This window comes from Mustela erminea, chromosome 3 (assembly GCF_009829155.1).
Source record: "Mustela erminea isolate mMusErm1 chromosome 3, mMusErm1.Pri, whole genome shotgun sequence".
In the NCBI taxonomy this organism is placed as follows: Eukaryota; Metazoa; Chordata; class Mammalia; order Carnivora; family Mustelidae; genus Mustela; species Mustela erminea.
In genome coordinates, this window is record NC_045616.1 from 114,167,897 (window position 1) to 114,282,898 (window position 115,002).

The following is a 115,002-nucleotide window of genomic DNA, read 5'->3' on the forward strand; positions in this document are numbered from 1 at the left end:
CCCCTGTTCCCTCACTCCTCCTCTAAGATTCAACATTTGACAATTCATCCGGCCAATGAGAAGTTCCTACTCTGCATGGGAGGGAGGGACTGACTGGGTGATAGACGTCCCCATCTGGCCAATGGTGTGTCACAAGTGTGGGAGGGGTGTAGAACGGAACCAATGGCGCGGTGCCAATAACGAGCAGCAGGGAAAGGGCGGGACGAAACTGTTCAAGGGAGGGAGGGGAAGGCCCAGGGAACCAAGCAGCGTTGCCGCTGCCGCTGCACCCGGAGCTGGAGGAGGGAGAAGCCAGGAAGAAAATGGCGGCCGTGGCTGCAGAGGCGGCAGCGACTGCAGCGTCCCCCGGGGAGGGGGGCGCCGGCGAGGCCGAGCCGGAGATGGAGCCCATCCCCGGCAGCGAGGCCGGCACTGACCCCCTCCCGGTCACCGCAACGGAAGCATCTGTGCCGGACGGCGAGGCCGACGGGCAGCAGTCTTCTCCTCAGGCCGACGAGCCGCCGCTCCCGCCGCCACCGCCGCCGCCGGGGGAGCTCGCCCGCAGCCCGGAGGCGGCGGGGCCGGAGCTGGAGGCTGAGGAGAAGCTGCCTGCCCGGGTGGCGGAGCCGGCGGCAGCCGCGCCTCAGGAAAGACCCGACCTTCCACCTTCCCCTGCACCGCCGCCCGAGCAGCCCCCAGCTCCCGAGGAGCGCCAGGAACCGCCGCTGCCCCAGCCCGCAGCCCCGGCGCTCGTGCCGCCGGCGGGCGGGGACTCCGCGGTGTCGCAGCTGATTCCCGGCTCCGAGGTGCGGGTCACGCTGGACCACATCATTGAGGACGCGCTCGTCGTGTCGTTCCGTCTAGGGGAGAAGCTCTTCTCCGGGGTCCTTATGGATCTGTCCAAAAGGTACCGCGCCAGCCCCCAGCACGTCCCCGGGCCCCCTTGGTCCCCAGGGAGGGAGCGAGCGAGCCAGGACGGCCCCTGCACCCCGGGCTCCCGCCGCCTGCACGCCCTCGGGTCCCGTGCGGCGCGGGGCGCGCGCTTCTCGTGGGGGCAGGCGCTCGAGGCCGGGAGAGGGCGGTCTCCGCCCCAGGTGCGCGCGGGTGAGGGCAGGTGTGTTACCAGGTGGGGGGCGCGGGTGTCTGACCCGCTGGCAGAGCGCAGCTCACACCCCCAGGCTCTTTCCGCGACCTGGCCCTGGAGCACCCACTCCGGTGGCCTGGTGGGTTAATGCAAAATGCAGGAGTTTTGCTGAGAACCTGGCACTGGGCGGGGGACACTGCTTGCTTGCGAGGCACTTTTTTTCTTGAATTCACCTTTAGCGGGGTTGGAGAAAGGGGTGTGTGCATTTGGGTTCCCAAAAGGTTAACTGTCACTCCTTATGGGGGAAGAGTATTTGTTAGAAGTGAACCTCTTAACTGTTACTGTTAGCACTAATTACCCTTAGGTGACTGCTGTAGGGAAGCACAGTTGGCTAATTAAAATGATAGTTTTAAGATTTTCTTACCCTTTAGTATTAGGATGATGTGATATAGGAATGTGCAAATATTGATTTCTGGTACTGTAGATACAGTTTATGTAAAAGGGCAAGAAGGTGGAATTCACCCCCAAGCCTTTGGCTTATTAGCACATTTTCATCTTTGATTTAAAATGTTTGTGGGCATTGGTTTAAACAGGTTAAAAAAAAAAAGGTGTTCTAAGTCTAGAGTTAAGTTAACCTTTTTATTCTCTTCTTTTGCAGATATGAAGTGCAGAGACTCCCATTCACGGCTCTCCATTCTGTTTCCTGCAACAGCACACACTCTGATGGGTATCTCACCTGTTTGGAAACGGCTTACTTTAATATGTTTTATTTTTTCTTTTATTTTAAAAATTTTATTTATTTGAGAGAGAGAGAGAGAATGCGAGCATGAGCAGGGAGAGGGGCAGAGGGATAAGCAGACTCCTCCCCTCCGAGCCGGGAGGCTGGGGATGGGATCGATCCCAGCTCCCTGAGATCAAGACCTGAGCCGGAGGCAGACACTTAAGCACTGAGCCATCCAGATGCCCAGTATATTTTATTTTTACCTCTTGTCCTCGCATAAGGACACCGTCATCTTTTTCACATTTGGGGGGGAAAATTTGAAATATATATGAAAGGCAGTTACAGGGCAGGAGAGACCATGAAAAAAATAAATACAAGTTGAATTAGGATGTTTGGACAGGGAAATGATGGGAGACTTTATAATTCTTTTTTTTTTTTTTTAAGATTTTATTTATACGAGAGAGAGCGGGGTTGGGTGAAGGGACAGAGGGAGAGAAGAATATCCAAGGAGACTCCTAGTGGGGAGGTGTGTCTTCCCCTCTCCCCCACAGCAGGGCTTGATCTCAGGATCCATGAGATCATGAAACCCAGAGTGGATGCTCAAGCCACTGAGCTATCCAGGCGCCCCACTATTTTAATTTTTTTTTTTTTTTAAATTTTAGAGCAAGTGTGAAGTGGGGGAGAAGGTCAGAAGGAGAGAATCTTAAGCAGACTCCCCGCTGAGTGTGGAGCCCTGTAATGGCTCCATCTCATGACTCATGATAGCTGAAACCAAGAGTCCTTCCCTTAACCCACAGAGCTAGCCGGGTACCTCTATAATTACTAATGAAATTGTTTAACTCCAGAAATTTTTTGTTTTTCTTCTTTTGAGAATTTTGGATTAGGACCTTTGCACTTATGTTTTCATAGTTAGAAAGCAGAATAAAACCAGTGTGCTTTCTACTGATGTATTTAATAGCGAAGGAGAGATAGACTCAGTAGTGTGTATGCTATTGAATCAAACAGAAGTGAAGGCCAGTGATTGTGTGAGAATCTGGATTTCAAATCTGCAAAAGGAAGGTGAAAAAAGGTAAGTTGTTCCTGGAAATGGAATGGATAGTTATTTCCTCTGTTGAGGTGCTCATTGTGTTGGTGTTTTATTTTTTTTTAAAGTTTCTTTAATAAATTGCAGATTATTTTTTGAGTTTTGTTCTGCTTTGCTAACTGTGCTGCTTACAGTCAATAATTTCTTAGGTGGAGGGAGATATTTTTATTATGAACCTTTTGCATTTTAATGTTTTAAAGTAAAAGGTCTCTGTCATTAAGGTCTTTTTTTAAATGGTTGTTAAGGAAACCTTATCAACTTTGCATTCAACAGTATTGAGCACATCTGTGTGTAAGGTACCCTCCTAGTATTTTATTTTATTTTTTCCTCCTAGTATTTTAAATGTTATGAGTTATAGTCCCTGCAGCTGGAAGCTTATATTTGGGAGGTAACAATAGTGGAATTGGTGAAGAAACAACACACAAAGGTGTTTTTAAAATTAGCATTTGAAGGAATTATTTTTGGACTAATGATGACTAGTTATCTCTTTTTTGTACTACAGTTTGGTGAAACAGATCTACCCATATATTTTGTAATCTGCTGTTTACCTTCATTGTGTACTTGATGTACAGTTTTGGGGTTAAATGATGATCCAGGAGATCCTCTTCATAGATTCTGCCATGACTATAGTAATCAGCTGCTTTAAAAACCGTTTTTATCCTATATGAATTGGCCATTTAATGAAACCTTTGGGTAAAAATAAGAGCTTCCTATTATGTACCAGACATTGTACCACTTGCTTTAGTCTTTATAACCGTGGTGATATTTTTCATTTATATAGGAGGAAATTGAGGTTCATTTAAATTGGCCAATTATTGAGCTTATAAATGGCAAAGTAAGGATTCAAATGCAGGTTGATCTGATTCTAAAGCCTATACTTTTTCTCCTTTCTCTCTCTCTTTTTAAAAAAAATATTTATTTTTTAAATTTATTTGACAGAGATCACAAGTAGGCAGAGAGGCAGGCAGAGAGAGAGAGAGGGGGAAGCAGTCTCCCTGCTGAGCAGAGAGCCCGATGTGGGGCTCGATCCCAGGACCCTGAGATCATGACCCGAGCCGAAGGCAGAGGCTTAACCCACTGAGCCACCCAGGCGCCCCTTTTTTCTCCTTTCATATTAGAAAGTTGGGCTGGTAGATTTTCCTTTAAACAGTAAAAAATGGTTATTTCTGAAATTTAGTGCCTATTCTGACTTCAGTAGCTGTATGGGATAATACAAAGGGTACGAGTATTGGAACCAAGCAGATTCTTTAGTCAGGTAATAGCCGTGAGACCGTCTGCTCTGGAGAGTCCCCATTTCCTAAGCTGTATATTGCAGAAAACATAGCAGTCTCTGAAGTCCTGGTTCTTGCCTATTCAATGAGGTACCCTGGAGAGAATTAACATTTGGGAGACCAAGTGCCTCCTTGTATGTGTATGGTTTTCTTTAGTCTTAAGGAAAAGGGCCAGTTACTGCTTTTTTTCTTTAGATTATTTTATTCTGACATTATCCATGGTACAGAAATGTCTTTTAAAGTTGGAAGAGTTGTTCACTATGTAGAAAAAAGTGTTTATAAGGGTGTGTGTTTGTGTGTGTGTGTGTGTGTGTGTGTGTGTGTGTGTTGACCTATATAAATATATGGCTTTGTAAGCATTTGCCATTCTTCACCTTCCTGCCATTGTATTATTTTTTGCCTTATTTTTAGTTATTTGATTGAAGAACACATTTTTGAGGAGATTCTTTTCGTGGAAAAAAGAAACAGGACATATGTAATAAAAAAAAAAAAACAGAAAAGGTGGTAGTACCACTTATTAAATAGTTGGGGTCTGAATTCTAGTGCCAGGCTCTCCAGTTGATACTGTGACTTTGGGCAGATCTCTTTGCCTCTTTGGGCTCCAGTCTCTCTAGTTCTTATGAGGTGAATTCATTTGACTTTAGGAGGTTCACAAACCCAAACAAGCAAACAAACTTCATTCCTCAGTTTATGTTTATAGAAAGTGAATAGGATGACCAGGTGGTCTGGTTTTCCTGTACAATCCCAGTTTGATTGTTACTCCTTATGTCTTCAAAGCAGCTTGCTTTGGCTACTGTACAAATGACATGGTCACCCTAAAAATGAAGATAGTTGAATATCTGATTAAAAACTGATTTTATAGGATTTATTTGAAAATGAAAATCCTTTGAGGCATTCTTTATTTAAATAATTTTTGGGGGAAGATTTTATTTTCTTGAGCGAGAGCACACAGGAAGAGGAAGAAGCAGACTCCTTGCTGAGTGGGGAGCCTGATGTGGGACTGGATCCCAGGCCCCTGAGATCATGATCTGAGCCAAAGGCAGAGGCTTAACTGACTGAGCCACTTCATTTTTTTAGTTTATTTTGGGCTCCTCCACTGGTGTTTTATACCCAGCTCTCTTAAGGTAGTTTGAATTACCTGCCTACGCCTGAACTCATCAGTAACACTTAATGACAATAATCTAATACGAGCAGATAAAAATAATCAACTAACCCACAAATTCAGTTTGGTTCTTATTCCCTTTTCTTCCTTAACCTTAGGTTTTTGAAAATTTGACATAAGCACATTTGTTTCTTTTAGCATTCTATAATAAGCATTCCTTCAGGTTGTTGCAAACCAGTGGTTGTACCATGATTTTTTTGTTTTTTTATTATGGGAAATGAACCTCCATGTATGTATGATCCTTGCTTTGACATTTATCAACTATTAGTTGTTCTTGTTTCATCATATGCCTTCCTCCACTGGATAATTTTGAAGCAAATCCTAAACACATTCTTCACCATAAGAATTGCAGTATAGGGCTCTGAAAAAATAAGGATTTTAAAGCCATAATGTACTTCTTTTATTGCAACTAAAATAACAACAGCAGTTCCTTTTTGTCATCCTATGGCCTACCAGTCAGTGTTAAAATTTCTCAGTATCTCAGAATTAACATTTCAATCAACATCTAAGTTTTAAAGTAGGATCCAAGTAAAGTTTAAACATTGCAGTTGGTTGATGAGTTTCATAAATTTTTTACTTTGGGTTAGTAGAAATAATAGAACATCTCTTGCCTGCTTGTATACTCTAGATCTATTCCTTAAATACACATCCAACTTTAATAATTCCAAATATAGAAAAATTTTAACCAGTCAACATTATCTGTGAAGGGTAAAAGTCTAAAGCCCTAGTTTCTGAAGAGGCAGTGTCAGCTTTCTCAGTCATACCTAAGGAACAATATTTACTGGGACCTATGGTTTCTGACTACACAGAATGATCATTTCAACTGTTTAGGCCTGTTCTCCAGTATCTTGAAAAGTAGTTCTAAAGCCACTTAGAAATCCTGAAAAATTTCTCTTGAATTCCATTTTTTTGATTCTGATGTGAATTGAGGAGTCATGAAGTAAATGTTTATGCATTAAAAACTTGCGCATTTTAATTTGTGGTACTTGTTTATTAAAGGTTGTAGCTAGTTTTATTTCAGAATTGACCTTTAACAAATACTTTTTGTGTGTGTCTAACTGTGCTGGGGTACGGTTGCATTAAAGAGAAATGAGGTGATTTCTTTAAAAAACTTTAGGTTTCACTAAGTTCATAAAACAATTTGTAGAGAAGTTACTTGTTTTTTTAAGGAAATATAAACCAAGACAATGATTTTTTTTCTTTACAGAGACCATGAAACGTATGGTGCAATAGCTCTACTTTTGGTGGGAAAAATATACAGCCATTCTGGTGAAGCAGTGAGTAGTGGTATTAGTAGCTTATACTAAGCATCCAGGTCAAGAATTTAGGTCATCAAGTAGTATGCTTGAATGCTTGTATTGAGTTGTACAATTTTAACACACATTTTTTTTGGTGATTATTCTGCTTATATCCCAAGGTGTTGATAAAGGGTTCCCACAGTTAGATAGCACAGAGGCAAGTGTCAGTCACTTTCTGACCCAGACAGTTTGAGGACACCCACTACTAAAGCAGTGTGTATGCTATATTGAAAGTGTGCTCTTCCATAGCATGTTGGACTGTGATGATTTTTTTTTTTTTTGAGGTGAGGAATTGTTGGACATTAAAAACCTAGTTTGAGTGTAAAGAATCCTGTAACAAACATTATGGTATTAAAAACAGATTTTAAAACTCAATTTATAAACTAGATAACCAAATGTTACAAACACAAACTATGCCAGGCATGTTTTAATGGACTGAGGGCTTCTAGTGAGGTTAATTTTCAGCCTTTTATGTGTAAGACAGACTTTAAAGCAGAGTTCTTGATGGAATTAGGTTTAAGCTTCATAAGATTCTGGGGAGGGCTATTTAAAGGTTTATGTAGTTTGTGCTCATCTTCTCTAAAAAATGAAAGATGGTCTAAGTACTTATTTGTGCCTATGAAGTGCATCCTTATTTCTTGATATTTATTGGCTTGTTCTCCCCAAATTCCCAGATTAATTCAGGCACACATTACCAGCAGAACAGAGCTTGCTCTAGTGGCAGATCTTGCAAGAAAGTAAGTGGAGGTTAAGTTACACTTTGGGTGGTTTTAGTATAGAATGATTTTGCTAAACACTTTGGGGAGTGTTCCTCTAAACAGATGTGCTTAAGATTTCTGAGCTCCGCTGCAGTTTGCAGTTTTAACCAAGATGATTCTGATGCAGGTGATCCTTGTACCATATTTGGAGATAAGTAATTTTTAGGGAGTAGTTTTACCAGAATAGTAGGACCATAAATTTGTTAAACCTGTTTTAAAAATTATTGGTTAATTTTGATTGGGATATAATTAAAAAGTAAGCAATACGTGGGGGGATGGACCACTTGGGTGGCAGATCCAGATCCTTATTATAGAAATGGGAGACTTGCAAGTAGGTTTCTGCAGTCTGGTTGCCTGCTAGGAGTTTGGTAGTTCATAACTTTCATCTTTTTCCCTTGGGCCAATTTTAAACAGTTACTTTAGTCTTTACAATAGAATAGCGGTGTTTAGCCTTTTAAAACTCATTCCTCCAATAATGGTTTGATTTTCACTTTCTGTATCTTCCCATCATCTAAGAAGGTTGCCAGTCTTTAATGTAATTAACAATAGGTACTATATAGTTCCTACTCTTAAACTTGGCACTGGGCACTTTTAATACACTGTTTTCAGTTTACTTTCTTGGAACTCCAATAAAGTAAATTCCACCAATCCCATTGCACAGATAAAGACACTGAGGCTCAGAGAGATTAGTAAATTGCCTAAAATTACATATTTTATGTTTATATTAAAATGCATGATTTATGTTTACATTATTTTATATTAAAATACAAGATACTAGTAGATAAAGATGCCCTTTTTGAACAATATGCAATTGTCTTATGATTTGAAAACAATCCTGTTCTAATATACTTCTGTATTTTTACCAGTACCATTTAGCTTATGATTTTGATGGAGTGTTACCTTGGTAGGTAGAAATGATAGAAGTCTTTGTTCCTCTCTCAACCAGGCAATAGCTGCTTGCTTTTAAAATATGATTGCCCTTCGGCCGCCCCCTCGCCCGTCACGCAACGCACGTTCGTGGGGAACCTGGTGCTAAACCATTCGTAGACGACCTGCTTCTGGGTCGGGGTTTCGTATGTAGCAGAGCAGCTCCCTTGCTGCGATCTATTGAAAGTCAGCCCCCGACACAAGGGTTTGTATAAAAAAAAGAAAAAGAAAAAAGAACAAAAAAAACAAGTAAAAAAAAATATGATTGCCCTTCAGTTTAATTTAGTGAACACTTTGGGCATTTTTGGAAATGGGGTTTCTAATTCATACATGGTTTTGGTATGTTTTGCCTTGGTTGGCCTGGCTCTGGCAACAGTGGAGTCCACTGGTTGAGAAAGGAATCACAAAATGTCAGATTTGAAGCTCGCTGAGCACAAGATCAGCATTTGTTAAGTGCTGGGTGGCTGAGTTGGAAAATAATTTTAAAGATTAAAACTAAGTTGTTGAACATACTCTTTTTGGTAAAATAGGAATAGAGAAATAATTTGAATAAATTTTCTTTAAAAAGTTAGTCTGTTGAGAAGTCATTTAGGCCCCTGTGTGGTGGGTTCCAATAAAAGAAATATTAAAAGTACTTAGAATTAATAATGGAAACCTAGAAAATGTGAAACTGCTTTTTGGTATCTTGGAGCCAGGACCAAGGGAATTCTGTTGAAGAATTTGCAAACTGATGAGTTGTTTATATTAATAATTAGATCTTTTTATATCAGTGTTCATTTTCTTAGGAAAATGTCAACTATATTTCTCTAAGTGATATACAAAAGTGAGGTCAAGATTTGTCTGCTCTTAAAAATATTTTGCCATGTTGTGGCAATTACAATTTTTTGGATGGTTATTTTTTAAAAAGAATTTACTAGTAAGGAATAATAATTTGAATACCATACAGATGTTATTGTTATTTGTACTTTTCAAAAGACTGAAGTATAAATGTTGTCTCTATCTATAGTTGTCTCCACTTTTTAATTTCCAAACCTAGTTATCCAGGTAAAATTTTAGAGGACTGTTTGAACGTACATGATGGGGAGCTTAAACTCTAAATGATTAGTGTTTAACCCCTTGCCCTCCCCAAAAGCTATTCATGATGTTATAAAAGAGGATTGGATAGACTAAAAAGATGGAGTAAATTTTTATGGTTAAAAAGATGTTATTTAAAAACTTATATGCAGCCTCACTCCCCCATCAGTTCCTTTTTTTTTTTTTTTTTAAGATTTTATTTATTCATTTGTCAGAGAGAGAGACACAGCGACAGAGGCTGCAGAAGCTGTGGGAGGGGGCAGGCAGATCAGGCTCCCCGATGAGCAAGGAGCCCAATGTGGGACTTGATCCAGGACTGTGGGATCGTGACCTGAGCCATAGGCAGCTGCTTAACTGACTGAGCCACCCGGGCATCCGCTCATCAGTTACTTTTAAAAGATACTTCCTGGTATTTTGGGTCAGAATTGGTGCTTTTTTTTTTTTTTATAAGATTTTTTATTTATTTGTCAGAGATCACAAGCAGGCAGACAGGCAAGCGGAGAGAGGGAAGCAGGCTCCCTGCTGAGCGGAGACCCGGATGCAGGGCTTGATCCCAGGACCCTGAGATCATGACCTGAGCCAAAGGCAGAGGCTTAACCCATTGAGCCACCCTGGCGCCCCACATATTTTGTTTTTATCTTGATAAAGTTATCCTCCCTATCTTCTTGCACATTTGGGTACCCATAGTTCCTACAAATTGCTCTTACAGTGCTTGGGAGTTTTTAATTAAAAACATCATCCATAGTCACAGTTAATAAAATTGAATACACTTTAACTTCGATAATTACCATATATTGTGCCTACTTACTGTGTACTGGGCCCTAAGATGAGCAATTATGCATTTTTTTTCTTTAAAGATTTTTAAAATCTTGAAAGAATTGTCATCTACATTAATTAAGAATATGTATCAACAGGGGCACCTGGGTAGCTCAGTCTATTAAGCACCGAGTCTTGGGTTTCAGCTTAGGTCTTGCTCTCAGGGTCCAAAGATCAAGCTGCACCCCAGGGCAAAGTCTGCTTCAGAATCTCTGCCTCTCTCTTCCCCTTTGCTCCTCCCCCACTCACAGGCACTTGGGAACTCTAAATTTTAAAAATCTTTAAGACTTTGAAGAAGTAGCTCCTAAGTGGCAGAATTAATTAATATCATTTGTTTGACTGGCCACTCAACCTAAGTCCTGTTGCGTTGCAGAATAATCTATCTTTAAAGCACCTTGAAATGATTTGTGGAAGCTTTAGGTAGTATCTGTGAGGTATAACTTTACCCTTTTAATAAAGAAGGATAACGTTTATATTTTACTGGGGAATGAGATAACTAGGAGATGCTTGCATAATGTATGGTACAGAATGTTTCTTAATCTTCTACCCACTAACCCCTTGGGGCAGATGGCTTGTGAGGAAGTTACGGGCTTTGTCCTAAAGAAAAAGTTAGTCTCAGAGAAATTTAGTCGTTAGAGTGTCTCTGCTTCCCATATGCTTTTAAAACATTGACAAGGGCTCACCTTTGAGAATGACACATTTCAAAGTTTGCAAAAGGAAGATAATTTTGTGCTTTTCTTTGCACTTACTAAATGATAGGACCAGGCTAGCATAGCTGAGCTTGTTTTTAACAAAGTGATGAGACACATTTAATTCCATCATTGTATAATCAGAAGCCTTCATTGGTCTCCTTTTAAGAGAGTAGTGTTTTCCATTCACCACACTTTGCATAAACCCTTATTAAGCAGTTCCCTCCCTCGTAACAAACACCCTCTCCAACATGCCTTCTCTTTCTGCCAGATGGATGATCTTTATTTTATTGCTTTTTTAAGCCTCTGAATTCTTACCTGCCTCCTGGAAGGGGGAATCAGGTTACTGACTGGTGATTCCTAATGCATCTGGTCATCAGCTGGTTTTTACCACACCTACTCAAGTGTTTCACTTTATTAAACTACTTTTTTAAACCACAAAGATGGTTATTAGCATTCAGAATTGTGGAACCACCCTTTACCACTCCCTGTTTTGCTTTTTCGGTAAATCTACCTGTGCCCTTCTAGGTGTGGTTCTTTCTTGAGAAGCTCTTTGCCTGATCGCTAATCCACAGTGATTCCTTTCCCTCTAAAGTCTGTAGTCTCTTTTGGCAACGAGTGTTACATTTTTTGGTCTTGCTTATTAAGTTGGCTTCTAGGGCTGGGACTTAGTTTTATACCCTCTGAATAATTAACATAGTTGTGTCTGAATATAGATTTTGTACCTAGTGGTACTTGAGGTGTGTTTGCTGGCATTTCTGCTTAAGTAGAACAATTTTTTTTTTTTCAATTTCTTATTTTAAGTAGGCTTCACACCCAGTGTGGGGCTTGAACTCATGACCCTGAGATTGAAGCCTGTGCTCTACTCACTGAGTCAGCCAGGTGCCCCCAAATTTTCTTTTTTATAAACATTCTTTGCTTAAAATGTTTTGGTGGAGTTGAGGTGAACTAAATTTAAGATTTTATATATATATATATTTTTAAAAAGATTTTTATTTATTTATTTGATAGAGATCACAAGTAGAGAGGCAGGCAGAGAGAGAGGGGGAAGCAGGCTCCCCACTGAGCAGAGAGCCCAATGCGGGGCTCGATCCCAGGACCCTGGGATCATGACCTGAGCCGAAGGCAGAGGCTTAACCCACTGAGCCACCCAGGTGCCCCTAAGATTATATTTTTTAAAAACTAATTTAAAACCAAAAAAAAAAAAAAAAAATCCCCCACAAAACTAATACTGAAAACCTCTTTATTTTGAAATTTCATACAGCAGAGAACTCTTAATAAGCTTTATTATTATTTTTTAAAATATTTTATTTATTTGATAGAGAAAGCACAAGTAGGCAGAGTGGCAGGGAGAGGCAGAAGCAGACTTCCTGGCTGAGCAGGGAGCCTGATGTGAGGCTTGATCCCAGAACCCTGGAATCTTGACCTGATCCAAGGCGGATGCTTAACTGACTGAGCCACCCAGGCACCCTGTAATAAAATAAGCTTTATCTAAATTCACTAATTTTTAGCATTTTGTCATGTTTGCTTTATTGTTCTTTTAATGTATTTTTTTTCTTGAGCTATTTTGACCCCTTAATACTTGTGCATCTATTTCTTAAGATCAGTATAGTTTTTAAGTGCAAGAAACAGCACTTTTACCTAATTTGCGGCCCATATTTCATTATTTGTTAGTTTTTCCAATAATGTCCTTTAAAGTTTTTTCTTCCTCCAGTAAATGATCATGTATTGCATTCGGTTGCCATAGAATATATGGAATAGGGATTGTTCTTCAGTTTAGGTCTCTGATAATTGCTCATCAGAGGATCAGGTTATACAGGTGATGCAGTATTCTCGGGGTTCCACATCTACTCTCATTGCTGATGTTCACTTAGATTCTCCTTCAGGTCACATTGTTGTCCTGTTTCTCCTCAGTGTAGTTAGTGTTATATCCCTTGTACTAATCATTCCTTTACTATCATGAAAATAAACAGCTTATCATCAGACTTTCCCCTCTATGTTAGGTAGATACACAATTGAAACATTTAAAAAAAAATGTAAAAAACACCTACATGTGTCATCTTAACCATTTTTTAAAAAAGGCTTACTTTAGAGAGAGACCAGAGGGAGAGGTGGGGTGTGGGACAGAGAATCTCTAGCCGATACCCTGCTGAGCACAGATCAATAGTTGGATGCTTAACTGACTGAGCCATCCAGGAAGCACTCCTCCCATCTTAACCATTTTTTTAAAAGATTTATTTATTTTAAAGAGAGAGGGCGTGCAGGGGAAGGGGCAGTGGGAGAGAAACTTAAGCAGACTCTGCTGAGCTTTGGAGCCTGATGTAGGGCTCCATCGTGGGACCCAGAGATCATGAGCTGAGCTGACATCAAGAGTGGGCTGCTTAACCAACTGCACCACCCAGGCACTCCCCCATTTTTTTTTTTTTTTTAAATTTTTTATTTGTTTATTTGAGAGAGAAAGAGAGCATGAGTGGGGAGGGGCAGAGGGAGAAGCAGGCTCCCCGCAGAGTGCAGAGCCCAGCAAGGGGCTCAGCCCTGGGATTCCAGGATCATGACCCTAGCCAAAGACAGACCGCTTAACCAGCTGAGCCACCCAGGTGCCCCAGGGCACCCCTATCTTAAGCATTTTTAAGTGTATAGTTCAGTAACTAGTGTTAAGTACATTCACATTGTGAAACAGATCTCCAGAACTTCTTAATCTTGTAAAACTAAAACTCTAGACCCATTAAATCTCCATTTCCCCTTTATCCTAGTCCCTGACAACCACCAAATTCTTCTTTGATTTTGACTACTTCAGTTATGTTATATAAGTGGAATCATACAGTCTCTTTTTGTTTCTGGCTTACTGCACTTAGCATAATGTTCTCAAGGTTCATCCATGTGTAACGTGACAGGATTTCCATTTTAAGGCAGAGTAATATTTCATTGTATGTACATAACCACATTTTATTTATCCATTTATCTGTTGATGGGTGGCTTGGTTTCCACTTTTTAGGTATTGTGAAAAATGCTGCTGTGAACATGGGTGTGCAAATATCTCTTGGAGAATGTGTTTTTGATTATAAATGCCCAGAAGTGTGTATACTGGCCTGAATTTTTAATTTTGGGGGGCTTAGATATACACTTTTATTTATGTAAAGTTTTCTGTTTGCAGCTTATTTATTTCACTTGTCCTGAGATTAAGTTTTTTGTTGTTGTTGTTTTTTTTAATAAAGATTTTATTTATTTGACAGACAGAGATCACAAGTAGGCAGAGAGGCAGGCAGAGAGTGAGAGAAGGAAGCGGGTTCCCTGCTGAGCAGAGAGCCCGATGTGGGACTCGATCCCAGGACCCTGAGATCATGACCTGAGCCAAAGGCAGCGGCTTAACCCACTGAGCCACCCAGGCGCCCCTGAGATTAAGTTTTGACATAATAACCAATCTCCAGAGATGGCATGTGAACCAAAATAAGTTTGCTTTACAGTTTTCCCTCCTTTAGATTTAACCTGTTGTTAATTTAAGGCAGAAGTTATTTCTGAAACAACTGCTTGAATTGAAATGAATCTGGATTATTATTTTTCATGTGGTTAATTGCATTTAAATTTTGCTTACTGTAGATTCTTCAAGAGAACATAATTTTGGGAAGGAAAGCTTTCTTTTTGTTTTTTGTTTATTGGAGGGAAGTCTCGTCAATGGGGCTGTCGCAACTAACCCTCTGGAATTTTTGGGGTGTCAAATTCTTCAGGACCCGTTTGCTTGCCTAAAATACAATACCTTAGTTTTTTGTTTATTTTTTATTGTAAAATATTTTTACAAGAATTTCCTCTTACAGTTGGAATTTGGCAACCAGAATTTGAAAGAAGAAAGTGAAAATCAGTTGTGCACTATTAAACTATTGTAAACAGAAAGGAAAAGATTATAATCCTAGGTCAGAGATAAGGTGATTGAGGTTGCTGTGAAGTGAATGCTGGTAAACAATACATCACCATTTTTTTTCTTTTTTCTTTTTTTTTTAATATATCAGAATTAGAAAAAAACTTTCAGCATAAGAGGTAAGAGTTGTTGGTAAACATTGTTTTGTTTGAAGTATTCCTGTGGAAATGGAATTTTGAGAATAGTTTTCACTCCAAGTAGTGTTACCTATTTAGGTATAGGAATAATTGGTAATGCTAGAAATCTTAAGCAAATACCATAATTTTATTAGTGGGTGAATAAAAGCTTAACTTAGTCAAATCTAGAATCATCAATAAAATTCAGACCTAAGTGGAACCTAAATACTAGAAAATATTGTTATCCTTACTATAATTATGTCACTTTTGGAATTCTAGCTTATTAAATACTCTATATTACATTTGTTTCACCTTTATATTAGGTGAGGATCCTTTCTCTCTTTCTCTTGCCTTGCACAAAATGGCTGTTAAGCCCCAGTATTCTTCCTCCTCAAAATTTTGGCTATCACCAGCCCTCAGTTAAGGTAGCTAGTTTTAAAACTTTATTTTATAGATTCACAGGACTTTGTACCAGAGATCTCTGGTACACTTTACCTGGTTTTCCTCAGAAGGTATTTTTATCTTTTTTTAAGATTTAAAAAATTTATTTATTTGACAGATCACAAGTAGGAAGAGAGCAGGCAGAGAGAGAGGGGGAAACAGGCTCCCCCTTGAGCAGGGAGCCCGATGTGGGGCTTGATCCCAGGACCCTGAGATCATGACCTGAGCCGAAGGCAGAGGCTCAACCCACTGAGCCACCCAGATGCCCATATTTATTTTTATTTTTTTAAGTGTTTTAAAAAAAATCAATTCATTGTTTTGGTTTTTAAATTTTGAGAGCGAGCTCACGAGCAAGCCAGGTTGGGGTGGGGAGGGGCAGAGGCAGAGGGAGAGAGAATCTCAAGCAAACTCCTGTTGAGTGGGGAGACCAACATGGGCTCAGGCTCAGTCCCACAACCATGAGATAACGACCTGAGCTGAAACCCTAGAGTCAGATGCTTAACGGACAGCTACCCAGGCTCCCCAAAAGATTTTATTTTTACGAAAACTTTTTACCCATTATGGGGCTCAAGCTCACAATGCGGAGATCAAGTCACATCCTCCACTGCCTGAGCCAGCCAGGTTCCCCAGACATTATTTTTAATTAAGTCATAATACCTGAATATTTTTCTTGTAGAATATTTGGATAGTAGTTAAAGAATACTGAAAATAGGTAAGGGTTAGGATGAGTCACTGATAATAAATACCTTCGTGTTGCACGTAGAAGGGGTGGAGCAAAGAGGACAGATGCTATTGCACCTTACTGCTCAAGTCTTACAGAGTTTATGAAAAGTTCTCCTAAAGCTCAAGCAAGTGGGGGACTAGTCAGCCTTTCACCTCTGGAATGATTGAAATCCTCCTCTGCTGAGGTGCCCTTTGGTGAGCATTCACATGAGACATAAATACCTTCACCTTAGGAAAACCTAAAGCAAAAATGCTTGCTAAAAATTTAAGTCTGCATTCCAATCAGGGAAGGGTCTTATGATTCAGTCTTGGGGCAGCCCTTAGGAATCTTCATTTTCAAACACCATAGAGTGTTGCAGATTTTTAGAGAACACACTTGAGAAAATAGATTTTGAGATTTTTTTTTTAAGAGAACATAGGTTTTGTTTCTTTTTTTATACGTAGGCTTCATGCCCAGTGTGGGGCTTGAACTCACCATTCTGAGATCCAGTCACATGGTCTAGTGACTGGATTAGCCAGGTGCCCAGAGAGGGTGTAGTTTTGTTGCTACTTTATATTCTTGCTAAGGTTACAGTTTCATAAATTGATGGTTTTCAAAATTTTGAGCATAGTTACAAATGTATTTTATATATGGATGTGTATATACATGCATATATGAAACAGTTTCATTGCAGTTACATATAAATAGATTCTGATTTTTAATTTTATTTATTTATTTTTAAATTTTTATTTATTTATTTGACAGAGATCACAAGTAGGCAGAGAGAGAGAGAGGAGGAAGCAGGCTCCCCACTTGAGCAGAGAGCCCGATGCGGGGCTCGATCCCAGAACCCTGAGATCATGACCTGAGCTGAAGGCAGAGGCTTTAACCCACTGAGCCACCCAGGTGCCCCTGATTTTTAATTTTTTTAAAAAAATATTTTATTTATTTATTTGAGAGAGAGACAGTGAGAGAGAGTATGAGCGAGGAGAAGATCAGAGAGAGAAGCAGACTCCCTGTGGAGCTGGGAGCCCGATGTGGGACTCAATCCTGGGACTCCAGGATCATGACCTGAGCTGAAAGCAGTCGCTTAACCAACTGAGCCACCCAGGCGCCCTGATTTTTAATTTTTAAATCATAGATGTGAACCTGGAAATTGATTTCGCAGAACGTCTCACCATTAGTTTGAAAACACCATCACAATACTAAGTGTTGTCGATGTTAGGAAGACAGCATGATTACTAAGATGGAGTAGTACATCGATATCCCTTTTCTTCTTAAGGTGATTTAATCTTTCCGTTCCTCTGAGAAAGTTTTATTGTTAACATTTTAGAAAAGTAGAAAAATATTTTTCTACTTTTGCCAAATATAAACCACCCACAGTTACTAGCTTGGCTTCCTCCCCAGCCCCTTTTTGGTGTCTTACTAGGACTCAATGAAGTGCCTTCCTATGTTACTTAAAAATGTTTAATGTTTGTGTTTTATATGCTTTAGAGAGAAAGGCAAGGAACAAACCCCAGAAGTGAAATTAATGTTTTTATTAAACTCCTGAGGGAGAGCATAATAGATTCTACAGATTACTTGGTATAAAGTTGTAAAATAATTGGCTAGCTCATCCTCTTTTTGAGACTATTAATTAAGATAGAGAAATGATCCTGAAGTCTAGTAAATAAGTTTAAAATAAGATCAAATGGGGCTCATAGGTGGCTCAGTTGGTTAAAATTCTGCCTTTGGCTCCAGGGTCCTGGGATCAAGAGGCCCCACCCACCCAGCAGGGAGCCTGCTTTTTCCCTCTCTCACACCTTGCCTCCCTGCCTACTTCTGCAAGCTCGCTCACTCTCTATTAAATAAATTAAATCTTTTTAAAAAATTTACAAAAAAGTAAGATTAGATTAATTAAATGAAGTAAATTTTAGTCAAGAAAATGGCTGGCATTTTCCTGTTAACCCTTAGTCGAATCCTTTACGGTAGGAAAAAGTAGCGTTAGCCCATTTTACGCATACAAAAACTGCATCTAGAGACATTTAGTAACACCATGGATACAAAGTTGGTAAGAACAGGTGTGAAACTTTACCTCCGACATTAGGGGGATTATAGTTTTAGTTACACCTAATGCCTAATAAGAGGATGGGCATTTTGTATTCAGCTGTGAATAAATTTTTAAAAATTTTTCATTTTTAATTTTTTTATTTTGCCCCATGTGAAAGTGCAGTGGGGCAAAATAATAGCTTCTTAAGAGTTAGAAATCTGATTGCTAGTATCAGTAGTGGTCTCACCTCGGATAAGTTATGTTGTTAAATGGACCTGTATGTGAAAATCCAAAAATCTCACCTCTCGTTCATACGAGAAAAGGCTAAATGCTCAAAATGCCCTGCAGGTAAATAGGAAGCAAACATGTAAGTACCAGACCTATGCTAGAATGGAAAGCTACTTTGCAGATCTGATGTAGAGAAGAGGGTATCCTTTGTGGACTAGCCCATACTCAAGTCTGTCCCACCCTAGGTAAAAAGTTTTTCTCTTCCTTTGTGGCTTATATGTATTTTCTTACAAGCTGTTGGTTTGTGGTCACCAAACTAACAGATGACTTCAGAGAAAGAATAAACATAGATATGAGAAACAGAACTGGTGGTGCTGGCTCTTACTACATCCCCGTCTGAGTTTAGGTGTGTTTATAGCCTTAAAACTTAATGTGAAGATTTCTTCCCAACAAAGATATGCTGAGCCTTTTGAGGGACATAAGGACATATGCCAGAGAATGAGAACCTAAGACTCATTTATTAGAAAAAGACGTGCAAGAACATTGCATCTTAGGAGTTCTGACCACCTGAAGCCAATCCTTGCTGCCTTAAAGGATTGAGATACAGAATTGTGTTCTCTGCTATTCAGACAGCATCAGATAGTGCTTAAAGTTAACATGTTAACATGCACATGATGAAATTATTTGGTAGTGTGATTTTATTTTAATGTGAAGGAATCAGTGTAGCATTTTAGCTTTAAGATGGTTAACCCGGGAGGATTAAATCACAGTGATTTCTAAGTCTACATGACAAACAAGGTTAAGTTGACCCTTGTTTTATCGAAAACTGAGAATTGTAAAGGTTTGTGTTCTATATTAGTGCTTTGCAAACTGGGTCTGGACCAGTTTTAAAATCCATGTAATGAGTCTGGCTAGCATTAAAATAAATGAAATAGTACTAGGGAAAAAATATCATATATCCCATAATATAAGGTTAAACATTTAGTGAAACTTCAGCTTAAGTCTGTGTGTATATGTATATATGCGTGCATGTATATATACATAAATATTACTTGATTGAAATATGAAAATATTTCTTAATGTGTGATACATTTTTTTTTTAAAGATTTTATTTATTTATCAGAGAGAGAGGGAGCGAGCACAGGCAGACAGAATGGCAGGCAGAGGCAGAGGGAGAAGCAGGCTCCCTGCTGAGCAAGGAGCTCGATGTGGGACTCGATCCCGGGAAGCTGGGATCATGACCTGAGCCGAAGGCAGCTGCTTAACCAACTGAGCCACCCAGGCGTCCCGTGTGATACATTTTTTAAAAAGTTAGCCACAGCTCTGTACCTGTCTGCTCATGTGGTAATTTGGGCATCTGAATTTTTCACATTTTTGTGGTTTTGCGGGGAAGGAGGTAGATGAAAGAGTTAGGGAGCAGCTGGTAGCTGGTCTTTGGATCTTTAGTGATTAAGTGAAGTTGAGATGGGATTTTATTGATTCAGTGTTTTTGGGTAGTTAAGGCTAAATTTGTTTTGTGAAGCTTTTGAAAGCTCTTAGAACCAGAGGGAGTTATGTATGTTGTATATTTAGAGTTAAATTTACTGGTCTTGTCCAAAGTCCAGCAAATGTAGTATCAAATGATATAAAATGTTAAACTGTCTGATAGAACGCCTTTTGATCTAAGACCGAAAGGTCTGTTTTAAATAATATCAGCTCTTCTGGCGCTGCTTAGAATGGTCATTTGATTTCATACTTAAATTTGTAATCTGTTTATACCTAAAATGTAGGACCAATAAAAAATGAGGTGCTTTTGGATTTTGGTGGGGAGGTGGTCAGTAGGTTTTTATTTTTATGTTTTTATTCTTTAGTATGAAATAAGAGTTCGGGAAAGGTCATATGTACAAACACTGAGTATTGTTTCAATTTAAGAAATTAAATCATAGACCTTGAGTTAATGGCTTCTTTTTTTCTTTGATTTCTTTCCAAGGTTTGGGCCCCATGGGATCCCTGTGACAGTGTTTCCCAAAAGGGAATATAAGGAGAAACCTGAAGCCATGCAGCTCCAAAGTAATACATTCCAAGAAGGGACAGAAGTCAAGCGTGAAGTGAATGGTGCTGTTCCCGATGACCCTTCTCCCATCTCGCCTCCCGAGCCAGGCTTGGCTGAAAGCCTGTGGACTTCCAAACCACCGCCTCTCTTCCATGAAGGAGCACCTTACCCTCCCCCTTTGTTTATCAGGGACACCTATAACCAGTCAATACCTCAGCCACCGCCTCGGAAAATTAAGCGACCCAAACGAAAAATGTACAGGGAAGAACCTACTTCAATAATGAATGCTATTAAACTGCGACCCAGGCAAGTCCTGTGTGACAAGTGTAAAACCAGTGTTGTTGCAGAGAAAAAGGAAATTAGAAAAGGTAGTAGTGCAAGTGACTCTTCTAAATACGAAGATAAAAAACGGAGAAACGAAAGTGTAACTACTGTGAACAAAAAACTGAAAACTGACCATAAAGTGGATGGGAAAAACCAAAATGAAAGCCAGAAAAGAAATGCTGTGGTGAAGGTTTCCAATATTGCTCACAGCAGAGGCAGAGTAGTCAAAGTTTCTGCTCAGGCAAATACATCAAAAGCTCAGTTAAGTACTAAAAAAGTGCTCCAGAGTAAGAACATGGATCATGCAAAAGCTCGGGAAGTGTTGAAAATTGCCAAAGAAAAGGCACAAAAGAAGCAAAGTGAAACCTCTACATCCAAAAATGCACATTCAAAAGTCCATTTCACACGTCGCTATCAGAGTCCTAGCTCAGGTTCCCTTCCACCCCGGGTTCGTTTAAAACCACAAAGGTACAGGAATGAAGAAAATGACTCTTCTTTGAAGACGGGACTTGAGAAAATGCGGAGTGGCAAGATGGCACCCAAGCCCCAGTCTCGCTGCACCTCTACCCGCTCAGCAGGTGAGGCCCCTTCAGAAAATCAGAGTCCCTCAAAAGGCCCTGAAGAGGCCAGCAGTGAGGTTCAGGACACAAATGAAGTGCTTGTGCCTGGTGAGCAGGATGAACCACAGACACTGGGCAAAAAGGGCAGCAAAAGCAATCTCTCTGTTTACATGACCCTAAATCAAAAGAAATCTGACTCTTCCAGTGCTTCCGTGTGTAGCATTGATAGCACAGATGATTTGAAATCCTCCAACTCTGAGTGTAGTTCTTCTGAAAGCTTTGATTTTCCTCCAGGCAGTATGCATGCACCTTCCACCTCCTCCACTTCCTCCTCTTCAAAGGAAGAGAAAAAGCTCAGTAATTCCTTGAAAATGAAAGTCTTTTCCAAAAACGTCTCTAAATGCGTCACACCAGATGGCAGGACCATATGTGTAGGGGACATTGTTTGGGCCAAGATCTATGGCTTCCCTTGGTGGCCAGCCCGTATTCTTACTATAACTGTGAGCCGGAAAGATAACGGCCTTTTAGTCCGACAGGAGGCCCGTATTTCCTGGTTTGGGTCTCCAACAACCTCTTTTCTTGCTCTTTCGCAACTCTCCCCCTTTTTAGAAAACTTCCAGTCACGCTTTAATAAGAAGAGAAAGGGCCTGTATCGCAAGGCTATCACAGAGGCGGCTAAGGCTGCCAAGCAGCTGACCCCTGAAGTGCGGGCTCTGTTGACACAGTTTGAAACGTGAACATGGACAGTAAGGTAGGCAAGAACCATTGGAAGGCGCCACAGATTTTCTAGTCTAGTCAGGAGTAACTTCTACGAAATAGCTTGGCCTGATCGGAGAGAGGAATTGTACTCAGTTGGCTGCTTTTTTTTATACTTACCTTAATAGCCATTTTTAATAGACTGAGAAGCTTAAAGAACAAGCAGTCAAATTTTGTCTTAAGGAAGTGAGATTTTAGCAGTATTTTTCAGTTTTGAAGTCAAACCATCCCAAGGCATAGGAGCCATAGCCTCAACTGAAAATGAATTTTTGCAGGGACTGTTAATGGCCATTTGTACCTAGTACTGTGTGTATGTGTGTGTATTTATATATATGCACATGTACGTATATGTGTGTATATGCATACATACATATATATAACATAGAGCCTGTCACTGTGTGACACAGGTTGCGTATTTGGGATTGCAGTAAGGGCTGATGAGCTGGGTTGGGGGCTGGGGGTGGGGAATAGTGTGGCTATTTAATGACTACTTGTTTTTTAATTAATGAATACTTAGCCTTTCTATGTGCACAATGGCGCCAGAGTTTGATACCTAGGTGTTTGACAAACTGAGATGCTTGCTATTCAGTTGCTGACTGTGGAAATAGCACAGTCTTTGGGGTTAAGACTTTTAAGGCTGACAAGGTTTGAATCATCACTCTTGTTTAATGGGGATTTAACAAAAACTTTCAAATTTCTGGTTTGGGAGTTTAGGTAGGTTTGTCTTTGGATATGTAAATAATTGATTGCTAAATTTGGTCAGATTTCTCCTGACTGGCTGTTCCTAAATTCTTAGGATACGTCCTGGTAAATTACACTTTGTGAATTGTCATATGTGTAATTGTTGCATTTTGGATGTACCTAATTTGATAATTTTAAAAAAATATTTCATTTAAGGTATCTGTTTGCAGGTCAGAAAATGAGAAAATGTAATTGTGTAATGCTTTGAAATGTAAAAAAAAAAAAAGCTGTAAATAAAATCGACTAAATCCAAATTATTTGTGTGTGTTTCTCAAAAAGCTTTGAAAAATTTCAAGATGGTAGAAAGTTACTCTTTGTAATAGTTTATAGAGGAGATGAAAAAAAACCCTTTATTTTCCTATTTGTCCTATCAGAGAATATATTACCTGACCATAGATAAAATTCAAGTAAGTGATTAATCCATATATTCTGAAAATGAGGTTTTACAGTGTAGAGGTCTGATATGCTTCTAAATTTGAGACCATTCTCCCGCCAATTTCTCATAAATGTGTGGTTTAATTTTCGTCATGTTTAGCCTTGATACTTCATCACATGGCTCTTTTTTTATATTTGGGTAGTTAAAACCAGTCTCTCTTGCCTGGTCTGCCTCAGGTATCCTTGCTTTTGGGGCTAGTAACTTCTATCACTGTTTTTCTACATGGTCCATCTGTCCCTCAGATTTGACTTATTTTCCATTTTTAGCTTTTTATTGTTAGTGAAAAATATATCTGATTGCCCGTGGAGGCAAGTTTATCCCAAGATTTTTCAAGTTGTTTTCATATTTTTTTGTGTTTACCTTTTGATAGAATATCAGTTTGACACTTTGGAAACTTGAAAATTTTAAAGAGAGCAACTTTCTGTTGTAATTCTAAGTAATCCAATTTGAAATGTCTTAGTTACCTATGGAATTAAATGAACAGATTAATGGAGATTAAATCCCATAATCTGTCCACTTAAAGTTAATAGGCTTTTATGATTTATGTACTGATTTCTGCAAAAGCAAGTAGAATTTCTTCTGGGGAACTCAGTCAATGCTTTTTGATTATAACTAAACACACAATTGAAAAAAACAATGTCTTTCACTTGAGTAGAACATATTCTTTCCTGCAAACAGAAACAACTATACTATTTTTTAAATTCTTTTGATTATAACAGGTTGAAAGATGTTCATGGTGTGACTGAGGGGTTTTAAGGAAGTATCTTAAAAGATTGAGTATTTTTTCAGATTAATGAACTTGTTCAGATATTCTGAGTTTGAATCTAAGGTTTAGAAAGATTTAAGCAAGGCGGAGCAAAAAAGTCATTTAAAATAATTTAACTCCAAGGCTTCATGTAACGATCCAGGTGAGTTTTATCTTAACATAGTGGGTTTGACAGTGGATATCGCTAATAAGTGCTTTGGCAAATGTGCTCTGGTGGCATAAACCAAATTTCATTTGTTTTGGAAGCCCTGGTTGGGGTGGGGTTGGGCATGGGGATCAAGTCATGATTGTTGAATACAAAAATAACATTCAGTTTTATATAGTCCATATCACTAAGGGAAAGTTTGAAGCATAATCTTAAATGTGCATGATACCTAATTAAATGAGCCAAATGATCCCTCCATTTTAAACTGTCTGGCATATTTCATCTGATGTTTCAGTAAGGAAAAATTTCAAAGAATTTCTTAATCTTAAAATATACATATTCTAAACACTAATCCAATAGCCGCATATTAGTGTTTTATTAAAATGGAAATTAAAAAAATTTTGAGTATAGTTGACACATGATACTAATTTCAGATATACTACATAGTGATCGAACTTCTCTACATAATAATGCCAAATAGAAATTTCTTAAGCAGCTAAATTTATCCAGTATTTATTGCAGATGGAGGAGATAGAGTTGACTTGGCTAGTTGTAGCTATTTTCCTTTAAAGTGGTGAAAGGAGGCATTTATTCTTTGGCGATAACCAAATATGTTTTTATCCTTTTGTAGAGAGAAAACTAGGCTTAGGCCAAATATCCAGTGATCTAAAAGGAAAAAAAAAAAAAAGAAAAGATTAGCAAGGGGAGAAACCAAGTGAAAGTAAGAGCTGTAACAGCCAAAGAGGTCTTTATTTCTAGAATTGCTCAGAAATTTAAAGCATCAGTATTTTTCTCTTAGTTTCCCAGAATCTTTTGAATAGAATGCTGACTGTTCATTTGAAAGGGATATCTTTGACTCATTTTAGATGTGGAACTAGACATAAAAGAGGTCAGTGAGATGGAGAGTGTAAAATTCATAGTCTGGAGCCCATTTGCATGACTTGATATATCCAATGTGGTTTTGATGGGAAATTCTATAAACAGTAATTTGAAATTAGTACTAAGTAGAATAGACAAGAATATAGATATGAAGACAGACTTCAGGCAGTATGAAAGTGCACTAAAATGTGTATCTTAGTGCCTCTGAGTGCTTAATACAAAATACTGACTTGCACCTTTGTTTTGAGCAGGTTGTATTTTTTATTGGTTATGTTGAAGGAAAGACACACATTTGCATTCCTTCACCTACATACAGGATTCCTTTACATAGAATTGAATTGGGTATTGGAAATACAGGCATACCTCAGAGATCTCGTGGGTTTGGTTCCAGACCACCACAGTAAAGGGAGTCCTGAATGTTTTGGTTTCCCAGTGCATGTAAAAGTTATATTGCAGTCTCTGTGCAGTAGCATTGGGTCTAAAAAATGACATATATACCTTATTTAAAAAAAAAAAAAAACTTTACTGCTAAAAAATGCTAACCATCTGAGCTTTCAGTGGGTGGTAATCTTTTCCTGGTATGGAGAGTCTTGTCTTGATGTTGATGGCTGCTGATGGATCCGGGTAGTTTTTGCTGAGGTTTGGGGTGGCTGTGCAGTTTCTTAAAATAAGATGGTGGTGAAGTTTGCTGGCATCGATTGACTCTGCCTTTCATGAACAGTTTGTTTCTTTGGCATGCAGTGTTGTTAGATGGCATTTACCCACAGAGGAACTTCTTTCAAAACTGGTGTCAGTCCTCTCAAACTCTGCCGTTGCTTTTTATCAACTAAGGTGATATAACTTTCTAAATCTAAATTGTTTCAACAATCTTCACAGCATCTTCATCAGGAGTAGATTCCATCTCAAGAAATACTTTCTTTGCTCATCCGTAAGAAGCCGCTCCTCCTCTATTAAAAGTTTTCTCATGAGAGTGCAGCAATTCAGTCCCATCTCCGGGCTCCACTTCCCATTCTAGTTCTCTCGCTGTTTCCACCACATCTGCAGTTACTTCTGCCACTGAAGTTTTGAACCTTCAATTTAAAAAAAAAAAGGGGGGGGGCAATATCTGCGAAGCATAGTAAAGTGAAGCACAGTAAAACAAGGTATGCCTGTACCTTAAATCTATAATATGGATCTAAAATTAGGTTTTTCCCTTGTAAATTGTGAATTTTTCTGTGTTATCAGTTTATTTTTGTTCAGTACTCCTAGCAGAGAAGGGACTGACAGTCTAGAAAAGTTGATCAGATGTTTTGATTCAGGATATTGTTTTGATTTGGGCCCAGTGAAGGCCTCCAATAGGGAATTTGCCAGAGAGATTGAAGACCTTATTTCTAAGTTGGGGCATATTTAGCGTTTGCCTTGACACTGTATTAGCACAGTGGATGTTAAGACCATCTCTCATTGAAATGCCTGATATAGGCAGTTCAGAAAAGAAGAGGCTGGTGCCATGCCAATGGCCAGGAGAAAAAACAGTGAAGCTGAATCAGTTACTATTACTTGGTTCTGAGTTAATAGGCTCTTCATATTCTGTATCTATAGTTTGCATATACTCACAGTATGCCTTCACTGCACAGACTATGTAGAATTAAAACTGAAAGCTTTAGGGGTGCCTGGGTGGCTCAGTTGGTTTAAGCGTCTGCCTTCAGCTCGGGTCAGGATTCCGGGTCCTGGGATCAGGCCCCATGTCGGGCTCCCTGCTCAGTGGGGAGGCTGCTGATCTTCTCTTCCTCTGCCTGCCTGTGCTCTCTCCCTGTCAAATAAATAAAAATCTTAAAAAAAAAAAAAGCTTTAGCAATTAATATGCTCTTGTGCTGTTTTGAATTAAGGAATAAAAAGTTTAAAGTCCTAGTGGTATAGATACTTTCTGTATTTTCAGTTTGCTAGGATGTTGTGGCTCTACCATGGGTAGTTGACACTAAGATCAGAGAGACAGCTCAACTCTTTGTTTAATCTTTGCTCAAGAGACTTAATATTTATAGACTCAAGGATTTTTTTTTCCTTTCCTTGTGACTTTAGGTAGAAATTTCTTCCTGTCATATTAATAGAACACTAATTTTTTTTGTATTTTAAAAAGTGTATTTTAAAAGAGCACCTAATATACAATTTAACTATTTCAACCTTTTTTTACAAAGTGTACTGTTCTGTGTCATTAAGTACATTGACATGTTATGCACCTGTCATCATCCTTCTGTCTGTAATTTGGATTTTGATAGAAATCTTTTAAATTTGGGCTGATGGGGTGCCTGGGTGGCTCAGTGGGTTAAGCCTCTGCCTTTGGCTCAGGTCATGATCCCAGGGTCCTGGGATTGAGCCCAGCATCGGGCTCTCTGCTCAGCGGGGAGCCTGCTTCCCTTCCTCTCTCTCGCTGCCTGAGTTTCTGCCTACTTGTGATCTCTGTCAAATAAATAAATAAAGTATTTTAAAAATATTAAAAAAAATAAATTTGGACTGATACTGTTCTAGAAGGTATTTGGAAGTGAAGTCACAGGAGTGTTTTTCTTGGTAAAGCACTATGATTGGAACATGCACCTGGGCTGCCTGGCTTCCAGGATTCCTTCATAATCAGCTTGCAGTCCTATGCAATGCTAATGGCACCCCATTTTCTTTCTTTCTTTCTTTTCTTTTTTTTTTTTAAAGATTTTTAATTTACTTCGCAGAGAGGGCAGAAGTAGGCAGAGTGACAGGCCGAGGGAGAGGGAGAAGCGGATTCCCTGCTGAGCAGGGAGCTCAATGTGGGCCTTGATCCCGAGACCCTGAGATCATGACCTCCTGAGTTGAAGGCAGACACTTAACAGACTGAGTCACCCAGGTGCCCCATGGCACCCCATTTTTAAGAACTGTAACTGCTTCAACTGCCTCTTGGTAAAATTTTTAGGTGAGTTAGTGTGATTATATTTGCCAATTAAAGTCTCTTATGAGTGGATTTTAAGTTAAAACCATCCCCTCCCAGTAACAAAAACAATTGTTTTGGGCAGCTTTATGAACACGGAAACCACTTAAATTACTTTAGTAATGGAATTAATTAGCTTCCAGAACTTACCTACACACCATCATACTTTTTGCCGTATTTTCAAATTTGTGTATTGTTTCTCACTTTTTTCACTTTTAATGTCAGTATAGTTAATAGAAAACAAATATTCCTTGACATAAAATTCTAAGATTATCTTTAGATGACACTCTGGTAGGAAATGCTAAATTGGTTTTTTTAAAGAAGATTTTATTTATTTATTTGAGAGATTACACAGAGAGAGAGAGAAGCTGACTCAGAGCTTGAGCCCAGGACCTGAAACCATGACCTGAACCAAAGGCCAACGCCTGACTGACTGAGGTACCCAGGCATCCCTAAATTTTTTTTAAATTTTATTTTATTTTAAAACTTAGAGCACGAGTGTGAAGGGCAGAGGGAGAGAAAAGAGAATCTCAAGCGGACTCCATGCTGAGCACAGAGCCCAACTTGGGGCTTGATCTCATGAGCCTGAGATTACAACCTGAGCTGAAACCAAGTCAGAAGCTTGACTGACTGTGCCACCCAGGCACATACCTTAAGTTATTTTTATATCATGTCTTTAAGTCCATCTTGGGATGGATCATGTTAAATTTTAATGCATCTAATCTCTGGGAAAAAAAAGTAATTGCTTAACCTGAATTTTCTTGTAGATGTATTCTGGCACAAATAAAGTTTGGTTGTGGGAAGTGTATAGGAAAAGAAACATAGACTCAAAAATTATAAGGACTTATCAGAATGCTGAGTTTCTGAGTCAGATTCTCATTTTCCCACTGAATAAATTAGATGGCTTATAATACCTTGTTGTCTAACTTATGGGTCTTCTCCTTTTGGACACTTTTATTTGTACAGCAGTTTCTTAAAACTTAGATGTTGAAAAAGATAAGTTAAAAAATACCTGGTCTTAACTTGGTTTATTTATTTATTTTTAAAAAAGATTTATGTGTTTATTTGTCAGAGCACAAGCAGGGGGAGTGGCAGGCAGAGGGAGGAGCAGGCTTCCCCTTGAGCAGGGAGACCAATGTGGGACTCCATCCCAGGAACCTGAGATCATGACCTTAGCTGAAGGCAGAAGTTTAGCTGACTGAGCTACCCAGGCGCCCCTTAAAACTTGGTTTAAATGTGAATTAAAATGTTCTTCAAATTCCTGATAGTTCTGTAAGGCCTCATTAAAAATGAAAACACAGCCATATTTTAAATATGGAATCTTCCCTATATCATAAAAATGTAACAGCTTCTTACTATTGACTTAGAAATCTAAGTCTTAATCAGAAATTATGATTTAAAGCTCAATTTTTTCTACCCTAGGGCCTTTATCTAGAAGGAAAACCACATATGCCACAGCTAAAGCTGTTACTATCACACTTTTCCCCTTTTCATTTAAACTACAAACTTATAATGTGTGTCAAATTTTAGCAAAGGCATTTTAAAAAGAAATGTGTAAGATAACTTTGTAACTTGCAGTGTCCCTCATTAGTTCTCTCCAGCAAAGTTTCACTTAAAAGTTACTTTCTGAAAAAGAGGGTGCCTGGATGGCTCAGTCAGTTGTGTCTGCCTTGGCTCAGGTCATAATCTCAGGGTTCTGGAATTGAGCCCTGCCTCAGGCAGCCTGCTCAGCAGGGAACCTGCTTCTCCGCCACCCTCTATTGCCCCCCCCCCACTTGTACTCTCTCCCTGTGTCAAATATATATATATTTTAAAAGATTTTATTTATTTATTTGACAGAGATCACAAGTAGGCAGAGAGGCAGGCAGAGAGAGAGAGGAGGAAGCAGGCTTCCCTGCTGAGCAGAGAGCCTGATGCGGGGCTGGATACCAAGACCCCGAGATCAAGACCTGAGCCGAAGGCAGAGGCTTAACCCTCTGAGCCATCCAGGCGCCCCTGTCAAATACATTCTGGTTGTTGTTGTTGTTTGTTTTAAAGATTTATTTATTTATTTATTTGACAGAGATCACAAGTAGGCAGAGAGGCAGGCAGAGAGAGGGGGGAAAGCAGGCTCCCCGCTGAGCAGAGAGCCCGACTCGGGCTGGATCCCAGGACCCTGGGATCATGACCTGAGCTGAAGGCTCATTGAGGCAGCAGGCATCCCAATTCTTAAAAAAAAAAAAAAAGCTACTGAAAGAGCCTAGAAGGGATATAATTTTTCCCTAGTAAAACAAAGTTTTTTGCTTGCCTGGGGAGAATGTTTTTGGAGGAATGTCAAGGTTCTCTTGTTGAGTGTAAAATGCAGAAATGGATACTTAGGAGTATATAACTTGCCAGTGACCAGCAAGTACTCCAAACTAGGCTTTTATTGAACAAAGAATCTTTTTTTTTTTTTTTTTAAGATTTTGTTTTTAAGCAATCTTCACCCAATGTGGGGCTCAAAACGCACAGCCCTGAGATCAAGAGTCGCGTGCTCCATCGACTGAGCCAGCCAGGTGCCTTGAGCAAAGAATCATTCTTGCTCACTTTTTAGGTACATGGTTGAAAGTACAGGACAGGGTCTTGAGCCAGATTTCTTCCTAGATTCAAGGGAAGATTTGGATCTGTGTCTTACAAGCTAGCTATGTGATCTTGGGTTACTTCAATGTCATCCTCTGTGATATGGGGAAAATAATAGTAGCTTGTAAGGTAATTGTGAGAACTTAAATATTTAAAGCAGTATATGCCTAGCATAAGACCTAGAGAAATACCTTGCTACTGTTGCCACAACCACCACTTTCTGTGTGTGGCATAGGAATTTCATCCTGGTAGCTTTTATCTTTGTGTAGCATATACTCCTTATGAATGAAAAGTGTTACAATGTATTCTTATCTGAGATTACAATAATTGTAGTAAGATTGTTCATAAATATCTAGAAGAATGCATTAACTTTATCTGGCATTTGTGGAGGTCATGGGGATTATAGTGAAGGGAGAACTATATTCACCTCCTATTTCAGCTCTTGCCTCATTTGTTTATGTATTGCATAAACTCCAATCTATTCCTCTACTGTTTCTATTCTTCCTTATGCCAAGCACAGGGCCTGACAAAGGAGAAATGATGTCTGCCTGTGAATGAATGAGGAAGAGTAACTGGTTTAGACCGTTAAATACTAATGACGAGTTGCCATCCCAGAATTCTGCCTGGCGGTGCTCAGTGGAGTGGAGGTCCTCTTAGGAGAGCTTTACAAAGGGATCAGAAGCACACAGCTATGCCTGTCAGTCTCTAAGTTGCATAAATTAGCTGATTGGTACAAATGCTGTATTCCCTTGGGATCCTGGTGTTTTTAGTGTTGTTTTGCCAAGTGGCAAAAAAAAAAAACATTCCTTTTTATTATTTATTGCTACTGGTATGATTGAGTAGATTGTTTTCACATGTTAGAAGGGAAATACACATTCTAAGGCCTTGATCTTTGTGCATTGTGGCCATATTTTCTATAAGGTAGTCCTCTACCCATTGCTCATTTTTAGATGCTATTGATTACAAACATATTATTGCCACCCCCAGTTTAGTTTTTATCAAGGAATCCAGCAGGGAGGGGTGTCTTGGTAGGCTGGGAAAACTATTGAAACCTTATTAGAGTAAGTGGTTAGAAAAATAGCATGAGGGCTAGAAAACCAGAATGAGAACAAGTTGCATGATACTACATTGTATTGAGGGAAAACTTAAAAGAGTGTTTGGCAAGATAACAGGTACATGTCTGTAATCTTATAATCTGAACTCTTTAGGTTTTAATGCTGAACTTTGCTCTAAGACCATGACCTTCTTCCTTTTTTAAAAGATTTGTTTTAAAAGATTTTATTCATTTAAGAGCGAGAGAGAGAGCAAGCGAGCACAAGTTGGGCAGAGGGAGAAGCAGACTCCCTGCTCAGCAGGGACCCTGATGTGGAACTTGATTCCAGGACTTTGGGATCATTGCCTGAGCTGAAGGCAGCTGCTTAACCGATTGAGCCACCCAGGCCCCCCCTCCCGTCCCCCCCGAAGAGATTTAGAATGATCTTTGAAACCTAGCAAGTTTTACTTATGGAGGGAGAGGTTCAAAGTTACATTGTTTCATGCACTCAGATTACTTTTTTTCCTTCTGTGATTGCTGCTGGGTTACAGTTAATAGTATATTTAAATATGTAAGATATACTTACGTGGTATATTTAAGTTTTCCCATGAACAAAATGGTGAATTACCTCATAAAATCTCATTTAAGAAAATTGTTCTGAGTTAAAATTCAGAAGTAATTATTTTTATAGATCACGTGTATGAGATTTCTTTCTCAACGTCAGAAAAGCCTTTTAAAAAAGTTACAATTATATGTTACTGTTTTTGATGTACCTTAGTATTCTAAAAATAATTATTTCATTATAAGGACTAAAAATCCTCTAAATCAGTGATCCCAGAGTTGACTACCCTGATGTGAATTGTTTTTACTTAAAATAAGGGAGTAAGGCGACAAACAAATTTGTTAAAATTAAGGCATAAAACAGCAATCCTTCATTTGAATTATTCTTTGTATTTGAAGTCTCTGTTCTGAAAGCCCAAGTGAGAAAGCTTATCTTGTCAAGCTTATTGCAAGCAGGTACTGTCTCACACAGGAAGGTCAGGCCCTGAGTATTTGCAAAGCAGACAAGTATTCAGGTATTTTCTGGTCATTCTGCAAGATAGGGTCTTTGAGCTTATTGATGAAGTGATTGACATGGACAAGGATGACAACTTCAGCCGTCGCCATGTACTGAGAAGATCAGGACCACTCCAACCCTAGCTCAGTGGTAGGCTAGAAGGAATTTTTTAGCTGGAACATCATGTGGGAGTTAGCGTCTTAGTGTGGACCCCCCAAGGTGTTTTGCTGCTGAACTGACTTGTGCCAGAGAGTGCCCTCTCCTGGCCAATGCTGGTGTGTGCACACACCTCAAGTCTGTTCTCTTTAGTAACCCAAGCTTCACTTCCTGTGAAGTCAGCAAGTTATCTGGAATACCTTCAGCATGAAATTTCAACTGCATTTTGGTCTTATTTAAAAAAAATTTTTTTTGTAAATGGATTTAAAAGAACTCAAATGACTGCTCTACTTTTGTTAACTTGGTTTTTTCTACCATAGGTCTCAACAAATGGCAGCTATTACATCAGACAGTGACGAGTCCTGCTGCTCCCTTACAGTGTCTGACAGACCACTGTGGATTCAGACTGGGAGCATTGAAGTTAACAGTGAGACGGGCAGGTCTGTCTGTGTTAAGCCCTGCCACAAAGTGAAGAGGGCATCATGTCATCACTTAATCATTCTGAAGTAGATTAGGCTAGACCTGAAAGAATTCATTAGTTCTTTTTCTATAGTTTTCATTGACCTTGGTAGCTGGGTGTACCTCATGTAGGTGACAGTTTTAATGAGTGAAAATAACTTTCAATTGTGCTAAAAAGAAAAAATAGTTGAGCTAGCCTCCTGTGAGCTTCTGTGAAATGACAGTTTTTCCTAGGGTGCTAAAAATTTGGTATCAGATTGTAGAACTATGTCAAATAGCAACTGAGTCTCCATGGGAAGTCAAATAGTGGATTTCTTTATCTTTTCACTATCTCCGTCTTTCTTTGTCACTTTTATATCCACTTCTTAGTCATTCTTAATGTGTGTATATATAAGAATATATATATATCCATATATGAATATATATATATTTTCTTAGTGAATTAACCTCAAAACCATTGTCATTTACATAAGAAAAGTCAAAACTCAGAGGGGCTGTAATCTTTTTCTTTAATAAAGTGCATTTACCAAGACCTCTTTGGATAGCGCCTTAAAGTTTATTTTGGGCTCTTATACTGATACTGATGGAAAGGTTAAAGGATTTCTGCTGTGCTGCTTTTGAACTTATGATCTCTTTTTGCTTCCTTGAATTAAGGCTATTTAACCCTGTGGTGTTTGCAGCTAGTGAAGAGCCACGATTGGGCCTTGACACTACACAGGAGCTGTAATTTGCAAGCTGGGTCAGAATGGCACAGTTGGGATCAGAGATTGAGGCTGGGAGATTCTGGACTCTGAACTGTACTCTAGAGATGATAGCTACCCTTATGATTTCTTGAGAGAATGGTGTTTTAGTTCTCTGTACCTCTTGCAGGAATAGAAAGACCTCCTTCAACTCTGGGCTTTCTTGTCCACTTGAATAGGCCTCACTAAGGTTGAAGCCAAATACTGTGTCATAAATAGAAAGAAATGGAATTATGTATGGGATTGGTTGTTAACCTTTTTTTTTTTCTTTCAGTTTACTTCCAAAGTTCTGTGTGGGTCTAAAGAGTATTTTAGTAATAGTTTTAAAAAGTAAACGTTTCTTAGTTTAATATCAAATTTAAAGGTGTTAAGCATTCTGTTTCTTCAGAAGCAAAGACTATTCACCTTATTTTCTGATGTGTGGGGTATTTACAGCTAGCTATTGCCTGAGAAAAACATGGCAGAATGCCCTGTTACTGTGTTTTATAGGCCTTGATCCAGTAAGTCAGGAAGGCAACCCAGGAAGCTAATAGAAGATCAAGAGTTCTAGCAAAGAATGGCAAAGACTTTTGAAATCTTTGGAAGTTAAATATTGGGAAGGATGGGGGTGGTTTTTCTTTTTCTGCATTCTGTGTTTATTTTGTCAGTTATTACTCCACTGAACATGCCACAGATCTTTGGTTTAAAAATACACTTGACCAAAAAAAAATCATCATTCTCTCTACGATCACTTCTTTTGGAATTTAAACTCTTATTGGCACTTAGTTTACTGGAGCCGAGAGGCATTAACCAAGGATGATAGAGGATTGCAGTGGGGTTCTTACCACTTGGTATTAAAGGGAAGTCGATAACGCTGGGCAGAAATTCCGGTCATGCTGTCTGGCAGTAATTTTTCTAAGCCTTGTCCTCTATAAATGTTTTGCTCAGTCTTGCTTCATGTTGGAGGTATGGTAAAGAGAGCCTCTGTTCCTGATCTGGTGTGCTGGTGTAATAAGGGACAACATTGGTCAGTCTAGTGTACAGAAGTTATCTTCGAGTAGCAACATGGTGCTCTGGATGCCTTCTGGTGTGTCTACCTTGGGGAAGGCACCCTCCACCCCCACGTTTGCTCTTTGTACATATGCAGATGGTACGGTCAGCAGCTGATCCGTGCCTGGCTTGGTTTCGTATGTGAATCGGCTTCAGCCTGTGGGCAGCCTGTGCTTGGAAGGCCACTGGCGCTTCAGAGCAGCCCTTGGCAGTGGCGCGGACTTCCAGAGGTGAATGTGGGTGCTGGGGCGGAAGGGGGTGGGCAGCATGGAGACCCTCACTAGGCAAATCTTCATCAACAAGGATTTTTAAAAACCTCAAGTGCAGCTTGACTCTGTGAAGGTGACAACAGTTTTATGGTGGAATTTGGCCAGTTGTACTTTGGAAATAAGATGAATGCTTCTGCTGGTCTAGAGTGGAAGTAAACTGTCTTTTCAAATGTTGGTTAAGTTTAGCTGATTTTAAGAAACAAGTGTGACCCCATAAATAGGGCTGGATTTAAAGAACGAGGACATCATTTTTCTCTTATTTACTTGTGCTTAACTGCATTTTCTTCCTTTTCTTTACTGTATTTCAGCACAAAGACATTAGCAGGATGCTGGTTTCATGGACCGGTCCCATAATGACACCACACCAGAGCATCAGGACTGAATGACATTGGAGACTCAGATTTTTAAAGCTGCACTAAGAAGTTAATGTTAAGGCAGTGGTTAAAACCAACAGTCTATAAAGGGGCACTTGCAAATTTTGCTATATGAAACTGAAGAAAAGGTATTAGGGGAATATTTTATAAAAAATAAACTGTTGCAATAAGTTATGCATGAGAGGAGGAGAAAAGTGATACGAAACACGCAGAGAACTCACTTGAATCTTACGTATCAAGAATCACTGACCGTAACTTTTTCTGAATGTGAAGTTCTTTTCAGTACAGTTTGGACAGGCCTAAAAGGCATGGGATGATGACAGAGATGCTGAATTATTTTTTAAACTAAAATTTTGTGCTTTCTCCAAGGTTTTGTTAATCCATTTAGATATGAGCAAAGGTATTTCTAAGATGGCTCTCCTGTGAACACAGCAAGTGTCACAGCTGCCAGGCGAGGCCAAGGTCTCCTTCAGGGTACCAGTGGAAACAACAGGAAAGATTTCCTAACATCCTACTAAAAGGATGGTGAAGTGCCCTGCCCCACCCCGCAGAGAATTTGGATCTTTTCTTTCTTCAATAAAACAGGGCTGTATTATCTTGAATATACGTTTGCTTGTTAGAACATATTAAGATGTATTTATTTGCCACCAGTATTTAACATTTTGTGCACATTTTCATAACTGCATTCTTACCTTTTAAATTCTGACTCAAAGTGGATAGGCTAGTGTTGACCTTAGAGTGAAAATATGAACTCTAAGAGCTAGTTCTTAATTCTACTGTGGTGGAAAGGCTTTTTTCCTGAATTTTGATCTGGACCTCTCTCATGGAGAGCCCTTCCTTCCAACTGCAAGATACCCTCCCAGGTATCAGGTGGGACTTGACCCTGGGAACAAGCAGTAGGAACAGATCCATAAAGAGCTTTCATGCATGGAACATGAATTCTTATTACTGGAGACCATAATGTTTTTCTTGTCTTTGGAAAATGCATATTATGAAAAACCTTAATTTTTCTTTTTAATGAATGGAAAAACTTTCATGAGGAAAGCAGATGGACCTATTAGTACTACATTTTTAAGGCATTTTATATTTGATGGTGCCGTACTTTTAATAAAACTGAAGTTTTTTAGTGGCAATACGGATTTATTTTTTAAACCAGAAAGATAGACCATATTGACTACTTAATACAAAAAAGGGGGGGAAATGCCAAAAAATAAAATACAAAATTCATTTGAAGCAACATAACAGATAACTGAGCATTTGGCTCAAATTATCTGTTAATTTTCCATAATCTTACTGTTTAGGTTTGACCCACATTCAGGATTAAGAAAAGGTTCTGAGTGAGAGCTGGAGAACATCTCATACACCTGACTAGGACTTGATTTTACAACTCAAGAAGAAAAGGAAGACAGTCTTCTAGTGAGCTTAATACAAATTCTAATTACACGGCAAGTAATTTAAAGTTTGGAGGACATTCTAAAGTCTTTTGGGAAATCTTCATGAAGTCATTATACACATTTGATCAAATCTGAAAACGTCGGCTCTGGAACTGGAGCAGCAGGGAGCTCTAAAGATTACATATAGCTCTGTGGCCCCTCTTCACGGCCCTAGGGCTTAGGCTGGAGTCCATCTTGTTCTTTCTGAGATCGAACACCAGCAGTACCTTTCAGGCTCACTTCAAGAATCATGTAACTCCACACCACGGTGACTGTACAATAATGAAGCTTTAGGATTCTTTGCGCAGTGATGGAAATGACCGAGAATAAAAATACAAAGGCAAAACCTGATCTCTCCCAATTCTTATAAGTTATCTAAATATTTTTTCTCATGACAAAATTCTCAAAGGTGTTTTGTTATAAACCATGTTTTCGTTTTTTAATAAATGAAATTTGGTGGTATTTAAGATCTAGACATACCATGTTGCTGTTTCACTTTTTCGTTGCTTTAGTTGCTTAATATTTAAGCTTTGCTCCATGCTACCTTTGTCTGTATTTCAAATCTTCACAAGCCTATTTCATTTTGTAGACTTGAATGACAAAAAAGTTGTTTCTCATCTAAAGTATGCTAAGACTTAAATGTTAAAGAATGTTGTGTAACATTTATCCAATAAAGTCTTGATTTTTAAAAATTTAGTTATTTAAAAACTTTTGTTTACTTTTTAGGAGTTAGGTTCTAGAGCTCATTATTTTTTAACTATTAAGTTTCAGTCACTAGTTCTTTAGGGAGCGGCTGTAAGTAACATTGCTTCCTTTGGAGAACAGCCTGTTTTTCTTTAATCCTTGGAAGATTTTTAGGGGACCCTCCACGATCAAGGAGTAGAGGAATGGTGAAGAGTTTTATTAGGATCTTGTGCACAACATGACTGTTTTCTGATGGAAACAAATATGCTACCCTTCAGAGCTGGATGTAATTGAGCAAATATCTACTGATATGTTTGTTTCAATTTTTAAGATGTCCTTCCCTTACAGATAAATGGTTGCTTCTTTAAAAGCCCAGCATGTCCAATGTGTTTGAACAGAAACACTACTATCAGGAAAAAACGAGCCTCTTAAAACTTACCAGACAGCTGAGATTTTTTTTAGACTGACCCCAAAACTTAACGTTAGTGTGCTTCCCCGCACTGCACCCCCATTTGAGTAAAGCAGGCCTTTCGAAGGCTGCCTCTTACTCCAGAGTATACATGGAGTCTTTATTCTCGCAAACATTATCCTATTTCAGTTTATCTAAAATGAGTATAAAAAAGGAGGCCATTGGAATCTGGCTCTGTTAGTATCCTTTTCCCCCTCAGGCTTCCTAGTAATGAAAATGGAACTAGAGAGAACCAAGGTAGATGATGTGCACATTATCCAGAAGGTCTCCACAGGACACCCACCCTGCCCCAATACACTCCTGATCGTGTTGCATGCGTGTGTCCCATGATGACAGACACACCTAACAGGAGAGGGAATGAGGGATGAGACCCATGGCTACAACTTGGGATCTTTCTGGGGCTATCTTCATGTAAGAAAATCTAAGTTTGGATTCCTGCCCTGAAATCATGTATGGAATGTGTACCAGTACCTTTCTGGACTGTAGAAAAAAGTAAGCTGTTTTCCTTTTATACCCGATAACTCATTTCTCCTCTTTCAAGTAATGACTGATTCTTCCCTCAGTGCTTTGAATAGAGCACACTGTGTTACCTTTAAGCACACCTTTCTCTAGTGGTGAACATCACAATGAGATTTCATGGTCTAACAACTCCTTTGCTGATATCAATAAGGTAATGATCCTGCAATGAAAGAATGTACTTCAGGAATACTGTGCCAGAGAAAGAAAGAGCTGGCCAAACGTCGTGGCTAGGTCACTGTACTTAAGAATACTTCTAGGATTAGCCCTGATTTCCTTGTGAGGCACATCTGTCCAGGCAACCTAACACAAAGGAAGCCAAGTTGAGCTGCTGATATTAAGAGCAGGATGTTTCTATACAAATGACCTGCTTCTACAGACGTGGATTCTAACCCAAGTTCTACCAGTTACCTTCCTGACACCATCACACAGCCACACTGGCCCAAGACAGGGAAGATGGAATTTTTGTACCATAAGTGAAATGGTCTAATCTTAATGTTTGAATTCTGTCTATAAGCTCAGTGCCCAATTGCTGTGGCTCCTGAGTGGACAGCTCAGACCTGTGATCCAAAGAAGGTGAACTCTCAGCAGTGTGAAGTACCCTGAGTAAAGGAGTGCCTGCTGTGTCACTGTTCCAGAAAAGCACAGCCAGGGGCTCCAGTTAAGACAAAGCAGCCTTGCAGAAGACAGGGAGGGAGGGGATCCTTCACAGGTTTAAATGGAGCTCCTTTAACACCTGTGGAAAACAAGGCAGGCTGGAAACACTTTTGTAGCAGGAGCGGAAGCTCTAACTCCTGGTTTCTGATGCCAACTCTGCCAATGGCAAGGTCTAATCCGTGTCACACAGCCCCAGGAAACTACCTGACCTTTCCTCCCACTGAATGTTATGAAGTACGGTTGCAAACGGCACGTTCTAATTTGGGGTAGTCAAACTATCCCTATAAAACAATGTGGACTTGAGACCAAATACCAGAGACCGTGCACTAAAGCCTACGTTCTTTAAAAATATAACCCGTTCTCCCCACTTCACTCCATTCCCTGTCTTCCCATTCCTGGCTTCCTTGAGGATTTCTGTCTTTAGTCTGTTTGAAGACTTGACTGTGTGTGGATTTCAGACTTGCCACGCTTGGGGAGTTGGAGGGCCCTGGGATGCTCAGGCGGTAGGAGGTGGCAGTCTAGTGAGTCTAGGTGGAGTGCTTGAGGCCGAATTCCCACCTGGGTGCTCTGTATTAGCAAGCTAGAGCTCTAGGAGCTGGGACTGAATCATGGCCCTAAATCGTTAGCTATAGGCTTCCTTGGCAGCGGGAGAGCAGGCCATGCCATGCTTTGGCTGAGAGGGAAATGTGAGCTTCCAAAGTTTCCCCTTGAGTGAGAGGGAAAAGAAGGTAGAGTCATATTTCTAGTTCTGGCTGGTAGAACTTAACTCCTACGTGATGGAGCTGATTCCTAGTTTGCAGGCCTCAGAAGGTTAGAAAATTAGAAGATGGCAATATTCTTATTACAGAGTATTCCAAACATTTGTAAAGGCAGACTGGTAGAACCAATGAACCTCATGTATGCACCCCTAGCTTCACCATGACCAGCCTGCAGCCAGGAAGACTGAAATGTTTAGTGCTCTGAAATATGAGGCCATCCTCAGAGTTTCCATAAACGCATGTTATTGGTTTCTCTGCTCGTCTCCTGAAGGGTTTGAAGCAACTGTTCTGAGGCTCTGGGGGTGATTTTAGCCCCCCCCTCTTGGGCTGGCTGGTGGCAAGTAATCCATTTCTCATTATCAGGAGCGTCAACGGGCTTGGTCTAGTGTGGATTCAGGGCAGCTCTTCACAGATAGAAGGAAGCAACAGGAAATTACCGCCTCCCTTTTTGGTACAGTTCCCTGAAGGCACAGATTTCTTTGCTGTGCATATACTTCCTCCTTTAAAGGAAAGGAAGGTGACAGAAGGACTAGGCTTGTTACTACCATGGCACGGAGGAGGCAGACACAAAAGGAGCAGACCCATCTCACCAATTGCTCCAGGATTTTACTAGGGTTTAGGGGTATGTATCAAGCACAGAGTAGTACACACTGACAGTAGTAAGAAATAAGGGAGGGATGAGGTGAAAGGCAGGATCACAGAAGTGATTCCAGCAATAGGAGCATAGAACAAAGGTAAAACCAGGCTGACAGTGACCCCTGGCTGCAGGCCTATAGGATGCACCCTAAACACTGAGCTCCCACGGCTCAGTGCTGCCTTTCTGGCCAACAGTGAGCTTAAGGAAGTCAGATACCAGAGTAAGAGGGACAGAGGCTTAAGTCACTGATTTTTCTGTCCTAGGGGGTTTCTCAGATTGGCATTCTGGTCTTAGAGGGTTTACTGGACCCTTCCCTTTAAAGATTTTTCTTAAGGAGATTAAAGCAGCCATTCACTTGCACAGCTGTTCCCTTCGTCCTTGGTCTCCTATCAATGCCTTCCTCTTTGACATTCCAACTTTGGCTAAACCGGAGTCATAAAAGAAGGATTTGCTGGTCTGGTTAGCTCTTAGGATGAGACAGACAACCCTTGCAAGTCAATCTTCCGATCAGGTTTGCATTTAATACCTGCTGCCAGCTTCCCATCCCATGGCAGTCTATTCAGACTGTAAAATACCTCCAGAATGTCCTTGTCTGGTCTTCCTAAATCAGTCTGAATTCCAGAATGACAGCTTTGTGAAACGTAATTCAGCAATAGTCTTAGAGGCCAGCTCAGGGACCCACAGAGCACCAGAAATAATCACCAGGCACACTAATCCTTCCAAAAGCAGTTCCCTACCTTCAAGGACACAAAATGTTGCAGGAAATAGGACTTTTGTCATAGACTAAACAAACATTCATGCCTTTGACTATACCTGAGTAACTCTGAAGGTCCAGTGTGTGAGGTCTTGTCATTTTACTGAAGCTCAAATGTAGGCCCAATGCCACGATGTTCAGGTCATTAGCTAGTACGCTCGGCCACTCCCCAGCCTCCACATGTTGGCATGGTGTAACAGTCTCTACCCTACAAGCACAACAACTTGTAATCAAGATATGGCATTCTGCGGGTGGGACAAGGAACAAAAGGATACAGGGGAAGAACCCAGGGGTAGTGCTTGTGATGGAAGGCAAACCTTGTATGCTAAGTAGTCTTCTGGGAAAAAGAAGGGGATCTTAAGAACAGAATTTAACCATAATTCAAATCCCTGATGTGAGGAAAAGGAACTAATCCACAGTGTCCTCCCCATAGAAAAAGCAGCAGATGAGTAGGACTTTGTTGCAGAAATAGTCCCAGTTTCCCAGGTGAACCTTCTGCAGGAGGCTCCAGTGAATGGAAGTCAGAGGGGTACTTAAGACCCAGGTGGAGATACAGAGAAAACACAAGATTCAGTGGAAATGTGATCTGGGAAAAGGTGCAGAGGCTGAAAGGAGAGGACAAGCTGGGGATTCCTGGAAGTCCTGGACATATACAAATCCTTGCAGATATCTAAGATGTAAAAATGAAAATTTAAAGACAAGGTGACGTAGGCTGAAGAGCCAGGTTGAGTGCTTGATACCTGAGGGAATTCTACATGGTGGCACATGATGGGCTCAATTGGTTTAAAGTGATTTTCTTTGCAAAGTGTCTTTTTAAGTTTCATGTTTACAAAGTACTGGATTCACTATTAAGAAATCCTAGCAGAGCCCTCTAAATTAGCCAGGACTTCACACCTACCCAAACAAAAACACTACTGTAGACACAACTGGGACCCTAAACTGCAGGGTGTTGAGGCCATTCTGGGCAATACACAGGGAAGCCTAGATCAATCTCCTGGTCTTGACTAGGTGAAGCCCAGCTTGCACTGCCTCCCACCACATTCTTTGGAAGGTGAAAAAATAGCACATAAACCTTCTAAGCTGACATTTGAATCACTTGCTGGGTCTTGAAATTTTGAGGAAAATGCCTAGTTTCTACTTACCTTGAGATAACAGATAATTGTTAACAAAGGAGACATTTTAAAAACCAGGGACTGATCATAGTGTACAGAAATCTGGAGACTTCTGGATAGTGATGGTTTTTCACACTAAGAACACTCCTTGTAGAATGCCTTTAATACCAATTTACTAGGTTTCTGGTAGAGGGGTAGGTGTTGGTGCTAAGAACATAAAGATGGCCCTTACCTTCTAGGAGCTCAGGGAGGCAGACAGGGAATAGTAGATCATAGTAATTAAATAAAGTGTGTCTTATAGTCTTCAAGGAAATTCTAGAAGGTGATCCAAAATTATTTTGATCCACTGCAATATTGTTGGAGTAAGAACATACACAATATTAAACATTTCTATTCCATCCATTCTATTGTCAAACATTTTCAAAAGGTCTGTATCTATTTTTTTCTCCCAGATTTGCAAGTAGAGAACTGTGGTTGACTTAAAAAAAAAAACAAAACAAAACAACAAAACAACATTCTTTGGCTTAAGAGAATTAAGAAATTCACAATTAATAAAATTAAGAAAATTCACATCTAGTTAGATTCCCTTCCTTTCCTTTCCAGATGCATTAGTTGGCGCACAGTGAGATTTCCGTGTGGTAGTGACGGAGGTCGTGGTGGAGGTGGAGAAGGGAGAGGAAGAAGGGGAAGGCCTGAGAAGCAAAACCTCTGGAGCCTGCAGCAAGGGTAGTGTCTTAGGGCAGGCTGTAGGTAGGCAAACACGTCTATCTCCCTACTCCCTGGAGGGTCAGAGAGGTGCTCAGGGATCTCAGCCCCTGCCTTTGCCAATTTTCAGCCATTATATTTAAAAGTCATAATCTGACAAAGTAGCTCTCAAGATGTGGTCTGAGGACTGCGTCTGGCTCAGTCAGTAGAGCACGTGACTCTTGATCTTGAGGTCAAGAGTTCAAGCCCCACATTGGGTGTAGAGCTGATATTAAGAAAAACAAACAAGTGGGCTGAGGCTTCTCAGAAGTTCCCGAGACCCTTTCAGGTCTCCACAGGGTCAAAGCTTTTTTTGCGACAATACTAAGGGGGCATCTGCTTTTCTGACTGTCCTGCTGTCACGGGTATGGGCAGTGTAGGACCTTCCAGACTCTGGGACATGATACCGTAACAACCTGAGTGCAGAAAGATCTGAGAATCTTGCTATGTTCTATAAGCCCACATGTGAAAAGGATTTGCAAAAATGTAGAATAATGTCATTCCTCTTACTGAAAGTTTTTGTTTTTGGAGGTATTTTTCTAAAAATATTATTTATACTAACAGGAAATTTACTTGTTATTTTTAAAGGAATTACTTAAATATTTAAGAGAATCTATTTTATTTTCTCATCTGGTTGACATCAATGGATGTAATCCACATAAACCAAAAGAGTTTAGACTTTCTTGAGTGTGAAGGGGTCCCCAGGGCGGGGGGCAGGGGGTGGGGAGGAAGAGCTGGGAGCTGCCATCCTGGCACTGCCTGACACACGGAAGGCCTTCACTGCTGAGGCTCTGGCAACTTCTGTGATTTCACATGCACACTCTTTTTGATTATTAGATGCCAGACTTACCACAAAGATAGCAAAGCAAAAGTAACCACGCTCTTTCTCCCTCTCCCTTACCCCTTGTTAACTCCACGAAGAATTTCATTTTCACAGTCCGGACAGGCTCAGGGTATCACAGTTAGGACCGCATGTCGTTCTGCTACTGCGGACACTTGCGAAGGGGCTTTAAGGCACAGATCAAAGAAGCACTGCGTGCTTCACGCTGGGAGGAGGCCACTGCAGCGTTCCTCGCACAATGAGACGGGCACTTCCTTTCTAAGATGAAATCTGCACGTCACTGCCTTTGACATTCAAACCAGAGCAATGGGAAGTTTCTCACCAGCAATCATCTATGACTAGGAAAAAACCTCAACCTACCTTTGAAACCTCGGGGTTCATGTAGCCTAAACAATGATGGTTTGTTCTGGAATTTACATACCACCCTACCTGAAGGAAACTATTTTAGGTTGACACCGTTAAGACTGATTCTTGGGCAAAGACACTCACTTCATAATGATCTGACAAACCTGAAGAGGCCCAAGACAGTCTGTGAGATGGAGTTTCTTCTGCATTCTAGTATGCTGTAGAATGGTCACTTCTTCAAGATCATCTTCGAGGTGGCAACCAAGACTTTGGAGAGATTTGTGGGCTCCAGTAACACTCAGCAACACTGCTCTCGAAGCCAGAGAAGCCTTCTGCTTTAGCTGTCGTTATTGGGACAAAATTCACAAGCCAGCTCAGACTGTCACAGAAAGCATTTATTTACCACAGAGGAAACCAGGAGCTGCCGGAGCCCATGTCTGGCAGCCTGGGCAATGTGAGTAATCAGGGAGAGGGGACAGCAGGCAGGAACTCCAGGAAATCACATCTGGGTAGTCTCCAACCCGCAGGTCTGCTTGGGACGGGAGATTCTCTGGCTGGGCTCGCGTGTTATAGCTCAGGGAAGTCAGCTTTGACAAGCAGGCTTCATCCCAGACAAAGCCGAGAACAGCCAGAACCAAGGGCAACAGCTGCACAGACACCACCTTAAAATGGGAATCAAATCAGGCTTATGACATCAGAAGTGCATTTCACCCTGATTATAAAACAAGAGGGAAAAGGGAGCACTGGGCCCTAGGAGATAGCCTATTTTTGAGATAAAACGCTTTTAAAAGTTAAATACTGGCAGGGCCTTCCCCCTTGCTAAATAGTAAGCAGCACACAATCTCTAAGCCAGCTTTACAGGCTACTGTTAACATTGTTATCTATTATTATTTGGATTTTGAACAAAATTGATGGAGTAGGAACCAGTAGAGGAATCCTGTTTGATCTGGAAATTTTCTGTGGAGAGTCCAAAAGGTCGAAGAACCAAGTTCCCAAGATCTTTTAGTTTACCTGCAATGAAAAAGGGAAAATTCAGATAAATATAGGAAATAAACAGAAGACCCCAACTGATCCTGCCTTATTATCTGATTATAAAATATAAAAAGCATCTCTCTGCAGTTAAAGCAACTGCTGCTTTTAAAACTATGAAACTTTCAGTCCCCTTGGCAATGTCATCACTTCAGTACCGCCCCCCCCCCCCCCCCCCCCCCCCCCGCCGCCATGCCTGTGATCTCAGAGATGATTGTGAGGGAGCCCTGCTGGCTCCCTCTGGGAAAGCACAGCTTCCTGTCCAGACTGGCTAGAGAACCAAGGACACAAACCCTGGGATGAATGATGGCCAAACTGACCACCAAGGAGTTTGTATGCCTCGAGCTGGAGTTTTCAGGACTTTTGAGAGATTTACAGGGACTTATGCGGCAATATTTGAAACTAAGAGTGTTCTGGAAAATGTTGACTGGGATAGAATAATACACAGTTTTGCCCCTGTCTAAACTGTTATAATTTTTCTTGCAGGTCTGTTTCCAATGGAGAGGAGAACGGGGGTCAAAGGGAAAGAAATCCTAATCATCGGAGCTAACCATGTGTATCAACTTTATCCCTCTGAGGCCTCCACCCTGAAGTAAAGCCCAGGTAAAGAACTTCCAGACACATTGCCTTTAAATGTCAAGGCCTTTTCTAATAATTCACGGAAAGAATTTTTGGTCTCAGTCTAAGATTTAGCCCCCAGAAGCTCTCTATATTCTGAGGAAGCTCCCAGAACCCAGGCTGAGCATTCTGCAGGCAGGCTTCCCAACCCTAACCTGAACACAAGTGCCGGGCGTGCCTGTTTACCGAGACTCGCTGGCACAGCCCATCCCTGCATACAGGTGCCGGCCAGGGCACGGTCTCGAGTGGATGGATGCACAGGTAGGGGACACAACAAGCACAAAAAGGAGGGGGCGTCCTCGGGCAAGTGGGAGGGACCCAGAGCGCTGGCATCTGTCCTGGGGTTGAGGAAGGAGGACGGGGAAGGGAGCAAGCAGTTCAAGAAGCCGAATGAAATGTCACCGCTGGCACAAGCCTTGGCTCTTTGGAGTGAGTGACGTGAGACTGAATCTCAAAACGTCTTCACATCACGCTGCCTGGGAGCAATAGCACCCCATTGCCCAAGCCGCTGGGACTGGCAGAGGCCGGGGCGCTCCTGGATGGAGGCCCACCGCAAGGCCATTTTGCGGCGCGGTGACCACGGAGCAGCCACTGTAGAGTATCGACCCTGTGGTGCGACGGGAGCTACAGAGTAAAGCTGGTTCTTGGCTTTTGGGACGCTCTCAGTCTGGCCAGGACACACAGACACAAGGATGGGCGTGCCCCAGGCAGGAGAGCTCAGCGGCCTTGCCGGGGCTGAGAGGAAGGCGTCTCAGGACAGACCACACGCGTCAGTGCTCAGAGGTACCGACCAGGAGGTACCGGGCGCTGGCGTGCCACCGCGTGTCACAGATGGTAAGGGGCCAAGCATTCAAGCTGCAGATGGAGAGGGACACTGAGGGCCTTCAGCAGGTTTTCCCTCTGCCTGACTGGCTGCAGACCCGGTCTGCCACCATGAGCCTGGCCCTTTGAGCCGAACTGATTCTGTGGAGAGGCACTCAGGAAAACGTGCTTCTCCCACTGCAGGCGGCGCGTACTGTCCATGACCGAGCACCGTAGGGGCAGACCAGGAACTCTGACAGGCGACTGTGGGTCCTGTCTCTGCTGGAACTTTCTTAGCACTGCACTGCTGTGAGACTTTTCCTATGGGCTTCCTCTCTCCTCTGCAGGCACCTGACAGTTCTCCGCCCATCCCCGCTGTAAGGACGTCCCCAATCAGTCTCTCATCCTTCTATTCCAGTCATGGTTCTGCTTCTCTGTGGGGTCAACCTACACATGGAGCTATTAGTCGTCTTCCTTCCTTCTCAGCCTTTTTAACATTCCGCAACAGTTTTACTCTATTATCTTGTGACGAGAGCACAGGCAGTTCCGCTTGCTCAAGAACACAAGGGACGCCAAGTGCCTGAGACACCTACTAGAGACACAGAGTGGGAAATTCTCCGCCATCAGAAGACCACAGATTACCAGACCTGAATTTGACCCACAGTCCCAAGTTCACATGTGGGGCATCTTGCTGTGTGTGGTGGAACCAGAAGCAGCTGAGATGCAAAGGGGAAGACAGCCGTGCACGTGGAAGCCGAAGGTTCAGAGGTAAGCGGAGATACAGTGTGCCAGGAGAGCTAGTAAGAGGACTCCTTCCCAGGGGGCAGGGAGGAGGGGAGACCCGGCAGATTCCCGCCTAAGAGTGCGCATCTGAATCACCACCCACGGGCCGACAGGACTGTAGACACTTGAGACCGAGGAACGGACAGTGCAGGCAAACATGGTTTGAATAAATGCATACAGAAGGGCAGGCAAGGGCGAGCAGTGTGTCCAGTGCGCTCAAAGGCAGGTGGAAGGGCATGTCCTGGAGGGATCCCGTGAGTCAGGCCACAGGTCTCTGGTTCTTGTGCCACAGGGAAGGCCGCTGATGGTTTGAGAATTGAGCTCTCAGTTAATAACACTATGGCAAAGGGATGAATGAATCAGAAGAGGAAACCCTGGAGGTGGTTCTCACAGAAAGTTAGTACAACATCACAGGAAAGAAGGCATTTATTCACTGAACAAGTCCTGCTCATAAACAGATACACAGTCACACACTGAGTTTCCCTGATGCTGTTTAGAGTCAGGCTGGACGCTCGAGACTAGTGCAGCCTCCTAGTCCCTAAGACAGGATCATCTGCCAAGTTAGCCTCTCTGCTGTCCTTTGCACTGGCTGCCACATTTGACACCTTCCCTATCTGGGGAGTACTCAATTGGGTTTCTTGCTTTCTACTTGCAGCAGATCTGGCACCATCACTCAGCCAGAACGTGTCGACATGTCCCTGACTTAGAATCTCCTCTTGTTGGCTTAGATTGCAGGCAAAGAGAAGAGTCCAGAACTGCTTGTGCTCAGACAAGAATGTTTAGGACAAGAGATTCTATGCCTCTAAGCATCACTGTATCACAATAACCCAATGGACACATCATGTGTAACTTGTCTTTGGAGATACTCACTGTGGAGTGGTCCATTTACTCTGAGGGGAGCCAGGAATGCCATTTATTTTCACCTCAAGATCCCTGGTGTTTGGGCCCAATGGGATATAGCTGAATCCTGACATGGCATTTCCTCTTATGAGGCAGGCCCTAAGCCACAAAAGCTGTCTCTTGGTTTCCTCTAAGTAAAAGGCTTATCAAGAGACAGCGCAGAATATGGAAGATAAAAATCATAGCCAAATCAAATGCCTAGATGAGCTCTTGGGTGAAAGTGGAGGCTGAAATAAGCCTGACAGAACTGTCAAAGAAGCGGGAATGGTTCTCCTGAGAGGAGGTGAAGGAGTGACAACAAGGAAATGAGGCAGAAAGTGGTGAAAATATACACACTGATACTCCCTGAGGGAATGTATGGCTTCAGTAATTTTAAGAGTCAGTGACAATGTCAAGACTTTCCTGTGACCTTGGGTAAGGGAGTTGGTTCTAGAACCCTGTACCTCTACCCACTTGGTAAATGGTGACACCCGCAGTGAGCTGACTCATTTCTCCAGTGACAGCTTGTCCTAATAAACACCAGAAATGGAATGTGGAAAGGAATGGCTGGCCACAGAAAGCTGTCTGCGATCTCAAGTCTAGTGCAGTGTGAAATATCTGCTTTTCCTTTTTTCTCTGCTGCAGCTACAGCACAAGAGGGGAAGGCAAAATTCATGACACACTGCTTCTGCTCAGGAGGAACTGCTCAGAGCAGAGAGGCTGACCACTCCTGGCCGCATCTCCACAAAGCACCTCCATCACTCCCTTTGAGGTCCTCTCCTGGGCTGCCTGGACTCTGTCCCCACACAGCAGTCACATGCCCACACAGTGCTGGATAAACTCCAGGTGGCCCAGAAACACGGAGAGGGGTTATCAGAACTCTGAGTGCTACGCCCCACTCTACCCCCCCCGCCCCCCCCCCCCCCCCCCCCCCCCCCCGCCATCTCTGATTCAGCAGGATGGGGATGGAATCTGAACAATGTGCATTTTGAACGAGTTCTCACGGGAAGCTGGGCTGAGCAATGCACTCTGCGATCCAGTCCCTCCCAAATAACTTGCTTTTGTATCTGGCCAGTGGAATCAGGGTGAGAAGCCTGGTACTGAAAACTAACTGTGGACACCTGTCTCTATGACTGGTGGGACAGGCTGCCTGGGCGGAGTGTCCCTCTTACATGATGTGAAAATAGCCCACGTTACTTTTTGGAGAAAGCAAACTTTATCTTCCACCTCGCAGTTCAATACAAGGAGATGACAGGAGATTAAGAAAGAACCGCAAACATACATGTACAGATTTTTAGCAATTCTACTTGTTTGAGATATCATGGCCAGGCCAGGATATAGGACAAAACAATTTACAAATGATGATGACAAAAGCCTTCATCCCATTCTTTTCTGTTTGCAACTGAAGCTTATCCAGAGATCTATGTCAGCATCATCATCTGGCCTCCCAAGTACACAGCTCTGGCCCTCATCTTGCTGCCAAGATGAGGCTCAGCTCATCACCCAGTGTGTACAGAGCTGAACCCCAGGAAGGCACTGGTCTGTCTCCCCTACAAGGTTAAGCAGCCAGGCTTCTCGAGATGCTCCTACATGCAGAGCAGACACTGAACCTCAGCCCTCGGTGTGCGCCAGCTGAGCTGAGGAGCTTCAGGGATTCTGAAAAGGTCTCATCAGTTCTACCTTTGAAATTGTTTTTACCATTTACCTAGGTGGACAAAAAATTTAAGGTTGTAAAGTGAAAACTCAGAAATAAATTAGATACAGATACTCAGGAGGCTGTGCCTACCATCCAAATCTCATTTCAAATGATTACGTTCCTCAAACTTGCCTGGTTATTCTGATTATAATAAATGCTATACATTTGAACTGATACAAATAAAATACCACTCTTTGTTTTCTACTTTGTGGTTTCATATAAGTTTTTTTCCTTGCTTTTATTTTACTAGCCGTTCTAATTTGGTGTAATCGCTAAGATCTTTAAAAAAGAAGTTCTCTAGGGCACTTGGGTGGCTCAGTCAGTTAAGCGTCTGCCTTCAGCTCGGGCTGTGGTCCGAGGGTCCTGGGATCACGTCCTACGTCAGACTCCTCAGTGGGGAGCCTGCTTCCCCCTCTCCTTCCTTCCTGCTCCTGCTCTCTCTCGCTATTTCTGTCTCTCTCTCCAATAAATAAATGAAATCTTAAAAAGTAAAGAGAAGTTTTCCTATTTAAAAAAAAAAAGTGAAAATCACTAGATTTGAGCAAAGCCAAATAAATAGGGCACTGATTACTAACCAGTACTACCAGTCCCTTAAAAAAGCTTCGAGCTTCCCAGGGTGCTCTGGCCAGCACCACTGATCATACCCTAGGTCCTTTTAAAACTTACATTTCCTACCGCATCACAGCCACAAGGGTAATCTTCCAAGAGAAAAGGACAAAAGGAAACATAACAGTTGCTGACCACTTTCCTCAAATCTGAAGCCAAATCTGAAGCTGTTCCCTATGACTACAAAGGGCTGTAGCACTAGGACTGACCGCCACTCTGGGTCTCCGTGCCTGTCCTAATGATATTTCTAAATGATAGGCTAGAAACGGAGGAGTGATATGTTTAAGTATGTTTTGCCCCCTTCTTTATTCCAATTGGGATTTTTTTTTTTCCCATGGAGGCAGCTACATGGCTCTTCTAACAAAAAAGAAGTCAAGTTACTTGACTTGAAAAAGCAAGTCAAAGATTATTGAACAAACCTAAATAAAAGCTCACCTTGCTAAATAATTACCTAACTTCGTAAATGCCAATAACAAGCAGTGTTGAACAGTTTTTCAAATCTTTAACTGCCAATTTTTCAGCAGAGGCCAGTGTTTCCAGAGAAACCAGCACTAAAAATCGTGTAGTCCACTGCAAAGCTTGCTCGGAATGTCTAAGGGATGACATTATCTTGCAGAGTGAGTAGCCTCCAAGGATCTCACAGCACATGAAGCACAGTTATGTCCTCTGTAACAGGGAGGGGAGAACTTTAGGAAGCTTTTGTGGGGCTGAGGTTCCATATAGAGAGCCGTTTCTCCCTCCTTTTCAGGCTCTCCGATGGTGGGGAACGCCTAGAAGCAATATCTTGTTCATGATCATTATACTTAGGAAGAAGATGAAGGAATTCAGCCATTCACAATATTTCTGTGTAACAACAAACTGACATCATATTTACCACACAATGTAAACTGCTTACGTCTGATCAGAGGAGAATTCCTTACAGAAGCAACTGAGAATGGATTCGACTTGAATATTTCAAACGAAGAGGACAATATAAGTAAAACCCAAAGCTGAGTAGACAGAAACTTCAGCTCCTGAGAATTTAGAGTGACTGAGCCAGCCAGGCAAGGAAAAATGAAGTTTTGATTCCATCTGGAATTGACAACGGCTGCAAGATTCAGTTTACATCCATCCCTTTAGGGTTTCATACTGGCTCAAAAAAATGGACCCATAGAACAACACCTGAGTCTTCTCCAAGTCCACCACAGCCACCCCGACATCATCTCTCTCAGCATGAAACACAGCTAAGTACACATACTATATTATTTCTAGAACAAAGAGTCATTGTTAGAATAGGTGGAAAATGCTCTTCTCCCTCTTCTTTGAGAAAGAGCACCTCCAAAATAATGTTTCTGCTCTAACATGGTGTCAAATTTAAATATGTAATTAGGGAGTGTCTTTTGGAAAAACTGGGGTGGGCTCCAGAAGTCTCCCCAACTCTAAAAACAGTTCTCAGCAAGGGCCACAGGGTTGTGGACTGTCTATGTTTAACGGCTTCTCAATCAGCTCTGCTAGCAGAGTGATCCTTTGGAAAATATGTTCTCTTTCTCTGGATATAACGCCTAAAGGCCATAAGTAGCCAACCTCAATTTAAGATTTTTCCTTTAGGACCATGTGATTGCAATATATTAAATTCAATTCACATGGTAATTTTAGAAAATACTCGTAAGGAAGAACACAAAACAGATCTTGAGCAGGGATATCTCAGACAGGGTATGAGCAGAGTATGTTGGGTAGGTCTCTGTCCAAGAACTTTTACTCCCCTTGGTCAAGCAGACTATTCATGGAAGGGCTTCTCTGATTCCAATTATAAAATGCTTTGTCAGATACGAGAACTAACCCATGAGTTCATCTGCCCTGCACTCCACTCACAGTCTTCCGTCCCCTCACTATTTACTCCTAATTGCTGCCCTCTCCAAACACTAAAGGAACTCTCAGTGCCATTTTCAAAACAAACATTCCGTAGGTTCTGACATGATTTTGACTTGCAGTTTCTGTATTCTAATGAAATTAAGAACTTAAGTTGTTTACTCAGTGAAGAAACCCAACTGTTTTCATGAAACTCATGATCTGAAATAGAGGTTAGTGGGATCCCAGGTTGAATCACGTTTGTATTCTTGAATGTAGGAAAATTACTCAAGAAAAACAAAATAGAAGTTTTGTTTTTCAAAAGCTGGCATCCTCTCTAAGCCACTCTAACCCTTATGATGGACCCCAAAGCTACTTCTTCTTTGCAGAGAAAGAGGGAAGCAGGCTCCCCACTGAGCAGAGAGCCTGAGGCGGGGCTCGATCCTAGGACGCTGAGATCATAACCTCAGGCCGAAGGCCGAAGGCAGAGGCTTAACCCACTGAGCCACCCAGGTGCCCCTCCCAAAGCTAACTGTTGTATTCTCCTCCAGCAAATACCAAATCCTGCTGTTCCTCACCCCGCCTCCTAGCTACTAGAATCATGGGAAAGGGAAGCCAACTTACCTAACATCTCTGCCTTTAGCCTTTCATTACGTTCTTCAATCTGTTTAGGTAATCTCTGAGGGGAAAAGAGGAGAAACAAGGATTGATGAAAAATCTTTTGGCTTTATTTTGAATTTGATAAACAAGCTTAATGTGAGAGATCAGATGATGTACATATGTAAGATCCTATTAAATACAGAAAAAAATAGTATTTGTGGGTGAGCTACACAAACACAGGAGTTTTGTTTGGGTCACTGTTATATTCCCAGTTCTTGGCACACTGGCCCAGGGAGGACCTCAATAAAAATCTGGTAAATATACAGACAAAAAAATTTCTGAAAGAATGCATTCCAGATGTTTATAGTAGTATATTTAGGTGGTAGGACTACGGATTACATATTTTAAATTTTTTGGCTGACTTGTATTCTTTAACTTGAAGTCCTTTCTTAGTATAATCTAATTTGTTAAGAGGTGGTCAGATCAATATTGGATATCTCTAAATGAATCGCCTACCTAGGATTTTTCAGTCTTGACACTACTGACATTCTGGACTAGGTCATTCTTTACTGTGCAGTAGTAGGAGGTTTACAGCATCCCTGGGCCACTAGATGCCCAGAGTACCACTCCAGTCACTGCCGATGTCCCTGGAAACTAAATCATCCCACTTGAAAACCAATGATCTAAATTAGAGTCTTATATAGCTGCTTTTAGCTCTGTAATTGGCCATAAGTACTCTGCAATTTTAGTTTTAACAACCCAGTTATAATGATTCAAAATAAGATAAATTCTTCATGCACATAACAACCAATATAAAAGGCTCCCTCTTACAGAAGGTTTAAAACCAATGTTAACAAGAATAAAGGCTACCAAGAGTTTGGCTAAGATTTTAAGAACTATTCCTTTTTCTCATTCAAATTAAAGTCAATCCTACCACCATTCAGAGATACTAAAAGTCAGGTAAAGGATTAAAGCCGGTTTCAAACTGCTTATGTCTTTTAATGATCCAAATCAGTCTGTCTACCATTATTCCACTTCTCGATAAATAAAAGATCAGTTATTATTGAAGGAATTCATCTCAAATGTAAAAACAAAGCAAAACAAAACCCAAATCACCTAGGACAGATCAGTCAACATTCCTCAAGTCTGAAATGAGTGGGAAATCTTGCGTTGCAGGGGCTCAAACACTCTCAGCAGTCAGACAGGAAATGTAAATAAGGAAAGGAATCCTCCTTTGGGCAGGCAATAGAGAGTGGTGTGGTCAGTGATGAAGTGAAGAGTTCTAGCTGAATGCCAATATACAGCAGTTCAAGAAGGACCCAGGATGTCCACATCTCACAATTTTTAAGAGCGGTCTGACTTAGATTTTTATCTAGTAAAGTCTTCCCATTTTTAAATGTTGGTTTTAATTAAAAAACAAAAACAAAAACAAAAACACAACAGGGGTGCCTGGGTGGCTCAGTGGATTAAGCCTCTGCTTTCAGTTCCTGCTCCTCCTCCCCTCCTCATCCTCCCTGTGCTCAAAGGAAAGACCATGTGAGGACCCAGCTACCATCTATAAGCCAGGAAGAGAAGCATCACCCAACAGCAAACCCTGCTGGAACCTTAATGATCCCTTCCAGCCTCTGGAACTGAGACAATTGCTTTCTGTTCTTTAAGCCATGTAGTCCGTGCTATTTTGTTATGACAGACCAAGCAGACTAAGACAGGCTTGGACACAGGAGCATGCCTCCCAGGTTTGGGGAAAAGCAAGCAGGTCAGTGGGGCTCTAAGAGAGTGAGAGAGAGTAAAGTGGTGGAAGTGAGGTCAGAAAGAAAGCAGGGGTCAGACTACGTGGGGCTTGGAGGGCTCATTCATCATTCCTCAATTTGTAGTAAACTGTTATAATCCACATGTGGTGCTGGGGATATAACAGGGAACAAAATCCTCAGGTACTAACAAATAATCACATAAATAAATGTGAATAAGGTACACCAATAAATAAGCTATTTAAAGAAAAATTATAGGGCCCCTTGAAGGTTTAGAACAAGGTCACCCAAACCCAGGGACCAGGGAGGCATCAGAAATATCTCCCTGAGGACAAGACCTCTCCACTAAGATCTGGGGGTCAACAGGATTTAATCAGGAAGGCAGGGATGAAGAGGTAAAGGAGGGAAGAGGATTTAAAAAAAAAAAAAAAAAAAAAGCCTCTGCCTTCGACTCAGGTCCCGATCCCAGTGTCCTGGGATGGAGCCTCGCATAGGGCTCTCTGCTCAGCAGGGAGCTTGCTTCCCCCTCTCTCTCTGCCTGCCTCTCTGCCTACTTGTGATCTCTGTCAAATGAATGAATAAAATCTTAAAAAACAAAACAAAACAAAAAAACCCCAAACATAACAAAAGTCTGGCTTAAATAAAACAGGTTTGTGGCTTCCTTTCCCCCATGCTGGAGGCCCGTGATCTCTGCTGTGCACAGGCGTTTATGATGGACCTCTCCATCCTAATGGCTCTCTGAAAAGTCTGGCATGAAGAAACCTATTTCATGAAGCCCGTGTTTCCCAAACTTATTTGAATACCCACTATTTGGGGGGCAATAATGCTTATACATCCGATTCTGTAGCATGTCTTTTAGAAATTATGTTGCTGTGCATGTTAGAGATTAAGAGCACTGCTAAACTAGAGGCACAGATCTGGAGAGTTAAAAAAAATTTTTTTTTTTAAAAGACTTTATTTATTTGAGAGAGAGTACGAGTGGGAGGGGCAGAGACAGAGGGAGAAAGAATCTTAAGCAGACTCCCTGTGGAGCCCAGCATGGGGCCTCATCTCAAGACCCTGAGATCATGATCCCAGCTGACACCAAGAGTCTGACGCTCAGCCGACTGCAGCATCCAAGCACCCCTGCAGTTACTTTGAAGGGGGAGAAAATCAGTAACATTTAGCTAATTCACAAGTGACATAAAAATATTATGATGTTTATTAGAACCAAGAGGATCTGTAGTGTCATGGACAAAAGTAATTTTAATAAAGATAAGAAGGCTAATCTGGAATAAATTTAATTGGAAGTATGCTGGCCATATGATAGTAAATAGAAACTTGGTGACTGAAAAGGATGGGCAGAAAACCAGAAGTTTATTACCTCTAATATTCAGACTCATTTTGGACTAAAATTGTACAAGATTTCTGTAGCCCAACAATGAAACTGAGTTCTTGTTAACCCTATGGATTAAAGGCTTACACAGTTAATACTTAAAGAATGGAGATTAAATGGTACATGGTCACAGAGGGTCTGTGACCACCACTTCAAAGTTAGGTCTCCCATATATTTGGTACGCCCTTAAAAATATATAAAGGGAAGGTAGTTTGGTCCCAGGGGATTATTTAAGATTCAATGAGTAGCAACACAGGGAACAGAACAAAAAATATTTTTTAAAAATCAGGTTTACCATGCAAGCTTCTCTTGCTTGATGTATGGATGGATCTTTTTCTAATATGGATTTATAGTCCTCCAGGGCTTCATCTAGCTTGTCCGTTTTCTCATACAACTCCGCTCTCCTCAATATTGCCCTGATATAGCCGGGGTTTAACTGAATTGCTGTAAAAAGAGAAGAAATCATTGTTACCATGAAGAAAAAGGGCCTATGTGCCCAGCGATATTGTGTTTCTTTATTAACCATCCTCTAGGGTCTAAAAGGAAAAGTCATTTGTCAAAGGCCACACCTGGCACTGGCACACTTTCTCTGTAAAGAGCAAGACAATACATAATTTCCATTTTGCAGGACAGACCATCTCTGTCACAACTACTCAAACCTGCTACCACAGACCATACAGAAGTAAATAAAGATGGCTGTGCTACAAGAAACCTTAGCTTATGGATACTGAACTTTGAATTTCGTGTAATCCTCCTATGTCACAAAATATTTTGATTTCCAACCATTTAAAAATGTAAAACCATTTTCAGCTCGGGGCCTGTCCATAAGCAGGTGGCAGGCTGGATCCGGCTTGCTGGCTGTAGTTTATGAAACCCAGGTCTACACCTGAAGTCCTGTTTTCACATACCTGCCCTTTGTCTAGTTCAGAATAGGCGAGAACACAGAACCCACGTTCACAGTGGAAAAGTGAGAGAGAATTCTAAAGTACAAATTAAAGAATGGAAGGCAAAGAGTTTGGTGGCAGACTCTGCTATCATTCTCTCTTTTCTAGGCCTGAACAACCGAGGTTATGCCTTGACTACCAAGGTTATATTTTTGGCTAAACCCTCACTGTTCCTTCAGACTTCTGTTCCAACACCTTTAGGTCACTGATGCTTAATATCCTTTCCTTTATCCAGCAGTGCCTGCCCTTCTAAAAATCCTATGCCCACGTTTTGGATCAACTATACTGCATTTCTCCTACTCTTTTGAGTTATTTCTTTTTCTGTTAGAAAGCAAGGTCATGCCTCCATAACTTTTTTCCTTCAAATAATATACTCAGTTTTTATTCATCCATGTTTTCAGTAATGATTTCTTTAGAACCTCATATCTGTATCTCATGCAGTGTATCTCTGGAGTAGAGTGGTAAACAAGACAGAGTTCTCCTTCCACAAAGCTTTAAGCTACTCTAGTCGGCAAGAGGAGACAGCATACAGGTATGTAATTTCAGAGAGTCACAGTGCTACAGAGAAAAATGAAACAAGGTAGTAAATGCAAGTGAAAGGGGAAATAAGGTAACTTCAGACAGTGGTGAAAGTCTATGAAAAGGCAGTATCTGAAGGAGACCAGCCATTTAAAAGGAGAAATATACCAGGAAGAGGGACCAACAAGAGTAAAGGCTCCAAAACAGTAACAACCTTGGCATGTTAGTGATGCAAGCAAAGACCAGATCATGGAGGCTTTGTTGGCCAGGAAGGAAGTTACACTTTTTCCTAAGTGTGATGAGAAGCCACTGGAATGGTTTCAAGCAGACTAGAGATATTATCTGATTTACAGTTTTAAAGGACTTCTCCCCCTGGCTGCAGTGTGGAGGACAAGAATGAAAGCAGTGAGAAAGCTGGCAGCCTACTCAAGTAGTCCAGATGACAGAGAATGCTGGCTAAGCTGGTCATTGTGGAGAGGGAGAGAAAAAGCCAGATTAAGTATATGTCTTTGAATTAGACCCAGCAGGACTTACAATTAATTTAACTATGTGGAATGAAAAAAAGAGAATAAGCAAGTGAATGGGTGGTAATGCCATTTATAAGAATGAAAAAAGCCTAACTGCAAGTTGTTTATGGGTATGTGGGTGAGTGGACTGGGGAGGTTCCAGTCTTTTCTGGATACCTTAAATCTATAATGCTTACCAGACACCCAAGAATCTTGAGATGTCGAGTTTGCATGGAACAGAATTAGTTCCAGCCAACATATAATAGGTAAAAAGAACTATTCAAAGCTAGATTCAAAGGTACTAGCAGTTTCATTCAGATATCAAGAAATACCAAGTATAAAGAAAGAAAGCCAACAGAGAAGGTGATTAATTAAAGAAAAAAAAAGGATAGGAATTCATGCCAAGCATAAGTAGGACTAGATAAACATACAAAGTACCTACTAACTCTTCAATTCTCTCAGAAAGTATTATCCAAAAGATGGAAGACTGAAAAAAAAATTCTAAAAACTAGTAATTTCCTAGAAACTCAAGAGTAAGATATAAGGAAAGGTGATTATGTGTGTTCTCCAAACCAAGCTGGTCAGAAAGGAAAGACAATGGTCTGGGCTATCAGGAAAACTCTGGATAAAAACCCAAACCAACCAACCAACCAAAACCCAAAGACATTCTACAGCTGGGAGCATCTCTATAAGTTAGTGGGATGAAAAGACCGTAATAGAATTCAGGTATCAGAGAGCAAAGTCTCAGTTCACTGTGTGGAACCTGAAAAGGTAATTCAAATGATGGCAAGTGGGTCTGGAAGCATTACTGCATGTGAGGGGAGTACCAATTCCGTAATAGAAGCTGCCCCTCACCGCAGCTGCCCCCCTCTCTATGAACACACAGATACAGATGCCCTAGTAGCACCTAAGATCCTCAATTTCAATCCCCAAAGACAGTAATTTAGACACTAACAGGAAGTGAACTCTGTTCCACAGGCTTCTGTTGCCAAGGCAGCTTTGAATTTTTCTTCACATACTTACTAATATAGGATACATTGACAGAACTATCCATTCACATGCGTGTTTATGCTAAGATGACTACTACATAGCACCTCTAAGAAGGCTTAACTATAAAAGCTTCTTTAAAGGTCCCAGAGCGAGGGTATACACCTACGCAGTTGGCCCTTGGACAACGAGGGGCGCTGACCCCAACCCTCGCACAGCCAAAAATCCATATACCTTTTGACTACTTCAAAACTTAACTACTAATATAGCCGACTGTTGACCTCAAGCCCTAACAGCAATAAAAAGTTGATTAATATGTACTATGTATGTTCTATGTATTATATACTGTACTCTTACAGTAATGGAAACTAGAGAAAAGAAAATCGTAAGAGAAAATACATTTTGGGTTCTTTACTGTATTTATTGGGGAAAAAAAAAGCCATGTATAAGTAGATCCATGCAGTTTAAGGGTCAACTACACACACCTGACTATTTGTCCAGCTGAGGTAATGCTCTTTTATATAACATGTAACAAGACTAAAAAGTTGTACCTTTGTTGCAGTCACTGATGGCCATCTCTTTCTTGTCCTAAAAGGAAATATAACATTAATATGTGACACTCTAGTTCAATCTTAATGGCTCAAAGGCTCAATGACATAAGCTGACCATTAATAACTGCTTATGGAGATGCACAATGCTCTTTAAAGAAATCACATGGAAACATGCATGTTATTTACAGTAAGCTTAAATTCAAAATACAGTGACAGCTCTGATGTGCAAGTCTCTTAGCAACAAATTATTCAAGTTGTTTCTTCCTAACATCTTTAAAGACTGTTGGAATTGACCTATTATATTGTAAGGTACTTCACATTAGAATGCTGATACTGAGAGAAAGTTATGATCAGTGACTATGAGTAACTGTTGATAACTCTCCTCTTTGGCTAAGCTGTTATGTTATCACACCCAGGGTGGTATCTTCCAGAAAGTATACAGATGGTTCATTATAGACACACAGTGTGGCTTGTCATTAGTCTTGGTTACAAATCTTTTTTTTTTTTTTTTAAAGATTTTATTTATTAATTTGAGAGAGAAAGAGAGAAGTAGGGGCAGGAGCACAGGGAGAGGAAGATAATCTCCAGCAGACTCTGACGTTCAGCTTAGAGCCCATGGCAGGGCTCCATCCCTGGACTCAGAGATTATGACCTGAGCTGAAATCAAGAGATAGATGCTTAACTGACTGAGCCACCCAGGCAGCCCTTGGTTATAAATCTTAATTTAGCCACTGGTGAAACAAAAATACAAAACATTTCACAAAATAAGATATCTAATTTACCTCACTGAATCTAGAAGCAAGGCACAGTGAGAACAATGATGGACATCTAAAGAACTAGATTGTAATTCCAGTTCTGACATTGACCTGCTATTTAGCCCCTCAAGCTCTAAAGTGTCTATTTTCCCCAAATTAGAAGTTTTCTACGGTATTACAGAAATGTTAATTCAAATAAATGTTCAATAGGGGAGCCTGGGGCTCAGTGGGTTGAGCATCCAACTCTTGACTTTGGTTCAGGTCATGATCTCAGGGTCATGAGGTTGAGTCCTGCATTGGGCTTTATACTCAGCAGGAAATCTGCTTGAGATTCTCTTTCCCTCTGCCCCATCCCCTCTCAAAAGTGTGCACACACACTAATAAATAAATCTTAAAAAAAAAAAAAAGAAATAAATGTTCAACACTCCCATAATGGCTACTATTGAAAATACTAAATATTTTGCACAATACTTTAGATCAATGTCTATCAAACTGAGTTTCAGACTTCAATCAAAATTCCAGGATGGGGAGTGACTACCTAATGGGTAGAGGGTCTCTTTCTGGGGCCATGGAAAAGTTCTGGAACTAGACAGTGGTAAATGGCTGAATACTGTGAACATACGTAATGGTACTGAAACATACAGTTTAAAATGGTTAAAATGGTGAATTTTAGGTCATTACAAATAAAAAATCTTTTTTATTTGTATAAAATAAATTTTATTTTACCCATAACAAATAAAAAAGGTTCCAGAGTCATCTGCGAGGCACTAAATATAGTTTATCTCTTCTAACGTTCATCATTAAAAATTTACATATTACAAGCTCTATGAAGTCCTATGGTAAAGAAATCTGTATAACTTTGGGTAAGTCAGTATTTTCTCAATTTACCGTACTCCTATAAATCTAGGACACACAATTTCACAATTTAAAGTGTTTAGAACAGGAGTAAATCTTTACAACTTATGTGTACACTTGTGGTGGTATTCTCTGGGCCCTTAAGAGACCACTAAGTTGCAGTGCAGCTTATCAATAAATCAGCTTCTGCAGATCAAGTAATTATGGTATTTTACCACAGAATCCTTTGCAGTCACAGTCACCCTCAGGTGTTATTTGTGGCTAAGAGTGGTAGTCTCCAAAGGGCCATGTATAAAAAAAATCAGAACCTATTTTCCACCCTTTCATAACTTATATAAGATACACATACCATAATGTACACAAAACTTTGGGCCTACACTTTTAGGGCTTTGTCTGCTCTTGTGTAGCCTGGCTTGGAGCTGAAACTCTACCTTAACTCCAGTTTGCCTTTTCTTCCCAGATGTGAAATGTAAAGCTTGGTCAGGGTCACTCAGTCAGGGATGCTGAGCCTGCAAATGTGCCTTCAGAAATTCTTCTTAAAGCAGTTAACCCACCACTTCTTGAAAGCCTCAGAATATGCTCCTTAAATCACTTTAGTGCATTAATCCTGGAAGTACTCACGTCTCTAATTATAGAATCTTCTTAAAATATTAAGAGTACAATTTCAAAGAATAAAACAAAACATGTACCAACAAACCTACCCTTCATATAGGAAATAGGAAATAGTCATAAAACAACTTCTTCTGAGTTCTCCTCAGATGTGACAGACAAAAGACCAGCAAGACCATACACATTTCCTAACTTAAGAACTGGTCGATTATGCTAGCTCAACCTAAGCAGTATCAATAACTTAGCAACCATGGAAACAAAAAATCCCAAATCTCAGGAGCCAAATGGCCTTTTCCTGAAATCGAAGACATTCCTGATCTTATTTCATAATTAGTTTCCAGTCTGAGAATGTGACAAGGTTTCTCTAAGAAGCAAAAGCAAAAAAGATTTTTTCCAGCTAAGTGTGAATTCCGATCAGTGGTAGAATATATTAATGAATATTGTTCTATGTAAACTTAAAACAAGTATTTTATTTTATTTTTTAAAAGACAGCACTTATTTGACAGAGAGAGCAAGTGTGGAAGGGGGGAATGGCAGAGGGAGAGGGAGAAGCAGGCTCCCCACTGAGTGGGCATTGAACTCAGGTTCCTGGGTTCATGTCTTGAGCCGAAGGCAGATGCTTAACCCCAACTGAGCCACCCAAGCGCCCCTGTATTATTTCTTCTAACAAAAATGTCTGTTTGTATACTCTAATTATTTCTTCTCCCATTCGATATGAATCACTCTAAAAATACTTCACCTTAGAAACTGAATTCAATAATAAAACATACAAAAAGAACCAAAAAACAAAACACAAACCCTTTCCTGATGTGCAGTCATTCAAGTATTCCCTATCCCACCCCTTTTTAAAAAAAACCCTGGTCATCAAAAATGACTTTGGTAGAGGCTCTAGAGAATTTCAGGCAACAAGAGAAAGTGACATAATAAATACCTGATACAAACAATAAAAAAAAACAAAAACAATTTAACCCAATCGTGACCTTGCTTTGTGGTTGCTTAAAGGTATGCTAAGTAATCTCTTCTTTGTGCTTTGGATATAAATAGCCATATTTAAACAAATGGTTTCCCCCCTACCCGCTGCCAAAATTTCACATCATTTCAATCCACTTAAATTGACATGTTGACTAAATAGGACTAGCAGACAAATCAGCAACAAATCTAACTTTTATTTTATTTTTTAAAAAATATTTTATCTATTTGAGAGAGAGAGAGTGCCTACAGGAGCACAGGAAGGAGGGAGGGTGGGCGCAGCAGAGGGGAAGCAGACTCCCAAATGAGCTGGGAGCCAATGTGGTGCTCAATCCCAGTAAATAAGGACAGGGTTAAGGTATAGGCAGGGAGAAGTAGGGGCCCTTGGCTGGGCTCTGACACTATTCTTGGCAGGCAGAAGTGCTAAACCAGAGTGAACAAGATATAAGGAAATAGACTATTTGGCCTCAGGTGTTAGGGAGTACTTTTCTTCGGGGGCTACACTATCATAGAAAATGGCCAAACCTCGGGGGGCCTGGGTGGCTCAGTGGGTTAAGCCGCTGCCTTTGGCTCAGGTCATGATCTCAGGGTCCGGGGATCGAGTCCCGCATTGGGCTCTCTGCTCAGCGGGGAGCCTGCTTCCTCCTCTCTCTCTCTGCCTGCCTCTCTGCCTACTTGTAATCTCTCTCTGTCAAATAAATAAATAAAATCTTTAAAAAAAAAAAAAAAAAAAAGAAAATGGCCAAACCTCAAGGAATTAAGTCATTAAGGCTGTTATCAGTAGTCCATGCTCAAATCAAGGCGTCACGAGAAGCTCAAGGCTACAAGCTTCCCAGTCAGTTCTCAATAAAAGACTACCACTAAAAGCCCTCAGTGAGGCCCTATCAAGACCTCTCTACTTCTAGAGAGCTTCTTTGCTTTCTGCTCTCACGTTCACTTAATGAATCCACTTCGCCCTTCTGTGTCCGCGGGATTTGTTCTTTGACTCCGGGAGACAAGAACCCTGTGATCCTGTGACAACAGGACCCTGAGATCATGACCGGAGCCCAAGGTAGACACTTAAACCAGCTGAGCCATCTAGGTTGCTAACTTTTAGTACCAATGTTGTACAAAACCAGTACACCTGAACATCTGCCTTCATTAGCTCGGTTCTCAATCCTTTAGAAATATAAAATGCTCTTGAACTTTCCCTGACACCTATTTTACATTTAGGGGCACCTCTCATCCCAACTGTTGGACATTTCTCCCTGTGTCCACACTTTTGGCAGAGAATCAGAATCCTAGCAATAAGCATTTCAAGTCCAGAGTTTTGTTTATTTATTTATTTAATTTTTGGGAGAAGATTTTGTTTATTTATTTATTTGACAGAGAAAGACCCAGGGAGAGAGGGATCATAGGTGGGGGAGTGGGAGAGGGAGGTTTCCAGCTGAGCAGGGAGCCCGATTCAGGGATAGACCCCAGGACTCCAGGACTCCAGGATCATGACCCAAGCTGAAGGCAGACACAATGACTGAGCCACCCAGGCACCCCCAAGTCCAGAGTTTTCATTGGTGTTTCCTTCTCCCTTTGAGTCTTTATTGAGAATTCCAGAGACCTAAATTAAGCAGCTGTAGCTCTTCTAGGACATGCACTACTTGGCTTTTTGCTTCATTAACCTGCCCTAGTTTGGTGGAGACTTTGTCAGCCCTTCGCCATGAAGGCGTTCAATCAGCCACTCTCATAAGGAATGTTAGCAATAATCTGACTCAGGTTTTTTCAAAATACTTTCCTATCTTCTCTATGCCCTTTACATCAGGGAAATACATGTGCAGGAAAACAGAGGCAGCAACTTTAAGCCCCTTTTCTTTTTTAAAAAGATTTTATTTTTAACTAATCACTATACCCAACATGGGGCTCAAACTCACAAGCCTGAGATCAAAGAGTCACAGCCCCTCTGCTAATTTGAAACAGAATCTATCCTATGAAAACACTCCAAGTTCATGTGCTTCTTAAAAAGAAAAGGTCAAAGACACATACCTGTTTCATCCTTGCAGCAGCTCTATTTGAAAACAGAATAGACCTGTCTTTCTGGAAGCAGGATGGGCACATCTGAAGGGCTTGACTATAAGAACTCTCAGCTTCTGTATAATCTGAGGATAAGGTAAAAGATGAGAGGTCATTATGATTTTATTCCTGGTATTACTGTATTTGATAGTATCTCAGAATGCATAGCTTTCCATTCACAGAACAAAGGTCTCAAGTAGAATGTTCTGTATGTTTAACTTTTATTTGGCTTATCAATTTAGTAAGGAATAATGAAAGGGGATTAGGGAACTGGACAGATGAAAGAGACTAAAATCTGGGATTAATGGCTTGGGATAAAGACAAAAAATCTATGTACGTATTATCATTAAAGATATGCTTTCATGCAGTCAAGCTGGCCAAAACTGCTTCCTTAAAATGTCTGGAGACACATTTTATGGAGCTAAGAGCAACAATGTAAAAATCAGTAGTTGGCTACAGACCTTAAAAGAGAAAATGGTGATAAATTTATTTACTCACTGTCATTCACAGAATTATGGTCAGGGTACTAAAAGAAAATTGCCTGTTCATGCCTTTCTCAGGTCTGAAATATTTAACACTAAAATACAAAGAGATAAGCTTTCAAAATCAGAACCATTAGTACTTACGGAAAAAAAAAGTGATGATTGCTAAACCAGATATAACGAAAAAAATTTTAAATCTAAAAAGTAGGGGATAATGTTACTACTCCTAGTTTTCTAAAGCATATGCATTTTTTTTTTTAAGATTTTATTTATTTGACAGACAGAGCTCACAAGTAGACAGAGAGGCAGGCAGAGAGAGAGAGGAGGAAGCAGGCTCCCTTCGAAGCAGAGAGCCCGATGTGGGGCTCGATCCCAGGACCCTGGGATCATGACCTGAGCCGAAGGCAGAGGCTTAACCCACTGAGCCACCCAGGCGCCCCAAGCATATGCATTTTTAAAAAAGATTTTATTTATTTATTTGACAGAGAGAGAAATCACTAGTAGGCAGAGAGAGAGGGGGAAGCAGGTTCCCCACCAAGCAAAGAGCCCGACTTGGGGCTCGATCCCAGAATCCTGAGATCATGACCTGAGCTGAAGGCAGAGGCTTAACCCACTGAGCCACCCAGATGTCCCAAGCATATGCATTTTGATAAAGTTCTTCTTCTTCTTTTTTTTAAAAAAAGATTTTATTTGGGGCGCCTGGGTGACTCAGTGGGTTAAAGCCTCTGCCTTCAGCTCAGGTCATTATCCCAGGGTCCTGGGATCGAGCCCCGCATCGGGATCTCTGCTCTGTGGGGAGCCTGCTTCTCCCTCTCTCTCTGCCTACTTATGATCTCTGTCTGTGTCAAATAAATAAATAAATAAATAAAATCTTAAAAAAAAAAAAAAGATTTTATTTATTTGTTAGAGAGAAAGACAAGTAGTGGGGAATGGGAGACAGAGACAGAAGCAGGCTTCCGGCTGAGCAAGGAGCCCTGCTGCAGGGCTCCATCCCAGGACCCTGGGATCGTGACCTGAGCCAAAAGCAGAGGCTTAACCCACTGAGCCACCCAGACATCTAAAGCATATACACTTTACATATGTGATAGAAGGTTATTATAAGATCAAATAGTTACCACAAATTAACTGAATGAACACTAATTATTCTTAAGCAAATATAAGAAACACAGGACGACAAGCAGAACATCTCTCTACTTAAGGCAGCCAAAGAAAAAGGCACATGAAAGACTAAAGTACAAGCAAAACACTTTCCAGGCCATGCTAGAACCACTGGGCCAGTTTTCACAGCATTGTTCCCAGTGAGGAAGGGGGACCCTGCTTTTACATCAAAGAAATAGCCAGCCTCTTAATGTTCCAGAGTAGTTTTCCAAAGCATCAGCTGAAAAGTCTGCCCTACCTTTGGTTCTATAGTGGATTACATAAAAGAAAAAGTATGCAGGTGCCAAGAGACACAATGTAACTGGTCACCCGTTAGGTGCAGGTTATCTGGACCTGGTGAAAAATCAAATTCCAAGGCGTTGGGAAGCAACAATGTACTGTTAGCAGTTTAGGTTTGCTGTTTACAAATATTTTTGGTGTTTCTTCACACTCCAAGACAGAATGAGGAATCAAGATGACCAGACATCAGTGCTGATGTAAGTGTCTTACCTCCTCTCTTAAATTGCGCATTTCCCTCCTCCTTTAGTCTAGTGCTCTCTTCTCTTCTCTTCTGCAAGAGATCCGACAATTACATCATTTCCCACAATATAAGCAAACAAAAAGGTTAGCTTTCGTTAGGCTACTTAATAGGCAGCAACTTGACTTTTGTTTTTTTCAACTTGACTTTGAGAGCTGGGTCAGTTTTATCTAAATCTCAGACATAGAGAAGCATGTGGCCATATGGCTAATCATCAATTGCATTCTTTTTTTTTTTTTTAAGATTTTATTTATTTATTTGACAGACAGAGATCACAAGTAGGTAGAGAGGCAGGCAGAGAGAGAGAGAGAGGAGGAAGCAGGCTCCCTGCTGAGCGGAGAGCCTGATGTGGGGCTTGATCCCAGGGCCCTGAGACCGTGACCTGAGCTGAAGGCAGAGGCTTAACCCACTGAGCCACCCAGGTGCCCCATCAATTGCATTCTTGAGGCTTAAAACACAAAACCTAGGTTTCTTATGTTTATATCTTTTGCATGGAATAGCAATTTGGGTATCACTTAATTTCCATTTACTCAAAATGAAACTAAACACCACGCCCACTGGCATGTACACCACCATAAATTCAAATTCCCAATCTGCTACTTATTTTTTTTATAATTTTTTTTTATTAACATATAATGTATTATTAGCCCCAAGGGTACAGGTCTGTGAATTGCCAGGTTTACACATTTCATAGCACTCACCATAGCACATACCTTTCCCAATGTCCATAACCCAAACCCCCCTCCCCTGGCAACCCTCAGTTTGTTTTGTGAGATTAAGAGTCTCTTGTGGGTTGTCTCCCTCCTGATCCCATCTTGTTTCATTTATTCCTTTCCTACCCCCCAACCCCCCCACGTTGCCTTTCAACTTCCTCTTATCAGGGAGATCATAATTGTCCTTCTCTGATTGTCTTTCTCTGATTATGCTTAGCAAAATACCCTCTAGTTCCATCCACAACATTGCAAATGGCAAGATTTCATTTCTTTTGATGGCTGCACAGTATTCCATTGTATATATATACCATATCTTCTTTATCCATTCATCTGTTGATGGACATCTAGGTTCTTTCCATAGTTTGGCTATTGAATCTGCTACTTATTAAATGAATGATCTTGGACAAGTTCCAGATCTTTCTAAGCCTTAGTTTTTTTAATCTAAAATATGAGGTTTTATAGTTTTATGGATTAATGTGATAATATACATAAAGCTCCTAATACAGTGCCTGGAAAATAAGGGTTCAATAAATATGAGCTATTACCTTTCTGTAAAATAATTTAAAAAAGGAAATGGTTTATGTGGTTTCTGTCATGTTGAAGACAGTCAATATGTTGGCAGAGTGCACTACAAGAAGCGACTTCACCTAGAGGGTCAGAGCAATAATTTTGTTCAGGCTACTACTGGGGAGTCTGAAGAAACCCAGATACATCTCTCATTTCTGAGCTTCTTCTAACAACTCAGACATTCACAGCGATGGCCAAACACCCATCATACTCAAGGGCAGTCAGAATGAATGTTATTCTGCCGAGCCATGATGGCACCTGCTGAGTCCCTGTGTGCTTTCTACCCTGAACGTCTTAGCAATATGATCGGCACAAGCAGAACTGACACAAGTGACTACTACCTGCCTCCTTTTCAAAGAGCTTAAAAAAAAGAGAGAGAGAGAATCCAAAAATCTCCACCTTCATTCTTAAAGCTTCTGACTAAATAAAAACTTCAAAGGAAGGAAATATAGATAGCAGGGTATTTCATGCACAGGAGAAGTCGGAAGCCTAAATGATTGGTACTCTTAAGATTAGGGAACCAAAGTAAAAATATTATATCTCTGTAGATTTGTAGAAACACTGTTAAAACAAGGGTGTTTCCCAAATATCTTATTATTATACTCTGGATGATGAATCTCAGTAAAAAAACTAAAAGGTAGGTATAAAATGAATCTCATTTTTATGGTATCTACCATGTGCCAGATGTACAGCAGATACAGTAATTCATTTTTATTTTTATTTTTTCCTTTTTTCAATTTATTTGACAGACAGAGATCACAAGTAGGCAGAGAGGCAGGCAGAGAGAGAGGAAGGAAAGCAGGCTCCCTGCTGAGCAGAGAGCCCCATGCAGGGCTCGATCCCAGGACCCTGGCACCATGACCTGAGCCGAAAGCAGAGGCTTTAACTCAGTGAGCCACCCAGGTGCCACTATTTTTATTTTCTCATTTTTAGCTAGAACATATCTGGAACAGGGCTATCCTAAGGGAATTAAAAAAAAAAAAAAGAATAATATGGGTGGTGGTGATGAGAATCAAAATGTTAAGACTATAGTCACATTTACTTAGTACTACCTAGGACAGAGGTGCTTAGATCATAAGTGCTTAGATCATAAGGTGCTTAGATCTCTATGCTATCAAGATTTCTGGATGCAAGCAAAAAGACTGTATCTTAGGTATAAATTTGGAGGGAAGAGGCGCCTGGGTGGCTCAGTCGTTAAGGGTCTGCCTTTGGCTCAGGCCAGGTCTTAGGACCATGGGATAGAGCCCCACATCAGGCTCCCTGCTTGGCAGGAAGCCTGCTTCTCCCTCTCCCACTCTCTCTGCTTGTGTTCCCTCTCTCACTGTGTCTCTCTCTGTCAAATAAATAAATAAAATCTTCAAAAAAAAAATTTAGAGGGAAGATTCACTAGAAAGATATTGGGGCTCACAGAATCACCCGGAGGCCTGAAACACAGGCTAAGAAAAAGGGCAGGACTCAGGTAACTCTGTTAATCAAGAAGCAAGAAAGCATTCATTATCTTTTAGTGGAAGAATATGCCCAAGACAGCGCTGTAATAGTAGCAAATAAATCCTATTTCCTTTTCTTTGCCCCAGTTGAGATTCAAAGTCTTGGTCAGAAGCATCCAATGAGGGTACCTGGGTGATTTAGTTGGTTAAGTGTCTTTCTTTAGCTCAGGTCATGATCCCAGTGTCCTGGGATCCAGCTCTGCATCAGACTCCCTGCGCTCTCTCAAATAAAGAGAAATAAAAAGAAAAAAAAAAAAAAAAAGAAAGAAAAGAAAGCATCCAATAAGTCAAGCATAGCTCATAGGCCTTGGCTGTCAGAGAATGGAATGAGGAACATGGGGTACTGCCCACAAACATGATTACAATTCAGGAAAGTTCCTCCAGATAGGAAGGGAAGTTGGATGCTAGAAGCCAAGAAAACCCTATAACAAATCCAGCTAAAAGTTATTTCAAGAAGATGTACAGATGACCAACAGACACATAAAAAAATGCTCAGTATCACTAATCATCAAGGAAATGCAAATCAAAGCCACAATGAGACATCACCTTATACCTGCTAGAAAGGCTAAAATAAAAAAGATGAGAAGTAACAAGTATTGATGAGGAAGTGGAAAAAAAGGGAACCTTTTGTGCATTATTGGTGAGAATGTAAATTGGTACAGCCAGTGTGGAAAACAGTATGGAGGTTCTTCGAAAAATTAAAATTAAAAACATCATATGATCCAATGATTCCACAATTGAGTATTTACCCAGAGAAAAGGAAAACACTAATTCAAATAGATATATGCACCCTTATGAACATTTACTGTAGCACGTATTTATAACAGCCACGATATAGCAGCAACCTAAGTGTCCATCAAGAGACGGACACAGGGGCGCCTGGGCAGTTCAGTCAGTTAAGCATCCGAATCTTGGTTTTGGCTCAGGCCATGATCTCAGGGTCATGGGATAGAGCCCCACGTCAGGATTTGTGCTCAGTGGGCAGTCTGGTTTAGATTCTCTCTGCCCCTCCCTCTGCTCATGGGCACACTCTGTCTCTAAAATAAATAAATAAATCTTAAAGGACAAACGGATAAGGAAGTATTATAGATACATAATGGAATATTATGCAGCCACAAGAAAGATGAGATCTACCATCTGAGACGATATGGATGGACCTACTAGATATTATACTAAATGAAATAAGTCAGACTGAGAAAGATACCATATGGTTTCATTCATAAGTGGAACCTAACAAACAAAAACAAATGAATAAACAAACAAAAAGCAGAAACAGACCTATAAATACAGAGAACTGACAGTTGCCAGCAGGGAGGGGGCTGAGGGTTGGGCAAAATGAGTGAAAGGGAACAGGAAATAAAGGCTTTCGGTTATGGAGTGAATAAGTCATAGGAATAAAAGGCACAGCCTAAGGAATTAGTCAATGATATTATAGCAGTGATATATGGAGACATATGGGAACTACACCTGTGGTGTACACAGCATAACAGATAACACTGTGCTGCATCACTCTGTTGTACGCCTGAAACTAATGCAGCATAGCGTGTCAACTAGACTGAAATAAAAACAGTGATTTCAATCCCAAGCAGCTAAAGCAACCCTTACAAAGAAAAACAAAGCTGGAGGCACCAAGGTCCCTGATTTCAAACTATATTACAAAGCTACAGTTATTAAAATAGTGTGGTATTAGCATAAAAACGGATGCATAGATCAATGGAACAGATTAGAGAGGCCAGGAATAAACCCACGCATGTGCCATCAGTTAATTTATGACAAAAGAGCCAAGAGTATACAATGGGGAAAGGACAGTCTCTTCAATAGATGGTGTTGGGAAAACTGGAGAGCCACACTGTAAAAGAAACTGGACCACTGGGATACCTGGGTGGCTCAGTCAGTTAGGTGTCTGCCTTTGGCTCAGGTCATGATCCCAGAGTTCTGGGACTGAGCCCTGCATTGGGCTCCTTGCTCAGCAGGAGGCCTGCTTCTCCTTCTGCTTGCTGTCCCCTGCTTGTGCTCTCTGACAAATTAAAAAAAAAAATTCTCTTTAAAAAATAAAAAACCCTGGACCACTGTCTCTCATACTATACACAAAAATTAACTCAAAATGGATTAAAGACTTTTTAAAAAATATTTTTATTTATTTATTAGACACAGAGAGGGAACACAAGCAGGGGGAGTGGGAGAAGGAGAAGCAGGCTTCCCACCAAGCAGGGAGTCTGATGTGAGGCTTGATCCTAGCACTCTGGGATCATGACCTTAGCAAAAGGCAGATGGTTACTGGCTGAGCCACCCAGGCGCCCCTGGATTAAAGACTTTAACATAAGACCTGAAAACATAAAAAATTCTAGAAGAACACATACGCAGTAAGCTCCTTGACAGGTCTTACTGATGATTTTCTGAACCTGACACCAAAAGCAAAGGCAACAAAAGCAAAAATAAACACATGGGGACACGTCGAACTGAAATCTTCTGCACAGCAAAGGAATCAACAAAATGAAAAGGCAACCAACTGAACAGAAAATATTTTCAAATCATTTATCTGATAAGGGGTTAATATCCAAAATATGTAAAGAACTCATACAACTTAAGAGCAAAAATCCCAATCTGATTAAAAAATGGACAGAAGATATGAATAGACATTTTTCCAAAGAAGACATACAGATGGCCGACAGGTATATGAAAAGATGTACAATATCAATCATCAGGGAGATGCAAATCAAAACCATGATGAAATGCCATCTCACACTTGTTAAAATGGTTATTATAAAATAGACAAGAAATAACAAGCCTTGATGAGGATGTACAGAAAAGGGAACCCCTGTGCACTATTGGTGGGAATGCAGATTGGCACAGTCATTATGGAAAACTGAAAGGAGGTTCCTTAAAAAATTAAATATGGGTGCCTGGGAGGCTCAGTTGGTCAAATATCCAACTCCTGATCTCAGCTCTTGTCTTATTTTTAGGGTCACTAAGTTCAAGTCCACATTGGGCTTCATGCTGGGCACAGAGCCTACTTAAAAAATTAAAAACAGAACTAACATATGGACCAGCTTCTGGGTATGTGTGTGTGTGTATATATATATATATATATATATATATATATATATATATATATATATGTATGTATGTATTTTGAAGAATTTTATTTATTTGATAGAGAGCACGAGCAAGGGGGAGCAGCAAAGGCAAGGGAGAAGGAGGCTCCCCACAGAGTAGGCAGCCGGACATGGGACTCAATCCCAGCACCCTGGGATCATGACCTGAGCTGAAGGCAGAGGCTCAACCAACTGAGCTACCCAGGCACCCAGCTTCTGGGTATTTAGCTGAAGAAAATGAAAATACTAACTTGAAAAGATATAAGCACCCTTAAGCTCACTGCAGCATTATTTACAACAGCCAAGATATGGTAACAACCTAAGTGTCTATCAGTGGATGAAGGGATAAAGAAATGGTATAGCCATTACTTCCAGCCTCCTTCTAGCTGCCGTCTATCCACCTAAATCTCAGCTGGTCTGCCTGAGATCCTCTGAATGCCAACCCTAGTCCCCTGCTCATTCCCATTTTAGTCCAACAAAATGAATGAAACTCTCAAGACCAGGAGAAACTCACCAAACTCTTAAGTACAAGTATGCAGTGGTGGGAAAGGAACAGCCTGATGAAAGAAAGTGGCTCAGGAAACGGCAGATGATAAAAAAACTTCAGTTTGCCTTAAAGAAGTTGGGGTAAACACTATCTCTGGTACTGAAGAAATGAGTATGTTCAAAGGACACTGATCCACTTTAACAATGCCAAAGTTCAGACAACCTGGGAAGTGAACGCCTTCACCGTTCCAGGCCATGCTGAGACAGCAGCTGATAGAAACGCTACTATCTCACACCAATTTCGTGAAGGCAGTCTGACTAGTTTAAGAAGACTGGCTGAAGCTCCGCCCAAACAATGTGTGGATTTGAAAAGCACCACTTTTCCATTGGAAAGGATGAGGATGATGAAGTTCCAGATCTTGTGGAGAATTTTGATGAAGATGCCAAGAATGAAGCAAACTGAACTGAGTCAACTTCTGGAAGGTAAAACTTAAAAGAGTTATTGGGAGCTGCTATTTATTTTATTTTATTTTTAAGATTTTATTTATTTGAGAGAGAGGGCACACCTAAGCAGAGGGAGCGGCAGAGGGAGAGGGAGAAGCAGGCTCCACACTGAACAGGGAGCCCGATGTGATCCAGGGGATCATGACCTGAGCTAAAGGCAAACGCTTAACTGACTGAGCCACCCAGGCGCCCCGGCAGCTATTTTAAATTATGACTGTTTTAAAAAAAATTTTTCATGGATCTGATAAATCTAGATCTCTAATATTTTTAAAGCCCAAGCCCCTTGGACACTGCAGCTCTCTTCGGTTTTTGCTTCTATATAATTCATTCTTTGCAGCTAATTAAGGTGAAGAAGCCTGGGAATAAACTTTGAAATAAGGTTAATAAAGTTCTTTGCCTAGTTAAAAAACAATATTGTGCCATATAGATACATACAGTGAATATTACTCAGCTATAAAAAGATGAAATTCTGCCATTCACCATAACATGCATGGTTTTTGAGGGCATTATCCTAAGTGAAATAAGTCAATAAAAAAAAAAACCAGGGGCACCTGGGTGGCTCAGTGGGTTAAGCCCCTGCCTTCGGCTCAGGTCATGATCTCAGTGTCCTGGGATCAAGTCCCACATTGGGCTCTCTGCTTGGCAGAGAGCCTGCTTCCCTCTCTCTCTCTGCCTGCCTCTCTGTCTACTTGTGATCTCTCTCTGTCAAATAAATAAAATCTTAAACAAAACAAAACAAAACAAAAACAAATAGCTTATGATTTTTCTTAAATATGGAATCTAGGGACACCTGGGTGGCTCAGTTGGTTAAGCAGCTGCCTTCGGCTCAGGTCATGATCCCAGCGCCCTGGGATCAAGTCTCATATCGGGCTCCTTGCTCGGCAGGGAGCCTGCTTCTCCCTCTGCCTCTGCCTGCCTCTCTGTCTGCCTGTGCTCACTCGCTCTCTCTCCCTCTATCTCTGACAAATAAATAAATAAAATCTTTAAAAAAAAAAAAAATATGGAATCTAGGGCGCCTGGGTGGCTCAGTGGGTTAAGCCGCTGCCTTCGGCTCAGGTCATGATCTCAGGGTCCTGGGATCGAGTCCCGCATCGGGCTCTCTGCTCAGCAGGGAGCCTGCTTCCCTCTCTCTCTCTCTCTCTCTGCCTGCCTCTCCATCTACTTGTGATTTCTCTCTGTCAAATAAATAAATAAAATCTTTAAAAAAAAAAATGGAATCTAAACAACAAAAAAAAATCACAAGCTCACAGATACAGAGAACAGATTGGCAGTTGCCAGAGGCAGGGTTAGGGAGTGGGAGAATGGATGAAAGGGGTATGAAAAAAATGATATTAAAAAATTATAAAATATGGGCGCCTGGGTGGCTCAGTGGGTTAAGCCGCTGCCTTCAGCTCAGGTCATGATCTCAGGGTCCTGGGATCGAGTCCCGCATCGGGCTCTCTGCTCAGCAGGGAGCCTGTTTCCCTTTCTCTCTCTCTGCCTGCCTCTCCGTCTACTTGTGATTTCTCTCTGTCAAATAAATAAACAAAATCTTTAAAAAAAAAAAAAAAAAAAAAAAATTATAAAATAATTTCAATTAAGTAAACTTAAAATCCTGTAAGTAATAGCAAATTCTTTGCCAATTTTAAATCATACACCCATGCATAATTGACCAATAATGTTCTAAAAGTGAAATGAAAAGCTAGTTTGATGTTACAATATATATTAATGCCATGTAGCATATTAATAAGTTAAAAGAGAAAATTACATAATCATAAAAATAAATGCAACATAGGTCCTAAAGGTCTTTAAAATATTTAGAAATGTTATTTCAAAAACAAAAATTTTTTTAAACAACAACTCATCAAGTTACTAGAATTTATTATCTATCCTTTAGGAACTTACATTCTCCCCTATTTTAACTCTAATTTCAAGCTACTTTCTGATTTATAATCTATTCTCCATTGCAAATTCATCAAATGTTTTATGAACACAGATGAAGCACTCAGACCACCAGATTAGACGTGTGTGTGTGTGTGTGTGTTTGTAAGGAGTTTAATCATTCTTTGGTAAATTTAGAACATTAAAATACCAGCAGGCAAAGCTTAGATCCAAGGTATACCCGGAAGGAATTACCTGTAATGGCCAGCCTGAGCAGGCAGCCTGAGAAAAGTGCAGTTTCTTTTTCTCCCTATTTTTTTAAATTAATTTTTTAATTTGAGTGTAGCTGATATACAATGTTACATTAGTTTCAGGTGTATGAAGTAGTGATTTGACAAGTTTAAATGTTACGCCATGCTCGGTGTCTTTGTAACTAGGACTAAGAGTTGAACTGGTAAAGGGAAGAGATCCTGAACATATTTCTGATGCCAATTATTTGAAGGAAGGCATTTTATTTTTTTTGGCTGACAAATCACAATTCAGTGGCTCATTAAGCAGTAAACACTGGAAAAGAGCTGCTGCTTCCACAGATTGTGTAAATTGAAGATTAATGCAATTATCAATATCATGCTGAACATCTCCTTGGAAACAGCTAAAAATAGCACTTTTAAGAGAAAGCTGTACTATCTCCCAGTTGTGCCAAGAGACTAACTTGATCCCAGTACAAAGACTAGGGTTTATGCTGCTGCCGGAACATTCTCTTTCTCCAAAAGATGGCATGCATACTGTATAACGTCACTGGAACCCAAAGACAGATTTTGTAGGAGTACGTGTTATTTAGCATGCTAACTGCCAAGAGAATACACACATACATGAGCTGATAGCGCTGACATTCAGCAGCATTACCAGGTTCAAATCGTTCCTGGTTCTGGTCTAATGTGGTCAGGAGTCCTCTCATGTCTCCACAATGTTTTAAGTAATCTCTGTGCCCAATGTGGGGCTTGCACTCACAACCCCAGAAATCAAGAGTCGTGGGGTCTAGAGACTGACGCAGCCAGGCACCCCTCCAACAATGTCTTTTAACACACTCTAGAGGCCTCACAGAGAAACATCTGCTCTAGAATTACATTTCCATAACAAGAGAAACCAAAGAAATTTTACAGGGCTCTTTTACTAAGTACTCCTCCCCATCACTGAAAACTCAGGCAGAAATAGGGGTATTATTCTGCATTATAAATCATCACAAGAGCTGTCAAGAAAACCCCAGAGAGAAAATGCTCTTGATGAATAGAGTTTATTTCAACAGTTACTACCACAACGCAAACTTTTCAGTCTGGAGTTCAAAATTTAATATAATCTATATCACTATAGCTTCTTAAAATCTGTATTCACATGTATTAATTAGCTCATTGCTTTTGCAAGGCAATTCTGAGATGTAAGCATCAAAGTATTAAACTACCCATTTTACAGGTAAGAAAATCAAGATTCAGAAATCTCTTCATTTCCTTTCTTTTTTTAACACTACACCAAAATTCTATTCCAATCTATTCAGCCTTATCTCTCATTACCATCCAACCAAAGTCCCTCCTCTAGACAATCTGATCTCTTTATGGCCTCTCAACACTCACCGCCTTATCCTTCATCCCAATCCTTTGTTTATGCATCCCTACCCTGGAATACCCATTTCTCTTCTGTAACTTCTTCCTAACTGCCCAAATCAAATTTTCCTGTTTTCAAAGTCCACCACAAAGCCTACCTCCTCCCCAGAGACACCTTTTACTTCCTTCCTTGCACAATCTTTCTCTGAACACACTGTACATTAGTACCTCTAATTTGGGGATTCAATTCTGTCTCACATTATATATATTTAAAAAATGTGTATATATATATGCAATAAAAATATTGCACAATGTTTGGAATATTACTTAATGCTTAAATGATTTCTTGGATATAAAACACTGTGCAGCCCTTACCCTAGCAAGAGGGGCCCCTGTCCAGGCCCTCAACTAATTGTACATTTCCTCCCATGGAGCCGTTTTAGACCACGCTCTGGGGTTTCCTGCCTGAGTCTCCCCAGCTGACTTCCAGAAGCTGCATTCATCTTTGCCTGGGTCTGCCCTCCTAAGGGTGGACTTTGCTGCCAAGTATATATTGTGTTCCAGGTGCAATACTTTGTACTATGCCTGCTCTGGTCTTGGAATAAGCCATTTCTCCAGGGAGTCCTGGATCCTTTTGATGGGGAATGAATGGTATTTAGAAACCAAGATCTGGATGCTAGTATGTTCCCCGTTACTAGCAAGTCACTGCTTTTAGGCCCTCTCCATAAGAAAGGCCTGAAAGACTTTTTTTTTTTTTTTTAAGATTTTATTTATTTATTTGACAGAGAGAGAGATGACAAGTAGGCAGAGAGGCAGACAGAGGGAGGGAGGGATGCAGGCCCCCTGCTGAGCAGAGAGCCCAATGCAGGACTTGATCCCAGGACCCTGGGATCATGACCTGAGCCGAAGGCAGGGGCTTAACCCACTGAGCCACCCAGCGCCCCCGGAAATACATCTTTAAAAAAGGAAAAAAAACCCCAAATCTCATGAGTCAAAAGAATACATAAACACGGAATCTTGTATGTATTCATACAAGTGAACACCACTGGATTCCTGCTCACCATTTCCCACACTGAAAACCCTGGTTCCAATAACATATTTACTCATTCGCTCTATCCTAAAATCAACAAAAAAGGGCTGAAATTACTACACGAATATCATTACCTATAATGAACCTATTATGTATAGTTCAAAATTTCATTGCAGTTCTAACTTCAGAGTATATCCTACTCAGGGTTAACAGTCAAAGTACTATATCCAAAGTTACTGGAATTGTTTTCTCTATGTAATCAATTTGATATAGTTATATTAATTTGCTTCTATGTATAATCCATTTTAAGGCTTAATTTTTTCCCTCATCTGTTCTGGTTTAATTTTAATATTTTAATGTGTAAAATACTTACACAGATCAAAATTCAATACTGGGTGGGATTTCTGATGTGGCAAAATGAGGAGGTTACCAAATCCTCTACCTAAAAAGCAACTATAAATTGGACAAAATGATAAAAACCAACCACTTTGGTGACCCAAAAACTGACTAAAAGCTTATAACAAAGTAATACTCATGAAAAATTACTGAACTTTAGGAAACAACCCTGAAATCTGTGGCTTATTTGCCAGTGACTGTTCCCCTTCTCCCTCTGATCACATGACACTGTGGTTCTGGAACGTAGGCTGTGAATAACCAGCAGTTCCACTGTTTGAGGAGGCTGATTTGATTCAAAGCAGAAGATGAAATAACTCATGTCCAGTGGTGTTGTCAGTAATAAGTAGCAATCTGAGTGGCAAGCAAACAGGGAAGGTCAGAGGTTCTACTAATCTGTGGTTACAGCCCTGGCTGTATCATAAATCTATCAGCAGCTCTCTGCTTCCCCCTGCAGTTTTGTAAAGTAATTGCTACAAAATAAAACAAGTCAAGCACTGTGGCCAGAGATCAAGTACCATAAGGGTCAAAGAGAGTGTTTTAAAAAACAACAACAACAACAACAACAACAACAAAACCCTCAAAAAACAAAAACGAACAAACGAAAAAACCCCACCACCAACAAAAAACCCTACATACTTGCTAAAGGGCTGGAAAATGGAAGCACATGCAACAAAACTTTGCTGCTTTGCTGTTATCCAGGTGAGATGAGAAAATTACACACTGAAAATTACGCCAGTCCCTTATCATTAAAAAGGAAACAAAAGCTTCAGTTTTGTTTTCTTTGAAATTAGACGTGGAAGCCTTACACAAACAGACACACTTGTTCTCTTCACAAGTCACTTTTAGAAACCGTCTAGGGGGCCTGGAGGGAAGATCTCTGGATTTAAGCTGTATTTAGAACCTGACCTCTCATTAAGTTCTGTATTTCTCAGGAAAGACGACTGCTCTATGAGGAACTAACCTTGGAAATATTTCCTTCTCAGCACAGAAAATTCTATTTGCAAAACTCAATTTAAAAGACCTTACTTCAGTGCTGTTTAAATTCTGCCCAACAAGTCTATTTGAGACCCCAAGCACAGATGAGGGTAAAAGAAAAACATCCCATTTGTAAACTATTCTTCTGATGTTAGATGCAGTCAGTATACTGGTTACATTTGTGTTTTCGAAGCTTGGTCGTGTGTCAGTCTGGTTCTCTGTCTCTCAAAGAGTGCCACAGTTCCACCTATATCAAAATGACCCCAGATGCTCATTAACAAAGCAGATTCCTGGCTGCCACCTAACAAGTCTGTGCTATCAGACACGTCTCAGGACTTTGCATGATTAATATATTTCCCGTGATTCTTAGATATGATAAAGTTTGAGAACCAATGATCTATATAAAGTGATCTTCCTTAATAAACACAAGGAACATCGAAGGTCACTCTGCTGACAGTCTGCTTGTCCCTCTCCCTCTAGTTCTCCCCCTGCTCTCTCTCTCAAATAAAAAAATAAAATCTTAAAACAAACAAACAAACAAAAAAACACCCAACAACAACCCACTAACTTCCAAATATTTTGGAGTAAACATTTTGGAAATATTATTTCCCCTGACTTAAACTCAGGTCAGAAATCTAAGGTCCCTTCCAATTCTTAAGTTCTAGGATTTTATTTGATCACTTGTCAATAGTGTTCATTAAAAAAAAATAGTGTTTATTAAACCCAATACTAGTAAACTCTAAGAAATTAATAAATGTGGCAACCTTAGTTCAAAAGAATGCCCATTAAAAATTAAATAAAAGGGAAACAAATCAGAGTTTTCTCATAAGGTTAACAGAATATGCAGGCCATTACAGAAAAGTCACTGAAAACTCTCTGGAAGTGACTAAGAGAATGTTTCCTGCAAACACTCTCATTGTTACAGCAACAAATAATGCAAAAAGGTAGCAGAAAGGTAGAAATCAAAAGGATTAAGTACTGTGGGAGTTAGGAAAAATGAGAGGTAGGAAAAGAACTGATAAAGAACTGCTCCAAACCAGTACTTCAAGAATGGTTCCTGGTTAAACATAAACGGTCTTGAAGGAACGAACAATTCTTTATGTTTTCGGAGACTAAGGAAAAGGTCTTAAAATCCCAGAACCTTGCACTCTGAGTACTGTTCACCAAACAACAGACTTTTGTATCCCTTACTTAAATCGATCTATCCGTGGACCTATTTGCAAATGAATACCATGTATAAACAACAGGCAGGAGAGAGCAAATGACTAAATCTTTTTAAAATGACTAAATCTTCATTTTGGCTTACAAATAAACTTTTTTATTTCCAGCAAGAATTAAATCACTAGAACCCTAATGAACTCAAAGTCCCCGCGTCTTCTCTGTATTTATAAACGGTATCACCATCCACCCACAGTAGCCAAGGAATTGTGTTATATACTACTTTCTCCCCTTGCATGGAACAGTTCCCTATCCCACTGTCACATACTTAACTCCTTTTTCCCTGCCAGTCTTTGCTGATACACCTCTCCAGAGAGGCCCTTCCTGACCAACCCAAAGTAGTCCTTCCCATCCTTCCAATCCCACCCCTCATCACTTCATCTTATCATTTATTTCTTTATTTTTATTTTAAAATTTTAAAAAATATCTCCCAGCTATGAGAAGAGAAATCCTCTTGTCTTGTTTACCACTGTATTCTTAAGAGCCTCAAACAATGTCCAACAAATGGAAAAAATACGAATATTTCTGGAGTAGATAAATGAATGAGATAAACTGTAACTTGTAAGATCAATTACTGGCCCTTACGGCAGAGATAATCACACCATTTATTCAACAGCTACTTGATGAAGGAAGATGATGTGCAAGACAGAGGTCCTCAAACTTCAGTGAGCATGTAAGAATTACTAGGGAGGCACGCCTGGTTAAGCGTCTGCCTTCAGCTCAGGTCATGATTCTGGAGTCCCTGGATCAAGGCCCACACTGGGCTCTCTGCTCAGTGGGGAATCTGCTTCTTCCTCTGCTCCTCACCCCACTCCACGCTCTCTCTCTCTCTCTCAAATAAACAAAATTTAAAAAAAGAAATAAAGAAATCACCTAGAGAATATACACATGAGTACTGAACTCCATTGTGACAAGTAGCCCATAAAAAGTGATTCTATTATAGGATCGACAGCACCAAAATCCAGTATGTTCACAGGTCCCCATAATATAAAGTTATCTTTGCATTTAATATTATAGCAACAATTCTCATGTGCTACCAGATTTGTCCTTTACTTCAACCAGGCTTTTAATAATCACTTACTTGCTTCACAGACCTAGTACATCTCAAATGTTTGCTAAAATCCCATTCCTCTGGGTAGTCATGTCAACTTTCAAATTTTCACAAAAGGTTAAGATATACACACACATATACACAGTACTTTCCTTAAGAGATTTTGCCTGTTTTAAAAAATCTTTACTGCCAGGCAACCCTCTCAGGTCCCCACCCTCTTTGGGAGCTTTGTACTATTATCACTCAATAAACTTGACTTTGCTGCCCACCAAAAAAAAAAAAAAAAAAAAAAAAATTCACTGCCTTCCTCCTCCATTACTCTTGTTTTTGTTTTTGCCCCTCCCTTCCTTCTCTCCATGATTTTTGAGTTCCGCTGAGAACTGGAACTCCTCCTGACCCGGGATTATCTTCTCAGCACAGGACAGGTCAAGTCAGCTTGAATGACAGGCTTTAACTATTGATACTTGATTCTTCCTGAAGAGAAACATTTACCAATACACAGATCCTATAATAACATTTCTTTCTAAATCCTCAAAGGTCAGCTTTATATGCTTCTTGGTAAAAAGTTCATGCTGGTGGTAAACAATAAATTTTTATTTATTTATATTCTTAAAATGGAGTAACTTGTGTTGTTTATTTAATGCATGCTTATTTTAAGAAAAAAGTGGGGAATCAGAAAAATAGGTGAAAGGGACTAAGAGGTAAAACTTCCAGTTATAAGCCACGGGGATAAAAAGTACAGCACAGGGAATACAATCAATAATAGTAACTTTGTATGTTGACAGTTAGTAAGCATTATCATGGTAAGAAATGAGTAACATATAGAATTGTCAAATGACTATATTAAACATCTGAAACTTATACAACACTGAATGTCAACTATAGGTCAAAAAAGTGTATAAATAAAAATTAGTCAATAATCACATCCTATATCAGTCCAAACTTCTCTGTATGAACATATTTTCACATAGGTTTTTAACTTAAAAGGAAACATCACTGACTATAGCTTGCTGGAAAGGGAAAACATATCTTGTGTGTCTCCTCTCTTGTCAAAACTCACATGGAGGGGCACCTGGGTGGCTCAGTGGGTTAAAGCCTCTGCTTTCGGCTCAGGTCATGATCTCAGGGTCCTGGGATCGAGCCCCGCATCAGGCTCTCTGCTCAGTGGGGAGCCTGCTTCCTCCCCTCTCTCTCTCTGCCTGCCTCTCTGACTACTTATGATCTCTGTCTGTCAAATAAATAAATAAAATCTTTAAAAAAAAAAAACTCACATGGAACACTTCTGTGACCCGATGTGTAGGAGTTTCCCCCCACACCCAGCACTTCCAACTCTATAGCAGACACCAGCTGCTGTCCTGCAACTTAGCTCAATTTGGACATGATTCACCTGAAGATAGCGTCAGATCCTACAAATTAAAGGCTCGGTGCCACCAGACTGGCCCCAATGCCACCCCTACTACTTCAGATGCTAATTGCAAGTCCAGGTTACCAGTTTATTCTAAAGACTGTAACTCTGGCAATAGGCAGAAGGGATGCATAGGACAAGGTACATGGGAAGGAGCACTGAGCTTCCATGCCCCCTGGGCGTGTCACCCTCTTTGCAACTCTACATGTTCACTAAGTGTGGAAGCTCTCTGAGTCTTCAATGTAGGTTTCAGTACATAAGCATGACTGGTCAAATCACTGGTCACAAGTGATTAATTCAACCTCCAGCCCCTGTCCCCTTCCCGGAGGTGGGGGGAGGGTAGGGTGGCACTGAAAGCTCCAAACTCTGACAACCAGACCTCATCTTTAGAGGCTTTCCAAAAAAAATCACCTCATGTGTGGCTGAAAGGGACTTGTTTTAAATAACAAAGTATACCCTTATCTCTTATTAGGCAATTCCAAGGGTTTTAAGATCTCTCTGCCAGGAACTGACAAAAACCAAATACGTATCTCTTATTATAAGCCATATTATCACACCTCTTTATTTTTTTTATTTTTTATTTTTTTTTAAAGATTTTATTTATTTATTTGACTGACAGAGGTCACAAGTAGTCAGAGAAGCAGGCAGAGAGAGAGGAGGAAGCAGGCTCCCTGCCGAGCAGAGAGCCTGATGTGGGGCTCAATCCCAGGACTCTGGGATCATGACCTGAGCTGAAGGCAGAGGCTTAACCCACTGAGCCACCCAGGTGCCCCTATCACACCTCTTTAATTCATTTAACATTACAGGCATTTTTTTCCCTGTCAATATTAAGATTTATCTTTCTTTTTAATGACTGCATAATATGCTACCATGTAAAAATGGCAAAATTGTTTAAAGTAATACCCTCTGTTGAACATTATTTCTAATGTCCAAAATTATGGATGCTGCAACACATTTTTATATATATCTGTACACATCTCTAGTAACTTCCTTAAAATAAATGACTAAAGAGAATCAGAGGTTTAGCTGTGCTGTCCAATATGGTATGCACTAGCCACATGTGACTATTTAAATTAGAGGAAATAAAAAATTTTTAAATTCAGTTCCTCAATTTTACTAGTCACATTTCAAATGCTCCAGCTCATGACTATTAAAACATGATAGCTGATGGCCAGTAGCTACCATATTGAACAGAGTAGACATAGAACATTCCCGTCATTGCAGAAGGTTCTATTGATGGCCCTGGCCTAAAGAAACATCCATATAAAAATTTGACACCTGTATCCCACAGAAATGACACAGCACTTTAAACTCTCAAAATTAGTACATGCACTTCTAGTCCTCTCATTGTTGACATCAGATAAATATCCAAGACATAGTGCTTTAATTTGCATTAAAGGATTATTAGTGGGGGGCGCCTGGGTGGCTCAGTTAGTTGAACCTCCGACTCTTGGTTTCAGCTCAGGTTATGATCTTAGGGTCATGAGACTGATTCCCCACGTGGGGCTCCACATTCAGCATGGAGTCCACTTGATGACTCTTTCCTTTTGCCCCTACCTGCTTGGGTGTGTGTGTGTTTATGTACGCATCCACTCTCTTTACCTCTCCCCCCAAAATAAAGAAATAAATCTCAAAAAAAAAATTACTAGTGAGGCTGAAAGTCTTCACATTTTTGGCCATTTGTGTTTATTTTATTGTTGCTGATTATCTCAATTTTGTCCTATTTTAAAAGAATCAAAGGTATCCTGTTTCAGATGGCCTATAAAACCAAAACACATGTGCAGTGAAGAGACATTTCTTCATCTGTTCTGCTTGCTTTCTAAAAATTTCACAAGATATTTATCAAAACAGCATAAAAATATCTCATAGAGTAGAACCACAATTAGGTAAAGGCAGTCTGTACTCTTGGGGGTTGTTTCCTTAGTGGAGTTAATATAACAATGGCTAATACCACAGTACATTGTTTCACAGCATACTGTTTCACAACAATAAGAGATACTGTTATAAATTTTCAAATTAAGCTATGATAAACAGAGGTTTATATACAAATATAAAATGTTTATATTTGAAACGAGATTTACACTAAAGTTTGGAACAGAAAAAACCAACCTATCAGGAAAGAGAACAGTGGGCCCTTGGGTTGGTAGGGCTGGAAGAATGGAATGAGTGGTGAAGCACAAAGGGAGGTTCTGGAATGATGGAGATGTTGTGGATCCTGATAAGGGTGAGTTACACAGGTGCATATGGTAGTCAAGACTCCCTGAACTGTACACAGAACTTGAACAGTTTCACTATATATAAGTTATATCTTAATTTTTAAAAGGAAGAAAAAAGTTTAAAAGGCATTGTGCTATTTAGAATATTCAATTTATAGGTAATAAAATTACTTTAAATATTTATAGAACTTAAAATATGATTCCTGACCAGGGGGCACAAAGTTTTTACTAAACTGGGAAATGGGAAGCTGAGCCAAACCACACAACCGTCAAACCAATGGCACTGTAGAAAATTCAGTATCAGGGCAAAATATATTAAAAAATATAAAATATATTAAGTATTAAGTATCAGAAAAACAAGCTAACATTTTAACACAGACATTTAATGTTTCTAAAAAGTCTGCACAAGTGAAATCAAAGCTGAACCAAACGCTTCCTGGAAAATCACCTCCCTAATTATCAAATAGTATATGATTTAATTTTCTGAGCCATTTCTGCTGAGGTAGTTTATGAAACTGACTCATTTTTGCCTTTTATTCTTCTCTTCTGATGGCACACATTAGCACAAAAGCTAATACATGCATGTTAAAACTAACAGACTTACAGACTTTGAAAATGAAAAATGCCTAAGGAGAGACAAGATGCTCCTCTCCATGTCACATTACCTCCCCACTCCCACTGTTAATATTGCACATTAGTATCTTGGCCCATTACCCAAATAGCATACCCTGTTTTGTAAGTGAGTTCTTCAGAAGCCTAAGCTACAGATCTCATTCAAGTTCTTTGAGACAAGCTCAGATATTATGGTAACTCTTCAGATGACCTTGCCTATGAGATGAGAAGGAAGGGTATGTGGGCGGATACCAAGACTTCTCTCTTCAAAAGTGAAGGCTTGGGCGCCTGGGTGGCTCAGTGGGTTAAGCCACTACCTTAGCTCAGGTCATGATCTCAGGGTCCTGGGATCGAGTCCCACATCGGGCTCCTTGTCCAGCAGGGAGCCTGCTTCCTCCTCTCTCTCTCTGCCTGCCTCTCTGCCTGCTTGTGATCTCTCTCTGTCAATAAATAAATAAAATCTTTAAAAAAAAAAAAAAAAAAAAAGTGAAGGCTTACCCAGTTAAGAATGTGGCTCAGGGGCAAAGAAGCAGGAAAGTGTACATTTTATTAGTGTACCTACTTTGTAGAAAGAACTATTTTTGCTATTAAATTCTACATTATACTTTAGATTAAAACAGATCTGAGTTTGAGAATCAGTTCTACCATTTATTAGATGTGGGATCTTAGGCAAGTTACTTAGTTTTGTTCTCCAGTGGGGAATGCTAAAAGTATGTCTCAAGGCTGTGTTGTGAAGAATACATGAAAACAGAAATAATTTTTTAAGCTCAGTGGCTGGTACACTATAGGTGCTAACAAAAATAACTACTATCACACAATTCTGTTCCTCAAGGATGTTATATAAATAACACAGGCCCCAGTCATTGCCCTTTGCAACCAAACTACCACTAGGATATTCAGGTAGTCATTTATTGCTATCAAAGAATTAACACAAATAGGCAGCATATCATAACTCTAAAGTCTCACCAGAAAATGTCCCTTACAAGAATTTCAGCCTGTAATGGTTCAGCCAACCATCAGTAAAGTCATTTTTTTTTTTTTTTTTAAGGGCTGGGGCTGCAGAGAGGGATGGAGAGAGAGGGAGAATCTTAAACCAAGATTGGGCTCCAAGCCCAATTTGGAGCCTCAGCAGGGCTTGATCTCACCACCCTGATATCATGACCTGAGCCAAAATCAAGAGACAGACGCTTAAATACTGAGCCACCCAGGTGCCCCAAAAGGTCATTTTTTTTTTTTTTTAAGCTAGAAGGTATATATGGGTGTTAGAAAACAAAATTATATAAAACAGACATAAGAACTTAAAGCTGACCAAAAAGAAAAAAAAAAAGAGAAGAAATGTTTGTTAAGCAGAGACTGAATGCTTCCCTGCCATACTACTGATTTATCTGAGTTCCACCACTACTAAAGTGAAATGGACACAGATGGGCACATAACTCTTCACCATAGATATGACCCAATCTATGATACTGTAGAAACCACATTTATTCAATTTAAAAAGCAGTTTATGTTGCAGATCGTGCACAATAAATATTTACCTGTTTCTCCTCATCTGGCATGTTTTTTTCCAGTTCTATTAGGTATTCTTCATCAAGTTCAGAAGAATTCACATTATCATCAGGTTTGTTCTCAACCTTGTCTGCTCCTGGCTCCTCCTCCTCAAATGAGGCACTAAGGTCATGAAAACACTCCTCTTCTCCCTGGTCTTCCTGGGAATGAGACTCAACATCCTTGAGCAGCTTGCTCTGTAGATGGTGATCTCTGGTACTGGAAACTGGAGGGGTAGCACACTCTGCTTCCTGGGGATCTGTAATTTTCAAACCATTGAAGAGATCCTCTGGAGCCCCACAGTTTTCTGACTTCTCCCCCATGCTGTGTCAGTGAGGAAGGTGAAGCTGAAGCTCTGGGAAAAAAGAAAATATGTTAGGTAATGGTGCTCATGCAAATATCCACCACTTTCCAAATGTCTGCCTTATGCCACTTAGCTTTTAAGATATCTACGTTAGTATTAACAGTTTTCATACAAGTGAAAATCCCCTTCAGATTTCTTTCAATTAGTAAAAACAGATAAATATTAATGTAGGTTTTTCATAAAAGCTAAGTAGTATAACTCCACCTTTTGAAAAGGGGGACGGTGCATGTGGATGACCTTTGCTTTAGGCCATTTTCAGCTTAGGAAAGGCTTGACAGGATGCTCAACTTTCAGACAGCAAGGGAAACCTGTATTTGAAAAAAAATCCTATCTATTACACATAAACTTCTGCATCAAAACCCAAAATACACCCTAATTTTCTTTCACCAAAATTCATTATAAAACGTGGCTCTTCCTCGTTCCACCGCTTGAATTTTGTCCCCGTAGCAAAAAAGAGGATAAGCTAAAACAGTGGCGAGAAAATGAAACAGCCCTAACCTTTATTCAGAATTAAGAGCCAGATTCTAAGTAAAAAAAAGAAAAAAATGCCGGCCTGCCTTTTCAGACCGTATGAAGCTCAAGTGTAAGTTTTCGATGGGGCTCAAAACGCAATCGGTGCCCAGTGATCATCAACTTCACTCAAATGTGTGCTGTAGAACCAACGCAGGTTATAGTGGGAGGAGAATTCTGGCGCAGCTGATCCTACTCAGGATCCCCGTGGGGGTCAGACTCAGACACTGAAAGGGTGGTTCTCAACCCTGACTAGACAACATAACACTTGGACGCTTTAGCAAGTACTGCTGCCCGCACCTTATTCTCCACAGATTCTGATTTGTTCTTCTGGCCTAGGCCCAGAACACCTGTATTTTTAAAAAGACATCACAGGTGATTTTAATGTACAACCAATTGAAAACCACTGCTGCAGAAGCTGAGTCAGACCGTCGGCAGCCCCGCCCCTCGTCCCTCGGGTCGCAGCAAAATCACGCCAACGACCCCTTGTGTCGCGACAAGGGCCCGAATTCGTCCCAGCTCGTCCCAAGAAAACTTCAAACAGCAAGATCTTAATACTAAGATTTCGCCTCCACAGCAATGTTCTATTTCTCCCTGCCGCCAGGACTAGAGGAAGAACGCGAGTTTAAGGTCCCCAGAGTACGGAGGGGCCACCCTACGTTTCCCAACAGTTCGTCCTGTAACTGAGTCTCTCACAACCAAAGCGGACAAGCCCACGTAGCTACTCACAGCTCCCCAGTCCCTCTCGTCCTCACCTTCCCAGTCTCCGGGATCTTCTATTTCCGCTCAGTCAAGTGCACTTCCCTCGACACCAACCAATGGCGTCGTCGTTGGCAAAGCATTCTGGGAAGTGTAGTGGAAGTCTCCGGCAGAGAGCGCGTCGCTGTCGCGTTGTGTGACGTCAGTGTACGGACTGAAATGCCAGTGACGGTGGTCATCTTGAGTTACGGGGACACTCTGCATTACTCAGCACAGAAGAAAGAGACTGCCTCCATGCCGTTAACTTTTACTCCTTCACTGTGCTCTCTTATGCTAACAATGTATAGAGGAATCCTGAAGCATAAACCTTGTCCAAATAGTTTTTTCTTTAATGGTTCTCAAAGTGTGCCTTTCCAGTGGCCCATTACTAGATCAAAACAGTTTTCATCATAATACTAAGTTAATTGCTTTTCCACATCCCTTTCAAGAATACAGTGTTTTGCAGAGGCGGTGTCATGTGATCGCGCAATGTATTAAACGTAGAAGGAGCTATGAGAATCTAGCGGTCTTCTATTAAGCCAGATATTTGCATAAATGCAAAACAATGCCACTCTTCTCACTACTCGGATTTTTTGTTTTGGAAAATACAGTGATTTATAAAAAGAGTACGTTGGCATATAATAGGTGTATTGTTATATTAAAGTAATAAATATTAAATATTTTTCAGCTCTAACTTCTTCTTTCTTTTTTTTTTTTTAAGATTTTATTTTATTTATTTAACAGACACAAAGAGAGAGAGAGTGCCCACAAGTAGGCAGAGTGGCAAGCAGAGGGAGAAGGAGAAGATTTTCTGCTGAGCAGGGAGCCCCAAGCAGGGCTGGATCCCGGGACCCTGGGATCATGACCTGATCCGAAGGCAGATGCTTTATGGCGTCTTTTATGGCCACCCAGGCACCCCTCAGCTCTCACTTCTAATACAATGAATATTGATAAGTATAACACTCACACAAACAAAAGCTCTTTGTGGTCCTCACTAAAATTAAGAGAGTTAAGGGATCCTAGAACCAAAAGCCAACAGTTACCCGACGCATTCATTCAAGAAATGTTTGTTGAATCTTTAGACTCCATTAGATTCCCATGCTGGGAATATAGAACTGAAATATTGGTTGAGATAGCCAGATAGGTAATCAGCGATAACAGCAGAATAGTTTTCTGTAATTCACAGAACGTATTGTAGAGATAGCTGAGAGGAACTTTTTTCAGGAAGGATATCAAACATTTTTTTTAAAATTTATGTCTAAATGAGGTTATGCACACCCTTGCATTTTTGTGTAGGTCAAAACTTTCCATATACAAAAACCATTAAAAATATATCAGAATTTTGGAAACTTTTAATATTTAAAATTTTAAAAATATGGCAGGAACTTAAAAACTGTTCAATAGTTAGGTTTCTTATGACTTTTAAGAAGTCTGGTTAGGTGCTAAGAGATAGAAACTTCCAGTTATAAAATAAATAAGTCAGAGATGAAAAGTACAGGAAATATAGCTAAGGAAGTATAGGGAATATAGCTAATAATATTGTAATAATTTTGTATTGGTGATAGATAGGGGCTACAGTTATGTGGTGAGCACTAAATAATGTAAAGAATTGTCAAATCGCTATGTTGTACACCTGAAACTAATATAACATTGTATGTCAACTATACTTCAATAATAATAAAAAAATAAGTCCTGGGCGCCTGGGTGGCTCAGAGGGTTAAAGACTCTGCCTTCGGCTCAGGTCATGATCCCAGGGTCCTGGGTTCGAGCCCCGAGTCAGGCTCTCTGCTCCGCAGGGACCCTGCTTCCTCCCCTCTCTCTCTCTGCCTGCCTCTCTGCCTACTTGTGATTTCTCTCTCTCTGTCAAATAAATAAAATCTTAAAAAAAAATAAGTCCTGTTAATTAAATTCTGGTATAATAGAAAGGCTATGAATTTTGGAGCAAAATTGATAAGTAAATAAATAAAATAAACTTTACAATGTTGGCTTTTTTACTTTACTAGCTGTCCAACTTTAAATGATAATTCTAGTAACTAATATTTACTGATTGTGTGTTTATTAGGTGTAACATGCTGTAAAAACTGTTTTACGTGGATTATTTGATTATTTGAATTCTAATTCTGGCTCTGCCACTTGACTAGCTGTGTGACTTTGATGTAAATTACTTAATGCTTCTAAACTTTGATATATAAATTTGCCCCACATGTAAAAATTGGGTTAGGTAACAATGGTACCTTCCTCTTAAGTCTGGGAGAAATAAATGTTATAATCTAGAAGACAAGGTGCACAGGGCTTGACACATAGTGTTTAATGAATGTTAGAGACAATAACAATATGTGACAGGCCCTGTGACAGTAGCTGGTTATGGGAAACCTAATACGGCACTGCCCCACCCTCCCCATTCCGGGGAGCTCAGTGTCTATTGGGGGGAGGAGGAGATTGGGGATAAGATAAAAGCACTACTGAGCCTGAAGGAAGAAGCAATCCACACTCTATTTTTTTTTGTTTTTTAAACCATGAGGAGCCAACATCCAATTGGCCTAGTTTGGTAAGTCTTCACTAATAAGATATTTGAGTTATTTTGTGGGAAGAGTAATAGTTCATTAAGAGGAAAAAACCAGGGAAGGATGGGGGGACATCCTAAAAATCTCAGGAATATTTTTGGGACCGATACATAGTTGGATGTTGCTGAAGTATAGGAACACAAAGCAAACAAATTTTTACAAATGGAAGTTCACCCATCAGAGCCTGGAAACATGGAAATTTTGTCTTAGTGCTCATAGTCACTATGTAAAAGGAAAGAAATGTTTTCCATCTAGAGGGCTGTTCTGTTGTTATTTTCCCAGGGCAGAGACCATGTCTGTCTTGTTTCCAGTTGTACGGGTTCAGTGAACATCCTGTTATCACATGGGTGAGTGATTCTCTTTCAGAAATTTATGGCCAAAACATTGGGTAAGTCGGGGCTCTGATGAGCTGTATAAAAAGATTCTGAGACTTCTGGAATCATCTTATAGGATTATTGTAGGATTTAAATGGTATCATATCTTATCTAAAACACAAGTGAAGTGCTCAAGATAGAAAAAGATACTTTAATATTAACAGCCCTTAGTATGGATGGTAAGTTCTCAATAAACATTTGTGGTCATTGCATTACTATTATTAATGAAGTTCTCAGAGTATTAGCAATATTATGATCAATTACTAAGAGTACTGGTAATTTGATTAATGGCGTTACTCATGATAATCAATATTAATAGTGATAATATTTCTGAAGTTTTTATTTACACCCTGCAGACAGAGGATGGAGCCCCTATGTATGTTGAGGGAATGGAAGCTGCACATGAATGAATGAATGATGAATGAATGCTAGGCATCATATAAGACCTTTGTGTGTACAACAATGAACCAGGAGAATAGCAGAGGAAACATTTTCTCTTTGCTTTTCTTTCTGGAGCAGCTGGGTTCTTAGTGGCATAAGATGATACAAGGGAAGGAGTCTTATACACGCTGGCACAACAGAATTACTGTCCAATATAGTAGTTAAGGGTCTAGGCTTTGGAGTCAGACTTCCTTGGTCTGAATCTCTGCTCTCCCTCTTAGCAGCTGTGTGATCTGATTTTGGACAAGTCACTGAACCTTGATATCTATTTCATAAGATTTCATGAAGCTTATTTTTTTATTTGAAACAGTTTATTTATTTACTTATTTGAGAGACAGAGAATGATCAGAGGGGCAGAGGGAGAGGGAGAAACAGACTCTCTGCTGAGCAGGAGCCCGACATGGGGCTTGATCTGCAGACCCCAAGATCACGACCTGAGCTGAAGACAGACTCTTAACGGACTGAGCCACCCAGGCACCCCGGTTTCATGAAGCTTAAATGAAATAACAAACCTAAAGCACTTCCTACAAACCCTCATACAAACTTTAACACAAAATAAATTGCTTTGTGGAGAATCTGCAGGCAGAGATGGAAATCACTCCTGCTTCCCCTGTGACTTATGTATACATCGTGCTAAACTTTTGGAAAGCTCTGTGCATTTCCTCTCCCTGGAGCTAGAGATTTAAATCCATGCTTGACTGACTCAGTCTCTTCTGTGCCCAAAATGGATATATTCATACCATGGGGCTTACTGAGTGCAGCTTTAAAGATAAAGGTTTATGTCCTGGGATCCTCTGAGTCTGAACTCTATTCTCCACATCCCCCCAGAGTGGGGTGGGGGGGAACTTGCCAAAGCAAGGTCTGGCATCCAGGAATAGCCAGGGATGCCAAAAGAATTCCTTGAGGATGAGAGGTATTATAAAATACATAATTAAGATATAGATCACGTATTTGTATAGTGTTTCCAAAGTATACTATTGCCTTTGATTTTTTCCCAGTTCCAAACTTCAAACTGAGATTTTTGATAGGAAGCACAATCAAGAGCTAAATTCTGTGCATTTAAATTTCTGGGTTTCTGTTTTCCCTTAGATGAGCATGTCTAATAGCAATACAGTGTGAATCACATATGTAACTTTCTATTTTCTAGTAGCAGTATTGAAAACAGTAAAAGAAGGGAAGTTAATTTAAACAATATTTTCTTTAACCCAATGTATCTAAAACATTCTCATTTGAACATGTAATCAGTATAAAACTTAAGAGAATCTATTTGGTTTTTCATACTAAGTCTTTGGGATCATGGGAATATTTTACTCTCATAGCACATCTCAATTTGGACATTAGGATTTCATCAAAAATACTTGAATCAGAGTTCATAAAATTTACAGTTACATAGATTCACAAATCCATGTTTTTTTCAAATATACTTCCCAATGACTGAATCAAATATTCATCTTTAAATTTTATTAAAATTAAATAAAATGAGAAATTTAAGTCCATGGTTGTACTAGCCACATTTCAAATGCTCAACAGCCACGTGAAGCTAGGGTCTCCTGTATTAGGCTCAGACTTTGCAGAACATCAGCTAACTAACATTCATAGTGTCAGGGGCTGTGCTCATTATTTTACATTCGTAATTATAGGTAATCCTTACAATGACCCTGGCCCCCTTCACTGTTTTTTCTTGTAATCCTTTCACCATGCAGTAACCAGACTGATCTTCAAAAAGATGAATCCTGGGGTTCTTGTGTGGCTCAGTGAGTTAAGAGTCGAATTCTTGATTTTGGCTCAGGTCACGATCTCTCAGCCTGGCATGGGGTTTTGTGCTGGGCGTGGAGCCTGCTTGAGATTCTCTCTCTCCCTGCCTGCTCATGCTCTATCTCTCTCTTTCTCAAAACAAACAAACAAACACGAATCTTGTACAAGTCTTAATTGTTTGCCTTGACTTCTCGCTCTGATTAAAATAAAATCCAAAATTCCTTATCATGATTCATAAGTCCCATGAAATCTGGTCTCCACCCACTTCTCTGACCACCTCTTGTGGCCACTTTCACTTACTATACTACTTTCTGTTTTTTTGTCTTGAAAAGAGTCAAGGAACAGTATTTGTTTCACAACAGTATTTGTCCCATCTCCAAACCTTTGTACTCAAAATTCTCTCCATCTGAAGACATTAAAAGCCTTTCCCGTGGTTTGCTCGTTTTTTTTTTTTTTTCTTCAGGTCTTCCTTAATATCACTTAAGTAGCTTACTCTATTATGTCACCCTGTGCTTCTCCTTTATATCATTCATCTTGTCTGTAACAATCTTGAGTATTTACTTACTCCAGTATTATAACTCCCTTTACTAGACTGTCAGAACTACAAAAGATTTGGCTGTCTTTTTTTGCTATGAAATTCAGAGAGCCAAGCACAGTGGCTGGCACTCGGTAGGCAATCAAATATTGTATCAATGGATGACGTTTGGTAGTTATCATTATTACAAATAAGACTGAAGCTCAGAGAGGTTAAAAGTCTTCCCCAAGGTCACCCCACTAATAGAACAGAACAAGAACATGAGGCTGGGTCAAACCACAAAGTCTATGTTTTTCTAAAGAAGAAAGGGGGTGAGGAGATAGAATAAGCTTAACTGCAAAAAGGAGTGATTTTGAAGGTGATTTATATCTATAAAAATACATGTGGGTATATACTTGGCAGGAAAACTCTGTAGTTTTTTAGTGTCAAGCAAATGGCTCAGAGCCTGGCTAAAGATGAGGCCTTTAATACTTGTGATGGATGGATGAAGGTCCCATATAAAATGGAGACTGATTGTCTTGGAGTGAGTCATCCAGAAAACTGCCAAGGTAAGCATCCTGAACCCACTGGCCTGACTGCCCAACCCCCCTTTGCCCTCAGCCTTGGTCATTTGGACCAAGAGAGGGAATTTGTGCCCCAACCACAAATGGAATGACTGACCTCGCACATTTTTTCTCTCAGGACTCATCAGCTAGACCAAACAATTTTTTTCTGAGTTAGGAACCATACTTCCAACCTCATTGTGCTATATTAAATTTCAATGTCCACCTAAAAGCTGAAAGCACTGTATTCATGATGTACAAACCTTTCCAAGTTCAGAGAGCCAATTTTGATTCATCAGATGGCAAGGACAGGAGTCAGAAGGAAGAAGGGCATGTTTGTTGAGTGCCAACTGAGTGTCAAGCACTGTGCTGAGCACTTTCATCTGTCATTCCCCTCACTGAATCCTCCCAGGCTCCCTTTGAAGGGGGAAGGAAATCCTTTCACTCCAGAAAGGAGAACAGTTCCTTTGTCATCCTCTGTTCAGGTCAAGGCAGAGACAGTTGATACTTGGACAGCTAAGTAAAGTACAAATTCCTCAGCAAGAAGCACAACCCAGGATTCAGATCTCAGCTTGGAGGCCCCTGCTCTGGGGGCTCTCATTTTATTAAAAAATTTTTTTAATTTTTATTTTTTAAAGATTTTATTTATTTATTTATTTGACACAGAGAGAGAGAGAGAGATCACAAGTAGGCAGAGAGGCAGGCAGAGAGGGGGTGGGAGGAGGCAGGCTCTCTGCTGAGCAGAGAGCCCGATGTGGGACTTGATCCTAGGACCCTGAGATCATGACCTGAGCTGAAGGCAGAGGCTTAACCCACTGAGCCACCCAGGTATCCTGGGGGCTCTCATTATTAAGAGGACACTTCTAATCTTACCCTACCACTTCAGTTACTCTCTCACAGCACTCCATTTCACAAATCATGGCACTTTAAAAAAATTATTTTCAATTATTTTACTTACCTCTTATGTGTGTCCCCCCTCTTTTTTCTAGAGAGAAAGTATAGCATAGTTTTAGAGCAGTAGTTTGCAAACTTTTTTTGTAAATGGCCAGGAAGTAAATATTTTAGACTCTCTGAGCCATACAGTCTCTGCTGGACTGCTGTTGTCACATGAAAGCTCTCATAGACACCATGTAAATGAATGACAATGTCTGTGTTCCAGTAAAACTTTATTTACAAAAGCAGACATTGGGCTGGACTTGGCTGGAGGGCTGAGTGTTTTTGAACACGGATTGTAATGTCACACTGGGCAAGACTGAATAACAACTCAGCCCCTGATGAGCTTCTTAACCTCAGTAAGGTTCCGATTCCCTGTCTATAACATGGGTATAATAATAATATTTTCCTTCTAGGGTGGTTGGGAAGCATACATAAATTAACATGTGTAAAGTACTTAGAACAGAGCCCATCTTTAAGAATGTTTAATGTTATCAACATTAGCCTTTACATTTCACAAGGGCAAGGGCCAAAAAGTAGGCAGCCAGGAAACACTCATCAAGAAGTGAATGAATGAATGATACTCTATTAGCCTCAGAATGAAAAACAAAAAACAAAAAACAAAACAGGGTTTACTCTCTGTTGATTTCTTTTTAAAATAGAAAGTAAGTTTTTCTTTTTCTTTTTTAGTAGCATAAAAATTTTCCCCAAGTCTAATTTCTCACTAGGTTCTCTACATAGCTCAGACCCCAGCATCAGACTAAAATTCTCTCCAAGCCAGAAGAAAAGGCAGCTTCCTTTGTGAAAACTGACTATTCTCCCCACATCCCAGGGTATGTATTTCTACACCTCCTCAGGAAAATTGATCAAAGTACCAGCTTTGGTACTTAGGAAGAGACTTTTTGGCTAAGTACCTTGTGTTTTTGAGTTTAAGACTGTGAAAGCAGGGTGAATACCAGACACCCCTTGTGCCTGGAAAATATTGCTGGGAGCTGAACATCATATGGCCCACTCAGGCTCTCTCGTGCCCTTTTATATTTCTGTTCTGCTAGTTTATGACTCCACAGGATTCGGAGTAACAATAAAATATCTGAACTGAAGAATGGCTCATTTTCTGGGTTAAAAAAAAAAACAAACCAAGACTGTGAAAGCACTCAGTACTAACCCAACCATAATTTAAGGTCCTTTCTAATATATAATTTAATAAATAAGGTATTTGTAGATCTTTACTTTACTGTTTAAAACATGAATTATGGCTGCCTTGGAAGGCTTCTTGGATGAATAAGAAGGTAATAAGTATTCACAGATATTTTAAAGGCACAGATTAGGAAGGAAACCAACTTTCTCAACTTCCCTGTTATTTGTCTAATTATCCCTATGTTTAGAGATGGCAGAGGAAATGACTGGTTGTTCCATGACTTTTTTTAAACCATGGTATGTTGGCTCAAATATTTCAAAAGAGTCTAAGATAATTACAGCTGTATGACCCATTGGTGAAGTCTCATTTTGTCTCCTTGTGGTCTTAAGTAGCTTCAACTAAGTGCACTTAAGGTGCATTTCCCCCATTATTATTGAATTTTATACCAGTTCAATCCAAATCTGGCACTAGAAAATATATGGCTCGAGCGGGACACTTATCCAGGAGTGATAGAAAAACATCAGCGTCTCTGGAAAATAGGTTTAAAGTTGGATAATTAAACACTCAGCATTTACTTAGCATTTCAGAGAGTGACCCTGAGTCTTGAACATGCATAAGCTTTGTATTTGAGTGTGATTACTGTAATTACTTCTGTTCTTCTAGCAGCTCTGAGCTAGGCAAAGCATGCATTATTCCCATTCTACAGAAGACAAGACTGAGGGGATGTGTTCAGCATGGCCATGATAACTAGTGGCAGAGTTTCGTATATAGCCAGAAGGACATAGAAATCTCATAGTTCAGGGGTTCTTCACCTCATTTGTTCTATGGACTCTTTTGGCAGTCTGCTGAACCCTCTGAACCCCTTTTAGAAAAATTTTTAAATGCATAAAACAAAATACACAGTGTTATGAACAAGATAAATTGTATTGAAATACAGTTACTGAAATATTAAAAAATAAATTTTTGTGATATACATATGTTATATATGTATATAGTTAACCCATTAAATATAGCAGGTATAATAACTACCATAATTTTGCGGTGGTGATGAGCATAAACAATATTTTAACATATGTAAAACAACTATAATACGCTATAAAAAGTCTGTGATTTCTTTTGCTGAAGAAGTCACAGATTCTAATATTACTGTAGTCTGTTGCCTACAGTCATAATAAAAGGAAATATTAAAATTCAAGTAGAGGTCAGTGAATACAAGAATGTAATATTTTTCCCCATTCGAATTCCTAACTCTCCCCCCTGAATATTATCCATGGCCCTATAGGGGTCTGTAGACCCCAAGTAAGAACTCTTAACTCTAGCCCAATCCCTCATAAACAGATGAGGAAACTGAGGTCCAGGGAGAGAAAGAGATTTATCTGGGACGACTTGGCCATGTACTAGCAGGGACTAAGCTAGAACCCGGAGTGAGGGTGCCTGGCTGCTCTGTCAGTTGAGCATGTGATGCTTGAATTCAGGGTCATGAGTTCAAGCCCTACATTGGGCGTGGAGCCTACATTAAAACAAACAAGCAAACAAACAACTAGAACCTAGGGGTTGGAAAGACCTTCCTCACAGGGGCTGTTATGAAGGATAAACACATTAATATATGTAAATACTTTGCACAATATCATACATACAAGAGCCATCTTGCAGAAAAGAGTGTCTAAGTGACACAGCAGAAGCAATCAGATGGGACTTTCTAGAAATCTCCTTAAAGGGAGGACAGAGGGGCGCCTGGGTGGCTCAGTGGGTTAAGCCGCTGCCTTCGGCTCAGGTCATGATCTCAGGGTCCTGGGATCGAGTCCTGCATCGGGCTCTCTGCTCAGCAGGGAGCCTGCTTCCCTCTCTCTCTCTCTTTACCTGCCTCTCCATCTACTTGTGATTCCTCTCTGTCAAATAAATAAATAAAACCTTTAAAAAAAAAAAAAAGGGAGGACAGAGCCAGCCCTTTGACCTTGTGCTTTTGCCCTCGTCCCTATCCAATCTGGGAGTGGGAGAGGGACATGATGGCCACATTAGAAGGATGGTACAGGCAAACACTAGAAGGGCCTTTCCCAGAAGTATGGGGCGGCCACACCATCCTTGGATGACCTACCTCCAGACTCCCCACATGAGAGAAAAACGATATCTTATGAATATTCAAGCCTCTGCTACATATGTTCTCTTATGTGCAGCCAAAATCACTCCCTCACTGACACGGTCCTCCTTCTGGCTGGGTGACAGAGTCTCTCCAAGCTCTCCTCTAGAAGAGCCCCAAGCAAGGTTGCTTGGTGAGGGTTCAAGGCTGAGAGGACTTAAGGCTGTGTCTGGCTGGATTTCAGGTGCACAGAAGGAGGCAGCGCTTACTACCTTCACTGTTCCAGGGCCCCATGGTTCAGTGTGCTTTCCGGCAGGTTGGCTCCGAGCTTCCAAACCACACACAGCCTCACCAGCCCACCCCAGCCTCCCGTCGCGGCTCTGCTACACAGGCCTCCAGGTCAGCCTTGATTGAATGCCTGTCATCTGTCAGCGAAAGGAACACTTGATGAAAAATGCTGACAGAGACAAAACACCTAATAATTAGTGGCTAGCAAATACAGACATGGGGGCAATTAGGCGGTTTGTATAAATTCAGGGACGAAGGCAACTTCTCCATATTCCTCAGGTTTCTTGCATCAGCCCCTGAGAGTGGTTCCTGCCAGCAGCGCTGACTTTCCAGGAAGAGTGTGGTATGAGAAGTGATTGGAGGGGTTGTGGGGAGGTTGAGAAGGGCCCTTCAACACCAAATAACGCCCCTGCCCCACTCCAGTGGCCCCTGTGCTGTATCTTCCCCTCGCAAAGCTAGGGGGCTGGTGGCAGTCAGGGCGTGCAGAAGCCCATGGGCCTTGGTGGGGGGGCGATGGGTAAAGATGTGGTTGGGTTTCCCAAAGAAATGCTTGGCCTACAGGCTTGTCGCAGGACAGAGCTGTTTCCCCAATGGGTCCTTTTCCTTCCCTTTGCACTGATGGATTGGGGGGACCAAGTGGGATGCTAATGTCTGCCAAAGCAGGCTTCCTTCTGTGTGGGGCCTAGAAGTGAGGCCCGTGGCTCTCCGTACTCTGGGCTGGTGGGGCCTCTGTAGATGTGCTGGGCAGGCTAACACTTGGCACTCCTTCCAATTAATATCCTTTTATTATCATTGTCTTTTAAAATAACACCGTTTAGCAGCACCTGGGTGGTTCAGTCGGTTAAGTGTCTGACTCTGGATTTGGGCTCAGGCCATGATCTCATGATTGTGAGATTGAGGCCCACATTGGGCTCCATGCTGGGCATGGAGCTTGCTTAAGATTCTCTCTCCCTCCCCTTCAACACTCCACCTCCCTCTTTCTTTCTCCCAATCTAAAAAATTTAAAAAAAAAAATTAAAAAAAATAACACCATTTAAAAAATTCGGTAGAAGGGAAGACCTAACTTGGAATCCCAGTGCCATATCCCGGAAGTGACATTAACAACAGTGTGCTCTGTATCCTTGCAGAAGATTTCAATACACCTTTATGGACGGAATTATGTCCTCCTCAAATTCACATGCGGAAACTCTAACTCCCAATGTGACTGTATTTGGAGACAGGACCTATAAGGAGGCAATAAAGCTTAAATGAGATGGCAAGGGTGTGGCCTCACTCCAGTAGGACTGAGAAGAGGAAGAGACACCAGGGGTGCATGCTCGCTGAGAAAAGCCCATGTGAGCACAGCAAGAAGGCGGCCATCTGCAAGGCAAAGAGAGGCTCTGTAGAAACCACGAAGATGTCTTGATCTTGAGCTTTAAGCCTCCAGAACTGTGAGAAAATAAATTTTTCTGTGATATTTTGTTATGGAAGCATGAGCTGACTAATACACTAACTTACTTATATAAAAATATGAGCAGGACAATTCATCAAAATATGAAATATGTGCTCAATCTCTTTATTTCCCCCTTCAATCAGCTTTTGAAATTCCTTGGCTCAGAGGTGGCTAATGTGTACCTTCTTTTAAGAAGTTTTGTTTCCATTCCCATGAATACGTCACTAAAATAATTGTTTGCCCACATTCACCCCAAAAGCAAATTGTCAAGCTTTGCCCTGTAGATGCCATTTAGTGAGGATGAGGAAGAACTGATTTTCTATAAATAAAAATTCATAGAATCAGATAAATCACTCAGTAGTGCCCCCTTGCACTGGTAAAGCAGAACTAATGTTCCAAGAAGAAATCCAGGAGAGCATCGCTCATTGTTTCCTGGTCTTATTCTCTTTCTCAGTCTCTTTTGTGGTTGTTCTGAACTGGATAACTTTTGGGGATGCAGGTTAAAGGGTGCAAAATTAAGATAATGAAACAAATCACCCAGTCCTCAGAAACAGGCCCAAACTATGCATTGTTTGGTTTCAGAATTTCAGCTACGGTGAGATATCCATTGACTCTGTGAGCCTAACATCAGTTATTTCGTGTTCTTGTTCTAGCCCACACATATGGTTCAAGTGAATCAATCACTCTTTACCAGCAGGCACTTAGGAAGAAAAGAAATTCATTATTTTCTGGTGTGGACAAAAAGGAAGAGCAAAAAATGAGCTGACTAATGTCAGCTGTCTATCTTTCATTCTCCTGTCTCCTGACTTCAGGGCAGAAGACACCCAGGGACTGGGGCCTATTTTGGTGGGGAGAGCTATTTTTTGGATGGAGTTTTCTTACCCAGAGTTGGTGGCTTCTGCTGGACCAGTGTCAGAACTTTGATCTTCCCTCTCATGTCTGCGAGAGTGGACGACAGGGTTGGTTGCGAGGAATGATGCTGAGGACCAGGATCACACAAAAGAGCCGTACAAGGATGTGGCAAGGACCTCCACCTATGCCTGAAGTCCTTGTCTTGTCCCTCAGACTGGAGCCAGCTTCTAACTGCCCATCTCTTGCACATTTGTAAACACGACTATTCTATCCTAGGAGCTGAGTTTAATTAGTGAGGGCTTTTTTTCAGCTGGGCTCCGCTAGGGGGCTGTACAAAGTTATATTTTGATTTGTGACATATTTTGAGCCAAAATAGAATCACTGTTTGAACACCTATTTTTTTTTTTTTTAAAGGAGCAGAAGGATTTGTATGAGAATGTTCCCAAACACAGGCAGAACTATGCTGTGATATGCTCTATGCTGTGATTACCAACATTTTGTTGACTCTCACCAAACATGTACAGAGTCAGGTCTGTGTTAGCCAAGAGTTGATTTTTTTTTTTTTTTTAATCTCCAAGAACTATCTTCTGGAACAGGAATGAGACCAATTAGCTTTTCTACGAATTCATCCCAGTGACGTTTTAGCATTTCTTCTAGAGTCCCCTCTCCCCCAGGAAGCTACACAGCTGGTCAGCCACTGAACCCAGCTGTCTACTCTAAAATCCCAGGGCTTTCAAGTCATCAGTCTGAATGAACTGGGAAACCTTCACAATGTTTTCTCTTATCTAGGAAGATTTTTCTGAAGGGTAAAGCACAGACAGTTGTTTTGTTATGACTTAAAATGAACAGCCCTTTAGATCTTAGATATAGAGATGGTATTCATTTGGGGGCTTCTTAGTAATCACTGCTCTGAGGGTTCTTGGAATAGAATGGAAGACAAGAAAAAACTTGAGTACTCGCAAATTTATCTTGACCTCACTTCTCCTGGGGACTGATCCTGCCAGTGGCATCCTCTTGGGAAGATAACTAGGACTAGTAATGTGAGCCCAACTCATGAAGATCTCTTTCTAGAAGATTCTTTCATGTCTGAAGGGTGAGGTAGGATTTTTGGAGGCAGTGAGATTGACCAGGCATTCATTTTGCAGACTGCCATCCCTTCCCCTGTTGGGCCCTTCTATGATGGATTCACAGCAGAGTTCCCCATTACCTACCTACAGGGTCAGCTCAAAGAGCCTTGGACCAGAAGCCAGCTCCTGTCTGCTCAGCTTTAATTTCCAAACCACAGACCTCCTTGGTTTACTCTCCTTGTTCCATTACAGTGACACAGTGACAGCGTGGGGGAGAATGGGGACTGGTAAAATCGGAGTCTAAACCAGAACTCTGTCCACAGCCTATAATTTCTCAAGGTCTGATGGGCTACAGTTCCTGAGAATTAATAGCAGTAATTGAACAGTGTATTAACCATCTCCCCAAACCACAGTCAATAGTATATCCGCATCATGATTTTTGCCATTTCTGAGGTCCTCTATTACTTATGTAAATTGAAACTGATATCATCACTTAATAAAATTTGTTTTAAAAGGAAAATTTTATGTCATCGGCACAGTTAAAACACCAGTGCCACTTACTCTAAAGAGAAGTGTTCAGTAAAACTGAATACAGTGAAAACAGAACAGCATTATTAAACTGGAATTCTGAGGTGGTCTGCTGAGAGCTCTGCCACCTCTTTACTTAAAAAAAAAACAAAACAAAACAGGGGTCTGGGCTGGCGGGGAGAGATTGGCAAGTGTGAGGGAGTGTTAAAGATTTATGAGCACCGAAGTGAGACTTCTAATATCACGTAATCAGAGGTAAAAGAGGCTGAAAAGAGAGTACTTTCTCATTCTGTGGTTCAGTATTACGGCCCATTCAGTGTTTTGCTTAAATCATCATGAAGTGGGCCCAGGGCAAACCACCTGAGCGCTTACAGCATCTTAAAAAGTAAGAAGCAGGAGGGCATAATGAGATCGATTTTCTTCTTGCATAGCTGAGGGGAGACAAGGGTAGACAGTTCATCACTTCTGTTTTTCTCTACTGCAGACAATGCGTCATTTAACACCCTGTACATCTTCGTACGCATGTAGCACCGTCTGTAGGTCAGGGGCCTACATGTACTCCTGAAAGGACGTTCACTTAAAATGTTTTAGGCAGGGGCACTGGGTGGTTCAGTCGTTAAGCTTCTGCTTTCATCTCAGGTTGTGATCTTAGGGTCCGGGGATAGAGCTCCACATCGGGCTCCCTGCTTAGCGGGAAGGCTGCGTCTCCCTCTCCTACTCCCTCCCTTGTGTTCCCTCTCCATGTGTCTCTTTCTGTTAAATAAATAAATAATTATTTGATAGAGAGAGATCACAAGTAGGCAGAGAGGCAGGCAGAGAGAGAGGAGGAAGCAGGCTCCCTGCTGAGCAGACAGCCCGATGTGGGGCTTGATCCCAGGACCCTGAGATCATGACCTGAGCCGAAGACAGAGGCTTTAACCCACTGAGCCACCCAGGTGCCCCAATAAATAAAGTCTTTAAAAAAATGTTTTAGGCATTGCCAAGTTGCCCTCCAAAATATCTGTACTACCTCAACCCCCCCCAACCCCGGCACTGTATGCAGTTGTCTCTGTCTCTACATGCTCAGTAGATGATCAATGGAAAAAAAATATTCCCTGTTGTGCTTTCAGAGGCTTGCCAAACCCAGGCCACTCTGCATGTGTTTTTTGTTTCTTTCTTTTTTTCCCTAAGGACACAGTAGCCAACCTGCAAGGTTGTGTTCTGGGAATTTCTCCCTCCAGGAATGCCTTCCCATCTGCTCTGTTTGCTTTTTCAGATCCTTCAGGGTGGGCTGCAGTCCCCCCCCCCCCCCCCCAGATGCTCCTGCAGCAGCCTCTTGGCCTGGAGGCCTCTGTGTGGTCCAGGTTTATCCAACTGCACGTTCCACACTTTGCCCAACATCACTTAATCTGGAGCTTTTTGGATTTTCCCACCAAAATAGCCTTAACCTCAGGATGAATGTATACCTGGGAAGCACAATTGCAAATGGCTAAAGGGAGAGGAAAATGTCTTCGAAGTTTCTTTTTGATCTTAAAATTCTAGTTTTATATTGAAATGTTTTAAATCTCACCTCATCCAGTAAAATCGATGCTGCGGGAGATGCCCGGCGTTTGTCCTCCAGCGCTGTGGGGCCTTTAGCACACCTCCACATAGCCCAGGTAGAAAAAAGCAGCCTGGGCTTTAGCCTCGTTTGTAGTCTCCAGGCTCTCTAGGAACCCAACGCAGCCCAACCCAACCTCTCCCTTCTAGGGTGGAAGTTCAGTAAATCACTGTTACTTACACTTCCTGCCTCTTTGATTTGTCTCCTCCTGAAGAGGGGAAGGACCAGTCACACAGAGACCCTCAGCATTGTAAATGGCTGTTGAATGTGGAGTCTCGAATCACTTTTAGGGTATGATGCCTGCTAAGATGTGCTTCTTATTATAATTAGTAATTCCTAATTAGTTTCCTATTACCGCTGTAACAAATCACTACAAACTTTGTGGCATAAAACACTAAAAACGTGTTCTTTTATATTTCTGGAGGCTGGGATCTGAAATTCGTTTCGCTGGGTTAAAGTCAAGGTGTCAGCGGTTCCTCCTGGAAGCTCGTAGGAGAGACTGTCTCCTTGTCCTTTCTTTTACACTCCGTCGCTTAGGCGTGCGGGACAGCAGGTGGCGCCGGGGTCCGCCGCAACGCCAAACTTGTCCCATTCGGAGCACCTGCTCAGGGAAGGGAGCGTGGAGTGGTCTCCGTCACTGCAGTGTCTACAGAACTGTTTCCCAGTCTCCGCACGTACGGAGGAAGGACGCCTGGCTCAGGGCGGCCTGGAGCGGCCCCGGGAGGCTTCGTCCTCTGCTGTGCGTGGCTGGAGACGCCAAGGCATCCGCGCGCTGCGCTCGCAGGAGAGACCAGCGCACCCGGGTGGGCACTGCGCTCCCGTCCTGGGCTGGCGATCCCAGCTCTGTGCAGTGGCAGTAAACGCCAAAACCTAATGCCAAATACTATTGTGAGCCTGTAAAAGGAGCAGATTGAAATCTCTTGGCGTGATTTAAACTAAAGCATGAAAGCAACTGCTGTTTGATTTCTGGAAATGAGCTCCTGGAGCTTCTTAGGACATTGCACTTTTGCCTCCAGTCCTGGCTCTTTCCTCGATGGAGATTCTGGGTCAGATGAGAGGCTCACTTTCTCTGAAGCCATCCTGAGTTTAACAGATGACAGGCATGTCACCCCTGGAAGCCACCCCATCAGGACTTAGGGAGAGAGGAATCAGCTCGTTCAACTGGGTGTTTAGCAAAGTGGGTCCCCGCAGACAGTAGACGTATAGGGGATCCTGAGGGAGTAAAACCTAGTCCTGTTCCTGTCCGGGCAGTACTGAAGTACAGTGCTTCTCAAAATGACCACCTGGAACATTTGCTAAAAATGCAATTATCGGGCTTCACCTTCACCTGTTACATCAGCTGGAGGAGGGCAGAGGTGAGTGTGTATTCTTCATAAACCCTTGAGCGGTTCTTCTACTCTGAGTTTGAGAACCACAGCCTCAGCTCTTGCTACCCAAAGCAGGTAGTTTCTCTACAAGAGCACCCGTCCCCTTCCAAAGTGACTAACTCTAGTCCAGCCCATGGCAGGGTTCTGTGAATATGAATAATCAAAGTTTCCGTCTAGTCATCCCCACCTATTACACTTCAGATCCTCTTTAAAAAGTCTTCCCAAGTATTTCTGCGGGACTCTTGTGAATCCCTTTTCTCCTTCCACCTCCCTAACAATTGCTTCCAGTAAGCTGACTGAGGGAGTCATGGGAAGTGTAACTACCCAGCTCAGTCTCCTCAGCTCTCGCCCTTGGGACTATGGCCCAGCCCTCTCAAAGCTGCAAACCCTCTAGGGCCAGCTGGAAGAGTCTTCCCTTCAGATCTCGAGGGGCCCCAGCCAGGCTTTGTTCCAAGCAGAATGCCCCTGTTTCTCGCTCAGGGTCAGATTTTGTCACCAGGGCCCAGAGGTGACATTGCTTGGGGTCCCAAGTGACCCAAAGCCCTCTGAGGAAAGCGCTTCTTCAGAGATTAGAAGTGGTGTGCTGGTAAACTGCCTTCCAAAAAAGAAAACCAAAGCCCTGATTTGCAACGTTTGTGGGTTTCTGTGGCATAAATATTCCCAGGGCTGCAGGCTTTAAGTCACGGGTGTGATGTCACCGAGTGCAAAGCTGGAAAGACATGTGATAATCAACCTCACGGCTGGTAAAAGGCAACTTCAGCACACCACTACCTGAGGCCTGATCAGGGACCAGACACTAAGACGTCATTCACTCACTGAACAAATTTTTTAAAAATTTAATATAGTTTTTAAAAGATTTTATTTATTTATTTGAGAGAGGGAGAGAGAGCAGGGGTAGAGGGAGAAGCAGACTCTCTGCCAAGCAGGGAGCCTGATATGGGGCTCTATCCCAGAATCCTGAGAGTAGGACCCAAGCCAAAGGCAGATGCTTAACAGACTGAGCCCCAGTCAACAAATTTTGAGTGAGTGCCTGCTGTGTGCTGATTACTACTCTCTGATTTGGGGATCCAGAAGTAAAGAGAATGGGTCAAGTTCTTGCCTGGGTGGAGTTCACACTTCTGAGGGAGGAGACAGCCAATAAACAAGTAAGTAAATAAATAAACAGGATCAATTCATGACAAGTGCTGTAGAAAAGGGAAAGCCAGGTAGGGAGCCGCAGTGAGAGGAGATCTGTTTTAGAACAAGTGATCAGGGAAAGCCTCTCTGAGGGGATGGCATCTGATCACCAAATGGAACCAGGGGAGAAGCAGTTGTGGAAGAGAAATAAGAGGTCAGTGGGGATTTGTTAAGTTTGAGATGCCAATGGAAGGTCGGGGCTGGTGACACAGTTGGGGAGTGGTCACTGTGTGGATAAATTTTAATGCCACAGGAGTGGAGGCAGTCATCAGGGAGTAGAGAGAAGAACCAAAGAACTGAGCTCTGGGGGGCTTTAGCACTGAGGGGATGGGAGGAGAAAGTTCTCTGCTGTTCAGAAGGAGAGTGATCAGCCAGATTGGAAGCTGTGTGACAGAAGTGTTAAAAAAAGAGGAGGGGTGCCTAGGTGGCTCAGTCCTTAAGTATCTGCCTTCGGCTCAGGTCATGATGCCAGGGTCCTGGAGATAGGGGAGCCTATCTTCCCTTTGCTTCCCCTAATTTGGGTGGGGGGAAAAAATAAAACCATGTAGTTGTATATAAAAGAATATTATTTAAACTTAAAAAAGAAAGAAATCCTGCCATTTGAGACAATATGGACGAACCTGGAGAACATCGTGCTAAGTGAAATGAACCAGACGCAGAGAGACAAAGACTGTATGACCTCACTTGTCTGTGGAATCTAACAAGTCGAAGTCATAAAAAGTGAAGAGTAGAATGGTGGTTGCTGGAGGAGGCAAGAAAGGGAGATGTTGGTGAAAGGGTACGAAGTTCCAGATATGCAGGACGAGTAAGTTCTGGAGATCTTGGTTACAGCATGGTCACTATAGTTCAAAAGATTGCATTGTATACTTGAAATTTGCTGAGAGTAGACTCCAAGTGTTGTTGACCCGTATACCTAGGAGGTAGCTATGTGAGGTGATGGGTATGTTAATGAACTCGAGTGTGGTAATCCCATTTCACAGTGTATTCATGTATCAAAACATCAATGTGTACACCTTAAATACATGTAATTTTTATTTGTTAATTACATCTCAGTAAAGCTGGAGAAAAATAATCAAACCACAAAGCACATCCCTTCCTGGCCCAATTTCCTGTTCTTTCCTATCATCCTCCATCTCCTTGGCAAGTCAAGATCAGAAGGTGCCAGACTTCAAATCTTGCCCAGCATTTCATTAGCTCTGTCAAGAGAGAATGAATTGCATTTGGGACACCAAGTGAGGCACTAAGGGTAATGGTTATAAGCAGGGGTTCCCGGGTCAGACTGCCTACGCAGAAATCTTTTCTCCTTTCTAGGCGTCCGTTGCTGTGTAAGAAACTTGTGGGAAACAGCAGCAGTGATTGATTGTTATCTGTCATGATTCTCGGGGTTGATGGGGCTCAGTTGAGCAGTTCTCACTCGAGAATCACTTACAGGTCTGATGGTGGAGGCTGGATGGGCCCTCAGTTGGCAGAGACATCTACATCTGGCCTCAGCTTCCTCATAGAACAGCAGATGGCTTCCCCTGCTCCTATTTCTTGTTCATCACTACTTAGCCATGTCTTCAGACCCAGCTCTGATGCCACTGCCTCCGTGAAGCCTTTCTGATTCTGTGTAGATGGACAGGAACCCTTTCTCCCTCAAATTCCTGAAGTCCTTTATTTCCATGGCTTCAATGGCACTGAGTATCACAATGGCCTTTTACTGAGCAATCACCAGGTGCTGCAGGCTATACTAAACACACAGCATGACCTGTTGAAACTGATCTTCACAATGATCCTCTGATGAAGGGTAGTGGGAAGAAAGGCAGTCAGGAACAAGGGGCTCCCCCCCACCCCTCCCACCCCTGCCCTAAAAGGAAACCACTCTTACAAGGATTTTACACCACCCAGGAAGGAGCCCTCCACCCTTTCCCATGTGATAGATAGGTGACAAAAACCTGATTGGGTTAATCAGATTATACCTGCCCGTAACATGCCCATAAATAAGCCCATGAAAACCAATCCAGTGGCAACCCTTTTGGGTCCCCTCCCTCTTCCCGAACTTTGTGCTATCACTTTACTATGGCTCAGTATGCCTTGCTTTCCAAGAACCCTGGTCTACCTCTTCATTCTTCCAAGTGGTGTGACCAAGAACCGTGGGCACTAAAGGAGAAGAAATCCTGAAACCCTTCAAAGACAGGTATAATCATTCCTATTTCACAGGTCATGAAAACTGCCCCTCCAAGACAGCAGATGATTTGTTCAAGGAGACAAAACTAATAAATCGGTGAATCAGATTTCACACCCGGTTCTCTCTGACTCTCTGGTTCTCACGCTTAACCCCTGTGCTACCAGAATCTCTTTCTACCTGGTATATAATAAGATTTTTTGAGTCCAGCATCCTCTTCCAGACTGAAATTTTCATGAGAGCAAAGCTGGGTGATCTTCTTTGTATCCTTGGCTCCCAGTTTGTGTGGGTGCTCCAGGATCATTTGTGAAATAAACAAGAGAACACACGGGTGAATGAAGTAGGGTACGGGAGCCCGTGGAGTGTACGGGGTGAGCGCTTGCTGGCTCAGGGGGCACTTGACTGAGACGGAATATGCTTCCCGAAGGGATGTACTACACGTGAGGACAGTCACCAGATTTTCGTGCTGTCCTCTTCTCTCAAGCAGGCCTTTTATAAGGACACTGCTTCTCTGAATGAGCCCATTAGCAGGAATCAAAGCTGTTTGTTTTACTAATCCCATAAAAGTTCTTGCCCCAAACAGCTTGTTCCTGAGGACTGCGCCCGTGTGGGAGGAGAAGAAAAGCTGGAGTCACAGTCTGGCACAGTTTAGCGGTTGTCTCTGGTTCAGTGTTCCTGATGGTCAGTCAGTAAACAGAGGCCTAGAAAGGGGTGGGGACCTAGGGCCTGGCCTTGAGACTCCCATCTCCCCTGATGGGTGTGTGAGAGCACTAATGACGGAAACACAGGGAGTGTCAGGCAGTGGGGGCCCAGCTGACATTCTTTAGATGTCATTTCCTACAGGAAGCCTTCCCTGATCAGAATTGTCCCTTCCTCTGTCATCAGACTAGAGGCAGGAGCCCCTGCCATGAGCTCCCCAAGCCCCCTGTTCTGCTATTATAGCACATCCATACTCATGCTTGGGACATAGATACTCATCCATTCAAAAATATTTGGAAAAAGGTATTTGAGCAACTACCATGTGTCAGGCACTGCTTTAGAGGCTGAGACTGTAATAGTGAACAAAATAGACAAAAATCTCCACCCCCGTGGAGTGTGGGATTTTAATGTGTGTGGGGGGAACAAATAAAACATGTCAACAAGTGGGCTACATAACACTCTAGGTAGTGCCAAGAGCTATGGAGAAAAATAAAGTGCAGGAGAGCCACAGGGTGGGCTGGGTGGCATTGGCGGTGGGGTCAGAGAAATCAGGTGACCACTGAGAAGTGACACTGCAGCACAGGTGTGAAGGAGGTGACGGAGGAAGGGGCTCTAGGCAGAGGGACCAGATGTGCAAAGGCCCCGAGTGGGAAGTTGGGCTCCCCTGGACCTAAGGGACAACAGAGGTAGCCTGGCTGCAGGGGAGGGAGGGTTGGGGAGAGAAGCAGGGGAGAAGGGGAGAGAAGGGAGGCAGATTACACCTCTGTCTCTGTCTCACCATCCCACCTCCCAACACCCATACTTTAACAAATTAACTTGCAAATTAACTGGCAAATTAACTGGCAAACCAAGGCTCTCTGACTCTAGCCAAGTCAGTCACTCATTTCCTAGGAGAAGATTTTCTAGGGAAAGCCAAAGAAACAGTGTCAAGTTCTTGACTTTAGAGTTTCAGAAGGCAGGGCCAGGTATAAGATGGGAAAACCATAGAAGGACGCAAGCTCTTCCACACTAACCCAAGCTTCCCTCTGTATCCTCCCCCTACCCTCAGCTGGGCTATATAAAGATTCCATGGCATGGTGAGGTAGGGTCGAGAGGGTCCCGAAGGGACCTGCTGAGAGGAGGTGGGGCAGCAGGAGGCCTCCACATCTGCTTCCAGGACCAGGTGGAAGTTAACCCCCAATCTGCAGTGAGGAGTGGTTGCTGTTCTACTTCTTGCCACCAAGAGGCTGATGGCAACCTGGACAAGGCCTGTTCTTCAGCTGAAGGAGTGATGCTCAATGCTTTGCCCAAGTGCCATCCAACCCCTTTCCAAGAACCCAAGGCACTTAACCATCACCACGAGGCTCCAGACCGAAGATGGAGCCTGACACTCAGGGGCTCACCAAGGAAGGAAGCTTCTAGTTCCCTGACTCCAGTTGTACACTCCAGTGGGATTGCTGGTGCCTGCCCACCTCTCATCCAGGCTGAGCTCTGGGAGGGCAGGGTCGAAGACATTCTTCTCTGTGTGTACCTCGCTCTGTATTTGACTTCTTTTGTATTTTCAGGGAGTCAAATCTCTTGAGAAGTTTATAACCCGGTTTCACGTGTTGAGATTTGGGGGGCATGAATTGTAGGTGAAGTTGGGCTGTTACACTCACTTCGTTCTAGTTTGCATCAGATTCTTAAAGGAGCTGCTGATGCAGGAAAAGTTGAGAACTGCTGGAATCAGGGATATATAACATCACCCACAAGTTATAAAAATAGTGCCTACTCTGGGCCAAGCTCTTTCATGTTTTGTTGTATCCCAAACTTGTGGGGCATGTGCTAATTATATTCTCAATTTACATGCAAGGCAGTTGGCCACAGGGAGGCCAAGGCACCTGGATCAGGTAGAGCTGAGCCTTGAACCCAGGTGTGTGCCCAGAGCAACTCTGCGCCCCACAGCCCCCCTCCCTGCCCCCCTGCCCTTGTCCCCCATCATAGGATGCACAAGTCTTAAGACATCCAGACTTCCCTCATGCACCCATTCTGGTTTTGTCACCCTGGAATGTTCTATAACTTTTATCCAATTTCCTTTTTCCCTCCAAATTTGGGCTGATCCCCTCTTCGAGTAATGTGTTTCTTCATGCTGTAGGACACAAAATTCTTTTACTCTGTCATAAACTTGTCTTTCTTCTTCAAGGTAGACACTGAGTCCTAAAACCCTGGACTCTAGTGAATGACAGAGAATTTATTTTCTTTGTCCATTTATTCAGATTTTCTAAACTTCACGTATTAAAGTAAAGACTGAATAGTTAATGCCTCTGCTAATAGCTATCGCTCATCAGATACTTCCTTCCAAGTGACGGACAAAGTGTTGATTTATACTCATGAACCCATTTGATCTGCCCAGTGTCCCTCTGAGGTAGGTACTATTATTATCTCTATTTTATAGTTAAAAAAAAAAACTGAGGTTTAGACCCGTAACATGAGCTGCTCAAGGTCACAGAGCTATTAAATGGCAGAAGTGGGCTTTGAACCCAAATCTGCAGGATCAACTATTACCCCACCTTGCCAAGCCACTTGCCTCTTTACTTTGGTTGGCAGATGTATTCCTGTGCCTGTCCCAGGGGAGACAATGACCCAGGAGTGTTTGGGTGGCTGGAGAAGATTCAGTAGGGCTGCCTTGCTGCCGGTGGGGAGGTCAGAGTAGAGAGGCCATTTTCCCCCGAGGGCTCTTGAATTCCATGCCCTCTCTCAGCCTGGCCACAGTGAAGTAACCTGAAGTTGTAGCGTGATGCAGACTCTGACATGGGTCTGATCTGGAACCAAGCATCGTATGAGGACGTGAGCCTCTGCTGGGCCAACCCTCCTTCTGGAAAAAGGCAGGAGGCTGCCGCTGCCTTCCTGTGCTGCCCGAGTGGCCTCCAAACACCAGTGATGTCTGAGGTCATCAGAACTGAGCAGCTCAGGAAATGCCTTTGGTGTCTGTGGCTTCAGATATCTCTGGTCCAAATTACAGGTTGGTCCTGCCCAGCGAGCTGCAGTTTGGTGTTTATACCACAATTATTTCATTAAATCCTTCAGGTTTCCTGATAGTCTGTGATGATCATGTCCTTTTGACAGATGGGAAAACAGGCCAGGAGAGGCAGGGGTGAGTTGCTCAAGGTGACACAGAGCCAAGAATTGAACCCAGGTCCAACCGACTCCAGGTCCCACTTGCTTGCACTAGACCAGTGCTTTTCAAACCTCATTCTGTGGAATCCTTGGGTGCTTAGGGCAGGCCAGAAGGAGGAGCTGGGGAGGAGACCAGTCAAGGGGTTGAGGCTCTGTTGTCCTTTCCTTCTTCACTCTGGGCCACAATTATGTCAGGAGTCTATGTAAGGACTGTTTGAAAGATCTGGGTTATTAACAAAATGTTTTCAGAGGACTGCTCCAAACTGCTGCTGCTTCTCTGGAAATTAGATTCAGGCTTTTCTTTTTCTTTTTCTTTTTTTTTTTTTTTTAAAGATTTTTTATTTATTTATTTGACAGAGAGAGAGATCACAAGCAGGCAGAGAGGCAGGCAGGCAGAGAGAGAGGAGGAAGCAGGCTCCCTGCTGAGCAGAGAGCCCGATGCGGGCCTCGATCCCAGGACCCTGAGATCATGACCTGAGCAGAAAGCAGCGGCTTAACCCACTGAGCCACCCAGGCGCCCAGATTCAGGCTTTTCTTTTCCTAGGACTTTTATCTGTATTGAGCCAAGAAGACATCTTCTCTCTATTAGAGGATGTACTCAAC

The 115,002-nt window shown here is 41.3% G+C and overlaps 2 protein-coding genes across 12 annotated transcripts; one reads left to right on the top strand and one right to left on the bottom strand.

Annotated features, from left to right (window-relative positions):
- Positions 1–209: 209 nt before the first annotated feature.
- Positions 210–37,696, top strand: PWWP2A (PWWP domain containing 2A). Of its 8 annotated transcripts, XM_032337147.1 has the most exons (5): positions 210–886; positions 20,263–21,227; positions 33,026–33,145; positions 33,819–33,975; positions 35,511–37,696. In XM_032337147.1, exons 1-4 carry the CDS (start codon positions 303–305, stop codon positions 33,956–33,958), a joined length of 1,809 nt encoding a protein of 602 aa, XP_032193038.1. In that variant the 5' UTR covers positions 210–302; the 3' UTR covers positions 33,959–33,975; positions 35,511–37,696. The 8 variants fall into 8 exon arrangements, with proteins under 8 accessions (XP_032193038.1, XP_032193033.1, XP_032193030.1 ...); XM_032337142.1 differs by lacking the exon at positions 33,819–33,975 and having other exon boundaries at positions 227–886; XM_032337139.1 differs by lacking the exons at positions 33,026–33,145; positions 33,819–33,975 and having other exon boundaries at positions 227–886; positions 20,263–21,960.
- A 7,207-nt stretch (positions 37,697–44,903) lies between these two features.
- TTC1 (tetratricopeptide repeat domain 1) lies at positions 44,904–89,870 on the bottom strand. 4 transcript variants are annotated; one of them, XM_032337150.1, is made up of 8 exons: positions 89,771–89,870; positions 88,132–88,496; positions 67,356–67,416; positions 65,200–65,312; positions 59,996–60,032; positions 56,784–56,932; positions 53,390–53,444; positions 45,404–45,537 (listed from the first exon to the last, which is right to left on the bottom strand). In XM_032337150.1, the coding sequence occupies exons 2-8, from the start codon at positions 88,462–88,464 to the stop codon at positions 45,404–45,406; spliced, it is 882 nt and encodes a 293-aa protein (XP_032193041.1). In that variant the 5' UTR covers positions 88,465–88,496; positions 89,771–89,870. The 4 variants fall into 4 exon arrangements, with proteins under 4 accessions (XP_032193039.1, XP_032193041.1, XP_032193040.1 ...); XM_032337149.1 differs by having other exon boundaries at positions 89,745–89,815; XM_032337151.1 differs by lacking the exon at positions 89,771–89,870 and adding an exon at positions 89,675–89,755.
- Between the last annotated feature and the right edge of the window lie 25,132 nt (positions 89,871–115,002).

Bases quoted from the DNA above. Each gene is read 5' to 3' on its own strand.
- PWWP2A (XM_032337139.1), top strand. From the start codon at position 303: ATGGCGGCCGTGGCTGCAGAGGCGGCAGCGACTGCAGCGTCCCCCGGG. The intron at 887-20,262 runs GTACCGCGCCAG...TTTCTTTCCAAG, and splicing joins CTTATGGATCTGTCCAAAAG to GTTTGGGCCCCATGGGATCC.
- TTC1 (XM_032337148.1), bottom strand. From the start codon at position 88,464: ATGGGGGAGAAGTCAGAAAACTGTGGGGCTCCAGAGGATCTCTTCAAT. The intron at 65,313-67,355 runs GTAAGACACTTA...CCTTATCCTCAG, and splicing joins TGCGCAATTTAAGAGAGGAG to ATTATACAGAAGCTGAGAGT. The intron at 56,933-59,995 runs GTACAACTTTTT...CTCTTTTTACAG, and splicing joins CATCAGTGACTGCAACAAAG to CAATTCAGTTAAACCCCGGC.